The sequence below is a fragment of the Hypanus sabinus genome, chromosome 17 (genome assembly GCF_030144855.1).
Source record: "Hypanus sabinus isolate sHypSab1 chromosome 17, sHypSab1.hap1, whole genome shotgun sequence".
Lineage (NCBI taxonomy): Eukaryota > Metazoa > Chordata > Chondrichthyes > Myliobatiformes > Dasyatidae > Hypanus > Hypanus sabinus.
Window position 1 is genome coordinate 69,359,037 of NC_082722.1, and position 124,643 is coordinate 69,483,679.

Consider the following 124,643-nt stretch of genomic DNA (forward strand, 5'->3'; position numbering starts at 1 on the left):
TGTTCGCTTTACACACTATACACTGGGAAGTTCAAGTTTAAAGGAAAAAGTGCATTTTGTACTTTGCCAGACCAGGAAGGGGTTTCACAGTTTAAAGATGAGTTGCAGGTGAGGATTTGGTTGAAGGTTGTGTGAACACCTATTGTGTTTTTAATGCTGTAACAAGTCTGGAGTAACAATTGTTTTGTTCTTCTTCACACTTGTTTACTGAAGAACGACAATAAGTAATCTTGAATTTTGATCTTGAGATGAAGAGTGTTGTGCTCCACAAGATGCTCCCTGCAAGAGTTCCTCCAGCATTTTGTGTGCATCACTCTGGATGTCCAGCATCCGCAGAATCTCTTGTGTACATGTGACCAATTAACCCACTCAGCTGCAACTTCTTTGGAATGTGGCCGGGAACTGGAGCACCCAGAGAAAACCTCCCTCAGTCACGGGGAAAATGTGCAAACTTCTTACAGACAGCAACGGGAATTGAACCCAGATCACTGGCACTGTTAAAGCTTTGCACTATCCACTACACTTCCATGCCACCCCTAAAGAATCTTCCCCTGACCAGGAATCAAACCCGGGCCACAGCAATGAATGCTCCAAATCATAACCACTAGACTACCAGGGAACCTGAGGGACATTATACCAGAGAATGGCCTGGTTCAAGCTGACAGGAAGGTGACAATAACTCAAATCACTGTAGACTCCAGCAGACTCTTGTATCTAAATTCAATAGCTTCAGAATTACCATTTTTTAAAATTATTTGAATAAAAATTTCCTACCACTATTATAGACCTTAAAATCATGTCTTCAAATAGCTGACAAGGATTCAAATGTTAGCACTGGTACTGAAGAAGGACAATAAACAATCTTGAATCATCATGGAAGTTATTCTAGTATTATAAGGTTTATTTTCAGCTATTGATTATTCACTGCTGAACAATTCAGCTCACATTGTGATGAGGAGCCTTGTGGTTCATTTGCCACGCATTAGGTCTGTAGCACAGTGGCAGGGAAGGAGCTGGATGATCTAGAGTAACAGTGACAACACTGAGTGCTCTTATTACCCAGGTGAAGAGTCAGGCTGTCTTATGTGTGCGCAATGCTGACTGCCTCTGGCACGTACATCACAAGATAAATGCTTCTTGAGCAGGGACAAGCACACTGAACTCAATAGCAAGCTACAGCCAAGTCAGTGATTTGACCCTCGTCAGGGTTTTCTCCACTGACATCAATCCATTTCAGCCATCGTCAGCCGCTGAGAGGGAAACACTCCCACCTAGTGGAGGAATGTAAAATTGCCCCGTACCGTCTTATGTCTTACTGAATGGATTTATTTTTTGAGAATTATTTTGAAGATACAGCTTTTTAACAGGCCCTTCCGGCCCAACCTGTGGGACCAATTAACACACAAAATGCTGGAGCAAGTTAGCACACAGGCAGCATTGTTGAGAGGAACCAAAAGCCGACGTTTCAAGTATTGATGAAGGGTCTTGGCCCGAAATGTCAGCTCTTTATTTCTCTCCACAGATGCTGCCTGAGTTGCTGAGCTCCTCCAGTATTCTGTGTGTGTGTGTGTGTGTGTGTGTGTGGTGTGTGTGTTAGTCCGGATTTCTAGCATCTGCAGACTCTCTTCTGTGCATGTATGTGACCGGTTAACCTACTAACCTGTTCTTCTTTGGAATGTGGCGGGAAACCGGAGCACCCAGAAAAAAACCCACGGTCACGGGGAGAATGTGCAAACTCCTTGTAGACAGCAACGGGAATTGAACCCAGGTCAATGGATCTGTAATAGCATTGCACTATCTGCTATGCTACCGTAACGCCCTTAAAGACTCAAACCCGAGCCTCAGCAGTGAAAGCTCAGAATCCTAACCACTAGAAGCTGATGGATGTCATACCAGAGAACTGGTTCAAGCTGACAGGAAGGTGACAATAGCTCAAATAACCACGCATTACAATAGTGGTGTGCAGAAGAGCATCTTGAACACACAACACGTCAAACCTTGAAGTGGATGGGCTACAGCAGCAGAAGACCCCCACCGGGCTCCCCTCATTGGCCACTGAACTTAGTGTTAGAGTCAGGGGTGGGAGTTTTGGAAGGGATTCGAGGAAGAACATTTTCACACAGATAGTGACTGGAATCCGGTCACACTGCCTCAACAGGTGGTGGACCCAAGGTCTCTCAACATTTCATAAAAGAATATTTAAGAATATTCAATAGATGACAACTGGAATTGCTAAAACATTAAAGACTAAGGAGCAGAGTGCCAGGCGATGAGATTAGTGTAGCTGGAAAATTGATCAGCATAGATACGATGGGCCGAAGGGCCTGTTTTCTGCCATTTGATTTTATGATACTCTGACTATAACTTTAAACTTATAATGCTATTGGACTGGAAGCTGGTTTAAGTAGTAGACACAGGGTTAATCAGTGAACTGCACGTTGTGGACTTCTGCAAGGCCTTGAGTTTATGGAGAATAGAAATGGTTTAAGAGCATGGTCCGGACACTGACAGGAAACTACACAGTTGTAGTTCTTCTGTAACGAAGGAGATTCTCCAGATGCTGGAAATGCAGAGAAACTTATCCGGGCAAGCTGAAGAAGTGTAACACCTGCCCAATTGCCACCTCTCTCACCACCATTCAGGGTCCCAAACAGTCCTTGCAAGGTCAGGCAACACATCACTTGTGAGTCTTTCAGGGTCTTCTTACTGTATCCGTTGTTTCCAGTGTGGCCTCCGCTACATTGGTAAGAGTTAACTTTGATTTGGAGATTGGGGGACTTCATTCAAACCGCACCCCCCCCCCCCAACTCCATCTTCTACCTCACATAATTTCACCTATCTCCTGCCAGCTTGTACTCCTTCCCTTCCCCCTGCCTTTTTATTCAGGCTTTTTCTCCCTTTCTTTCCAGTCCTGATGAAGGGTCTCAGCCCAAAACATCGGCTCTTTATTCCTCACCGTAGATGCTGCTTGATCTGCTGATTTCCTTCAGCATTTTGAGTGTGTTACTGCAGCTCCCCTGTGCTGCGTCTCATGGTGTCGGTGGAAGAATAAAGTATTAATGGTGGTTAAAAGAAGGTGTTGAAATGGCATTGATGAGAAGGATGCAAGGGCTGATCTGATCAATACTGCACAAAGTAGTCACACAATGCACAGGAGGAAGTACAATATAACTCCATTGCAAGGCTACAGAGGGATTAAGCATTAAACTAGTAGGTTATAAGCAGGCTGTCAGGTGCTGTGTGGATTCAAAGCCACACTGCAAGAACAAACAGCAACATCTGTATACCACATCAGGATGAGTTCATGTTACACAGACCCCTGCCCTGCTGTTCCTTCTCAATGTCATTTACACTTAAACTGCTGAGTTTTGCAAAATGCAAGAGGTGTCCTTGAAGTCGGAGCTGCCATTGTGACTCCATCCTCTTTATAGAGGACACATAGTCAAGTACGTACATGCCCTGTGCATTCAGTAACACGTTACAGTTAAGTCACAGTGACCCTACAGGGCCACTCTGGTGACATGGATCTATTGGGAGTAATATCAAGTGTAGGCATCTGTGAAGAAGAGTCCCGAGCACTTTCTCTGCAGGAACAGAATCAGAATCAGGTTTAATATCACTGGCACATGTTGTGAAATTCGTTAATTTTTTGGCAGCAGTATCAAGTAATACATAATAATAGAGAAAAACCTGTGAACATATATATTATTCTGGTCAAGATGGCACCCACATACAATGCTTATATGGTCAACATCTTCTAGATAGATCATGAAACCAATTTTTTCTCTTCTTTTATCTCTTTTTACATTTGTTTCTCATCTCGAATGTGATTCTGGGACCGTTAGAGCCCGCGTTTTGCTGCTTGGAGATGGTTTGGGTGTTTCAGCACTCTGTTGTCTCCCAGGGGATTCTGGGAGGCAGAGGTTGCGTGAGCAAACCTCATGGCAAGGAGGTTGCAGGATGCCGCGTGAGCTGATGTTCAACCCCATTTCGCCGATTAAAGTGACGAGGATGATTGAAACATCAAGGCAGGTGCAGAAGTCCAGAGATCACTGCTCCAGTGGCCCTGCAGTCTCCAAGAGGATTCCAAGAGGCAGAGGCAACGTGCATGAACCTCAAGGCAGGCAGGCTGCAGATTGGGGTGCAAGCAAATGTTTGGTTCCTTTTCACCGATTAAAGTTCCCATTATTTGCCGATTAGAGCAATGGGGGAGACTGAAGCATCGAAGCAAGCACAGAGAGTGAGCACCGGTTGTACCGGACAGGGGAGAGTGTTGTACAGGTTTTTTCTGCATTTTGGATTTGGGCTTTGGACTATAGGCTCTTTTTTCAGTCATATAGTCTTTATATTCTGTGTTTTTCTTGCCCAATCTTCTCGATTTTTTTGTGTGGGGAAAGGGATTTGGGGGTTGATGTGCCCGATCCGTTTTGCTTGGTTATTGTGCGGAAAGAGGGATTTAGGGGTCAATGTGCCTAATCCGTTTTGTTCAAAAAAGTAGTGAGATTAGTGTTCACGGGTTCAATGCCCATTCAGAAATTGGATGGCAGAGAAGAAGAAGCTGTTCCTGAATCACTGAGTGTGTGTCTTCAGGCTTCTGTACCTCCTTCCTCCTTACTGATGGTAGTAATGAGAAGAGGACCTCTCCTGGGAGGTGGGGGTTCTTGCCTTTTTGAGGCACTGCTCCTTGAAGATGTCTTGGATAGTAGGGAGGCTAGTGCCCATGATGGAACTGGCTAATTTTACAACTATCTGCAGATTGCTTCGATCCTGTGCAGTAGCCCTCTCATAGTGATGGTGATGCAGCCAGTTAGAATACTCTCCGCACATTGTATGCATACAGCTGAGGTGGTTACTGACCTTCCAACATAGTTCTGCAGGAGTTCCTCATGGTTAACTGTATTGCCTTTAACCAAGACATTAAACAGAGGTCTCAAATAATCTTGGATGGATTTGAAAGATGCTGTGAAACCATATCAAAGGAAAGCAAGGAAGTTTTCTCGTGTTCTGACCGTAACGTTTCCTCAATCAACACAACAAAGAGTTAATCCAGCCATTAGCTTGTGCTTGAGGGGCTTGTTGTGTATAAATTTGCTGCTGCACTTCTTGCAGTACAAAAATAACTAATTCACTGTCTGGAGAGGGCTCCAGGACACTTTGACATATTGTTTTAGTAATTTCACAAGGGTTTAAGATTTCCTCTCTACCTACAGTATGTCCTCACTCCAACCGGTCCCAATCATCCTGGACCAGATAACCTTATTTTCAGCGGATTACCATGGTTACCCTGGATTTACTCTGTCAGACCATTCCTCCCTTCCCCACCCTCCCTGCAGGATAACGAGCCTCTTCTCTCTCCTTTCGGAAGTAACTAACCTTTATTTGTCCCATGTCCGTTAAAATATTATGACATAAAGTTAAACATGCCATTTGCGTCAACAGCCGACACAGTCCGAGGAGGTGCTGGGGGCAGCCCACAGTTGCCGTCATGCTTCCAGTGTCAAAGTAGCACGCCCACAACTTAATAGCTCTGATCCATATGCCTTTGAAATGTAGGAGGGCACTGGCGTACCCACAGGAATCCCATGCAGCCACGGGGAAAACGTACAACTTCCATACTGATAGCATTGAAAATTGAACGGCCTGACCACCTGGGTGTTTATAGACATTTACTGTTTTTAGCATCATAGAGTCATTGAACTCTACAGAACAGAAAAAGGCTCTTCGGCCCATCTAGACCATGCCAAACCATTAATCTGTCTAGCCCCGTCTCCCACTTCTGGACCATAGTACTCCATACAACTCCCATCCATGTACCTATCCAAATTTCTGTTAAATATTGAAATCAAACCCAAATCTACCAGTCTGCTGGCAGCTTGTTTCAGACTCTCTCCATCCGCTGAGTGAAGAAGTTCTCCATCATCTGGTCCCCAGTAGTCAGGGGAACAGACAGGAGGTTCTGTGGACATACACAAGACACCAGAATGGTTTGTTGCCTCCCTGATGCCAGGGACAGGGATGTCTCAGATTGAATCCACAGCATTTTGGAGAGAGAGGGAGAGCAGTCAGATGTATGGTATATATTGGTACCAATGACATAGGAAGAAAAAGCTGAAAGACCTATGGGTACATAAGTCACTCGGGGCAGGTAAACTTCACCTAGAGCTATGAAAGAGTTAGTGGTAGAGATTGCGGAAGCATTAGTAATGATATTTCAAAAACATTGAAATCTGGAAAATTGAAAAATGTCACTCCACTCTTTAAGAAAGGAGGAAGGCAGCAGAAAAGAAATTATAGACCAGTTAGCCTGATCTCAGTGGTTGGGAAGATGTTGCTGTCAACTGTTAAGGGTGTGATTATGAAGTACTTGGTGACACAGGTCAAGGTAGGACAAAGTCTGCATGGTTTCCTTCAGGAAAATCTTGCCTGATGAACCTGCTGGAATTCCTCGAGTAGATTACAAGTAGAATCGATAAAAGGGATGTAGTAGATGTTATATATTTGGACTTCGAGAAGGCCTTTGACAAGGTGCAACACATGAGGCTGCATACCAAGCTAAGAGCCCATGGTATTACGGAAAATTACTGGCATGGTTAGATCATTGACTGATTGATAAGAGGCAGTGCGTGGGAATAAAATAGTCCTTTTCTGGTTGGCTGCCAGTGACTAATGGTGTTCCATAGGCGTTGGTGTTGAGAACACTCCTTTTTATGCTGTATATCAATGATTTGTTGCCATGTACACAAATGATACAAAGATTGGTGGAGGGGCAAGTAGTGACAATGAAACAAATAGGCTGCAGAAGGACTTAGACAGATTATGAGAATGGCAAGAGAGTAGCAAATGAAATACAATGCTGGAAAATGCACAGCCATGCACTTTGGTAGAAGGAATAAATGTGCAGACTATTTTCTAAATGGAAAGAAAATCTAAAGATCTGAGATGCAAAGTGACTTGGGAGTCCTCGTGCAGAACACCCTAAAGGTTAACATGCAGGTAGAGTTGGTGGCGAGGAAGGCAAATGCATAGCTAGTATTAATTTCAAGAGGTCTAGAATAAAATAGCAGGGAATTGATGCTGAGGCTTTATAAGGCACTGGTGAGGCCTCACCTTGAGTGCTGTGAACAGTTTTGGGCTCCTTATCTAAGAAATTATGTGCTGGCATTGGAGAGGGTTCAGAGGAGGTTCACAAAGATGATTCTGGGATTGAAAGGGTTATCATATAAGGAACATTTGATGGCTCAGGGTCTGTAGTTGTTGGAATTTAGAAGGATGAGGGGGGATCTCATTGAAACCTTGCAAATGGTGAATGACCTAGACCCGGTAGATGTGGAAAGGATGTTTCCCATGGTGGGGGAGTCTAGAACAAGAGGACACAGACTCAGCATAAGTGGGTATCCACTTAAAACAGCAATGTGGAGAAATTTCTTTAGCTGGCGTGAAGGGCTGAGGAGGGGAAAACAAGGATCAGCCATGATTGAATGGCGGAACAGACTCAATGAGCCAAATGGCCTATTTTTGCTCCTATGTCTTATGGTCTAAGCATTTCATCTTTCACCTTTAACCGAAGGCCTCTAGTTCTAGTCTCACTCCGCCTCAGTGGAAAAAGCCTGCTTGCATTTACCCTACCTGTAATCCATAAAATATTGCATGCTTCTGTCAAATCTCCCCTCATTCTCCTATGCTGTAAGAAATAAAGTCCTAATCTATTTAAATTTTCCCTATAACTCAGTTAGATACATTTCTGATTTTCAGCACTTGAATTTTATTGTGGGGCAAAACGCACCTCTACTTTTGTAGAGGGCTGTGACTGTTGTGCCATTCATTAGAGCAAAAAGAAAATAGTTTTGTGTAATGAAGCCACACCAGAGAATCACTGGCATTGCAGTGAAGACTTGTTAATGGAATGTTTGTACATTGAGGGATATCCGTCACCTGCCAACTCCCACTGACCAAAGTCAAAGATCAAACGTCAAAACAAATTTATTGACAAAGTAAATATATGTCACTGTGTCACCTTCAGATTCATCTTCTTGCAGGTATTTAAAGGAAAATAAACTACTACAACAGAATTTATGAAGAACTATAATGCATGAAGAATGACAAGCAACCAATGTGCAAAAGAAAAATAATACCAAGAAAATGAATCGTTGTTAATGAGTCTGTAGGTTGTGGGCCACATTAAACATCTCAAGGATTGCAGCTAGAATTAGGTTTAAGAGGACTGTCCATTCCCAGGTAACACAACGACTATTATTTGTTATTTGTTTATTTGTTGAATAAAGCCATATTGTGGAGCTACTGATGGAGAAGCAGTGTGGACGGACACAGCCTTTGTGAGCCAGGCATTAACAATTACCCTTTACCACTGATCACTGCTAGAGGTCTGGGATGGAGCAGGGGTGGTTGTTGAGAAGGGTGGCGATGCTGGGTAAAAGGAAAGGACAAAGACATTCTTAATATTCATACTTAAAACATTGCTATAAAACTTAATGTAATTTAAAACAAATTTCTATTTTGAATAAATATTTTTCAAACACCCTGGCACTTGTGCCCAGAATCATATCTGAAGACATTGAACGCATGGAGGATTATTGGACATTCATTATATCTAGCTCAGTGCATTGTTCATTGGAGTAACATGTGGACGCTAGAGGATATAGATCTGAGGTAAGGAGTAAATAATTCCATCCTTCTCATTGGATTGTTGAACAATCTGCAAAATAGACTTCAGTGATTTCTACAAACGAAAACACTCTTTTCCCGAGTCCTTTTGAGTGAATGATTTTCCAGGCAATTAACTACTCTGAAAAATCTGCTTTTAATTCAGTTTCAGGCACTGAAGACACAACATCTGGGGTCAGCCTATCACAACAGCGAAGCTCTCTCAACACCGAAGCATTGCTGCCTCAGCCTGTGTTGATTTATTGATGGTCGTTGACAGGGCCTCTTGTTGAATCAAATTGGAAACACCAGGCCTCTTTGGCCTCATACCGTACTTCAGTGCTTAATTCCCTTACCCACATCCTGTTGGTTAGACCTGCCCCATCCAACAAAACATCTGTGTTTACCAATGCAACCTCAAGGAACATTAGTTTATTGGCATTGGGAAAAAATACTTACTGTGAGGGAGGATTGTCTGATGGTTTCCAGCTCTGTGGGAGAGAGAGAGAGAGCAAGCAAGGGCTGGGGTAAAAGATTGGCATGAATTAGACTCTCTATTTCACATAAAATAGTTTCTTAATGTACATCCCTCATTTCCTTGGCCCAAAATGATAACTATAATTGCTCTTCACAGATGTTTCACAGTTGACCTGTTCAGTTCCTCCAGCATTTTGTGTTTTTTTTTTGCTCTGGATTTCCAGTTTCTGCGGAACCCCTGCTATTTGCATCTCTTATATTAGTCCTAACACACCTCACATCACTCCAGAATGCTACTGAGATCAGGGATCACCGCGAAATTCGACAGCACAGTGATTGGTCCTGCTGCTATAAGGCTCTAGTGACCAACATTCAATCCTCTCATCCAGTGCTGTTCATGTGTAAGTGTACACGTTCCCTCAGCACCTATGTGGGTTTCCTACGGGATCTCTGGTTTCCTCCTGCTTACTTAATGCATGCTGATTGGTAGTTTGATTGGCCAGTAAACTATCTCTCAGAGAAGTGGATGGCAGAAAAATCAGAGTGAACAATGAGCACGTGACAGAAAATAAATGGGCAAATGGGAATTTTGGGAATGTTCTGGGAGCTGACATAAACATAGACTTCATGGGCCAAATTACCCAGCCAGGAAATAGAGAAATGAGAGAACACAACAGAGAAAAGGGGAAAGGGAGAAGGAAAAGGGGGAAGAGAAGGAAAATACAGGGAAGACAGAGGAGGGAGAAGTGGACAGGAAATGGAGAAAGGATGAGAAAGAAAGAGGGAAGGAAGGAGAAAGAAGAAGAAATGCAGGGGAAGAGGAGTAAGCAGAAAGAGAGAGAATGGGGAAAGATGAAAGATAGAATGAGTGAGAGGGAGAAAAGACACAATAAAGGAGAAAAAGAAGCAAGTGGGAATATGGATCTCCAGAAGAATATACCCAATACCAGTTGCTCACTCTTCATCTTGTCTCTATTGATCAATCACTGGCCTCTATCTCTCACAACCTTCCTCAGTCCACCAATCAACTTGGATTCTTGTCTCACCAGTCCCCCTCACCTCTTTATACTACCCCTCACTTCTCAGTCCTGATGCAGGGTTTTGGTTTGAAACATCAACAATTCCTGTCCCTCCATGGATGCTGCCCAACCTATTGAGTTCCTCCAGGAGATTGTTTGCTGGTCTCTCAGTCCTGGTGTTATTCTGGTGAATTTTCTTTGCACCCTCTCTCAACACCCGAATATCATCTTGAAAGTGCTGATTCCCAGAATAGTTGACAAAACTGCTTCTTTTACTCCCTCTTCTTTCAAATAAGTTTCTGCTACTAAGTTGTGTTTGATTGGAACTTGTGATTTACATTTTGATGGTGTGTTTCAGACTGATTGAGCAGTCTGGAGTTTTGCTGTCTTTGAGGGAGTGCAATGAAGTTTCAAACAGAGCATGCGCCTTGGAGGCCAAGAAGCACGGATCTTGCTGATTAAAGCATCGAGCAAGATTGAAACAATAAGGACAAGAGCGGAAAGCGAGTGGGTGTTTAGTGCCATCTTCCTGCACTGGACTCGTCTCTTTCTCCCTCTAATGCGCTGCTTCCAGAGGAACCTGCCTGCATTTCACCCGTCTCTCTCTCACTGCTCCTGCTGGAAGGTGACTGCATTTAACTGGTCCTCTATCTCTCTCGCTCAATGGTACTGAAGGACGGTGCCAGAGTCCTGGGTTTTAGAAAAGGTTTTATCAACACAGTTTGTGGATTGGACTCTGCCATTCATATTATATGTGTTTCTGGTTTCTAGTTATTCCTTTTTTTTATTGCTATTTTTGTGTGACTTTGATTGGGCCGACTTGCTCTGCGTCCTGCAGCCAATGAACGACACAGCGTTAAATTGAACTGATCTGAACTAAGCTGAAGATTCATGGAGTGTTTCATTTGCTCTGTGCTTTGATGTTTCACATTCTGTTTTTTTTTCCCACTTATTTTTTACCATTTGCATGATTTGTTCTTTTTTCGCATATTTGGTGTTTAATGTTTTCTCTGAATGGGTTCCATGGTGTTTCTTTGTTTCAAGACTGTCTGTGGGAAGATGGATTTCAGGGATGTATACTGCATGCATCTTTTAATAATAAATGTACTTGGAATCTTTAAATCTATGGCTTAACACATGCTTGCATTGAATTATTACTAAGTAGATGGTAGCTCTTGGTTTATCAAAGGATATCATTCATAATACACAGAATACAGGTTCCTTAATACTTTGAGAGGTGTATCACATTTCTCAAGGTGTACAGGGTAGTTTGGTCTAATTCCAACTTCTGCTTCTGCTTGCACTTTCACACTTGACATGTGTCATAGCTTCAAAACAAAATTGCTTTTGCTGTGAAATTAAGTTTGTAGTAAATGGCTGCTCGGTACAAGTTCATGGAATGTCAATAATAGTAGCCTGCTGTTACTCTGTAAATTCCCAGGAGAGACATTTCTAGGCCAACACAGCTGCAGTCTGACCCAAAGAGACAGTTAGCAAGTCAAGGTCAAAGGTCAATATCAAAACTTGTGATAATCTCAGGTCTCCCTGTGTCTTCCAAGTCCCACTGATGACAGGCTTTCAGTCATTAACTTCGCTAATGCTTTCTCCCAACGATTCTTTGCATGGCCTGTTTTAAACCCATTGATCCTTTGATATGTGGAACAGAGTTATCAAAAATCTTTTTGTATTCTTTACAATGTAGCCTCTGCAGAAAGATTAGTAATGCGACAACTCAAGTCGATACGATGTTCTCCTCACGGGTTGTAAAGGCTGGATTTCATTAATGGAGAATGTTTGGGCATGACTTTGCTTAACATGGGGAGGCTGATCAGGTCAGAGTCCAGTGGTACGGAGAGCAAGATGACAGGAGACCTTTTATTGCTGCAGCCTTCCTCCGCCTTCACTGCCATTGCAAAGGATCATTTTCTGCCAGTTCCACCATTGATGTCTTTGTTGGACAGCTCTTTGACTTGAACCTCCTTCTTGGTCTTACTATCATGGGTGACCCTACCAGGAGCTAAACCAAGGAACTGGTTGTAGACTACAGGAAAGCAAAACTAGAGGTCCATGAGCCAGTCTTTTTTGGAGGATCAGAGGTGGAGAGGTTTAGCAACTATAAATTCCTGGGTGTTACTATTTTAGAGGATCGGTCCTGGACCCAGCACGTAGATGCAATTGCAAAGAAAGCATGGCAGCACCTCTCTTTCCTTAGGAGTCTGTGGAGATTTTGCATGACAGCAAAAACTTTGACAGACTTCTGTAGATGTGTAGTGGAGAGTGTATTGACTGGCTGGATCACCACCTGATATGGAAACACCAATGTCTTTGAAAGGATAATCTCACAAAAGGTAATGGATTCAGCCTAGCCATCACAGGTAAAGCCCTCCAAATTATTGAGCAAATCTACATGAAACACTGTTGTAGGAAAGCAGTATCCATCATTAGAGATCCTCACCACCCAGGCCATGCTCTCTTCTTGCTGCTACCATCAGGTAGAAGGTACAAAAGCCCCAGGACTCACACCACCAGGTTCAAGAACAGTTTCTACCCCACAACCATCAGGCTCTTGAACAAAAGGTGATAACTGCACTCGCTTTCTCATCCATTGACATGGTCCCACAACCAATGATCTCACGTTCATGATCTCTCTTTATCTTATTATTTCAAGTTCCCATTATTTATTGCTATTTGTTTTTATTTATTATTGTTATTTATGGCCATATCGGAATGGGAATTAGATGTGGATTAAAATGGGTGGCCACTGGCTTCCAACCTGATGGCATACTAATATGTCAAACCTTGGCCTCCTCTACTGTCGTGATGAGGCCATACTCTCACACTCAAGTTGGAGGAACAATATCTTATATTTTGTCTGGGTAGCCTCAAACGTGATGGCATGAACATTAATTTCTCAAACTTCAGGTAATGCCCCTCCCCACCTCTCCTTCACCATTTCCCCATCCCTGTTTCCTTCTCTCACCTCAACTCCCTGCCCACCCATCACCTCCCTCTGGTGCTCCTCCCCACTTTTCTTTCTTCCATGGCCTTCTCTTCCAATGGACTTCCCTTCTCCAGCCCTGTATCTCTTTCACCAATCAACTTCCCAGCTCTTTATTTCATCCCTCCACCTCTTCATTTCACCTATCACCTTGTGTTACTCTCTCCCCTCCACCACCTTTTAAATCTACTCCTAATCTTTTTTTTCTCCAGTCCTACCGAAGGGTCTCAGCCCAAAACGTCTGCTGTACTTCTTTCCATAGATACTGCCCAGTCTGCTGAGTTCCTCCAGCATTTTGTGTTTGTTTCTTGGATTTCCAGCATCTGCAGATTTTTTTTCTTGTTTGTTAAGTGTCTCATGGATTACTTCCTCCATTTAGACTGTATAAAAATATTTCTAAATATCTCTCTTCTCCCTTCTCTGATGAGGCAATAGATACAAAAGCTTTTCATTGTATCTTGGTGCATGTGACAATAGTAAATCATTACCAATAATAATGCAGTACTAAGTGGACCTGGTTCCAAGATTGTCAAGCCAAGGAATGGAAGTGGGGACAAGCTCCCACTACCTAAAAGTGCTCCTCACAGCATGCGCCTCAAATAGCCATTGTCTAACTCCTGGCCTTCTCATGTGGCTTAGCCTCTAAGCCTGGCGGAACTGTTTCTACTGACAGGAGAAGGGTGAAGACGGGTCCTGGCACCTTAAAACCAATGCTTTGGGTAGAGCCTGGGAAGGCAGTCCATCTAAGAGAGGGAAAACTCTGATTTCAAACCTCTGCTGCCTTGCGGCCATACCCACTCATGGGAAAGACCTCAGGAGTAAACCTTGAGGACAAATCCGGAGCTGAAGTCCCTAAGGCAGTCCGACGTTGCCTTCAACCTCATTCTGACAACTCTTGTGACGACACTGGTGCCAAGCTGTATCGGCCCTCTCCCTTCCTTTGGACAACATCAGTGGCGTGGAGAGGGGAGACTCGCTGCATGGGCAATTGCTGGTCTTCCATACAACCTTGCCCAGGCCTGTGTCCTCTCCAGGGCGCAGGCCTGGGCAAGGTTGTATGGAAGACCAGCCGTTGGAGGGTGCAGATCCATGGTCTCACGAGACTAACGAATGCCACACATATTAAGTGGACACAACTAAATGACTGTCATGCAGATACTGTTCTAAACACAATATTCAGCAGATGCTGGAAATCCAGACACACACACACACACACACACAATGCTGGAGGAACCCAGCAGATCATGCAGCATCTATATTATAGAAACATAGAATTATATATAGTATCCCCCCGCACCTCAGTGGCACATCGTGCAGCAACCTTGCCATTTCTTTAGTGGTTGTCTATTTTACAAGTTGCCAGCTCAGATGGAAAGCTGGCAAAGAACCGGCTGGATTCAAATCAAGGACCACTCGCCTGGAAGTCCAGTGTGGATCCCACTACACAACTAGCTGGCTGTGCAACATCTATGGAAAGGAATTTACAGTTGACGTTTCAGGCCATGAGCCTTCATTGGCCCAAAGCATTGACTGTTTATTCCTCTCCATTGACACTGCCTGATCAGCTGAGTTGTTCAGCACTTTGTGTGTTAAGTTGATACTGTTCGAGATTTTGATGGAGTACCTTCTCCAGCTTTTACTTAGCCCATGGTAGTTCATAAATTGGTTCATTTGAAGGTGCCAGGCCATGACAAGGAAGATTGTGAGATCAAGAGCCCATCTTTTTGTACAAGAGGTCTGCTCAATAACCTTTTAACAGTGGGATAGAAATTATTCTTGAGTCTCCAAAAGCCGCGTGATATTTACATTTTGGCATTGCTCCATGTAATTCTATCATTACTAGAGTGTAAAAATGGAGACACAAGAGACGGCAGATGCTGGAATATGACAGGAAAGCAAGTTGCTGGAGGACTTCTTGTGTACTGTTGTGTCAAGAAATTGCACAGTGAGAGTGATTGTCTTGGGCTTTGTTATTTGGAATGCAAGACCCTGGTGGACATTGGCAGTATAGAATACAACCAAGTCCAGTTCATTGGTTCATGGGTGAGACCAATGGTGGGGAGCTGCATTGGCTCAGTTGTGGTGAGAACCAGACCTAGGCCAAGGTTATGGGGTCATCCTGTGTTAGTCATCCAAGGGAGGAAAGGATGAGGCAGTTCTGCCCTCTGGAGTTCATTCGGTAGAAGAACAATCTGGACCAGGACAAATCTGTCATGCCACACAGGGACTTGAGTGATATTCTTATCTGTGTAATTGTATGCTTTTTTTTCTGAAATTGTGACCATATGTATTATTTGTGCTATGGGCTGTGTGTTGCGTGATGTTGGTAATGTGTTTTGCACCTTGGCCCCAGAGGAATACTGATTTTTTTGTGACTATATTAATGTACAGCTGAATAATAACTACATTTGAAGTTGAACGTGATAACATTAACTGGATTTGGCCTACATGAATTTAGTTTGCATCCATTCCTCACCACAGTACACATCACTGTGCTAGTGTAGTGGATCTGCCTCTGAGGCATTCAGACTCTCAACCTGTCTCTGAGTTAGGTCCTTAACATCGTAGAGACTCGAGTACAAAATTCTTGACTGGTGCTCCCATGTTATACCTAGGGAATGTTGAATCTGTGCAGCATACCATTATGACTGTAGAACTCTACTCTCTCACGTGGAATTTGAAAATCCCATAGCACCACATCAAAGCAAGACTTGTGTGTTTTTGCTGGTGGACCCACAAATCAAGAATTATTTATTTATTCAAATTATAAAAAGTCAGATGATCTGATCATTATCATTTAACTGTAGGAGCTTGCGATACGAAAACTTGCAGACAAGTTTCCTACATTTACATAAAATCAGAATCAAGTTTATAGTTATGAAATTTGTTGCTTTGCACTAGATGCAGAACTGTGCAATAAATAAAAAACTATGAATTACAATGAGAAATATATATGCACTCAGTAGCCATTTTATGAGACACACGTGTACAACTGCTCGTTAATGGAAATATCAGCCAATCATGCGGCAGCAACTCAATGCATGAAAACATGCAGACATGGTCAAGAGGTTCAGTTCTTGTTCAGATCAAACACTAGAACTGGGGAGAAATGTGATCTAAATGACTTTGACGGTGGTGGAATGTTTGTTGGTGTCAGATGGGATGGTTTGATGATCACAGAAACTGCTGATCTCCTGACATTTTCACATACAATAGTGTTGAGAGGAGGGGTTCAATAGACAATAGACAATAGACAATAGGTGCAGAAGTAGACCATTCGGCCCCTCGAGTCTGCACCGCCATTCTGAGATCATGGCTGATCATTCACTATCAATACCCAGTCCCTGCCTTGTCCCCATATCCCTTGATTCCCCTATCCATCAGATATCTATCTAGCTCCTTCTTGAAAGCATCCAGAGAATTGGCCTCCACCGTCTTCCGAGGCAGTGCATTCCACACCTCCACAACTCTCTGGGAGAAGAAGCTCTTCCTCAACTCTGTTTTAAATAACTGACCTCTTATTCTCAATCCATGCCCTCTGGTACTGGACTCTCCCAACATCTGGAACATATTTCCTGCCTCAATCCTATCAAATCCTTTAATTATCTTAAACATTTCAATCAGATCCCCTCTCAATCTCCTCAATTCCAGCGTGTACAAGCCCAATCTCTCCAATCTCTCTGCGTAAGACAGCCCTGCCATCCCAGGAATCAACCTAGTGAATCTACGCTGCACTTCCTCAATTGCCAGAATGTCCTTCCTTAAACCTGGAGACCAAAACTGTACACAATATTCCAGGTGTGGTCTCACCAGGGCCCTGTACAAATGCAAAAGAACATCCTTGCTCTTATATTCAATTCCCCTTGTGACATGTTTTATGCTATGATTCAATACCATTAAGCAAGGGGTCTGTGGACACCAGGTTGGGAACCACTGCAGAGAGTGGTGCAAAAACAAAAAAAAAAATCCGGTTCTGTGGGCAAAAATGCCTTGTTAATGAGAGAGGCCAGAGAAGAGTGATCAGTCTGGTTCAAGCTGACAGGAAGGCAACTGTAACTCAGATAACTGTGGGTTACAACCGTGATGTGCAGAAAGGTATCTCTGCATGCACAACATGTTGAACCTTGAAGTGAAGCCAATAACAGCAGAAGACCACACCGGGATCCACCCATGAACCTGGTAAAGTGGCCGCTGAGTGGATGTCATGGAATTTGTTTTGTGGCAGCAGCACAGCTCAAGACATTAAAATTACTATGTGCTACAATGGATCGATAGGTAGGTTGATTGATGATAGGTAGATAGATCGAAAGATAAATAGATAGATAATACAAAATGAGGAATAGTGAGGTAACAGCAACTAAACTGCAAATATCTTAGTAAATCAGATTAAGACACTTTGAAAGGAATGGGAAGACCACTATAGAAATGAAGGTCTTTCTATTTACTCAGATAGTATGATTAGTAGGTAAGCAGGTGATATAAATATCAATGGTGTTGATACTGCTGATATTCATCTTCAGCCACAAAAAATATCATAGATCAGATCAAACCTGGTTAGGACAAATGGGGTTTTAAAACAGTGCCATGCTTTCATACTTTCAAGTTTTGTTAAAATATTCCATTTTCAGTACTTGAATTTAGATTCTCCAGTAGCCATGATGGAATTTGAAACCGTGATGCAATATCATTAATACAGTAATTAGTTCCTCCTAAAACAGTAATTTAACCTCTGTTAATTTGTTTTGTCTCTGTCCGCTTTCCTTCTGGTCATGATGAAAGGCCTTTGCCCAAGAAGATCGGCTATTCATTTTCCTCTATAGATGCTGCCTGCCCCACTGAGCTCCTCTGGCATTTGTAATCGTTGCTTTAGATTTCCAGAATCTGCAAAATCTCTTGTGTCTCATTTTAGCCACTCTGCTACTATTGACTAGTATTGCTAAATCAATGACCAGTTACCTGAGGAAATAGGTTCTCCTTAGTTAAGAAAATAAGTAGCAGGATAGATCATTTCACCCTCAGAGCGAATTCTGTCATTCAATGGATTGATGAGAATCCTTTGTCTCAGTATTACAGTGGACTTGGCTTTGATTTAACTATTTAATATACACATATATGAGGGGTGAATGATAACTTCGTGGCCTAAGGTAGAAGGAGCCAATTTTATAAAACCTAGCTCATTTATTTTTCAACATAGTCCCCTCCTACATTTACACATGTAGTCCAGCGGTCATGAAGCATGCAGATCTCGGACCTCCAGAAAGTGTCAACAGCAGGGGTGAGTGATACGTTCGTGGTCTAAGGTAGAAGGAGATGAGTTACTAACTTCAAACTTTCTGCATGTCACTCAAAGAGTTGACCTGCATGTGCATGTAACAAGAGCTGTATAACTCATCTCCTTCTACCTTAGGCTACAAACGTATCACTCACCCCTGCTGTGGACACTTTCTGGAGGTCCGAGATCTGTATGCTCCACGACCGCTGGACTAAGTGTGTAAATGTAGGAGGGGACTATATTGAAAAATAAATGTGCTAGGTTTTCTAAAATTGACTCCTTCTAACTTAGGCCATTGATGTGTGTGTGTGTACTTGCTGCACTGATTTACTTTTTTTATATTATCATTTATTGCATTGTATTACTGCTGCTAAGTTATAAAATTTCATGACATAAGCCAAAGATATTAAACCTGATTCTGATTCTGTTTCTCGCTCTGGCTTGTCTTTGATTGTATCTTTGTTGCCTTTTTACACTAAGCTCTTGCTCTTGTACCGTCCTTTCTCGTAGAGTGATATAATTTTATTAAACAGTAATTTTCTGTACTTACGAGCCTATAATGTTTCTGCAAACAGCCTATGTGTTACACCTGCCCAATCACCTCCTCCCTCACCTCCATTCAGGGCTCCAAACAGTCACACCACTTCACCTGCGAATCGTATATTGTGTCCTGTGCTCCCAATGCGACCTCGTCCGCATTGATGAGACCTGTCGCAAATTGAGGAACTGCTTTGTTGAGCACCTCTGCTCCATCTGCCAAAAGCAAAACCTTCTGGTGGCCAAACATTTTAATTCTGATTCCCATTCCCATTCCAACAGGGTGGAGGAATCACACCATGTATTTCACCTGGGTGGTCCCCAACCTGATGGCATAAATATCGATTCTCCTGCTGATAAAAAAAAATTCCCTTCCTTTCTCCTCTTCTTCTATTCCTCACTTTGGCCTTTTCCTCTTCTCAGCTGCCTATCACCTCACCCTGGTCCCTCCTCTTTCCCTTCTCCTATGGTCCACTCTCTTCTCCTATTTTTGCAACCCACCTAGCTTCACCTTACCACCTTCTAGCTTCCCTCCTTCCCCTCCCCCCCACTTTTTTTATTCCAGTATCTTCCACTTGCTTTTCAGTCCTGATCAAAGGTCTTAGCCTTATTCATTTCCATAGATGCTGCCTGGCCTACTGAGGTCTTCCAGCATTTTGCATGTATTAATTATGACCTCAGTATACTTACGTATATGAAAATAAACTTGATTTGACTTGTCCATCTTCCCAAACAGACCCATCATGATATAAAAATGTTTTGGTTTCAACCATGAGTCTATTCAACAACTGAGCCCCTACAGGCTTCAGCTATGACTTACAACACTCTTCAGTGAAGAAGTTTTCACTAATCAGTCCTAAGTGGCCAGCCCCTTGTTACTAGTTGATGATTAAAAAAATCTTTCTTTCCCATGGTAGGGCCATCAACAATGAGAGGGTATAGTTTTAAGGTGCGAGGTAAGAGATTTAAATATTGATCTTACGGATAATATTATAGACGGAGTCTGCTTAATATCTTGAACAGGCTGCCAGGGGAGATAGTGGAATGAAATGCAGTGATTACATTTGGAGGCACCCAGACAGATGTATGAGCAGAGAAGGCTTAGTAGGATGCGGTCCTCATCTGGGCAAATAGAGTTAATGTAGATGAGTGAAAAAGTTAGGATTGACTTGATGGGCCAAAGGGACTATTTCTGTGCTGTACAACTCTACAGCTCTCTCCGTTTGACAAAACTGGCTTTTGACCTCATTCTGTCAAATCTCCCAGAACCTTGTTCACAATGAGATCATCTTCTGTTCTGCTTCAAAGTACAGGTCACACTTAACCTCACAGTCAACCTTAATACTTCTTTGTAGGTCAACCACCTCATCCCAGGAACATCCCAGGAATTGGTGCATCACTGAATCCAAGGCAAATATATCATTCTAATTTTATAGAAGGAAACTGCAGTGCTCCAGCCCTATACAGTCTCAGCAAGACTTCCTTACTTTTAGTTCCCAGCTTCTTGGTATAAAGAGCAACAAATCATTTGCTTTTCTTTCTGTTTGTATCTATCCATTCCCTTATTAATTCACAATGTTATCCATCTTTGCACCTCGCTCGATAATCTTCCTATTCAACATTTTTCATGAGTTAATATACCTTACGTGTTTTATCTGTTAGGATAATTCCATCAGTTCTTTTTACAATGTCTGTTAGTCAATTGTAGAAGATTCCAATTCATATTTATGTGTTACGTGTACATTGAGGCATACAGTGAAATGTATCATTTGTGTTAACAACCAATGTAGCAGGATCAGAATCAGAATCAGGTTTAATATCATTAGTGTATGGCATGAAATTTGCTGTGCAGCAGCAGTACATCACAATACATAATAATAAAGACTGTAATGTGTATATATATATATGTGTGTGTGTGTTTGTGTGTGTGTGTGTGTGTGTGTGTGTGTGTGTGTGTGTGTGTGTGTGTGTGTGTGTGTGTGTGTGTGCGCGCGCACACATTAAATTACACAGGTATATTAAATAAATAGTGCAAAAGAAGTAATGAAGTAGAGTTCAAAGTCCATTCAGAAATCTGATGGCAAGGGGAAAGAAGCTATTCCTGAATCACTGAATGTGTGCCTTCAGGCTCCCGTACCTCCGCTCTGATGACAGCAATGAAAAGGGGACGTGTCCTGGGTGATTGGGCTCCTTAATGATGGATGTTGGCTTTTTGAGGCATTGCTCTTTGAACATGTCCTGGATGCTAAGGAGGCTAGTGCCATGATAGAGCTGACTGAGTTTGCAACATTCAGCAGCTTATTTTGATCCTGTGCAGTGCCCCACACCCACATACTAGACAGTGATGCAGCCAGTTAGAATGCTCTCCTCAATCTGTAGAAACTTGCAAACCAAATCTCCTCAAATTCCTAAGGAAATATAGTTGCCGTCTTGCCTTCTTTGTAACTGCATCAATATGTTAAGCCCAGGATAGAACATCAGAAATGTCGGCACCTGGAAACACCTAGAGCATGTCCACAATGTTCTGCAAAACAACACAAGCAAAAACAACACAGAATGCAGCAAAACAGAACATACACAAAATGCCACTCTTCAAAGTTTTGTGTGAGTTGCTTGGATTTCCAGCATCTGCAGATTTTCTCTTGTTTGTGAAAACAGAATATACCAAGCAGCAAAGCGACAGGCTCTGTTCCCTCCTCCCTCACTACCAGCCACCCACTCATGCGTGTAAACATTACTCAAGCCCCAAGCCAGGCCGTCTTCATGGATTCATGGATTTGCAGACTCAGGCCTCAGATCACTGGGGCTCAACTTTTGGACTTACAATTGACCTTTGATCTGTGTTATGCTTTGTAACTCCAGACACTAATCAAGAGGAAAGCATCGGAGTCGGGATACATGCCGACCTAGTTTTATTCCCTTTGCTTTTGGTGAGGGTGAGGTGCCCATATCTGACGAGGTGGCATAATGACATATGCCATTCATGGTCTTCTTATAGGTAACTGAATTATGTAAACGGACAAAAAAATGCTTAATCAAACAATATATTGCCTGATGAAGTTCTGCCCTGATGAAAGGTCTCAGCCTGAAATTTTGACTGTTTATTCCTATCCACAGATGCTGCCTGACCAGCTGAGCTCCTCCAGCACACTGTGCATATTACTCTAGATTTTCTGCATTTTGCAGTACCTCTTGAGTCTGTGTACTGCAATATATTTCTAATATTTATCAAATATTACTGAACATGTTTAATACATTACAAACTGGTCCTCCTACTGACCTTCAGCCTTCAGTCTGGAATTCCGATCAACCTTTGGGCTTTGATCTTCAGTACCAACCCTGGACTCACAAATGATGATGAATGACAGCCCAAACACCAGGCCTTGAGTAGTGGACCCGCCAGTGATTGGACCCAGAACACAAGGCTTTGAACTTTGATCTTGCTGTTGAGGTGTTTAAGAGCGTCCTCACCAGTCCGCTGGCCCATCATCGAATCATGTCTTTGCCGCTGGTCTTCGAACACAGAGGCCTAAGTTTTGGCCTGTTCTCTAATTCCCCTACATCCCTGTCCCTAAGCTTTATCCTGACCACAGTTCCCCTCCCTGTCTCCAAAATAATCCTTACAAGCCTAAAAGAAGTCCTAAAAAATAGCTAAGCTCATTGAGATACTTTGTGACCTCAATGGAGCCTGCAGCTCGGCACCATCTTGAGTTTCAAGTTGAATTGAATGAAGCCATTCAACACATTGAGCTCTCCAGTCTACACCCACCATTTCAGTTTCTGGTGCCTGGCCTATAAGTTAAGGCACTTGTTTTAATGTGTCCCACTTGCTCTGACCAACATCCGTACAGCGACGATACCTTCATTTTCACCCCTGACCAGAAGCTTAAGTTTCAGGTCCAGGAGTTCATCTATAAAAAGTTTGTAAGCCATCTTGTCTCAGAATGGCTTGAGTTTCCAGCTTCTTTCCAAATCCATACCTTGACTTAGATTTAGGGGAAAGCCTCTCATAGGTCCTGGCACAAGTTCAGGAATTGCATGCTGTTAGAAACAGATTTAGTATATGCAAAAAGGGATTTCACAGAGACCAAAAAAAATAATTATACACAGCTCATATTTCACACAGTTAATATGATCCTATGCAGTTAATAGGAACTGGGTTCAGACACTTGATCTGTAAGTATCCATCATAAACACTTTGGATTGGAGAGAATAATTGTCAAAGTCAGGTAGACTGATGCAACTCCATGAGCATTATCTTTCGTGTTCTTTGGTGTGCCCATGTTCTCAAATAGATTCCAAATGGTTAGAGAGAATTCTGGGAAACCTACACTTTTACAATACACTGCAAAGAACTTAAAATGCCCCATCTCAGAGCACAAGAATCCAGGCAACACTCCAGTGTGGTACAAGGAACGTTACGCTGTCAGGGTATCTTCTTTCAGATGGAATGTCAAACCCAGAACCCTTCTGCTTTTTTGGGCATATTAAGAGATCTTCTGGCTGTATGTCAGTCACGCTCAGTATCCTGGGTGTTACTGATCTCCCAACCTTTAGCAATAAACAGGTTATCCAGTTGTTAGCACACTGCTGTTGGTGTGAATCAGCTCTGTGTAAATCAAAAAAGACAAGTTGCCGGTGCTGGAAATCTGAAATAATGATGAGTTTGGGTCCAGGTTGTCCCTCATCTCTCCTGTAAACTTCCCTCCAATATATTGGAAAAAGGTGATGTATAAATATAATTAATGTAATAGACCTAACGGGTGGTGGAAAGGAGATGCATTCCTTCCCTCCACATGCCTGTAGACCATCCCTGGGCAAGGTATCGCAACTGTTTAGCTCCCTGATCAGGGTTACATGAAGCCATATGAGCAGTCGGTGGATGGTCACATAAGCAGCAGGTGCATATCACAAGTCCTGGTTATGTGACTACTGACGCCAGGCAGCCAATCTCTGAAGAACATTGATAATAGCTGGGGACCTCTGTCTTGTAAAGACCCTTCCCAGAAGAAGGTGATGACAAACCACTCCTATAGAAAAATTTGCCAAGAATAATCATAGTTACAGATAGAGAAGGAAAACCGTGTTTGCCAATATCACATGACATGGAACATAATGATGATGAACAGATCTAAATTGTTTCACCTTTCCACAGATTCTGACTGACCTGCTGTGTGTTTCCAGCTTCATTCATGTTAGTTGCTGTGTTTCCAGTGGTAGCTCCATATGAATGGCAGTGATAGAAGTCAGGGCAGCTAAACAGCACAAAGAGATGGAAAGCAGTTAGGACTGACTGGGAGATCTCAGTCAGTCAGTCAGTCCGGATTGGGAGCAGCATCCCCAACACCATCACACTGAGCATGAGGGCTCCCCAGGGTTACGTGCTCAGTCCACTGCTGTTCACTCTGCTGACCCATGACTGTGCTGCAACACACAGCTCAAACCACATCATCAAGTTTGCCGATGACACCACCGAAGTGTGTCTCATCAGCAAGAACGATGAGTCAGCTTCCAGAGAGGAGGTGCAGCGGCTAATGGACTGGTGCAGAGCCAACAAACTGTCTCTTAATATGAACAAAACAAAAGAGATGGTTGTTGACTTCAGGAGGTCACAGAGCGACCACTCCCTGCTGAGCATCGACGGCTCCTCGGTAGAGATCGTAAAGAGCACCGAATTTCTTTGTGTTCACCTGACGGAGAATCTCACCTGGTCCCTCAACACCAGCTCCATAGCAAAGAAAACCCAGCAGCATCTCTACTTTTTGCGAAGGCTGAGGAAAGTCCATCTCCCACCCCCCATCCTCATCACATTCTACAGGGGTTGTATTGAGAGTGTCCTGAGCAACTGCATCACTGCCTGGCTCGGAAATTGCACCATCTCGGATCGCAAGACCCTGCAGCGGATAGTGAGGTCAGCTGAGAAGATCATCAGGGTCTCTCTTCCTGCCATCAAGGACATTTACACTACACGCTGCATCCGCAAAGGAAATAGCATTATGAAGGACCCCATGCACCCCTCATACAATCTCTTCTCCCTCCTGCCGTCTGGGAAAAGGCTCCGAAGCATTCAGGCTCTCACGACCAGACTATATAACAGTTTCTTCCTCCAAGCTATCAGACTCCTCAATACCCAAAGCCTGGACTGACACTTTGCCCTACTGTCCTGTTTATTATGTATTGTAATGCTGGTACTGTTTTTTGTGCACTTTATGCAGTCCAGTGTAGGTCTGTAGTCTAGTGTAGCTTTTTCTCTGTTTTTTTTTATTACGTAGTTCAGTCTAGTTTTTTGTACTGTGTCATGTAAGACCATGGTCCTGAAAAACGTTGTCTCATTTTTACTATGCACTGTACCAGCAGTTATGGTCAAAATGACAATAAAATTAACTTGACTTGACTTGACTTGACTGATGTGTTGGAAATACCCTGGAGAATGAAGGTCAGACATGGCCTCTATTAAAGTTTCAAAAGGAGTGGCATAGCATTAAGCAGACAGCATAATCGAGTAAAAGTTTCACAATGACAGAAATCCAATTTCAATCCTGGACTTGGATCATGTCCGTGTTGATTTTGCATAATCTCCCTTGGGCAAGTGTTTTCCACAGGTGAACAAAGATTATAGAACATTAGAGCACAGTACAGGCCCTTCAGCCCACGGTGTTATACTGACCTATTAACCTGCTCTAAAATCAACCTACCCCTTCCCCATATAAATAAATTACATATATTTTTTTCTTTTCAGTCATTTCTTAAATCTCCCTAATGTTTCTGCTCTTAAATCCCACCCCTGACAAGGCACTCTTACATCTACTACTCTCAGTGTAAAAAACTTACCTCAGACTTACCCTCTATACTTTCCTCCAATTATGTCCACTGAAATTAGCATCCTAGGAAAAAAAATCTCTGGCTGACCACACAATCTATGCCTCTTATCATCCTATATACCTCTATCAAGTCAACTCTCATCTTCATTCTCTCCAAAGAGAAAAGCCCTAGCTCACTCAACCTGCCCTCATAAGACATGCTCTCTAATCCAGGCAGCATCTTGGTAAATCTCCTCTGCCGCCTCTCTAAAACTTGAAATGAACACAATACTTCAAGCATGGTCTAGCCAGGGTCTTATAGGGTTGCAAAATTACTTTGGGCTGGTTTCTTCTCACATCCAAGGAATATGTTGGTTGTCAGGTTAATTGGTCACTGTAAGTGTTCCCCAGTGTGTAGCGTTGCAGAATCTAGGAAAGCCTCAGATTCAGGATTGGGTTTAATATCATTGACATATGTTATGAAATTTGTTGTTTTTCTGCAGCAGTGCAGTGCAATGGTGGTGGTGAGGAAGAAGCTGTTCCTAAAACACTGAGTGTCTGTCTTCAGACTCCTGTATCTCATCTCTAATGCTAGTAATAAGAAGCGAACATGTCCTGGGTGATGGGGGTCTTTGATCATGGGTGCTGCCTTTTTGAAACATCACATTTTGAAACTGGGAGGTTAGTGATGATGGGAATGTGAGGAGATTTAAATGGGACTAACACAGGTTTAGTGTAAGATGGGTGCACATTGATCAGCACAGACTCAGTGGGCCAAAAGGCTGAAATTAGTCAATGTTTTATCTGACTCATAAGCGAATATAGAACATCAAACAGTACAGCACAGCGTCAAATGTTTTGGCCCATCAATTGAAAAGCTTCTAAAATGCAATTGCACTACCAAGCCTGACTCCACGTTCCAGGCATTTACCACTCTCTGTACAGAATAGATGCTGCCTTGACATCTCTTTTAAACTTTCCTCCTATATACTGGGGGAAAAATGTATAAATGCAATTAATATAATAGTTACAGTTTCCTTGGGTAACCACTTCATTAAGCACCTCAGCACCATTCGCCACAAGCGGGACATCCTGGTGGCCAAACATTTTCATTCGCATTCCCATTCCCATTCTGATGTGCCAGTCCTCTTGTACCAAGATGAGGCCACCCTCAGGGTCTGGGAGCAACACCTTATGTTCTGTCTGGGTGCCCTCCAACCTAATGGCTTTAATATCAATTTCTCCTTCTGGTAAACAATTTTCCTCTCCCCCCTTCCTCTGTTCCCTACTCTGACCTTTAACTTCTTCTCACCTGTCTATTACTTTCCCCTGAGTCATTCCCTTTCTCCTATGGTCCACTCTTTTCTCCTATCAGATTCTTTCTTCTTCAGCCCTTGACCTGTCACCTTCCAGCCATCCTCTTTCCCCTCCCCCAGTCTTTTTATTCATGCATCTTCCCTCTTGTTTCTCAGTGCTGAAGAAGGGCCTCTGCCTGAAACATTTACTGTTTATTCTTTTCCATGGGGATGCTGCCTGGTGGTATAGTAGCATCCACACCAGACTTTGAGACGAGTGGTCCTGGGTTCAAATCCGCCCAGCTCCTTGCATACTTCCCATTGATGGAGAGTTGAGCATTATTGAGCTGGCAACTCAGCTTGGTAAAAAACAGACAAACACTAAAGAAACGGTAAGGATGCCGCCGAGCGTGCCACAAGATGTGGAGAGGAACAAACAACAAAACAATCGAGTCTACCTGACCAGCTGAGTTCCTCCAACACTTTGTGCGTGTTGCTTTGCATTTCCTGCAGCTTTTCTCATGATTTTGAAGTGACTTATCTGCGTCAGGAATATGATTCCTATTTGCCTTTAGTAATGAATGTAAGAACAATGTATTGTACAAAACATAAGAGAGGAAAGCAGGAAAAGTTTTCTTCCCCATTCATTAAGATAAAGGCATATTGTATTGGTGCCACTTCCCTGCACTAATCATATATCCCTTGCTTCAGCACAAGCAAAATGCATCCATCTCTGCTGTGAATATGTTCAGCGAATCACCCTACACAACCCTCTTGAGCAGAGATTTCTGCAAATTCACTACCTCTGGTTGAATAGATTTCTTCTCAGCTTTGACCTGAAATGCTGGCCTCTTATTGTGAGACAATAGCCCCTGGTTCTCAACATTCAAGCCTGGGGAAACATCAATTCCTCATCCACCCTGCCAAACCCCATAAGGATTTAGTGTGTTTCAGTGAGATCTGTTATAATTAGATGGAAACAAATGCAGTATGGAATGTGAGTTTAGTTATACTCGAAGCATGTTGGAAAGATGATCCATTGGGATCATCAGTACCAAGGGAAGATACTGTTAAGCTTAGTTTATAATTTAGGGTTTGCATTCAAAAGGACTTAAATGTGAATTTACATTCAGTAAGCACTTCCTTGGGTACCTCCTGTACCTAATAAAGTGGCCACTGAGTGTATGTTTCTACTGCTATAGCTCATCTGTTTCAAGGTTCAACGTGTTGCAGTTCAGTGATGCTCTTCTGCACACCACTGAAAGGGCGTGTGGTTGTTTGAATTATAGTGGTCTCCCTGTCAGCTTGAAGCAGTCTGACCTTTCACATCAACAAGGCAATTTTGCCCTCAGAACTGCCACTGACTGGGTGTTTTTTTAATTTGTATTTCGCACCATTCTATGTACACGCTAAAAACTACCGTGCATGAAAATCCCAGGGGATCAGCAGTTTCTGAAATATTCATACTACCCGTCTGGCACCAGTAATCATTACACAGTCAAGATCACTTAGATCATGTTTTATCTCCATTCTGATATTTGGCCTGAACAACAACTGAACTGCTTGACCACGTCTGCATGCTTTTATGTATTGAGTTGCTGCCACATGATTGGCTGATGAGATAGTTGATTAATGAACAGGTGTACAGGTGTGGCTAATAAGTCACTATAACTATATTTGCTCGCATGTATGTGTATATTTGGAAATAATTAGTTAATTATAAAATTTCACATGTATATAATAAACTGGATAATTTATGATGTGTATATGTTTTCTTACTTCCTTTTCAAAAAGGGAATTCAGTATAATAAACATTCAGTGTGTATTTACCTATGTATGCTGTGGTATGACTTCAGATACATCTGTGAGACTGACACTGCTGGGGTTGAGTGTTGATTGTCCATTTTAAAGAATGCTTGTTTGATAAGTGGAAATTAAATTTAAAAATTGCAACTTCTTATATGATGGTCTCTCAGGTTTTAGAGACTTTCCCTCTTCTGCACCCTCCCTGGTGTTTAACAAACTTTTGTCCCCTTCCTAGTTCTGACAATGGGTTTCCACAGTGAAACTTTAACTCTGCTTCTTTTCCCACAAATGCAGCCTGACCTGCTGAGTAGTTTCCAGCATTTCTCCTGGATAACATGGCCTAATTCTGCTCAGATATCTTATAGTCTTCTCTGTATTAATATGCGTTGTACAGTTCTATCCAGATCTGAAGGTAGAGGGCAGGCTAAGAGTGGTCAACTGGACCGTCAGGTTTGAGGATTTATCTCAGGGCTAACAACCCTGACTGGTAAAATGAAATTGTTACAGAAACAGCAATGAAGAATCATCTACGTCTGAGTGTGATGGTATTCCTGAATCTCCACCCAGGACTTGCATGACTGACAGTAGTGAAAATCACGAGGAAGCTACTGACATGATGAAGGAAGCCCTGAACACTGCCAGAGATGCCAGAGTGGTGTAACGGGCAGTAACTAAGTAATAACATTATATTTCAATTCATATTTTTGAAGACGTTACACAGCAGTGCAATACATTTTCTATGGACGAGTTGAGTCTGAAGAGACCACAAGAAGCAAAATCCTACAAGATAACAAGGAGCATTAGAAATAGGGGACCCGGTGATTTTAAAGGCAGTGTGGGAAACAGGGCCCAGCCAATTCAAAAAAGGAGAGCAAGAGATGAAGCTTCCATGAGTTCAGAAAGACACCAGTGAGTTCAAGAGGAGCACTGGAAATGGGATCCCAGTGAATCTATAGACAGCATGGGAAATGTGAGCCCAATGAGCTCAAAGGGAAAATGCAGATGGGGTCCCAGTGATTCTTTAGTGGGTATGGGAAATGTGACCCAAATGAGTTCAAAAGAAAAATGTAAATGGGGTTCCAATGAATCTATAGTGGATATGGGAAACGTGACTCCAATAGGTTCAAAGGGAAAATGTAAATGGGGTCCCAATGAATCTATAGTGGGTATGGGAATCGTGAGCCCAATGAATTCAAAGGGAACATCTAAATGGGGTCCCAATGTGGATATAGAGGATATGAAAAATGTGACCCCAATGACTTCAAAGGGAGATTTGGAAATGGAGCCCGTTTACCTCTATAGGAAACAGATGATGAACCATTACAATTTCCAAACAATCAGGTAACAGATTATTGGAATTTAATAGGAGTCATACTCCAAGGGTACCTGTTGTGGCTTAGTCGCTAACCTTGTGTTCTCTAATCAATAGTTCGTGGATTCAAATTTCTCTTACAAAATGTAGCCATGTGAGTTACTATACACCAGCACACAACTGAGGAGGGGCCTCCTTCTTGAAATTAAAGCAATGCCTTATCTATCCTCTGAGATGAAAGCAAAAGATCTAACGTTAGAAGAGCAAAAGAATCATCTCTATAGTCTTAGTGTCTATTTTTTCTATGTCAGAAATACAGAATGGTAACAAGCCCTTCCAGCCTAATGCCCAATGTGTGACTAATTGACCTACTCTTCTGTACGTCTTTGGAATGTGGGAAGAAACCAGAGCATCCAGAGGAGACCTATGCAGTTATGGGGAAAATGTACAAACTCTTTACAGGCAGCAGTGGAACTGAACCCGGGTCAACATCATTAATAGTATTATGCTAATTGCTATGCTACTATATTGCCCTAAATGTCTCTCATAAACAACTAAAAAAAAAATCATTTTCCCGTTACTGCTTCAGAGATCTTGCTGTGCACAATTTGACAGTCATAATCCCATAGTTCATCAGCCACCATCATCAAAGAAAAGATTTCATTGGTTGTAAAGAAGCCTCTCACAAGTAATGAAATTTTTATGCTTTCTTGGTAGGAAGAGGAAATAATGAGAAAATACATGTAATATCCACAGGTCTGCTTTCTTTGATGTGTGACAGGATGCCAAATTTCAAGAAGCTCCCAGAGAGATTGTGTCCAGAAACTTTTCATTTCTAGTGGGTGAGTTTTTCGTTCATTGCTTCTAACTGACCTGCTCCAGCAGAAAATCAGCAATTTCCTTCCTCAAGGGAGGGCTCGGGGTTTTGGAGCTCAGCGTTCAGGTGTGGCATCCTCTGTAAGCAAGTTTGTATGTTCCTTCCCACATGTATGTGGTTTTCCTCCAGGTGTTCTGGCTTCCTCCCCCACAGTCCAAAGGCATACCGGTTAGCAGGTTAATTGATCCGTAAGACTATAAGACTATAATATATAAGAGCAGAATTAGGTCATTTGGCCCATCTCCTCATGGCTGATCTATTTTTCCTCTCAGCCCCAATCTCCTGCTTTCTCCCTGTATCCATTCATGCCCTGATCAATCAAAAATCTATCAACCCCTGCCTTAAATATACATAACAACTTGGTCTCCATAGAGGCCTGTGGCAACTAGCTCCACAGATCCCCACTTTTTGGTCAAAGAAATTCCTCCTTATCTCCATTCTAGAAGGATGCCCCTCTATTCTGAGGCTGTGTCCATTGGTCTTAGACTCTCCCACTGTGGGAAACATCCTCTCCATATCCACTCTATCAAGGTCTTTCAGCATTCAATGAGATTTCAATGTCATCCCTCATTCTTCTGAATTCTAGTTAATACAGGCCCAGAGCTATCAAACACCTCTCATATGAAAAGTCATTTAATCCAGGAATCATTTTGGTGAACCTCCTTTGAACCCTCTCCCATGTCAGCACATCCTAAGAAAAGGAGCCCAAACCTGCTAACTACACTCCGTGAGGCCTCACCAGTGCTTTATAAAGTCTCAGCATTACATCCTTGCTTTTATATTTTAGTCCCTGAAATGAATGCTAACATCGCATTTGTTTTCCTCACTACAGACTCAACCTGCAAATTATCCTTTAGAGAATCCAGTAGGACTCACAAGTCCTTTTGCATCTCAGATTTTTGTATTTTCTTGTCATTTAGAAAATGGTTAACCCTTACATTTCTTCTACCAAAGTGCATAACCATACAGTTCCTGACACTATATTCCATCTGCCATTTCTTTGCCCATTCTCCTAACCTACATCCTTCTGTAGCTTCTTTATTTCCTCAAAAGTACGTGCCCCTTCACCTATCTTTGTATTGTCTGCAAACTTTGCAACAAAACCATCAATTCCATCCTCCAAATCATTAACATATAACATTAAAAAAAATCAGTCCCAACACAGATGTCTGTAGAAAATCACAAGTCACTGCCAGCCAACCAGAAAAGTTTCCCTTTATTCTGACTCTTTGCCTTCTGTCAATCAGCCACTGCTTTATCCATGCTAGAATCTTTCCTGTAATACCAGGTGCTTGTAGTCTCTTAAACAGCCTCATGTCTGGCTCCTTGTCAAAGGCCTTCTGAAATTCCAAATACACAACATCAACTGATTCTCCATTGTATATCTTGCTTGTTATTTCTTCACAGGATTCCAATAGCTTTGTCAGGCAAGATTTTTCCTTGAGGAAACCATGCTAACTATGGCCTATTTTATCATGTGCCTTTAAGTACCCCATAACTGTATGGTTATGCACTTTGGTAGAAGAAATGTAAGGGTTAACCATTTTCTAAATGGCAAGAAAATACAAAAATCTGAGATGCAAAAGGACTTGCGAGTCCTTCTACAGGATTCCCTAAAGGATAATTTGCAGGTTGAGCCTGTTGTGAGGAAGACAAATGTGACGTTAGCAAAACCACATCCTTTGCAATCGACTCCAGCATCTTCTGAACCATTCAGGTCAGACTAACTGAGGTATAACTTCCTTTCCTCTGCCTCTCTCCCTTCTTGAAGAGTGGAATGACATTTGCAATTTTTAAGTCTTCCAGAACCAATCTGGAACCTAGTGATTCTTGAAAGATCATTTCTAATGCCTCCACAATCTCTTTAGTTACCTCTTTCAGAACTCAAGGTGTTCACCATCTGGACCAAGTGATTTATCTACCTTCAAGCCTTTCAGTTTCCCAAGAACCTTCTCCCTCATAATGGTCACTTCACAAACTTCATGTCCCTTACACCTAGAACTTCCACTATATTGCTAGAGTCTTCTACAATGAAGACTGATGCAAAGTACTTTTCCAGCTTGTTCGCTATTTCCTTATCCCATATTGCTAATACTCCCCCGTTGTTTTCCAGCAGTCCAATATCCGCTCTCACCTCTCATTTACAATTCATGTATCTGAAGAAAGTTTTGTTATTGCAAATCATAAACTGTCCTATGATTAGGCTAGTTTAAATCGATGGGTTTTAAAGCGTGAAGCTTGAATAGTTGGAAGGGCCAACCTCGCACTGTATCTCTAAATGAATAGAAATAAGTAAACATGTGGTTCACTAGTCCTGAGTAAATGAAAATGCAACAAATTGTGTGTGTGTGTGTGTGTACGCGCACGCGTGTGATTAAATGTGTATGCGTGAGATGACAAGAGTGAATGTATTTACTTATGCAAATGTGATTTGAAGTGAGGGACTTCACATCAAAAAGAAGAAGGGTCTATTTATTTATTTATTAGTTTGTTAGTTAGTTAGTTAGTTAGTTAGAGATATGACATGGAACAGACACTTCCAATCCATTAGAGTTGAATGGTTCAATGGTACAATTTAATGTCAGAGAATGTATACAGTATACAATCCAGGAAAACCCAAAGAAAGAATGACAGAAATGACAGAACCCTAATCGCCCTTAAACCCCTCCCATGCACAAACAGCAGCAAAAGCGTCGACCCTCCCCATGCACCGACCTCCTTCGCTCACTATGCAAGCAATAGCAAAGTCCTCAAAGAGATCACGATCAAAAAGCTACTGTCCATCCCGTCACTTCAACATCTGACGGTCTCTCTCTCTCACGAACGAGGGAGAGAGAGGGACCACTCCTGCAACAAGTGAGAGTAGGACGCTAGCAGTGCATTGTTTTACTGAGTCCTTCGACTTGAGGATTGACAAGCTGTCACTCACCATCAAAAGTGAGAGAGAAATCGCTCAAGTGAAGGGGCCTTCTTCCAACTGCTGCGCGCACCCTCCGCTGTCTCGATGTTTCAATCTCCCGCGATGGTTCGTCGGTGATATCAGCAAAGAACCAAAGAACCTGGTTGCCCACCCTGAAGGCGCACATCGAGTCTGAGAGTGAGAACCCACTGCCCGTGATGCCCTGTAGTCTGAGCTGCAGCTATAGGGAACGTACTCCGACAGGACCACCGACACCCTGAAAAGAAAAGAGACACAAAGAAAAGAAGTAGAAAGCTTTTCACAGATGAACTGGAAGAAGTCGCCTGGGTCTGCAAAAACTTCTGGTGCCATCTTTACTACAGAGTATAACCACAATCTTGACATGAGTTCAAGCAAGTGGGGGCAGGGATTCAGATTTCTAGATCATTGGGACCTCTTTTAGGGCAGACGTGACCTGTACAAAAAGACAGACAGACATACTTTATTGATCCCGAGGGAAATTGGGTTTTGTTACAGTCGCATCAACCAAGAATAGTGTAGAAATATAGCAATATAAAACCATAAATTATTAAATAATAATAAGTTAATCCTGCCAAGTGGAAATAAGTCCAGGACCAGCCTATTGTCTTAGGATGTCTGACACTCTGAGGGAGGAGTTGTAAAGTTTGATGGCCACAGGCGGGAATGACTTCCTATGACGCTCAGTGTTGCATCTCAGTGGAATGAGTCTCTGACTGAATGTACTCCTCTGCCTAACCAGTACATTATGGAGTGGATGGGAGACATTGTCCAAGATGGCATGCAACTTGGACAGCATCCTCTTTTCAGACATCACTGTCAGAGAGTCCAGTTCCACCCCTACAACATCACTGGCTTTGTGAATGAGATTGTTGAGTCTGTTGGTGTCTGCTACCCTCAGCCTGCTGCCCCAGCACACAACAGCAAACATGATAGCACCGGCCACCACAGACTCGTAGAAAATCCTCAGCATCGTCCGGCAGATGTTAAAGGACCTCAGTCTCCTCAGGAAATAGAGACGGCTCTGACCCTTCTTGTAGATAGACTCAGTGTTCTTTGACTAGTCCAGTTTATTATCAATTCGTATCCCCAGATATTTGTAATCCTCCAACATGTCTACACTGACCCCTTGGATGGAAACAGGGGTCACCGGTGCCTTAGCCCTCCTCAGGGCCACCACCAGCTCCTTAGTCTTTTTCACATTAAGCTGCAGATGATTCTGCTCACACCATGTGACAAAGTTTCCCACCGTCACCCTATACTCAGCCTCATCTCCCTTGCTCATGCATCCAACTATGGCAGAGTCATCAGAAAATCTCTGAAGATGGCAAGATTCTGTGCAGTAGTTGAAGTCCGAGGTGTAGACAGTGAAGAGAAAGAGAGACAGGACAGACCCCTGTGGAGCCCCAGTGCTGCTGACCACTCTGTCTGACACACAGTTGCAAGCGCACGTACTGTGGTCTGCAAGTCAGGATGGGTTGCACTTGAGTCTGAGGGGGACCTATATCCTGGCGGGAAGGTTTGCTGAGGCTATTGGGGAGAGTTTAAACCAGAGTTACTCGGGGGTAGGAACTGAACTGAAGAGACAGAGGAAGGGGCGTTTGCCTCCCAAATAGAGAAAGCTTGGAGGCAGTGCGAGAGGGAGGATAGGCAGGTGATACAGAAGGGATGTGCACAGACTGATGGTTTGAGATGTGTCTATTTTAATGCAAGGAGTATCATGAAAAAAGCGGATGAGCTTAGAGTGTGGTTCAGTACTTGATCTATGACGTTGTGGCCATTACAGAGACTTGCATGGTTCAGGCACAGGAATGGCTACTTAGAGTGCCAGGCTTTCGATGTTTCAGAAAGGACAGGGAGGAAGGCAAAAGAGGTGGGGGTGTGGCACTGCTGATCAGACATATTGTCATGGCTGCAGGAAAGGAGGAAGTCATGGAGGGATTGTCTACGGAGTCTCTGTGGATGGAAGTTAGAAATAGGAAGGGGTTAATAACTCTACAGAGATTTTTTATAGACCACCCAACAGTAACAAGGACATCCAGGAGCAGATAGAGAGACAGATCCTGGAACAATGCAATAAAAACAAGGTTGTCGTGATGGGAGATTTAACTTTCTCCCTAGAGCAAGGGGTTTGGATGGGTTGGAGTTTGTTAGGTGTGTTCAGGAAGGTTTCCTGACACAATATGTAGGTAAGCCTGCAAGAGGAGAGGCTGTACTTGATCTGGTATTGGGAAATGAACCTGGTCAGGTGTCAGGTCTCTTAGTGGGAGAGCATTTTGGAGATAGTGATCACAATTCTATCTCCTTTACCATAGCATTGGAGAGGGATAGGAACAGACAAGTTAGGAAAGCATTTAATTGGAGTAAGGGAAAATATGAAGCTATCAGACAGGTACCCTGAAGCATAGATTGGGAACAGATGTTCTGAGGGAAATGTATGGCAGAAATGTGGCAAATGTTCAGGGGATATTTGTGTGACGCTCTGCATAGGTACGTTCCAATAAGACAGGGAAAGGCTAGTAGGGTACAGGAACCATGGTGTGCAAAGGCTGTTGAAAATCTAGTCCGAGTCCATAGGACACTCAAAGCTGCTGCTCAGGTTGACTGTGTGGTTAAGACGGCATATGGTGTATTGACCTTCATCAACCGTGACATTGAGTTTAAGAGCCGAGAGGTATTATTACAGCTATATAGGACCCTAGTCGGACCCTACTTGGAGTACTGTGCTCAGTTCTGGTCGCCTCACTACAGGAAGGACGTGGAAACCATAAAAGGGTGCAGAGGAGATGTGGAGTGTGCCTTATGGGAATAGGTTGAGTGGACTCGGCCTTTTCTCTTTGGAGCGATGGAGGATGAGAAGTGACCTGATACAGGTGTACAAGATGATGAGAGGCATTGATCGTGTGGATAGTCAGAGGCTTTTTCTCAGACTGAAATGGCTAACACGAGAGGGCACAGCTATAAGGCTCTTGGAAGCAGGTACAGTGGAGATGTCAGGGGTAAGTTTTTTATCCAGAGAGTGGTGAGTGCATGGAATGGGCTGCCGGCAACTGTGGTGGAGGCAGAAACAATAGGGTATTTTAAGAGACTCTTGGATAGGTACATGGAGCTTAGAAAAATAGAGGGCTATGGGTAACCCTAGGTAAATTCTAAAGTAAGTACATGTTCGGCACAGCATTGTGAGCCGAAGGACCTGTATTGTGCTGTAGGTTTTCTATGTTTCTAAGTTATAATACAATGAGCAGTGATGTTAAACCATGCATCCAGCAGGAAGTTATATGGAAAAGGGTTCTGGGATAAACATGGGCAAGGGATTTGCAAATATGATTGAGACTTATGGAAATGTAATATCACAAAGAAAGTTTAAACTACCTAAGTCAATTGCAGTTGGAGGCAAACTCTAGCTTTGTTCATCATTTTATGGTAATTGTTTCCTAGAAGCCTTGTCTCTACCGCCTGTGAAATTAAAACTCTTGGCGGCTTCTACTGCTCATAGCTCATTACAAGTTTGGCAATAGCCATAGCAACAATCTGATTGAGCTCCACGGGCACATGGTTTTCATCCGTTATTTGTACTAAGATTAACTCCTCATAAAGGGTATTGGCTCACAGTGCATGTTCTATTCAGGAAACCCTGTCAACCTGTTACAGCAGTCTTCGCTGTGTGTGGCTGCAACTTGTTTAGTGCGTGTTCAAGTTTGAAGCTGCCTGAATTGAGTTTGATGTGAAAGAAGGGGAATTTTTAATAATATAGTGCCATTCATATGCTAGGCAATGCCAAAGTGGTGTACTTTCAATGCTGTACATCCAATACCATGCTTTTGAAATGTGGCCACTGTCAAGATACAAGGATTTGATGAAAAAGAAGGCCATTTGGCTCCTTGAACCTTCTCCATTCTCTATCAAAATCACTGATGATCTACCTCAGTGGGATTATCCTTCATCATCACTATTTTCACTATTTTATGTATGAAGAAGATGCATGCTAACTGGTTGGATACTACACCATTATATCCAAGACAACTTCAAGGAGCGGTGCCTCATGAAAGTGGTTTCCTTATTAAGGACCCCTGTCACTCAGGGCTTGCCCTCTTCTCATTGCTATCATTAGGTAGGAGATACAGAGGCCTGAAGGCACACTCTCAGTTTTACAGGAACAGCTTCTTCCCCTCTGCCATACAATTCCTAAATGTATATCGAACTCATGAACACTACCTCACTTTCATTATTTCTGTTTTTGAACTATTTTTAATTTAACTATTTAATATACATAAATATATACATACTGTCATTGATTTACTTATTTATTTTTTTCTATATTATAATGTATTGTATTGTATCGCTGCCTCAATGTTAACAAATTACACAACATATGCTGGTATATTAAATCTGTTTCTGATTCTGGTATGGAGGGTCCACTGCACAGGATTGGGAAAAAGTTGCAGAAAGTTATAAACTCGGCCAGCTCCATCAATGGCACTAGCCTCTCCAACATCGAGGAGACCTTTAAAAGACGATGTCTCAAAGGTGCCATCCATCATTAAGGACCCCCATCACCAAGGACATGCCTGCTTCTCATTGCTAATGTCAGAGAGGAAGTACAGAAGCCTGAAGACACAGACTTAATGTTTCAGAAACAGTTTCTTACCCTCTGCCAACAGATTGCTGAATGGAGAATGAGCTCATGAAAACTGCCGCACTATTTTTTGCTCTCTTTTTGCACTTCTTATCTAATATATTTTTAATGTATACTTTTTATTGCAATTCATAGATTTTTATTATCACGTCTTGCATTGTAATGCTGCCACTAAGCAACAAATTTCACGACATAAGCCTATAAATGATATTAAACCTGATTCTGATTCTGAAGAGATTTCCCCAAATCTCAATCCTAAGTGGACAGCCCTTTCTTCTGAGAAGGTGAAACGTTTTTCTAAACTCCTTAGCCAGGAGAAACATCCTCTTTAATCAGCCCATAAAGTGTCACATTTGCAGGAGATCACTATGGAACTAACCAAAGCAGCATAAAACTATTCTAAACAAATACCTGGAGAAAATTCAATGTTCACAGTAAATTTATTATCAAAGTTTTTATATGTCACCACATACTGTTCTGAGATACATTTTCTTGTGGTCATTCACAGTAAATACAAAGAAACAAAATAGGATCAATGAGAAACCACATGCAACAAAGATAGACAAAGAACAAAGTGTAGAAGACAATAAATTTTGCAAATACAAAATGAACAAAATAATAATAAACAAGTAAACAATAAATATTGGGAACGTGAGTTGAAAAGTCTTTGAAAGTGAATCCATAAGTTGTGAGATCAGTGTTGGGATGTATGAAATCATCCTCTATGGTTCAAGAGCCTGATATCTGAAGGATAATAACTTTTCCTGAACCCGGCAGTGAGAGGACTGAGGCTCCTGTAACCTTCTTTCTGATGGCAGCAGCAAGAAGAAAGCATGGCCTGGATGGTGGTGGTCCTTGATGATAGATACTGCTTTCCTGCAATGGCACTCCTTGTAAATGTGTTCAATGATGGGAACTTCGATCTATGTCTATCCTTATTTAAATCTCCATGTGGTCCAAAACTGCTTATCCCATTATAATTACCACCATTTAACATTAATAATACATGCAAGTTTCAAAAGCCAATTACACTCATACTCCCCAAAAGGGAAGATTGATGCCTTTGTTTTACAGAGGAGATACTGGAATATCATGGATCTTTTTAAAGAGGCATTGATTACTCTCAACCATTCATTTGAAGGATTAATTAATTTATGAACTTGTCATTGCAATTGATCGATTGGACCATCCTCCACGCTGGATTTCATTATGGCCTGGGAAAACAGATTCACCCATTATTGTGTTTTATCTAATTGTGCTTCATACACTACAAACATAGTTCAAAGGTTTAAGACTGTTGCCCCTTAAGGCATTGGCCATGAAAAGAAAATTTAATTAGAAAAGTGACATTATTCGCAATGGCACACTCAGATCTGTTAAAAAGGGTTGGCCCAATGGCTAATGTCATGTAGACTCGGTGCTGTCTCATGCGAGGAATTATCTCTGAGTAATATATTTTAATACTTAAAGAATTTTGCACTCTAATTTAAGCAACAATTGCACAATGAATGAAAGGTTAAATTGCCATGTTTTATTAAATCAAAGCAGACTTAACTGCTCCTGCGTCTGGAATACTTTTGGACAGGATCTAGTATAGAGCAAGCTGAAGTAAAAATCAGTATCTGATGCAGAACAATTTGATTTAGCTGCAGAATTAATTTTGGAACATAGAACATCGAAATCTGCAGCACATTACAGGCCCTTCGGGCCACACTGTTGTGCCGCCCACGTAACCTACTCTAGAAACTGCCTAGAATTACCCTATCACATGGCCCTCTATTTTTTTAAACTCCATGTACCCATCTAAGAATCACTTAAAAAACCGTATTGTATCATGTCCACTCATAATTCGCATGAAGTTAGATTTGTCAAACTGAAAATACTTCTATATACTCTATGGGTTCCCTTTTGTTCTGAATGCTGTTTGTTTATTTTTATTGTTTGTACATTGAAATCCTTGGTTTAGCTACACGTGCAAACTTGCTGGACACCATCATTATGTGCCTTGTCGTATGACATAGACTTATCCTTGACCATAATTGTTCTTGGCAAATTTTTATATAGAAGTGGTTTGCCATTGCCTTCTTCTAGGTAGTGTCTTTACAAGACATTTGACCCCAGCCATTATCAAAACTGCAGAGATTGTCTACCTGGTGTCAGTGGTCACAGAACCAGGACTTGTGATCTGCACTAGCTGCTCATCCAACCATTCACCACCTGCTCCCATATCTGACCTTGATGGGGGGACTAAGCAGATGCTACACCTTGATCGAGAAGGCTAACAGAAGGAATGAGCGCCTTACACCTTCTTTGATAGAAGTGTATCTCCACTTGCTGGTAAATCATTTTATTGATGTTGTGTGTACTGAGGAGTGGTGAAAAACTTGGTTTTGCATCCCATCCATACAGATTCTATCATCACATCAGTGCACTGAGGTAGAACAAGGGTGTACACAAGTACTTGGCCATTCTTCTACTTTCCAAACAAACCACACTTTGGAAAAGACTTAATTAGTTGACACTTGTCAGAGTACTCTCATTTTAAAATCTAGGCTTTATCTTTACTTTTCTTTCTGCCTATCTGAAGAATTTTTTCCACCACCTTTGATTTACTTCCTTTCTCAGATTCTCTTATTCCATTTTTCACTTGGCTTTGCTTGCTTCATTTCCACTCTGCATGGAACCAGCCATCTCCTGTAATCACAATGTCAAGTTCGCCGCTGACTCAACAATGGTGGGTCTAATCATCAATGAGAGCTTATAGAGAGGAGGTAGAACAGCGTAAGGCCTCGTGCCAGGCAAATGATGCCAACAATACAAAGGATCTGGTTATCGAATCAGGGGAACTCACACCAGTCACACCCCTCTTTACATCGGTGAAACAGCAATGGAAACTGCAAGAAGTTTCAAACTCCCAAGGGCACATCATACACAAACTTTCATGGCCCCAGATCATATTATACACAATCTTCTCATTATTTTTTTTCCCCAGTCATGATGCAGGTTCTCAGCCTGAAATGTCACCAGCTTACTTTTTTCCATAGGTGCTGCCTGGCCTGCTGAGTTCCTTTACCATATAGTGCGTATTACTTTGATTTGCAGCATCTGTAGATTTTCTCTTGTTTGTGATACACTATCAGGAATGCTCAACAATGCCTCTGCTTTCTGAGGAGGCTGAAGAGAGCAGAACTATGCACATCAATGCTCATGTTATTCTAAAGATGTGCAGTAGAGAACATCCTAACAAGCTGCATCACTGCCTGGTATGGAAACTGCACTGCAGCGGACAAAAAGGCTCTACAAGGGGTAATCAAAACTGCCCTGCACCGTCAGAGAGCAGCCTACCCATCATCAATAATATGTCACTGTAAATCCCATGCATATTAATTCTCTGGATCAGAAACCAGAATTGAATTGAAAATGCTAGAAACAAGCCAGAGGTGGGAGAATGTTCTCCTTGGGAGAACAGGCTAGAGTTAGAGGTCATTAACTCAAAACAGAGAATAAATCTGTAATAAGATCTTCAATCCTATGCAGGGAGCTGGACAGTATTGGGCTTTGAGATTTTTAGAGCACCTGAAATGGTTAATTGTTGTTTAATGACAGTCATTAATAGTTTAGAGTTCCTCAGGTTTTTCTTGAGTAACTCACTTTTTGTAATGGGGGTCTCTGTAAAAGCTTATTAAGTTAATTTCTATAAGCTTGGGGATTCCATGCTACTTGTATTACTTAAACGGATGTCTGATTAGCACTAATTGTGGGTCCTCATTTTGAGAATGTTATGTCTTCTGGAGTTGCTGAGCCGAGCCACCAATATTCTATTGGAATTCTTATGAATATACTTTGGTTGCTGTCCCTGCACTGGAGTCTGTCTTTCCTCCATACATGAGTTCTGACATTGCCAGCAGACGTCATGGCAAAGTCATATAAGACTGAGTTGAAGAAAGATTTCTTCATGAAGTGAGTAGTGAATCTTTGGAATTCTCTACCTTGGAGGATTGTGGTATCTCAGTTATTTATTTTAAGATAAGAAGGGAGAACGAAGTACGCTTTTTACACAGAGGGTGGAAATATTTTGCAATGAGCACCCTGAGGAAATGGTTAGACTCGGATTGAATTATAATATTTCAATGGGTTTTGGACAGGTACATAGATAGAAATACTAGAGATACTTCAATAAACTGTGCAAAAACAATATCAGACCCAAAGAATCTCTCCCGAGGAAATAAGATGATTACACATGGTGTTCCTACAGAATGGCTACAAGCTGATGGAAATCAATTGGGCCCATAAAATGGCCGACAGAAAGACTAGGAAACCCAACAATGAGGAGGAACCCATTGCTACTGTACCATATAGCCTACTGTATCATGTGGGACTATTTTATGTTGGGGTAACATGTAATTGAGTATGTGCTATTGGGCACGTATTGATCTGTATATATGTGTTCAGTTTGGTTTTAGTTAGTAAAGAACCCTGTTAATGTTTCTCCAATCTCCAGTGTTTTTATTACTGATATTGTTGTGTAAATGGCCATATACACAACATCTACCACCTATCTTCCCTATGTTTCCATGGTTTCTGGAAGGATCACCAGGATCCTGAAGAAATACCAAATTAACACCACTGGGAAACCTGTAAGGAAGTTCAAGTCACGGCATATGTGGATCAAAGATTACATGGGACTCAGGTCTACTGGTGCTTACAGGATTCCCTGTGAATGCAGAGCCATGTATATTGGGCATATGGGATGCATGGTGGAAAACTGTATCAAGGAGCACAGGCGGTATACCCGTTTGAGTTAGTTGGAGAAATCGGTGGTAGCAGAACACTGCAATCACAATGGCCGTAGGATTGACTTGGACTGCACTAAATTACTGCGCCATGCAAATGGCTTTTGGGCTTTTGGAAACCACTGAACTAAAACTTGAGGAAACAAATCTTAAACAAGACGAAGGTCTCACTTCAAGTAAGAACTGGAATTCGATTGTAATCAAGGTGGGAGAGCAGAAACTTGATTGGATGAGGACTAACCAATCAGAAGGGATGGACTACAAAGGTATATATACCACTGGACTGAACATGGCCAGACATTATCCCTGATGAAGATGGCAGAGTTTGCCATTGAAACATGGGTTAGAATCGAAAACTGTTCCCAGATAGAAGCCCAAGAAGAGTTTATTCATCATATATGCTGGGGAAGCACTAGATCGCTTTTTATGTAATACTAATGTTGTGAAATTCTGGCCTGAATCTGAAGCCAGATTCTGAAAGATTACCTCCAAGTGGACCACAACCTTATCATGATTTGGAGGCTTGCATGCCTCAATGACCCAGAGACCTATGCTGGCTGGAATCAAGGCCTTATGTTTTGACTTTTGGTAGGGTCACCCCTGCCAAATAGCTCAAAGGGTAGAGACCAGAATAAGAGTGGCCCATCGCTCCTCCAGGTTCAGGGGTCCATCTCAGGGCTGACTGATCAAACAAAATGGTTGTGGAAATAGCAATGAAGAATCTTTCTACATCCATGTGTGATGGTATACTCGAGTTCCCACCCTGGATTTGCATAGCTGACAGTAGTGAAAACTGAGAAGAAGCTACTGGCACGATAATGGAAACCCTGAACACCACCAAAACCAAGACCAAAATTGGTTTTGGCCAAGGATAGATAGAGATAGAGAGCCTTTGATGCTGCCCTAAATGCCAATAAGTAAGTAAGTCGGCAAGGTCAAAGACTAACAACTACAACAAGCCAAATCTTCTACATAGTCTTCCCTATGCTGGATCTAGTTAACCGTACACCGGACAAGATTCAATATAATAGGCAACAGGATGCAAATAGTAGATGTTTACTTAAGGGTGGATGATATTGCCTGCAGGAAGGAGAAGGATGTGTGGTTGCTTACACATTCCATTGACATCACTGCAGCCTTTCAGAAAAAGTGATAAGAGAGTTTACGTTAATGAAGGAAGCAGTATATTTATATTTATACAACTAATATTGAAGTTTGGTTCAAAACATTGTGAGTAAATAGCCACATGATGTTTAATATAACCAAACTGACGTGACTAGAAGTTCAAGGTGGCATAAGCCCCCAGCATGAAGATGAGAGTGAAGTCAACCTAAGTTTATCATTGCATGAACAAATGCAGTGAGGTACAAGATCAATGACAAACTTACCTGGAGCAGCATCAAGGGCACTCAGATATAGAAAATGCACAGAATATCAAATCAAGTCAAGATTATTGTCTTTTAACTATATAAATATCTATAAAATATGTAGAACCATATAATATATATGATAAAATGTTTTGTCTGAACCACTGAATAAGAACAGTCGTACACATATCATGATAACATACGATATCTTATGAAGGTAAGGTTAAAATCCACAGAAGAATCACACATAAATAACAAACTAAAGTGCATTAATATTAATTATTGTAAGATACGGAACAGATTAACCAGTGACACTTCGAATATGATGTGGAAGGAAATTCAGAAGCTTAATAGCCTGGGGAATGAAACCGTTTCTCATCATGACTGTTTTGGATTTTATATATCGGAGTCTCCTGCCTGATGGAAGAAAGTCAAAGAGGGTGCTGATGGGTGGGTGGGATCCTTGACACTACTAAGGACCCTGCATATGCAGCATTCCAGATAAATGTCTCTAGTGGAGGTTAGGAAGAACTCCGTGAAGTTTTCTGCTGTTCTCACAGTCCTTTGTAGGGACTTCTGGTCTGAATGTCAACTGCTCCCATGCCAGATGGAGATGCAACTTGTCAAGATGCTCTCAATAGTGTTCCTGAAAAACCCAGTTGAGATCATTATTCAGAAATTAAACAAGTCTGTTATGTACTACCTATTGGTAGAGTCTGTGATGAGAACTTGGAGTGTTAATAGAGCAGATCAGTGTTTCCCAATGTTTTTAAAGCCATGTACCTATACCCTTAAGCAACGCGTACATGGACCCCTGGTGTAGACTGAAGAGACATGAAGTCTTTGCTTGTACTTTTAATTGAATTCTATTGTGTATCTTTGTATTTACAGTGAATACCTGCAAGAAAATGATATTCCCAATATTTATTGCTTACTTATTATTATTATTATTTCTTGCTTTTCTTTCTTTTTGTATTTTCAGTTAGTTGGCTTTTGCATACTGGTTGTCCTTCCTGTTGGTGTGTTCTTTCATTAGTTCTGTTACAGTTATTGGATTTATTGAATCTCCCTGCTCGAAAGTGAATCTGAGGGTTGTATATGGTGACATACATGTACTTTTAATACATTTATTTTGAACTTTAAACTTTGGCACCACAAGGCATTGTTATTCCATGAGAGCTCCCAATCTATCTCATCCTACTATCTGGAGAGGATGAGGGAAAATTAAGCATCGATGCTGAGCAGTATGTCTCCAGGATGCTAGTGAAGGGCTTGGAGTAGTGATGGAAAGTTGAAGGGAGCCAGAGAAATGACTTATCCAGTTTGACACAAAGATACAATGAAGTAGGGAAATCCACAAGCTTTTAAAATCTTCACCAATGTAATGCAATTGCTTAATGCAAAGGGAAAGAAAGCACTATTTTCTCTCTTGGAGTCCACAATCTATTCACCGGAGGAACGTTGTTTCGTTTTTACCGTGTACTGTACCAGCAGTTTATGGTTGAAATGACAATAAAAGCGACTTGAACTAATATTGAAATCATAACATGGACCCAGTTCAACCAGTCACGCAGTTAAGAGTGGTCAAGAGACTTGTTGCTACATAGTTTGAATACTTGTATTAAATTTGCTCAAAACTTTCAAAGAAGTAGTTATCTCTTTCTTTCTTTCTTAATTAATTAATCAATTAATTATTGGAACATAGAAACATACAAAAGCTACAGCACAATACAGATCCTTCGGCCCACAAAGCTGTGTTGAACATGTCCTTAACTTAAAAATTACCTCAAGTTACCTGTAGCCCTCTATTTTTCTAAGCTCTATGTACCTATCCAGGAGTCCCTTAAAATACCCTATAGTATCCGCCTCCACCACAGTTGGTGGTAGCCCATTCCACGCACTCAGCACTCTCTGGATAAAAAACGTACCCCTGACATTTCCTCTGTACCTACTTCCAAGCACATTAAAACTGTGCCCTCTCGTGTTAGCCATTTCAGTCTGGGAAGAAGCCTCTGACTGTCCACATGACCAATGCCGCTCATCATCTTATACACTGCTATCGGGTAAGCTGAAGGATACAGTGCAAAACCCTTTGAGCCACACCACCTCGCAACCCGCCTATTTAACACCAGCCTAATCACAGGGTGATTTACAATGACCAATTAACCTACTAACTTTGAACGACTGGAGGAAGCCAGAGAATCTGAGTAAATCCACACGTGGCTCATCGGGAGAACATACAAAGTCTTCACAGATGCCATCTGAATTGAACTTCGAAGTCTGGAATGCCCTGAGCTGTACTTGTGTTGTGCTAACCACTACACACCATCCCTTTACTCAGAATCAAACGAGGAATGGTGACTACCCTGTGGAGTGAGATCCACAAAGTTTAAGTGCTTCTTAGATAGCTATAAAGATTAATTTTATTTGTCACACGTGCTTCGAAGCATACAGTGAAGTGTTTCATTTGCGTAAACGACCTACCAAGTCAGAGGATGTGCTGGCGGCAGCCCACTGACGTCGCCATGCTTCCAATGCCAACGTAGCATGTCCACAACTGCACGGCTTTGGAAAGTGGGAGGAAACCAGAGCAGCAACAGGGAGGATACACAAACTCCTTACAGACAGGGGCAGAAACTGGCACGGGTATGGACACATCCAGTCCTGAGAGACTAGATTCCGAACAATTGGTTTATTAATTATTACAGAACATCTCTCTGGAGCTTCCCACACCCTCCCCTCTCTCTTCTCCTTTTCCCAAACATGAATCCCCTCTCCCTGCCCACTTCCCACTCTCAGTTCACAACAGAGACCCATATCAGAATCAGCTTTATCATCATGAAATTTGTTTTTTTCTCTATGCATATCCTAGTGTAATTTGTAGGTTTTTTTTCAAATTAGGTATTAAAATGTACTGCTGCCACAAAACAACAAATTCCATGACATTTGCCAGCGATATTAAACCTTCTTATCACCCCTCCCCCAAGGTAGTGGGTGTATTCGGAACAATGTGCAGTTTTAAACAGATGGTATTTCTGTGAAGGTAATTGATAAACATACATAGCAATGCAGTTACAGGTGAGGCCAGGTAAGTGGGCGAGGGGTGAAGTTGAAAGCTGGGTGGTGATAGGTGAAAAAGGTAAAGAGCTGAGGAAAGAGGAATCTGAAAGAGGAAAAGAGGAATTTGACCATGGGAGAAAGGAAAAATAAGGAGGGTCACCTTATTTTTAAGGTGATAAAAAAGGTAAGGAGAAGCAAAGTGGTGAGAAGGGAGCAAACTGGAGAATGGACGAAGAGAGGTAGAAGTTAGGGAAGTTATGGAAGTCAATATTCATGCGACCAGGTCAGAGGCTACCCAGACGAAATATAAGATGTTTCTCCTCCAACCTGACAGTGGCCTCATTTTGTAGTAGTAGAGGTGTGTGTGGGTGGTGTGTGTGGTGTGTGTGTGAGGTGTGTGAGGTGTGTGAGGTGTGTGAGGTGTGTGAGGTGTGTGTGTGAGGTGTGTGGTGTGTGTGTGTGTGTGTGTGGTGTGTGTGTGTGTGTGTGTCTGTGTGTGTGGTGTGTGTGTGTGTCTGTGTGTGTGGTGTGTGTGTGTGTGTGTGGTGTGTGTGTGTGTGTGTGGTGTGTGTGGTGTGTGTGTTTCCAGAATCTCCTGTGTTAATGGATGTCCCATCTGGATATTATACTCTAGTTTCTCGACTTGTGCTTGAACACAGAATTCTTGGTACAGAACAATTCCAAATAGAACGTAGCCATCAGACAGACTCTCCTAGTGTCACGTTATGGACATACAATCAATCTGTATACATAACATAACATTAACTATGTTATGTATTTATTGTGTTTCTTTTTAATTATTGTGTTCTTTATTTTATTGTGTTCCTTTTTGAGCCGCATTGAATCCGAAGAAGCAATTATTTGCTCTCCTTTACACCTGTGTTCTGGAAATGGCATTAACCTAAACTGAATGGTGGTCTGATGCACCATCAATAACTCACACTGAGACGTAAGGCGAGATATCGGCTTTTATTGACTGGAAGGAGGAACCAGGAGTGAGTGTCCATCATACTATGTCCTGGAGACTGAGGCCGAGCGTCAGGCCTCAGATCACCTTTATACAGGGGCCTGTGGGAGGAGCCACAGGAGCAGTCAGCAGGGGGCGTGTCCAGACAGGCACATAGTTCACCACATGGTCGACTGTAGATCTTTGCAGCCTTCATGGACTCAGGGCCTCAGTCTGTAGGGTCACCTATTTATAGCCACCAGGAGAGAGTCATGTGCTCCACTGGAGGTGGCGTGCTGCGATATCCAGGCTGGAGCTGGTGCTCCCCCCAGTGTTCGCTCAGCAGAAGACAAGCTGTACTGCGGATGACTGCAGATTTCTGTGGCGTTTATAGTCTCAGTACCTGGACCGTTTTTGTTTGCGTGGCTGTATTCTACTGTTATCTTAAATGTGCTTGCTATCTTGTATGTGTGGTGTTTGCTTTGTGCTGGGTGTGAATGTTGCAACTGTGCATTGCACCTTGGCCCCAGAGTAACGCTGTCTCGTTTGGCTATATTCATGGGTATTAATGTATGGTTGAATGACAATTACACTTGAATTGAATTGAATTTAGAATCTTGAATCTTGAATTTTGAATTTGAAAGGGGAATCAATGAATTGTGCCAAATCCTCCTCAAGTAATCAATACTATGAAGAGAAGAAATAAACAGAGAAAATTGGTAAGCTTGAATGTGTACTTATTCCATTGAGGCTCTACCTTGCCAAAAATATAATCATTAGGATTGTATCAATAAACTCTCTTTATGTGCAAGATTTTAAATGCTTGAGTAGCTATTTGGACTTCCTGATATATAAAACTTCTCATAAATAAATGTTGATTCCTAAAATACTATTTCATTATATGTTGAATGCGTTTGCAAGCTTCACTGAAACAGTATTTAGGAGTTCAATAAATCCCCTGCATGTATTTTTATCTATTTTAACTAAACAAATTTACTGAAAATATAAGAATTGTACAAAACTGCTCCCAGACAATCATTTGCTTCACCTTCAGACTGAGCCTTTCTCTTACATGTGGAAGAATTGAGCAGTCAGAGGTCATTTCCAGGGATTAAATATTGGAAGCTAAAGAGCATTTGAATGAGGCAGGGAGAGGGAGGGGGTTGGAGACGGAGGAAGGATGCTAACTGATATATCTAGAACGGCAGACCCACTAAAAATTCAAAGGCGGCTGAGCATATTTATAGCTATTTATCTGGAAAAGATCAATGACTCTGTCTCTTTCAGAGATAATTTCAGCTCAGCAGTTACCAGAGAGATTTCCACGGCAGATATTCCTTCCGCGGCCAAGTGGTATGGCTTTGAATGTGCTCTTAGGTTGCTCATACTGCTTGCCTCTGAGTTGTGACACAATGGACCATTGTTGATGGGATGGTTGACTTCATATAGTTGGCTTTGGAATCTCAGCTTAGACCTGCTTTGGAGCAGATTCACGAGGATGCAAAGACTGCGTAATTGGAGTCATAGAGTTATACAAACCCTTTGGCTCACCACATCTTTGTCCACCATCGTATCTACCCATAATAATCCCCCTTTGATTCCGTATCTCTCTATGCCCTATTGACTCAAGTACCTGTCCAGATGCCTCTTAAAATTTGTTTCTGGCTCTCCCTGCCTCCACTACCTCTCTAGCTCATTACAGATACCAACCACGGTGTGAAAAGTTTACTCCACAGATCCCTGTTAAACCTCCTTCCTCTCACCTTAAACTTATATCGCTTACTTTTGGACACGTCCTGCATGAAACAGACACAGGCTATCTACCCAGTCTATGCCTTTAGTTATTTTATATACCTTTATCACATCCGTCATTCAAAAGAAAACAGGCCCAACCTATCCAATAGAGTCATAGGGAGCACTAAAACACAGAAGCAAGCCCTTCAGTCCATCTAGTCCATGCCCAAACTATTATTCTCCCTTCGTCTCATTGACCTGCAACTGGACTATAACCCGTATAGTCCCATCTGTGTACTTATAACCCGTATAATCCCATTTGTGTACTTATCCAAACTTCGCTTCAGTTCTGTTCACCTACCTGCAAGAAATGATATTAATAAGCTTGAGGCAGTGTAGAGAAAATTTACTATGATTTTGCCAGGACTTGAGAATCTGAGTTATTGGAAAGGATTGAATAGGTTAGGACTTTAATCCTTGGAGTGTAGAATAATGAGGGGAGGCCTAATAGAGATTTTTTAAAAATGAGGGATATACTGTAGAGAGGGTAAGTACATGCTGGCTTTTTCCCCTCAGGTTGGGAGAGACTAGAACTAGAGGTTATAGGCCTAAGGAGAATTGTGAAATATTTAAGAGGAACCTGAGAGGGAACTTCTTCACTCAGAGGGTGGTGTGAGTGTGATACCAGTTGCTAGCAGAGGTGGTGGATGTGGGACAGATTGCAACATTTAAGAGAAGTTTGAATTAGTACATGGGTGGCAGGGGTATGGAGAGTTACGTTTGGGTATAGGTAGATGCGACTAGGGTTTAAGGTAAAGATATAAGATTAGCTTTATTTGTCACTTAGATCATTGCATACAGTGAAATGCATCATTTGTGTCAATGACCAACACATCTGAGGAAGCGCTGGAGGCAACCCATAAATGTCACCAGGTCTCTGGTGCCAACATAGCGTACCCACAACTTGCTAACCCTAACTGCTAAACATCTTAGGAATGCGTATCACCCAGAGGAAAGCCACGCGGTCACAGGGAGAAACGGCGGTGGGAATTGGCTCGGTAAAACAGGGCACAACTATTCTGCCCAATTAGCAACCTTGCCACTCAGGTTTCAACCAGGCCACCCAGGGAGAAAAACAGGCCGGCATGGATAGAGGTGGCCAGCTGGTGGTGTAGTGGCATCTGCACCAGACTTCAGGGCAAGTGGCCGCAGGTTCAAATCCAGCCACCCCCTTGCACGCTTTTTCCGTCTGTGCTGGGCTGTGCATCAAGCTAGTAGCTCGACCTCGTAAAAACAGATGAAAATACTAATGGCCACAAGGTGCAGAAAGGAGCAACAATGGACTAGATGGGCCAAAGAACCTGTTTCTGTACTGTGGTACTCCATGATTCTATGACAAATTATCTCCTTCCCCTTATGAATACAGTACATTTCAGTACACCAGTGTGATGTACCTTCTGAAAATCAGTTCAAGGACTCTGAGAGCTCCAAGCCTGAAGGCTGATAGTCTATTTCATCGGAAGCTTTTCAATCGATCTGAATGATTTAGATGAGGGGGCCAAGTTCAAAGTAAATTTTATTATCAAAGTGCATATATGTCACCATATACAACCCTGAGATTTGTTTCCTTGTTAGCATTCTCAACAAATCTATAGAATAGTAACTATAACTGGATAACTAAAAGATCAACCAGATAGCAAAAGACAATAAACTGTGCAAATGCAAGTACATATAAATAGCAATAAATAATGAGAATATGAAATGAAGAGTCCTTGAAAGTAGGCATTTTTGCTGTGCAGATGTTTCAGGATTGAATGAAGAGCCAATGGAACAACAGGTCTACTGTGGACCTATTGCTCTGGTAGGAAAATTGGAGTGGATCCAAGTCACCTCTCAGGCAGGAGCTCATGTTTCATCACCAGCCTCTCAAAACACTTCATCACTATGGATGTACACGCAACCGGGCAATAGTCATTGAGACATGTCTCCACACTTCTTGGTACACTGGTATAATTGAAGCCTGCTTGAAGCAAGTGCGATATATCCAAGCATACTGCTGGCGCAAAGCAAGGTGGCAACATGAGTTATGAAGAGAATGCAAAGAAGCAGTGAGGGTTAGAGGCAGGGTAAGTGTATAGTGGAGGACTGGACATGTAATACGTCAAGACCATTCACTTAGGTGTAAAATTAAGAAGGACTGAGTATTTTTAAATAGGTGTTTTAAAATCCGAATCAGTATCAGGTTTAATATCACTGACATATGTTGTGAAGTTTGTTGTTTTGTGGCACAAGTGCTGTGCAATGTATAAAAACAATTAATTACTATAAAAATACATATATATGGTGTTCCAAGATTTTATTGTATTTGTTTATTTTTCCTGTGAGTGTCTGCAAGAAAACGAATCTCAATGTTGTATATGGTATACATACTTTGATAATAAGTAACTTCTAATATATGAAATTTAATTGAAATAATAAATTCAAAAACAAAACAAAAATACTGAGGTGGTGTTCTTGGGTTAGTTCACTGTCTGTTCAGAGATCTGATGTCAGAGGGAAGAAGCTATTCCTAAAATGGTCATTTTGTGTCTTCAGGCTCCTGTACTTCCTCCCCGATGGTAGCAATGAAGAAAAGGCATTCCTGGGTGCTGGGTGTCTTTAATATTGGAAGTCACCTTTTTGAGACATCCCCTTTTGAAGACGTCATCGATGGTGGCTAGTCCCCATGATGGAGTTGACTGAGTTTGCACTCCACCTTCACTGCTTTTATGATGTCTCATAAACTTTTGCCAGCTCCACCATGACATCTGGGTTGGATCGCTCTTAGTTTGGAATTTGCCCCTTGACTTTATTGCCATGGGTTACCCCCACCAGGAGCTAAATTCCAGGCAGCATTACTCTCGGGATATCAGGATACACTCCACCACAATAGGGTGACAATTTTCGGAGAAGATGTCCTATGTAGGTGCAGCTGGCAAATAGGAAGACACCTGGTATGTTGACTTGTAATGTAAAAAGATTGGAGCACAGGAGAAACAAGGTTTTTATGAAACTCTTACAGCATTGTATATGGAATATTATGTACACTTGGCCTTGTTACATAGGGAAGGATATTCTTGAAATACAGGAAGTGCAACAAGACCTCACCAGACTAATTTCTGCATTGGGGATGTTGCCCTTTGAGAAGACATCCAGCAGATTGAGCCCATATTGTGCTGAGTTCAGAAGAATGAGGAATTACTAAACTTGAAAGATGCAAAATTTTTACTTTATTTCTTGGAGAAACCAAGAGTAGATGGAGTGAGCACTTTACAGAACTTCTTAATTTAGTCCATGCAGGTGATCCTGTGCTCCCAGTATCCTATAGCTTTCATTCTCCAGCATATTTCTTCTCTGACTTCAAACTTCCTTCTGCGTTGTAGTGAATCACAACATTAGTGCAATATAACCTATAAACCAAGGGTTCCCCACAGACTCCCTGCTTAATGGTATTGGTCCATGGCATTAAAAAATAGTTGGGAACTCTGCAGTAGACTCACTTTCAGGAACTCTGCCTTTGTTATGTGTGGTTTTTCATGAATTCTATTGTATTTCTTTATTTCCTTGTGGGTCCCTGCAAGAAAATGAATCTCAGGTTGTATATGGTATACATAACAAATTTACTTTGAACAAAATGTGGGTGGTATGGTAGTGTAGTGGTTAGCACAACACTACTACCAGTGATCCGGGTCAATTCCTGCCTCTGCCTGTAAGGAGTTTGTACGTTCTTCCCCCGTGGCTGCGTGAGCTTCCTCTGGGTGCTCTGGTTTCCTCCCACAGTCCAAAGACGTACTGGTTGGTAGGTTAATTGGTCATTGCAAATTTTGCCGTCATTAGGCTAGGATTAAATCAAGGGATTGCTGTGGTTGAAGGGTGGGAAGAGCCTTTTCACGCAGTATCTCAATAAATAAATTTGAAATTTGAACATATCATCAATTCTGAACCCAACAACTTCAGACTCCAGTATTTATCAGAACTGGTGTTTTCCTTTATTTCAGATTTCCAGCAATTGCAGTGTTCTGCCACTCAAAATTCCAGCATCATTTTTCCTTCTTCTCAGACTTCACCCACTTCTTAATTGAGGTAAACGTGTTCCAAATGAGGTGCTATAGAAATGAAAATGGTAGCCATTGTTGAGCTGGATATATGCAAAGGATTTCTTGTGGAACTACAGCAAGTTATTGTATCCTGTCCAAAAGTGCAGGAAAGATGCCATTGGGTTATCTCTCACCACTTAGAAACTTTCCGGTTTGCTTCTCTCTCTTTCTCCACCTACAACATTAAAGAGCTTCTTGTCAACAGATTCTTTTCCTCTAAAGCTATATAAAAACACACAACCAACAGCAACAGTAAAGACATTTAAGCTGTATGCCTGCCAGCTATCACAAAATCACTCTGGATCTTACAGTATGACAGCAGACAAGAAGCCATGTGTTGCAAACTCTGGGCTAGGAAGAAATGCCAACTGATAGGCAAATGAAAGATGCCCATATTTGGTCAGAAGGAGAGAAATAGGCCCAAATGCCTGGGCCCAGGAGATCACTTTCCAATGTTGGTTTCCTCTAGTGGCTCTGATAAGATGTTTGCCCTTAATTTCTGTTCCCTGTCATCCAGTGAGTAAGTGATACAACATCTCTGTGGATATAATGATTAATGCTTAAGATGTGGCTGAAACTCGAGCTAAACATTAAACCCATGTACTTTTACCCTGCCCTTCAGGCATTTCAATTTGCGTGCCAGTGATGGGATGGCTTAACCCCTTCCTTTCTTCACATGCTCACCATTATAGACTTAGTGGTCACTTTATTAGGTACACCTGTACACCTGCTCGCTAATGCAAATACCTAATCAGCCAATCATGTGGCAGCAACTCAATACATAAAAGCATGCAGACGTGGTCAAGAGGTTCAGTTGTTGTTCATGCCAAACATCAGAATGGGAAAGAAATGTGATTGACTTTGACCATGGAATGGTTGTTGGTGCCAGATGGGGTGGTTTGAGTATCTCAGAAACTGTGGAGCTCCTGGGATTTTCACACACAACAGTTTCTAGAGCAGGGGATTCCCAATCTGGGGTCCGCAGACCACTTGTTTAAAGGTATTGGTCCATGGTATAAAAACAGTTCGGAACCCCAGCTCTAGAGTTTACAGAGAATGGTAGGAAAAGCAAAAAAAAAAATCCAGTGTGCCGCAATTCTGCAGATGAAACTACCTTTTTAATGAGAGATGTCAGAGAATGGCCAGACTAGTTCAAGCTGACAGGAACACATCAGTAACACAAATAACACAAGTGAATCCGCAGATGCTGGAAATAAATAAAAACTCAAAATGCTGGCAGAACTCAGCAGGCCAGATAGCATCTATGGGAGAAGGTAGTGATGACGTTTCGGGCCGAATGACGATGAAGGGGCCATGAAACGTCCTTGACCAGTAGGATCAAACAAATCCCAAGATACTTTAAGCGTGCATTAAAAACAAGAGAGTTAAAAGGGAGCGGGGAGGACCATTCAAGCACAAAGGAGGGGTTATGCCTGGAGCCAGAGGAAGTGAATAAAACACTAAACAAACTCTTTGCACCAGGCAAGAGGAATGTGGAGAATAGTGAGATTAAAGTACTGAGTAAAATTTATATTATCAAAGTATATATGTCACCATATACAACCTTGAGCATTCTTGTGGGCATACTAAACTATAACGGAATCAAAGAACCACCACCAAATAAGGGCTTTCAACAAACTGTGCAAATGCATAAAGAAGAAACATTAATATAATTAAATAAACAATAAGTATTGAGAACCTGAGATGAAGAGTCCTTGAAAGTGAGTCCATTGGTTGTGGGAACATTTCAATGATGGGCAAGTGAAATTGAGTGGAGTTTGTTCAAGAGCTTGCTGTTTGAGGGGTTGTAACTGTTCCTAAACCTGGTGGTGTGAGTCCTGAGGCTCCTGTACCTTCTTCCTGATGACAGCAATGAGAGGAAACATGGATGGTAATTTCCTGTATCAGTGTTTCATGCAGATGTGCTCAATTTTTGGGAGGGCTCTACACATGATGAATTAAGCCATATCCATTACTTTTTGTAGAATCTTCCATTCAAGGGCTTTCCATATCAGGTTGTGATTCAGTCTGTTGATATACCTTTCACCATTCATCCATAGATGTTTATCAAAAGTTTTAGATGCCAAGCCGAACCTCATCAAATTCTTCAGGAAGTGGAGGTGCTGCCGTGTTTTCTTCATATCAGGAAGGATTATGCTGATATCAAGAAGAAAGAAGTGTTGGGTCTTCTGAAAAGCATTGAGGTGGATGTACCAAGGACCTGATGGAATCTATTAGTTATTGAGAAAGGCAAGAGAGGAGATTACAGATTTCTTTATATCATCTTTAACCACAGGTGAGATTCTGGAGGACAGGAGAATAGCCAGGATTGTTTTTTTTTTGTTTAAGAAAGGGAATAGGGATAAATTGGGAAATGGTAAGGCAGTGAACCTTATATCAGTGGTAGGGGAATATGGTAAAATAGATGTACTTTGACAATAAATTTATGTTAACTTTGACTTGGGGCATTTTCCTAGGAATTGCATTTACTCGAATCTGGGAAAAGTATAGATGGAAAGACTCTGTGTGGGGAAGATGATATTTTGCAAACATGATTGAGCTCCTTGAGATTGTAAGTATGATTGATCAAGGCAGTTGGATGTTGTATAAATGGAATTTAAAGTTAAAGTTAGAGCCTTATTGGGTCATCAGGCCGGTGCTTTATGTGAAGCATAAAGTGAGAGCACAAGACTACTCCCCCCCCCCCCCCCCCAGATAGGACGCCAGTCTATCACGAGGCTAACCCCCAGCATTTTGCTGGTACCCATTTTCAGCTGGGTGGACCAGAGCAATGTGTGGTTAAGTGTGTTGCTCTACACACTGCCTTGGCTGGGGCTCGAACTCACGACCTTCAGATCACTAGTCCAGCGCCTTAATCACTTGACCATGTGGAATTTAGTAAAGCTTTTAATGAGTTGGCCGGTCCAGAAGATTAAGGGATGTGGAATTCATGGAGTCTCAGTAGAAAGAATTCAATGTTGGCTTTGCCATAGAAGCCAGAGGGTAGTGGTAGAAAGCTATTATTCTGACTAGAGTTGTGTGACTAGTGGTGTTCTGTAATGATCAGTGCTGGGACCTCTGTTATTTGTGATATAATCTGAAGACAACAGGAAAATTAGTGGATGTTTTAATGGTGAAGAACGTTTTCAAAAGATACAGCATGATATTGATACACCATCAATAACTCTCTGAGATGTGAGGCCAGATATAGGCTTTTATTCACTGGAAGAGAGCAGTCAGAAGCAAGAGATCCCCATACGACATCCTGGAGACTGAGAGAGGAGCCGTGCCTCCAATCACCTTTATACAGGGGTCTGTGGGAGGAGACACAGGAGCAGTCAGCAGTGGGGGCGTGTCCAGACAAGTATATGTAGTTCACCACAGATATGCAGTTGGAAAAATGGACAGGGAACTAGCAGATGAAGTTTAATCCAAAAGACTCTGAAGTTCTATACCTTGGGAGGTCAAAATGCAATGCAGAAGTATATAAAAGGTTGCAGGGCCTTTCGGAGTCTTGGTGTACAGAGGAAGTCCATTGCTTCCTGAAAGTAGCAACACAAATAGATGGATCACTAATGAGATGTGAGTTTAAGGAGGATTTTACAAATTAATTTTATTAGAAGCTTAAAGCCTCACATAACCAAGCTAACTTCAAGAATTCTTTGGACACTATTTCCTAATTACAACCAAAGCAGTAGTTTTGGACCGAATGTGGGTTTTGTTCCAACTGAGTAGGCTCAAAGTTCCTCACAGAGACTCAGCAATCTTCCTCAGCCATTCTTCTGTCAAAAGCATTGACATTTGCCTCTTCAGTGAGAACATTTCAAATGAAGCAATCAGAAATACGCAAAAGGTCAGTAATGAGAGTTCATCACTGCTCAGTATTAGGTAAAGGGAGACATGTGCTTGTAATAAGTCTGAGTTTTTTTGAGAAAGAATCCAATAGTTCTACCATAAAAATCTAAGTTAGACACTTTAATGATTACAGTGTAAGATAGAATGAATTGAATTTCTTGTTGTTTCTGACAAAGGACTCCTTGTTTTTATTGCCCTTGACTTCTTTATTCATGAGATTAAAAAGTAGTTAAATCTGCCCTGTCTGCCAGCTGTCTCCTTGCACAAGCAGCATGCCTTTCTTTCCTCCTTGTCTTCTCTTCCCAGGTCCACGTTTCATAGAACATAGAACACTACTGCACAGTGCAGGCTGTTTGGCCCCTGATGTTGTGCTGATCTTTTAACCTCGTCTAAAATCAATCCAACCCTTCCCTCCTATATAACCCTTCATTTTACTACCATCCATGTGCCAAATTAGGGACGTCTAAGAGTTTCTTAAGTGTCTCTAATGTATCTGCTTCTACCACCACCCTCAGCAGGGTGTTCCACATACCCACCGAGTGAAAAAACATACCTCTGACATTTTCTCCTATCACTTTAAAATTATGTCCCCCTGTACTAGTCATTTCTGCCCTGGGAAAAAAAAAGTATCTGGTTATCTATTTCATGGCTGTCTGAGGGAGGTTTTTGGATATTAATTGTACTTTGCTGTTTCCTACTTTAGAACAATGAACAATGAGCACATTTCAAATGGCAGGTCAGTGGTGATTAAGCATTTTAATACAACCTAGGGCCGCTGAAGACACTTTATAAGCAGAAATCATTCTTTCTTGGTAAAGGTTGAACCTGCTCCAATAAAATGTCTTCCTCTCAGTGACAAATCTGCAGCAAGTTGCGGGTACTTTCCATTTTTAGAACGCAGACACCGGGTCTAAGTTCTTGCCTTCCTTCTCTAAATCCGTGCAGTTTAATCTGGCTTTAAGGGGCTGGAAGTTAAAGTGAGACAAGATATAGTGTTAACATGAATTCGGAGAGGAGAAACAGTGGGAGCTCTTCCATGGGTAAGGATCCCCTATCAAGACACAAGAATCACCCAAGGGTAACACCCATCTTTCCCCTTCCTGAATCTTAAAAGCCTTCACTCAGGCAGTTCCTTCTCTCTCCCAGATCTAAAATTTCAACTATACCATAAACACAAGAGATTTTGCAGATGTTGGAAATCCAGAGCAACACACACACAAAATGTTAGAGGGACTCAGCAGATCAGGCAGCATCTATGGAGAGGGATAAACGGTCGAGCCGAGAACCTTTATCAGGACTGGAAAGGGAGAGGAAAGATGCCAGAATAAGAAGATGGGGGGGGGGGGGGTGGGAGTGGAAGGAGTACAAGCTGGAAGATGATAGGTGAAGCAGCAAGGTGGGTGGGGAGGAGGGGGATGAATTAAGAAACTGGGAGGTGATAGATGGAAAAGGTAAAGGGTTGGAGAAGAAGGAATCTGATAGGAGAGGAGAGTGCACCATGGGAGAAAGGGAAGGAGGAGAGGCACCAGGGAGGGGTTATAGGCAGAGGGTGAGAAGAAGAGGTAGGAGACCAGAGTGAAGAATTAATGAAGAGGGAAGGGGAGGGGAAAATACCAATTGTTTACCCCATTATTGTTCCCTTTTGCTTTACAACATCAAGACATTTAATTACTTGCCCACCACTCGATCAAGGACCTTTATTCATCCTTGACTTAGAACTAGTCAAACAGTTCAACATTTTGTACTTTTGATGTGCTTCTTCATTCAAAGTGCTTAGCAGGCTTTGGGGAGGGGAGGATTGATAAGCCCTGATATTATGTGAAGAGGTTTTTAAAATGTAAACTCTTCTTCTTTTCCTTCCTAAATACCTTTACGATTTTCTACAACCACATTATGCTTCAAACTGCACATTTCTAAATGTCCTTCAATTCTGAAGAATGTCATTAACAAGAAACAATTCCCTTAATAACAAGTATACTGCTTTAGATATTGTTGGGTGGAATGATCTAGTCGAGGAAAGTCACAGCAGTCAATTCTCTGACTCTGAGTCTGGTTCTGTGACTCAAGGATAGCATTAGTGACTGGGGATCCATTGGTCAGAGAAATAGACAGGAGGTTCTGTGGATGGGAATGAGATTCATGATGGTGTGCTGCCCCCTAGTACCAGGGTTAGGGACATCTCAAATCAAGTCCATAACATTCTTAAAGGAGAGGATGATCAGCCAGAGGTTGTGGTCCATGTCATTGCCAATGAAGGTGCAGGTGAGAGGACTTCATGTTTTTGTATCATTGGGCTCTCTTTCAGGAAAGCTGGATCCAATAAAGATGGGACAGTTTGTGCTTGTACTGGAGTGGGACATATATACTTGCAGAAAGGTTTGCTAATGTTGCTCTGGGAAGTTTAAATTAAAGCTGTGGGGAGATGGAAACCAGAGGGCCTGGACAGATAGGGCAGTGGTTGTGGGAAAAAATGTTGTTATGCATAAATACAAATACAGGAATCAAAAGATTGAGCATGGTAAGGATAATTTTCCATGGTGCATCTATTTCTATGCAAGAAGTATTGTAGGAAAGACAAGTGAGCTTAGAGCATGGATCAGCATGTGTAATTATGTAATATGAAAAGAAATCTTGTCTCTTTTCCTCCCTTCACACACTATCTAACATTGAGAACTACGAGTATGTTCTGCTGAGTTAAAAAGATAATGTCAATGCCAACTTTGCAAGTAAAAATACTTGGCAACAAACCACTGTCTGAGGCAGAAAGAGAAAGCATCTGGAGGTGAGACGACAGGATGGGGGAGAAATAAATTCTCCTCGATGCTTCCTATCAAGAACTCTTGACAGAACTGGAGAAATCAAACATACAAGAGATTCTGTTGATACTAGAAATCTAGAGCAACCCACATAAAATGAAGAAGTCAGCAGGTCAGGATGGAGGGGAATAAACAGTTAATGTTTAATGATGTTAATATTAATAGTGTCGGGTAACGGGCCAGTGCAGCTTGCTGCTCCACTTTGCACTGAACTAAGAATCTGTGGACTGGATTGGCTTTGTGGACTTCAGCTCAAACACCATTTGCTTGCATTTATTCAGATTCAGATTCAGATTATTGTCATTTAGAAACCACAAGTGCAATGCAGTTAAAAAATGAGACAACATTTCCCCAGAATTATATCACAAAAGCATATGACAGAACAGACTACACCAGAAAATCCATGTAACGTTTGGCAATCCCCAATCCAGAGTCCGGAGATGCTGCTATGTATTAATATCGCGCTACCGTCTAGCGCGTTCCCCGGAAAATAGCTCCAAAGGCGCCGCCCGACTCAGCCTCGCAGACGCAGCACACAATGGAAGCTCCGTCGAAACCAGCCTCACAGATGCAACACACACCGAAAGCGACCTGAGTCCGTTGAACCTCCAAGCCGGCACAGCTTCTCCGAGCACCATCCTCTGCCAAGCGTATTAAGATGGCCCCGCCAATGGCCATCTGCAATGCGACCCCGAGGACTGGGGGCCTGTTCTTCCCAGCAGAGTCCCGGACCTCACAGCAGCAACGAAGAAGGTCTTCCTGGAATTTCCCGATGTTTCTCCGTGCTTCTGCATCCGTTTTCAATCGATTATGATTGTGCACGGCACCCCACTTCACAAATAACAGATAATCAGTTCCGGAGTGGCCGCTGCAAGCTGCGTCATGCCGCCATCTTGGATGAACCATATTGTTTGCATGGTTTAGTTTTTTTGCTCCCTGCTCATTGGGTGTTTGTTGGTCTTTTTTAAATGGATTCCTTTGGGTTTCTTTGTCTTACGGCTGACTATAAGGAGACAAATCTCAAGGTAGTATAATGCATACATACTTTGATAATAAATGTACTTTGAACTTTGTTCTGGGCAGTGGCCCTTCATCAGGGCAAGTTGCAATGAGAGGTGAGAGTGGAGAGGGTAAGAGGAAATTGAGTGATGAGGTTAGATTTAGAATAGATTAAAATGAAACAAAGAGATACAGCTTTATAACACTTTACAACAGTGTAAAGGGCAACAAGCATAAAATCTGAGGGAAATTAGCAGGTCAGGCAGCATCTATGGAGAGGAATAGACAGTCAATGTTTTGAGCCAAGACCCCTCATCAGGACAACACAAGAGATTCTACAGAAAAGAAACACAAAATGTTGGAGGAACTCAGCAGGTCAGGGAATATGTATGGAGAGGCCTCAACCCGAAAAGACAACTGGTTGTTCTTGCTGAGTTCCTCTAGCATTTTGTGTTTGTTGCTTTGGAATTCCAGCATCTGCAGAATCCCTTGGGTTAGGGTAAAGAGAAAGAAATAATTAGCTGAAATTATTAAATCCAATATTAAATTCTGAGGTTGTAGAATTGGTAGATGCAGGTACATAAGGGGCATTTAAGGAACTCGAATGAAGTGATTGAAGCAAAACTGGAGGGCAGTGTGGGAGGAAAAGGCTCCGTTGATCTTGGAATAGGTTAAAAGGTCAGCATAACATTGCAGGCTGAATGGCCTATACTGTTGTCCTGTTCTATGTTCTATAATCCACATGGAGCATGGTCACACATTCTGCATGGGTATATCATAATGTGATACATCAGATTAGATTAAGTATCAATAAATTCCTGCTTCAGCTGGTCTCTGGATGTCAGTAACAGATGAAGTGCAAGAGCAGATGATGCATCTCCCGTGGTTGTTTGGAACAGAGCTTTGCAAAGGGAAGTGGATATTGGAGATAAAAGAATGGACCTAGGAGAAGTGTTTTAAGGGAAGTGGAGGGAATGCTGTGTCTGGTGGTGAACACCCACAATAAAGGATCGGACCCTGGCTCCTGATCTTGATGACCATTCACACCCCCAAAATGTTTGTTAACATCTCACCGGGCAAAGAGTTTGCTGGATCTCAGTATCTGAATGCCGTTCGTAGGCTTTTGGAGAAAATAAAATTCAAGACAATTACGTAACGATAAATGAAAAAATAAAGTTAGGACCAGATGGCACAACCTAATAGTACAAGGGCATCTATTTATAACAGAGGTGAAGAGGGATTTCTTTACCAGAGTGTGGTGAACCTGTGGAATTCATTGTCATGTCACTGCACACAGTACTCTGCATTGCACTGTACTGCTGCCACAATAAAAAAACAAATTTCATGACATACAGTATGTGCATGATGATAAACTTGATACGGGTCTTTATTGTGGACTGAGAGTGGGAAAGGGACAGGGAGAAGGAAATCATGGCTGGGAAAAGGGGAATGGAGATAGAAAGTAGGAAGCACCTGAGAGACATTCTGTAATGATCAACACACCAATTTATTGGAATCAAGTGACCTTACCTGGTGTCTCAGGGCCGGTGTGTTTGTACCCATGCCACCCTCCCCACTCTGGCACTCCTCTGCCACCTGTCCCTCATCCCTCCTGTGGCGCACCACCATGGCCATTCCTAACATCTTCTGCTCCCACCAGATTTACAAATCTGCTCTCCGCTCCACGTTGAAAAACAGATTACTCTGCAAAAATGTTAAGCGCCCCAGCTGTGGGTATTCTGTATATATGTGCTTAAGGTGTTTGCACAAAGCTGTGTTTTTTTAATGCTAACGGGTTCTTGATTAATAAGGACATCAAGATCAGGGAGAAGGCAGGAAAACAGTGTTCAGTGGGAAAATATACAACCATGATCCAATGCTGGAGCAGATTTGATGTGCTGAAGGGCCTAATTCTGCACTTATGCCTTACGGTCTTATTAGACTAGAATAAAGCTTAGTCAGCTCCATCATAGGCACTAGTCTCTGTAGTATCAAGGCATCTTCAAGGATCAATGCCTCAAAAATGTGATATCCATTATTAAGGACCCCCATCACCCAGGACACGCCCTCTTCTCATCATTACCATGAGGAAGGAGGTACAGAAGCCTGGAGGCACACACTCAGTGATTCAGGAACTGCTTCTCCTCCTCTACTGTCTGATTTCTGAGTGAACATTGAACCAATGAACACTACTTCACTATTTTTATTGCTATTTTGCACTATTTATTTAACTATTATATATATATAATATATATATATATATACACACAGTGTTACGAATCCCGTAACTGGAGAACTTACCAGCAAAGATAGAGAGGTCCGTTGAAGTCTGATGTCACTATTTTCAAACGTTTTTATTGATAAAGGGACACAAAAGTAGGGTTAATACAAACATTCAGATAGTGCACATCGTCAACACTCAATCTAAAGTGCGGGTATAGTAATAATCATCATTAAGAAGTGAGCTCTGCTGGTGTCTAGGGGTTAATAGATTGTCCGTTGGAAATATAAAAGTCACTCAAAGTCTGCAGGCCTCAGCCCTTTGAAATTCGCTGGGTTTTCCGTGGGGCGACCGAGAGAGAGAGATTGGGGGAGAAGAGAAAGAACTTGCCGAGTCTCGATGAATCTTCCGTGAAATCGGGGGAACATTGGTTTCCTCTCCCCGATGTTAGTTAAAAGCGGTTTCCTGTGATTCCAGCCACAGATTCCAATCCCGGAATCTAACGCACGTGGCTTCCTTCAGAATGGCTTCCCGCTGCTGCGGAAACACTCTCGTGTCTTCTTGGTGCGTCTGAGGGGGCTGTCCCCCTGAGACTCTCCTTTATACTTCCTCACGGGGTCGCAGGTGTCAATCAGGTTGGGATGATGCAATCTCTCTCTCAACCAGCCCACCTTGCCCGAGGGCTTTTCACGTGGTCTCCATGAGACAATAGTCGCTGTTGTCTTTATTCTGTATCCCTGGTGGGACCTGCAATTTGGCACGTTTTTTTCTCTCTCTCTCCAACTGGGTCTACTGACCTCCCCCCCTTTCGACGGGTGCTCTTGCGATTCTCACAAAGGAGGGGGCTGGGATCATAACAACAGTAATTCATGTTTCTTTTTCTGTATTGCGTTGCACTGCTGCCACAAAGACAAACAAATTTCATGACATATTCCGGTGATATTAAACCTGATTCTTATTCTGTTAAAGCTAAATGTTAAAAAACTGGGTAGTTTCCAAATCAGCCAGTCGTAATGAATGGTGCCCCTTTTTGTATTCCAGAGAGGCAAATCCCCTGCAGAATGCTGGGACATCCCAGCTGTCTGTGGAGTCTGACCAGCAATATGGTATGGAGACAAGCTCCATACCATATTCTATCCACTAGTCTCCAACGTCCAGTGGGTCCCCACAAATTCCGTAGGAGCGGTTGAAAGCTATGAGGATTTTGTGGCTTAGAGTGTGCGTGTCAAGGAGGCATCACCTCTTCAATGTACAGTGCTGGCAAAGAGCAATTTACATTGTAAAAATAACTGCTGTATTTCTAAATTAATTCAAGATCCCTACACAGTCAAATATTCAGGCGTGAGGCATGATTTATTTCTTTTATAGTGGAGAGTGAAGAGTCTATAGTGAGATTTTTTTTTCAAGTATCTCCCTTCGAAATGATATTCCATTGTGAAGTTAAATGTGGCTGCTAGGTTAGTCTTCAAATATTTATTAAAACTCTACGTATAATCACACACATAAAATCTTCCACAATCCAGTAAAATTAGAGAGTGTATTGCAATGTAATTGTTTCTATTTCCCATCATAAAATATTCCCTGACACATTTAAGAGTGCTGATTTCATGGAGCTTTTGTTTAAATAATCACAAAGAATAAACAATTTAATATGGGTGTTTGGTTCCACATCTGCGAGTCAGGTGATATAAAATCAATTTACATGATTAAAACAAAAAAAAGTTGATTCATTTAACATATTCAGTAGTGTACACAAGTCACTAAATTAATTCTTTTTGAATTAATCATTTTGAAACTTTTCAAACCTGGCAATTTGAAGATCTTTTAATCTCAGTAAATTGATGCACCCAGTTTTCAGCATCAGAATCAGGTTTAATATCACGGGCATATTCCATGAAATTTGTTAACTTCACGGTAGCAGTACAATGCAGTACATAATAATTTTAAAAATGTGAATCGCAATGATTATCAAACAGCTGCCAAACAGTTAAATAAATGGTGCAAAAATAGAAATGAAAAAGTAGTGAAGTATTGTTCATGGGTTCAATGTCCATTCAGAAATTGGCCGGTAGAGGGGAAGAAGCTGCTCCTGAATCAGTGAGTGTGTGACTTCAGGCTTCTGTACCTCCTTCCTGGTGATAGCAATGAGAAGAGGGCACGTCCTGGGAAGTGGGAGGATTCTTAATGATGGATGCTACCTTTTTGAGGCACCGCTCCTTGAAGATTTCCTGGATACTATGGAGGCTAGTGCTCATGATGGAGCAGACCAATTCTACAGGTCTCTGCAGCTTAATGCAATAGTCCACTTCATTCCAGACTTTCCTGGAAATGGGTGAGTTAAATTCCAAAGCAATGTGGGATTTAATTTCAACAAAGAAGGAAAATATGTGTAAGTGTCGCAAAGCACAACTCAAGAGCACTTTATATCTTCAATTCTCTTTTAATCAATAACTCTGCAACTTTCTACCTCAATTGCCCTCATGCTGATGGCTGATGAAATCCAGAAACTCAAGAGCATTTTTCCTATCTCCCATCTAAAACTTAACCAAAAACATCCAACAGTAGATTATTCTTGACATGTAGGGTTGAATGTTTTTATGATTGTTCTATTATCCCGTTCAATACTGCAGCCTTGACAGCACTTACAATCATCTCACAAGCCATGCTAACAGTGCCAAAAGAAATAAAATAAGTTGGGGTTTTTACATCTACATAAAACTTTGTTTTAGGACACTAGTTTTAATAAATATTTGCAACGGGAATGAGTTGCATTTAGCTTGGAATGACTGCAGTCATTTAAAGTTGTCGTGTAGGCATTGAATGATGTTACCCCGTCACTCTTGGGACCCAGGAGGCTTGAATGAAAGTCCCCTCTCTCTCACACAGCTGGTGCTTGGATGGCCTGAATCCAGCTCCCAGTGGGTGTGGATCTGTAGGGAATAATATTTAATTTGGCAGGAGTACAGTGTCTCATTTTTTTGGGGTTAGAAAATATTGAGGCAGGTTTCAGAAATAGCAAGGAAAGAAAGTTACTCATGGGTGACCCAAACATTCAACAGGCTGGCAATTAAGATCGCTCTCAATGTGTATTCACATTGTTACACTCGCTGACCTCTTTTTTTCCCAATATAAGCATCAAATTTGTTCTTCCTCTGCCTAATTTAAGATCTAGTGCAGGACTACCATATACAGGTGAGAAACCCCCGATTCTGTTGTCAATACCACTCTCTCAAACATCTTTTTCGTCCCTGTGTCTCCCTCTCCACCCAGCATGGTAGCTTAGATATGTCAGTCCATGGCTTCTTCTTCTGTCGCGATGAGGTTACACTCAGGTTTGAGGAGCAGCATCTTATATTCCATCTGGTTTGCCTCCAACCTGATGTCGTGAAAATCGATTTCTTGAACTTCCGGTAATTACCCCCACCTTTTCCTTCACCATCCTCATTCCCCTTTCCCTCTCTCACCTTATCTTCTTACCTGCCTATCACCTCCATCTGATGCTTCCCCCTTCCCTTTCTCGCACGGCTTCTGTCGTCACCTATCAAATTCCCGTTCTCCGGTCCTTTATCTCCTGGTTTCATCTATCACCTACGACGTTGTACTTGTTCTCTCCTCCCCCTCCCCCCACTTTCACACTCTGACTTTCATCTCTTTTTATCCCAGTCCTGATGAAGGGTCTTGACCCTAAACTTCGACTGTTTACTCCTTTCCGTCGATGCTGCTTGGCCTGCAGATTTCCTCCAGCATTTTGTTTGTGTTGCGGTAGCTTGGTGGTTAGCTGATCGCTACAATATCAGCGATCAAAAGTGCAATTCCCGCCACTGTCTGCAAGGAGCTGGTACATTCTCCTCATGACTGTGTGCATGCCCTGGTTTCCTCCAGCAGTCCAAAGATGTACGGGTTACAGGAAGCGATTCGTGGGCATGCTATGTTGGCGCCAGAAGCATGGCGCCACTTGCAGTCAACCCAGCACAATCCGAACTGATTTGATTTGGCACAATTGGAGCATTTCACAGTGTGTTTCAATGCAAGTGTAATAAATAAAATTAATTTATCATTCGGACTAACGCTGTTAGAAATTTAAGTTGTGTTCAGTCTGGAGAGCAAGATTGCCTAACAACCACTCAGCTTCCTTCTTTCAGCAGTGAAATCCTTGCTCTTCTCAGTTCCTTTTGGATCACCCTATGCTGTTTTTAACCAGCATTTGGCAAAATTGAGTATTTTCAGTTGTTAACAAAAAACAGAACTTACGAGATGAATTTATTTCTATAAGGTACATGTTAAAACTTGTAATAACATTTACAAAACAAGTCAGGCTGCTCTCTCTTCCTCAAAAACATCTCCATTCTTTTTAATGTAATTGTGTACGTATGTGATTTTCCATTTTATCCCCATCTGAGCATTTGTTCCTTCTGTTTTTTCTTCCACTGACCAGCGTAACATATTGACAAATTGGATAAGTTGCTCAATCATCTACACAAGCACTTCCAAAGCTATTTTTAAAGCACAGAGAATGAGAAAATTAATTCTTTATACTTGACATTTATAGCCAGCACAGAGTTTTATTGCCACTATTTTCAGTTTTTTTATATATTTCTAAAGTCCGTGCATGTGGGTATGTGTGAATGAGTGTGAGAGAGCAGAAATGAGAGTGTGTGTGTGTGTGTGTGAGAGCTAAGTGTGTGCACGAGTGTGCAAGAAAGAGAGTGTGAGAGGGAATGTGTGCAAGAGAGTGTGTGTGTGAGAGTGAGAGAGTAGGAGAGTGGGAGGGGAGAAAGAGAGGGAGACTGTGTGCTTTGTGTATGTGTATGCCAGCAGCTACTACCAACAAAATGTTTTACAGGGCTGGGTATTACAGTATTAATTAATTTCAAGATCAACAGAGATACCAAGGATTTTACTGGATGGGTCATAAAAAGTAACTGCTGAAGTGAGTTGTTAACTGTTGATACCACAAGATGCGATGGAGCTGCAGCTAGCAAACAGTTTGCAACAATGCAGCAGGCAGTAGTTTACATCTGTGGTTCCTTTCAAAATATTTACTTGGGCCAGACGGATGTTAAATGTTGACAGAAAAGCATGACGACAAGTTGTGACCACAGGAAGCGGAACAGGGTATGCTCACATACACAAATTAAGCATTATGTTCGTAACAGAGGCAGTCTTTTACCTCCTGCCTCCATAACAGCACGTTGCTTAGCTAGGCCAATGAATTTAAAGCAGCCAGAGTGGCCATTCAAATCAGGATTATGCCACAATCTCTTGGTTTTAGATACTGCAATGGCATTGTGTCCAATACACACTTTCAAAACACATCACTCTGGATCTCCAGGAGGATGATACAGAGGGAGATCAGCACATTTTGTCAGTCTTCCATTACTTCTTTAAAGTCAAAGTTCAAAGTAAATTTGAAGTCAATAGGAAGTATGGATTGTGTGGATAGTCAGAGGCTTTTTCCCAGGGCTGAAATGGCTGCCACAAGAGGACACAGGTTTAAGGTGCTCGGGAGTAGGTACAGAGGAGATGTCAGGGGTCAGTTTTTTTACGCAGAGAGTGGTGATTGTGTGAAATGGGCTGCTGGCAATGGTGGTGGAGGCGGATACGATAGGGTCTTCTAAGAGACTTTTGGGTAGGTATCTGGAGTTTAGAAAAATAGAGGGCCTAGTAAGCCTAGTAATTTCTAAGGTAGGGACATGTTCGGCAGAACTTTGTGGGCCGAAGGGCCTGTATTGTGCTGTAGGTTTTCTATGTTTCTGTGTTTCTAAATTTATTATCAAAATATGTATATCACCACATGTTACCCTGAGAATTCATTTTCTTGTAGACATTCACAGAAGAACAAAGAAATACAGTAGAATCAGTGAAGAACTGCACCAAGACTGACAAACAACCAATGTGCAAAAGTCAAACTTGCAAATAAAAAAAAACAATAATGCAGTGATAAATAAAGAACACAAGAAAATCTGCAGATGCTGGAAATCCAACACAACACATACAAAATGCTGGAGGAATTCAGCAGTTCAGGAGTATCCATGGAAATGAATAAAAAGTTCACATTTTAGGGCTGAAACTCTTCTTCAGGACTGGAAAGAAAGGTTAGCCGGAAGGTGATTGGTGAAGCCAAGTGGGTAGGAAAGGAAAAGGGCTGGAGAGGAAGGAATCTGATAGGAGAGGAGAGTGAACCATAGGAGAAAGGGAAGGAGGAGGGGACCCAGGGAGAGGTGATAGACAGATAAGAAGATGTAATTAGCCAGAGTGGGGAACAGAAGAAGAGTGGAGTGGAAGGGAATATTTTTTACTGGAAGGAGAAATTGATATTCATGCTGTCAGGTCAGAGGCTATATAAGGTGTTGCTCCTCCACCCTGAGAGTGGCCTCATCTTGTCAAAATGAGAATGGGAATTGGAATTAAAATATTTGGCCACCAGGAATTTCTGCTTTTGGCAGATGGAGCGTAGGTGCTTGACGAAACAGTCCCCTAAATTATAATGGGCCTCACCAATGTAGGGGATGTCACATCAGGGGCATAGGACACAGTAGATGACCCCAAAGGTTCCACAGGTGAAGTGTTACCTCACCTGGAAGGACATCAGACTTCAGTCCCAAAGGACTGTTTGGGGCCCTGAATGAAGGCGATGGAGCAGGTGAATGGGCAAGTGCAGTATTTTGGCCGCCTGCAGGGATAAGTGCCAGGAGGAAGATTAGTGGGGAGGGATGAATGGCCAAGCGAGATATTGAGGGTGCAATCCCTGTGGAAAGTGGGGGTGGGGGGGAGAGGTAAAGATAAGTTTGAAGATAGGATCCCTTTGGAGATGACGAAAGTTTCAGAGAATGATGTGTTGGATACAGAGGCTCATGAGGTGATAGATATAGACAAGAGGAGCTCCATCGTTGTTAAGGAGGTGGAAAGATATTGCGAGCATGAATTTTTGGGCAATGGAGAAGATGTGAGTGAGGGCAGCAGCAATGTTGAAGGAAAGGAAATCTTTTCTTTGAAGGAGGAGAACACCTCTAATGTCATAGAATGGCAAGTGTCATCCTGGAAACAGATGCAACGGAGAAAAGGAAACGAGAAAAGGGAATGACATTTTTACAGGAGACAGGGTGGAAAGAGGCATCGTCAAAATAACCATGAGAATCAGTAGGTTTATATAAGGAGCAAACATGAGGAAGTCTGCAGATGCTGGAAATTCAAGCAACACACACAAAATGCTGGTGGAACACAGCAGGCCAGGCAGCATCTATAGGAAGAAGCACTGTCGACGTTTCGGGCCGAGACACTTCGTCAGGTTTATATAAGGTGTCAGTTAGCAGTCTGTCTCCAGAGATGTAGACAGAGAGATTGAGAAAGCAGACAGAGGTGTCAGAAAAGGACCAAGTGAATTTAAAGTCAGAGTGGAAGTTGAAGGCAAAGCTGGTGAAATTGATGAGGTTAGCATGGGTGCGTGAAGCATTAACGGGGAAGGCTTGGAACATGGACAGTTCTACGTAGCCAAAGAAAAGACAGGCATAACTGGGGCCCACGTGTGTGCCCAAGGCTACCTCTCGTCTGGAGAAAGCGGGAGGTGTCAAACATTTTTGAGGGTGAGGACCAGTTCTTCCATACAAAAAGGGTAGGAGTAGAGGAGAACTGGTTGGTTCTTTTATTGAGAAAGATGCAGAGAGCTTTAAAGTCTTCTTGATGGGGGATAGGATTGTACAGGGTCTGGACATCGATGGTGAAATTGAGGTAGTCAGGACCAGGTAACCGAAAGTTAGTGAGAAGATCAAGAGCTTGAGAAAGTTGTGGATGCACGTGGGAAGGGGCTGAACCAAGAGAGGAAGAATGAAGTTGAGGCATGAGGACATGAGTTCAGTGGGGCAAAAGCAAGCAGAGACAATCGGCCTACCTGGACAGTCAAGTTGGTGGATCTTGGGTAACTGAAGTTCCAATTCCAACAGCCCTGGATGCCCCACATTGCAGTCTCTGCTGCCTCCTTCTCAGACTTTGATTTGATTTGGTGCCCCCAGACGGTGGATCTTGCCAACTCCAACCCCAGCTCTAATGGTCCTGAATGCTTCCAGACCCGTGACACAATTGTCAAGGGCTGCCAACTTCCAGGGCTGTTGGAACTGGAAATTGGCTCTGGGGAGTGCACTTCACTGTATCTTTTGATGCACATGTGATAAACTAATGGGCTGAATCTGACTCCCTGACAGCACATTCAAATCTGCTTCGGTGAGGGACAGATCAAGCTGGCCAAATACTGAGAGCCCCTAATTGCACAGACAAGTGGGCAATGGAAACTGCTTGTTTACAAATGTTCTGCTCAATGTAACTTCACAGTCCATGAAGTGTTACTTTATTAATAACACACCTCTGTGGTAGATTGTGGCAAGCTATCACTGCAAACAATGAAGAGGCAAGCAAAGGCAAGGCTGGCTGGAGGTTTGATCCACGCAAGTGCGAGGCAAAGTGGGACCATGGCATGTTCGACGAGAAGTGGTCAGAGTGAGGTTGAGACAGTGTCAGTGTCAGGGATGGAGTTGGAGCGAGCAGATCAGAGATGAGTTGGTGCGGAGGAGTTTTGGAGCCCGTCCACTTAAACCGGGAGCAGGTTTCGATCGATCAAAGCGCTGAGCAGGTGGTCAAGAATGGTGTTGGACTGGGTGCCGGGGTACAGATCCAGAGAATATTGCTGTGGCATAGTCTGGGTCCTAATGTGAGGGTGACCCAGTATTTGGGATGATTTAAATGCAGGCCATGATAGACTGAAAAGGTAGAGGGTTGGGACTAGAGAATAGGTTGGGCTGGTTCATTTCGCTCTTCCGCAATGTTTACTCCTCTCTCCATGGCACTGAGGCTGTGAGACTGCTCTGGTTGCTATGTGCTTCATGTGCCACTGTGTGATGAACTGAGACTGAGGATATGGGCCTACTTCGGCTGCTCTGGGCTCTGGCTCTATCAACTCAATCTGATTCAGAGTGCTCTTGCTTGCTTGTATTGCTTGCATGATTTGTGTTTTTTCCCTCTCTTTCTCTGCGCATTGGGTGTTGGTCTTTTATTTAAATTGGGTTCTTTTGGGTTTCTTGCTTTGTGGTTGCCTGTGAGCAGATGAATCTCAAGATTCATCTTTCTTTGATAATAAATGTATTTTGAATCCTTGGATAAGGTTGGTCTGTCTTGGGGACCATCAGTAAATAGGTTGTTTCCTCCCTCTATTGAATATTGATGATCTCTTCATTCTACTTTATCTTTTTTGATTATTAAGTGCAATCATGATCAGTAGCCAGATCAGAAATGCTGATCAAGTCAACTAGTTCCCAAAGAGAACTCTGATAGGCCAGTCAGATGGTCTGCTGCTCCTTTAGCTCCTTCTCAACCTCTGGAATTTAATGGCTGCGGAAACTCTGTTGATGTTTTGCAGAGGATATTTTTGTTTTTAAACATGAATTGTAAGCATATAAGTATTTATTTAAGAACTGAGTGTATAGCACATACATCCTTGCTAAGTCTGCAGCTCAGTGGAGATTTACTGCATTAATAAAGTTTATTTTGTTGATAGCTCTATTTCTGCTATTAACATACGTGAGCAGCAATAGAAACAAGAGATTCTGAATAAGCAGGAAATCCAGAGTTACACACACAGAATGCTGGGCTGATAAAGGCTCTTGGCCTGAAACACTGACCATTTATTCATCTCCATAGATGCTGCCTTATCTGTTGAGATCCTCCAGCATTTTGTGTGTTCCAAGCAGCAATAATTGTGCTTGTGTCCCCATTGAATACGAGCCTTGAACCACAGTATCACTGAGTGAGAAGAGTCCTCAAGCTGTGCTAAAAGCATCTGCAGGTCTTCATGGTCTGCACTGATACTATGATTTCTCAATGCCCAGAGGCACTAAAAAGAGAAGGATCACAGATGTTTGGATTTAGAGCAACACACAACCTTCTGAAGGAACTCAGCAGGTCAGGCTTCATCTATGGAGGGCAAGGAATATTACTTTATTTAGAGAGACAGCTCAGTAACAGGCTCTTTCAGTCCAACAAGCCCACACAGCCCAATTACACTCATTGACCAATTAACCTGCTAACTCATAACTCTTAACAGATTCTTTCTTTTCCAGCCCTTGACCCTTCCCACCCACCTGGATTCATCTGTCAGCTATCTTCCTTCTCCTCCCGTCAGCTTCTATTCCGGCATCATCTCCCTTCCCTCTCAGTCCTGAAGAAGATTTCAGCCTGTAACACTGACTATTTACAATTTTCCGTAGATGCTGCCTGACCTGCTGAGTTCCTTCTGCATTTGGTGTGCGTTGCTAACCCATAGACCTTTGGAGTATGGGAGGAAGCTGGAGCATCCTAAAGAAATGCACATCTTCACGAGGAGAACATACACACTCCTTATAGACAGAAGTAAGGATTGAACCTGGGTCATTGGTGACCTGGTTACGCTAGCAGTTACGCTACTGTGAATTGTCGACATTTGGAATCAAAACCCTCAGTCAGGAGTGACAGCAAAGAAGGGAGATGGGTCAGTATAAAGATGAGAAAGGGAGTGGTGTTTGCTGGTCTGAGGAAGGATGGAGGATGGAGGCAGGCTGTACCAGGTAGGGGAGGAGAGCGAGCTCATGTTGGTAGACTGTAGCAGGTGGATGATAGATGGAGGCCAACAAAGAGAGGTAAATAATAATGGGAGGAAAACGGACTGAGCTGGGAGTAGGAGTGTAAAGATGAAGACAATTGCTGGAGGGAGATAGGCAGGAACACAAAGGGCTGCCAAGCTGGGATCTGGTAGGTAAAGGAGTTTAAAATGGGAACTATTAGAATACCTCCCTCACTACTCCCCTTCTCTTCTTGCTGTGTCCCTCGTCACTCTCAGACTGATGCAGAGTATTGACATGGAGCATCAATTCCATTGCCTGCCCTCCACCAGCAGATGCCTCTCAATCCACTGAGCTCCTGCGGCAGGCTGTTAATACAAGAGGTTCAGTGTACCACTCGTAGTACTGCTCACAGGCTGTCCAGCCCTTTAATGAAGTCTGTCTAGTAGAATTGATGACAATAGTTGGCAGCTTTCTCTCCAAGTACTTGTAGTGTGCACATTTCCACAAGACCACCCCAGGGTTCATCCTGTTGAACAGCTAGTTCTATTTGAGATCAAAGAATGAGTGACCCACAAATGCATCATTAGCTATTTTTACAGGACATTCAGTGTAAGTATAGCCTTGTAATCACCAAGATGATTGAAGCACCTTCATCCATAGTGTCATATTCCCTGACACTTACATGAGGCCATGCTGGTCTTTCCCATCTTATGGAGCCATGTGTCTTGCGTTCTGAGTGAGGCAACACAATATGATGTGATACACATGAAATGCTGGAGGGGAGGAACTCAGTGGCCAGGCACATCTATCCAACCAATTTTCCTCCTTCCTTTCCAGTCCTGATGAAGGGTCTTGCCCCGAATAATCAAATGTTTATTCCTCTTCCTAAACTCTGCTTGACCTGCTGAGATCCTCCAGCATTTTGTGTGTGTACTGTGGATTTTGAGCATCTGCAGAATCTTTTGTGTTTAATATGGTGCTGCAGACAACAGAGGAGAAACTGCCATTACCATCCTGTTTTCATTGGCAGATACTTTCGCTCAAGAATCACACCATGACCAAAACAGACTCACATTATTAAACACAATTCCCCCACTAAACAACATTCTGCATCTCCCCTTTGAAGCTATCCTCCATGTTAACAAATTACCAAAATTCTTTTACCAGTCTGTCTGCAGGCTGAACATCCCCGTGGTGTCTGATCTAACAAAGGCTTGGAAGTTGCACCTTATTGTCAGTGACTTCAGCCTCACCATAAATTTGCCAGCTGTTTCCGTAAATGATTACATATGTCAAACCTGAAGTTTCCAAAAAAATTCTGATGGCACTGGGCTGAAAATTCCCTTCAAGATTTTCATTTATGCAGTGCAACCCACAGTTAACGCAGCAAACAGACTCAGCAACACCTCAGGTATCTGCTCCTGCCTACCAGCAACAGTGTGCCCTTTTGATACATGGGCACTTTGCTCCATTCTGTGTCATATCTTGGGCTTTACAGTATCATTCACTCTCTGTACTGTTTCTATTTATTCCATTGCATTGTCTCATATCGACAGGCACACCAGTGGTTTAGTGGCTGGTGCAACACTGCTATAGTTTGGGGCATTGGAGCTCGGACTTCAATTCTGGCATCTGTAAGAAGTTTGTACGTTCTCCCCATGACCGAATGGGTTTCTTCTGACTGCTCCAGTTTCCTCCCACAGTCCAAAGCTGTACCAATTTGTAGGATTAATGGTAATTTTAAATTGCCCTGTGATTAGGCTGGTGTTAAATAGGTGGGTTGCTGGGCAGTGTGGCTCATTAAACCAGAAGGCCCTGTTCCACAATGTGTCGCTAAAAAAATAAGTAAGTAAGTAAATAACTAAATAAATAAATAAATTGCCAATTAGAGACAAACTGCCCAAACTTACCTCACTAGCTGTCCAAGGTAATCAGCCCAGCCACTTTCTCTCATGATTACTGATTTACTCAGAAAATTCTGTCTCTATGTTCTTTGCACTTGTTAACACTCCTGCTGCCCTCTCAGGTGGTAACAGTCCAGACTCAATGTGGCATCTATGGGCTTGTTAGTATTTCTCCCTGCAAAGGCAAATATCAGAGATAAATTTCTCAACAGAGCATCCTTTATTGAAAGTAGTAAATATTCGGCTAAGTCGTGATGGCTGATCCAATAACATATCCAAGTCTTACCACATGGTACACTCAGTTCTTAAAGGGACACAGAGTAAAATGCTCCACTGGTATTAAATACCGGTCCTGTGAATAACTCACACACATACTCAATCTCTGGTGTCTTTAATCTGACAAACTGATCTGTGTTATGAATAACACGTAATATTATGAATTAATAAATAAGAAACTTACTTTTTGAAAAATAAATCGCAAATGTTTAAAGAAACCACACCATATTTCTTAAAGTTCGAAGTACATATATGTTTCTATATACAACCCTGAAGATTAATTTTCTTGTGGGCATACTCAATTAATTTATAGAATAATAACCAAAACAGAATCAATGGAAGATCACCTAACTTTGGCACTCAACCAGAATGCAGAATTCAGCAAACTGTGCAAATGCAAAAAGAAAGAAATAATAATAGAAATAAATAAACAAGCTATAAATATTGAGAACATGAGAAGAAGAGTCCTTGAAAGTGAGTCCATATGTTGTGGGAACATTTCAATGATGGAGCAGGTGAAGTTGAGTGAACTTATCCCCTCTGGTTCAAGAGCCCAATGGTTGAGGAGGAATAACTGTTCCTGAACTTGGTGGTGTGAGCCCTGAGGCTTCTGTACCTTTTTCCTGATGACAAAACCGAGAAGACAGCATGGCCTGGGTAGTGGGCATCCCTGATGATGGATGCCGCTTTCCTGCGACAGTGTTTCAGTGGATGTGCTCAATGGTATGGAGGGATTCACCAGTAATGGACTGGGCTGCATCCATTATTTTTTGTAGGATTTTATGTATTATTCATACCAGGTGGTCATGTAGCTGGTCAATACTCTCCACTACAACAAGTGTTACAGAGAGTGATTGCTGCAACAGATTAGTGCCCCATCCACTGGCACCAATGTAACAAATGGGCCATCTGTTGGGACATTGCATCCTGGAGGATGCTGAAAGAAAATCTATTCTCCAAACGCGCAAGTTTAAGGTGAAAGGGGATAGACCTGATGGGAAGCTGAGGGTCAACTTTTCCCACACAAGAGAGCGTATTTAGCAGCATGGTAGTGTAGTGGCAAGCACAAAGCTTTACATTATCAGCGACCTAGGTTCAATTCCCACTGCTGCCTGTAAGGAGTGTGTATTTCTCCATTTTAGGTTTCCTCCAGATGCTCCTGTTTCCTTCCACAGTCCAAAGATAACTGGTTTGTAGGTTAATTGATAATTGTGAATTGCACGGTGATTAGGCTAGAGTTAAATTGAGAGATTGCTGGATAGCACAGCTTGTGCAGCCCGTGGGCCTATTCTGTGTTGTATCTCAGTACATAATAAATAAATATATATGGGATGAGCTGTCAAAGGAAGTGGACAATGTAGGTAAAATACAACATTTTAAAGGCACGTGGACAGGTTCAAAGGTCGAAGTAAATTTATTATCAAAATGCGTATATGTCACCATATACAACCCTGAGATTAATTTTCTTGCAAACATTCTTGGAAGAACAAAGAAGCACAATAGACTCAATGAAAAACTACATACAAAGACTGACAAACATCTAACATACAAAAGTCAAACTGTGCACAAACAAATAGATAGATAAATAGATGAATAAACAACAATGAGAACATAAATTGTAAAGTCTTTGAGCCCTTGACCCTTCAGCAGCCTGAAGTGTAATAACAGTTTATGAACCTGGTGTCTACCTCCTTCCTGATGCCAGCGGTGAGAAGAGAGCATAGATTGGATGATGGGGAGCGGGGTTTCTTTGCTGATGGATGCCGCTTTTTTGTGGCAGCACTCCTTGTAGATGTGCTCAAGTGCTCAATGGTGGATACATTAGACTGGAAAGGTTTGGAAAGAAATGTATCAAGTGCTGGTAAATTAGACTATGTTTTTGTGGCCACTTTGGTTAGCACAAATAAGCTGGGCTGAAGGGACTCTTTTCAGGTTGCATGACTCTAAATGCCTGTAGTGGTGGATAATATTGGGTGGTTTGTCACTCATCAGACGATTCAACCATGAAGTCATGAAAGGTAGTACAAATTAAAATGATGGAAGGTGTATGGGGGCAGTGGGCACATGGTCATTCTGGTTTCTATAGACAAGGATACAGCATTCAGTGACAGGGCGAGTGAAGTTTTCCCCTTTGGTTCAAGAGCCTGATAATGAGGGTTAGTATCTGATCCTCAGGACCCACACCAGCAGGTTCAGGAACAGTTATTACCCCTCAACTGTTAGCTCTTGGACCAGAGGTGAGAACTTCACTTTTCCCATTACTGAACATTCCCTGAGTCTATGAACTTACATTCAAGGACTCTTCTTCTCATATTCTCAATATTTATTTATTATTATTGTTTTTTGTTTTTTTTTGTATTTGCACAGGTTGTTGTTTTTTTTCTTTCATTGATTCTATTGTGTTTCTTCTACTTACTGTGATTTCCCGCAAGAAAATGTATCTCAGAGTTGTATATGGTGACAGGTACTTTGATAATGCATTACTCTGAACTTTGAACTTGAACTTTGAGTAACACTGAAAGCAAATAGCTATGAAAAACAACTTCTCTTTTAAAACTGGGAGGGTAGAAGCTGGAATCTATAGTTAGTACTCTTGAATATGGATTGGTGTTCTCAAAACAAGTTCAAGTTCCACCTGAGCTGTCAGTTTTCCAAATAAATAATTACATTTGGAATTAAAAGAAATGACCAGTAATGTTGAATATGAACCTACCAGGTTATTGCCAACAAAACTTTTCTGGTTTAACAGTCATTTTTGTAGAAAGAAATCTGCTATTTTACTAACCTGGTCTAGCCTATCTGTGAACACAGGTCCTAAACCTCCTCTGCAGAAAGGAAAGGCGTGTGTATTTTATAGGTTTTATGTAATGTATTGCACTGTACTGCTGCCGTGATACAAAGAAGTTCATGACAGAATAACAATCCCGATGAAGGGTCTTGGTTCAAAATGTTGACACTTCATTCCTTTCCATAGATGGTGTCTGACCTTCTGAGTTCCTCCAGCACTTGTGTTACTCCAGTTTTCCAGCATCTGCAGAATCTCTTGTTTTGTTTTTAAATTTCTTGCCATATGACAGTGATAATAAACCCAATTCTGATTTTAAATCCTAATTTTAACTACGTCCACAGTCCATAAACAGTTATAACATGGCATCAAGATGGCTGTGGCCACATGTAGAAAAGATACTGGGAAAATAGATGTGAGAAGCTTTAATGAATATCCATCACATTTAAATAGTAACTCTGTTGCAGTCTCTATAGATGCTACTTAACCTGTTGGACATTTCAAGCCCAATTGGCTTTTATTTCAGATGTTCCGCATCTGCAATTGTATATTCTGTGAGTTGTGCTGGTCACCTTGGAGAGCAAGTGAGATGTGAGCATGGTGGGGCAGCTTGTCGCTCATTGGCAATCTATTTACTTATTTATTTAGAAATACAGCCCTTTGGACCTAATAAGCTGTTAAATGGGCAGTAATTTCTGTAAAGTAATTAAAGTAAGTAAAGTAATTTCTGTTTGAGTCACATCTGGGAGAGTCACATCCGATTTGCATTGTCTAGAGAAGGGGATCATAACAGAATGTACAGTATCTGTGATCTTCTTCTCTTTGGCGATGAACATGTTGGCCAAGTCAGCATAGTGCCGATTGTCTAGGTCTGGCCAAGCACCAATAAGAGCATTCATGGATGACCTGACTGTAACAACAACATCAGTGCCAGGATGCAGATGGGTCCTCCGGAGTCTGCAGAATCTCACTGCTTGGGCAAGGATGAGCTTCAATCCTAAGAAATCCAGGTTCTTAGTACTTAAGAGAGGAAAGGTGGTTGACAAATGCCTCTTTAATCTCGGAGGCGCCCAAATTCCAAGCCTATCAGTGAAGCCAGTGAAGAGCCTTGGCAAGGTGTTTGCAGTTCACTGAGGACAGAGCATCTATCAAAGCGGCTGGGGAAGAGCGCTATGGCAACAGTCGGCTGCTGTGGACAAGTCAAAGCCGCCGAGTAAATTCTCCCTCAGATCCTGTGGTGTCTGCTAGTCTATGATGCCCAACTGTCAACAGCAGGGATCTTTGAGAGAAACATCAGCCAGCACCTATGAAGGTGGCTGGGTCTGCCAAGGAGCCTAAGCAGCATCGACTTGTACAGGAAGAAAAACAGACTGAAACTTCCCGTCAGCAGTGTGAGAGCAGAGTTCATGGTCACCCGTGCAAGAGAAGTACTGCAATACCGAGCAGCCAACAACCCGAAGGACTCACACGCTGGCACTGGACGGGTAGGAGATGGAGGGCACAGGATGAAGCTGAGCAAGCTGAAGCACAGCTATGCCATGGTGTGCTGGTGGGCTCAGAGGCATTGGGATGGGTGGGTTTGTGTTGCTTCCCAACAGTCCACTACGATAAGGTGCAGGGAAGAGCGAGGCGCCAGGTGGTTCAGCTGGAGGTGTGGGCTATCTGGAGGAGCTATGCGTCAGCAAGATTGTTGGCATGCGGCAACAAGGCGCGCAGACAAGATGGGACCAGATAACGGGGCGCAACATCTGACGGGGGGAGATTTGGCGAGCTGCACCCCACAGCATCAAGTTCCTGATCCAGTCGGTCTATGATGTCTTGCCAAGCTCAGCGAACCTCTACTCCGACCTAGGACAAGCCCGAAAAACCAGCGTGCTCCCTGTGCTGAGGGAAGGGGCCACTAGAACACATCTTCAGATGCTGCCCAAAAGCCTTGGGGGGAGGAGCGTTACCGTTAGCGCCACGGCCAGGTGCTGAAGACAATGGTTGCCACCTTGTGCGTTGCCATCACCCAGGCCAAACACAACTGTCCAGCAAAGCAAGCAGTTGCCTTTATCGTGGCAGGGAAGGAGGCTGAAACCCAATCCCAGCCTGCTAAGAACAGCAAACAACTGGCAATTGAGAGATAACCTAGGGAAACAGCTCAGATTCCCTGAGCACATCTCCTCAACCAAGCTTAGGCCAGACATGGTACTGCTGTCAGTCATCTAGACAGGTGGTCATGTTGGAATGGACCATTCCCTGGGAAGATTGGATGGAGGAAGCCTATGGAAGGAAAAATACCAAGTACCAAGGCTTGGAGTGCTGCAGCAAGGGGTGGCGGGCACACTGTATGCTCATGCTGGTGGGCCGCAGAGGGCTTCGTGGTCAATCCCTCTGCTGAGGCTACAGCCGATGGGCATCTCAGGAACCCAAAAGAAGAAAGCCATCAGGAGCTCTGCAGAGTCAGCAGAGCAAGCCTTGAGATGACTGTGGATTCATGGCAAAATGCTACTCGGACACAAGTTGGGGCCTGATCAACCTGGGCAAGTATGTCTGATGTTGAAAGACCCGAAACACCCTGTGACCCTGGCTTACATCACTGATAATGTGTCTGAGTGCACTGCAAAATGTATCATTTTATCTAATATTGACAGAAACTACCACAAGGGCACTTTGTACTGGCAGCCCATTTCTCTTTTTTCTCATGATAATCAGTCATTTAGCTACCTCCTGCAACTAAGGGGTGACCACCTTCCTGTTGCTCCTATGTATCACTTCCTCAGTTTCCCAAGTGAGCCAAAGGACATCGAGCTGCAGCTCCAGCTCCTCAACGTGCCCTCTGAGGAGCTGCAGCTCAGTACACCTGGTGTCTATGTAGTTATCCGGGAGGCTGGAGGTCTCTGTGAATTCCCACATCTCACACAAAGAACAAAATACAGCCCCTGGAGCCATCCTCACTGCTGCAACTGTATCCTAATAGATGAGGAATGAATAATAAAGATGAAGAAGAAAATTACCAGATACTTACCTTGCCCAAACCTGATGAGCCAAAGCCTTCCCATTCTAACTCTGCTCCACTCACACAATGGCCGCTCCACTTTCTCCGACCTTATTTTTATTCACCCTTTCTAACGAATCCCGTTCACTGATTGAGCACAGACCAAACTCCAAAAACTGCTGCAAAGTACTGCTTTTTTAAATCTTCAATCTTGGATGCGTGTGAAGTTGCCACTTCTTACCATGCTCCTGTTCACTGATTGGGTGCAGTCCGAACTCCCACGCGGTGAATTAATGAATCTGAATCTGGGTTGTCAGCACCAACTGCTGTAACTTGTTTTTCCAAGTCAAAATGTTTTTTTTTTTAAATGGCCTTGTAATGGTATTATGGGATAACTGTATACAAGTGCTTTTCACATTTGCCTTAAAAATCCTGCGCCTGCTATTTTAACAGGCTCACTAGTCCCATTAATTTTTAAATGGGCTAATGCCTTTGCTGAAACTGCAAGAAAGAAATTCAGGCAATCACAAGAATCCTGCAATTTAATTTCAAAGCCTCGGAGAATTAAATGATGAGTTTTTTTATATACTCCATTGATGGGGAAAAGAAAAAAAAAGTGATTGATTCAAATGAATTTGTCTAGTTTTCGCTCCTCCTCTGCTAAAGGTGCTGACACAGGTGGAGAGTACAATTCCTCAGCAAGCTGACAAATTTATTCACTCACAGATTGTGGGTGCTATACTAATGGTCAGAATTTATAGCAATTTCTTAAATGCCCTTGAATTGGGTAACTCATATAAGCTTTGCAGCCAGCTCAGAACCATCCACATTCCAATACAAAGAAGGAAGACAGATTTCCTTCCACAGAGGACTTCAGTGAATCAGATTTTTTAAAACAGTAGTTTCATACAAGCTCTTTAATTCCATAAAATTTAATTAACTGATTTTAAAATTGTCTATTTGTGTCAGTCAGTTTTGAACTCATGTCTCCAATTCATGAGTCCAGAGATTATAAATAGTAAATAGTAACCTTCCCGAAATCAAGGACAAATGTACAGAAAGGTGCTGGAGGAAGGACAGCAATACATTGAAGGATTCCACCCACCCTGCTCATGCATTGTATCTCCCACTCCCATCAGGGAGGAGTCTACTTATCTTCCACACCAGGACCACCAGACTCAAAACCAGTTACTTTCCCCAACTGATTAACACCTCCACCCATTAACCCACACCCTGCACCATCACTGCTTTATCATTTCCTGTCAGTCACCTTTGGTACAGACACACTTGTTACCTAACGTCACTTTATGTACATACGATCTATCTAATTCACATATTTATAACACAAAGTATAGTGCAGATGCTGTGGTCAAATCAACACAAACAAACACGCTGGAGGGACTCAGCAGGTCGGGCAGCATCCGTGGAAACGAGCAGTCAACGTTTCGGGCTGAGACCCTTCACCAGTCCTGACGAAGGGTCTTGGCCCGAAACATTGACTGCTCGTTTCCATGGCTGCTGCTGTACCTGCTGAGTTCCTCCAGTGTGTTTGTTCACATATTTATATTTATTGTGTTTTTATTATTGTTTTCTTTATCTTATTGTGTATTTTGTGTTGCATCAGATTCAGAGCAAAAATTATTTTATTCTCCTTTACACTTATGAACTGGAAATGAGATTTCCATCACCCCCTTCGACCTTCAACGATCAAGGGAATAACTTCACTCAACTTTACTTGCCCCATTATTAACATGTCCCCACAACCAATGAGCTCAGTTTCAAGGACTCTTCACCTCATGTTCTCAATATTTATTTCTTCCTTTTGTATTTGCAGTTTGTTGTTGTCTTCTGCACTTTGGTTGAATATCCTAGTTGGATGGTCTTTCATTGATTCTGTTGTGATTATTATTTATTGAGGGTGCCAACAAGAAAATAAATCTCAGGATTGTATATGTACTTTTGATATTCAAATTTACTTTGAACTTTGAACATTAAATAGTCTTGAATGCTGAATCATGAAAGCGTCCCCAACTTGAATAGCAGGTCCACACAACTATCATAAGCAGGTCACAGTAAATATTAAGTACCATAGGTAAGTGGAATTGCAAGAAAAGCAAGAAATGTTAAGAGTATTCACGTCATACAGCAACAGTTAGCACCTACGATCAATGCCTCTTTATTAGAGCAAGAAGGAATTAGAAAATGAAGGGTTTCGCTAAAGAGAGGTTTTGACCACACCGATGCATAGAACAAGAGGTAACCACTAGTTTGTGGGGTGCCTGAAACTGTAGGTTAATGACTTTGGGTAGAGAAGGGGAGTGGAGAAGTTGGTAGATAGGAAGGAAAGAAAGAAAGATAGGAAGGTCAGTGGGAAGTAAAGAAATCAAGACTCTGCATTCACACAGAGGGAGCAAGCTGGAAATTAGGAAGATAGACATTCATTAAAATCCTAAGCAGAAGGGAATCTTCAGATGCTGGAAATACTGAGAAACACACAGAAAATGTTGGAGTGACTGCTTCTGCAGGGCAGGCACCAGCTATGGAGGTGGAATAAAGAGGGACATCAGGGCTGGTGCTAAAAGGTTGTGGTCTCATTCAAATCCTAGCTAATTTGACAAATGAAACTTCTTCCAGTGACCTAACCTCCAAGCCTGCTGAGATCAGGGATCTGAACTGTCACCGCACCCGCTGCCATGCCTGATGAAGTATTACTGAACTGATTATTTAAGGAATGGGAAATAAAGATTGCCTCCTTCTTTCCTATTGTGCATCCAGAAATAAAATGTGCTAAGCTCTGCTATTTCTGTTTGTAACCCACCCACAATGATGAAGTTGATAATGGTGCTACCATTCTCATTTATGTCAGCACTTACAGCACACAAGGACATAGGAATTAGGAGAGGACTAAGGCCATTTAGTCCTTTGATCTTGTTCTGCCGTTCATCAAGATCATGGAAAATCTTTTATTTCAAAACCATTTTCTGTCCCATTCCCCTCAATTCTCTTGATATTTAGAAATCTGTGGGTATAAGAGAGGGAGCAAGAGGGAAGAGTAAAGAGAGAAAATGAGAGAGAGAGAGAGAGAGAGAGAGAGTGACAAAGGGAGAGAGAGAAAATAAAATATGAACAAAGGCATATCAAGCCTTTGAGGGAGGGAGCAAAAATAACTTGGTAGAGCTTTCACACGCACTGCAGGGTTTAGAACACTCACTACAATCTGAAACAGTCCTTCAGGGCTGCAGCAGAGAGAACTGCAGAGACTGGAAGGGTGGAGAGAGCAGAGAGAATGGTGAAGTTGTCAATATATTACTTTTAATAAATGACAGAAAAAGACAAATAATTTGAAACACAAAAGTGTGATTACCCCAAGTGAGAGAGAGAAAAAGGGGGAGATATAAAGAGAGAAAGAAAAAGAAGGAGAGGAAGAGAGGGAGAGGGAGAGAGACAGGGAGAGAGGGGGGGAGAAAGAAGGGGCAGAGAGGGAGAAAGAGACAGGAGGATTGAGATTAAGAGAAAGGCTATTAGATGCAATAGCCACTTTTAAATTAACAAGCTCGGACAAGAAATTAGACAGACTTCAAATCTGGTTACTTTTTCATGAGACAGAAAAGCTAGAACTGCGGCAACAAAGTCCAAATCTATGTCCACATCATGAGAGGTAGAAATGGGTAGAACAGGGCTCTGGTTAAGCTGTATCGGTTAAGCTGTACACTGGATACAATAATTTACAAAAGCATTAACTCCAACCATACCATCGACCTTGGCAATGGAAATGGGAGGTCATCAGTGGTCTATGCTCCACTGGGACATAAAAGCCCAATAAGTGCAAAAAATGAATTCAGCCAATAGTCAAATTCAATATCAAGTTCTGAGGGATTTAGGAGAGTAACTGTGAACTGAATGCCTGTCCAATCTGTTATCATTTTACCAAACTAAGTAATCTGCTGTTTATTCTTTACTTGTCTTAAATAAATTACTAACAGGACTGATCTCATGTAAGAGCACTGAAGTAAATGCTTCTAACAGAGAAGCACCTAGAGCAGATTGGAGTATGTCAGTCACATGTAGCACTTCTCTGGTTTAAACGCAGTCTGGAAGAGCTAACCTCTCCAGGAAGAGACTGAAGAAAGGAAACAGGCTGCTCAGAAGCCTGTTTTCTTAGCCTGCTCAGAAGCTTGATTTTCTCATTCCATTAGCACAATGTCAAGTCAGGCTCTCTGCAGCGTTTGGTTTCAGTGCTACTAACTCTATGATCTGAACCAAGCTGTCGGAAAGACAGCAGAAACTCTTTGTGGGCATGCAATTCTTTTGATGGTCTTCAAAAAAAAACTTGGCCACGGTTTGTGAGATTAAATTTTCAGCCATATCTAACTAATGCGGATTACCTTGGAAATTCAAGGGAATACAAAACTCACTTCACAAGGAAGATAAATTAACATTTGTAGAATAAAACTCTTCAAACCTCAAGTATATCTATTTTCAAAGAACATATACAATATACAATCCAGAGATTCATCTCCTTACAGGCAGTACAAAGAAAATCAATAGAACCCATTTTTTTAGAAACACCGAATGTACAGGGGAAAAAAAAAACAAATCCTGCAAACAATAAAATAAACAAATGACATTCAGAACTGAAGATCCCAACAGTGAGTTCACATCCATAAAACCAATCCCAGCCAATCTAGTAGTCTGTTAGTCTCAGGCCACAGTCTCAGTTCAGCACAGGAATGAGTAAACCTTGCAGAGCTGTGAACTGAACATTGGTCCATCCATTACCTCCTTTTTGAGCTAGTCTGGCAGTTAATCTGGCTGAACCTTGGGTCCTTCCTCACTCTTGGCCCCAGGCCCTGCTGTTTCAATATACTTATTGAAATGGCTGTAATCTATATTAACATTAATTCATCTCTCTTTTGCATTAGATGCCATAGCCCCTTTCAAATTTACAGGCTCTCACCAGAAAGCAGACAGTCTTCAAATCTAATTACCTCTGCAAGAGGCAGAAAAGCTAGGACTGTGGCAATATAAGTACAATAGCAATTACTTAACCATAAATCAGAGAATGAGTTGAATGAAGAGCCTGATCCCCTTCTTCAATGAAGTAATTATTCATCTTATCTGTTGACCAAGACAAGAAAAGGCAGCCAATGTTTCAGAGGAATCTGATAAAATAAAATTCTGATCATTGAGGTTAGGCAGTTCCACTTCGAACTTCTTTAACAGCAAAAAACAGCAACAAAGAGAAATTTCACTCCTAATGTGGGGCCAGAACACAAAGGGTTCAAGGGAGCTATCCAGAGTTAATTATTTGCTTCTTATATCGGCAGTTTTCTCCAACCCAGTGCATTTTCAAGCAGACGCAGGGAATAAAACATCTGTACAGTTGCTGACTTACCTTTCCAGTGACCCATGTTCAGTGCTAGCCTCCTGTGTTGTCTGAGTGCCATTTGCACATCCCCCAGAGGTTTCCTCCTGGGTGCTTTGGTTTCTTACTGTATCTCAACAATATATGGGTTGGCCACTGATAATTGCTCCCTAGTGTGTAAGTGCTGCAAATGTTAGAAGCTGCAGAGAGATTATGAGGATACGGGGACTTCAAAATGGAATTAGTGTAGAATCAGAACCAGACTCAGGTTTATTATCGCAGACATATGTATGAAATTTGTTTTTTCACAGCAGCAGGACAGCATGTGAAGCCTCCATCAGTCAGGGTCAAACATAGATGCTGCGTACTAGCTGTCTGAATACGTAAGCCAGGGCAGCACAATATGGAGAGAAAGCTACTGCCCATGCAGCAAGCTCCCCCTCTCCCCGAATCTGATGAACTCAAAGGAATGGCAGAGACCGATACAATTTAGCACCCAGCAGCTTCGTGGGAGCTGCCAGTCAGCATTGACCTCAAAGTAGGGCTGCCTTAGGGACTCCAGCTTCAGATTTTTCCCTCAGGATATATTCCCAATGCCTTCCCTAATGAGTGGGTATAGCCACAAGGCAGTGAAGGTTTGAGTTCAGAGTTTTCCTTTTCCTAGGTGAGCTGCCAACCACGGTAGATGAGCCACATCTGCTCGAAGCGACTGGTTTTAAGGCACCAGTATCCCACCTTTGCCCCTTCTCCTGTCAGTAGAAGTGGTTCTACGGGTCTTAGTAGTTAAGCTGCACGTGAAGGTCAGGTGTTGGACTTGGTTGCCAGAGTCTATTAGAGGTGCATGTCATTGGAAGCATTTAAAGGGAGTGGGAGATTGTCCCCATTACCACCCTTGCCTATAACAACCTTAAAGAAGCAAAACAGTAAAATACATAAAAATCCTAAAACGTGCAATAAGAAATATAAAATAATAATTAAGTAGTGCAAAAAGTGAGCACTAGTTCAGAAATCTGATAGTGGAGGGGAAGAAACTGTTCCTAAAACATTGAGCGTGTGTCTTTAGGCTCCGGTAACCCCTCCCTGATGGCAGCAATTAGAAAAGGATTTGTCCTGGATGTAGAGGGTCTTTAATGCTGCCTTCTAGGGTTAAATGCTTGATGATCAGTGCAGACTTGGTAGTCAGCAGACCTGTTTCTGTGCTGTGTAGCTCTGCTACTCTTTGAGAATCAAAACCCCCTTCACATTTTTGGAAAGATTTTGACAGTTACTGGGAAAGATGATAGTTTGTGAATCCAGGCTCTGCACATGCCAATGAAAGAGAAAATTCCAAACCACTCTCTCTTTGATACCTCACCTTCCTCAACACAGTTACAAAACCAAAATAGAGAAGTTAGGAATCCATTCTCTAATGTTGTTGAAACATCATTGATGGTCATATAGTGGTTGTCATCACTGACTTCATCAAACACATGGACGAGTTCTTTGTATTCCAGTCAACAGAAGAGACAATCTGTTCAGACTGTTCTACTGATGTCTTGATAGTTTAATGATCACTGAATTAACAAAATCAATGGCCCTCTAGGTCAACGTTGTAATGTTTCAGTGGTCAAACATTGGATGAGTTAATAAACTGCTAATATAATTAGACCGTGACATGTCAGACAGTGATTGTTGTACTTTAGCACCCCGGCTTATTCCGTATAAAAAATATTCTGATTGAGACAACAAATGCAAATCCAGGTTTTAATTACTAGCCAATGGTCACCCCCTAGGAATTACTTATCAGACTTCTTCAAAGCCTTCTACAGCAATGCTTTGTTAATGACAGGTTTTATGCAACTTTTTCTCCTCCATAACAGTCAAAAGAAAATGAGTGTCTTCCCTTACCACCATAAGACTATAAGGCCAGAAGAGACTGGAACAGAATTAGGCCATTCAGCCCTTTGTCTACCCCGCCATTCTATCATCAATTCCTCATTAATCCCTAACTCCCAGTGACAGCCCAATCCATATCAAAAATCTCCTTCTGCCCACTAAGGAAGTGGATGAAAAGTTGAGAGGCAGCCCCAACATACCTCTGCTCAATATTCTCCTTCAGTTGCAGCTCCTTCCACAAGTACCCCACATCCATCGTGAGAGCAGCCCTCCCAGACACATCCTTCTTACATGTCTGGGCCATCACCCAGTGGGGACGAGACGGCTGCTCACCTTTTTGCGGACTGTAGGCTTGCAAAGGAAGTGTGGAGGGAGTTCATGCTGAGAGCAGTGTGACAGAGGATTCTCCGATCTATGGGCTATGCTGAGGGATACACACACACACACACACACATTGTGCTGCTAGCAGATCACTGTTTCATGTATCAGGCGACATTTTTTGCTGTTTCCTTAGCATTCATCTGTTTTTGATTAGGGTGAGCTGCTAACTCAATGCTCAACCCAGCACAAATGGAAATTTTGCAAGGAGCCGGCCCGATTTGAAGACCAGACTGTTTGCCTCAAAGTCTGGGGCTGGTACCACTGGCTGGCTAAGGCAGATCATTAACTCCGTGAAAAAGGCGCTTTGGTCTGCCTGAGACCCACAGGTCTGTAGGCAGGGGTTCCCACCCTGGGACCCTCAGATCCCTTGCACACTTGCTTAATGGTATTGGTCCATGGCATAAAAAATGTTGCGAACCCCTGCTATAGAGTGATGCTACCAACTGGCAGATTCCAGGCTGCAGGAGTTCATACAGAGGGATGCACTGACACTTGGTGCAGGCACTACAAGAACTCAATGTTCCACTGTGTCATTACACTTGTCCTTCTTAGACCATCCGACCATAAGACATAAGAGGAGAATTAGGCCATTCAGCCCATTGAGTCCACCATTCCACGTCATGCTGATTTATTATTCCTCTCTACCCCATTTTCCTGCCTTCTCCCCATAAACTTTGATGCCCTTACTGCAGTGTGTAGGCCTCCGTTAGTCTCGATATACCATGGATTTGTGCATTGAGAAGTTTCCATATGGAAGACTGGCAAGTTGCCCATGCTGCAAGTCTCCCCTCTCCACACCACCAATGTTGTCCAAGGGAAGGGCATTAGGACCCATACAGCTTGGCACTGGTGTCGCCACAGAGTAATGTGTGGTTAAGTGCCTCGCTCAAGGACTCAGCCTCAGCCAAGGCTGAAACTAATGATCTTCAGATCACTAGATGAACACCTTAACCATCTGGCCATGCGCCGACACGCCTTTACTAATTGTAACCTATCAATCTCCGGTTTAAAAATACTCAATGACTTGGCCTGCACAGTCATCTATGGCAATAAATTCTACAGGTTCACTACCCCCTGGCTAAATAAGTTCCTCCTCATCTCTGCTCTAAATGGACATTCTTCTATTCTGAGGCTGTGCCCTCTGGTATTAGTCTCCCCCACTTATAGGCGCTGTACAGCATTACACTAACCACTACCCTGCACTATTTTGCACTATTGGAAAAGCTTAAGTGAGTGTTCATTTTGAAGATAATTGATATTTGGCTTATTATTGTCACATGTTCTGAAATATAGTGAAAGCTTTCTGTTTGAACGTCATCCATAATTCCATGTATCTATATACATTGAGATAGTACCAAAGAAAACAAAACAGGATATAGGATAAATTGTTGCAGTTATTACAGTGTAGGTAGAAAATAAAGTGAAAGCGTCACAACAAGGCAGATTTAAAGATCAAAAGTTCGTCTTAATCACACAACAGGTCCATTCAAAAGCCTTATTACAGGGGGATAGAAGTTGTCCTTCAGCCTGTCGGTATGTGTTCTCAAGCTTTTGTATCTCCTGCTTGATGGAAGCAGGGAGAAAAGAGAAATACTGGGACAGGAAGGGTCTTTGATTACATTGGCTGCTTTCCGGAGGCCGTGAGGAGTATTGATAGACTCAGTGTAAGGGAGGTTGGTTTTCTTGATGGACTGAGTTGTGTTCACGACTCTCTGAAATTTCTTGTGGTCTTGGATTGAGCAGTTGCCATACCAATCTGTGATATAGCCAGATAGGATGCTTTTTATAGTGCACATATAAACATTGGTGCAGGTCACTGGGGACGAGCCAAACTTTCTTAGCCTTCTGAGGAATTGGAGACGCTGGTGTTTGTTCTTGGATGTAGCCTCACTGTGGTACTCATTGGTGCCTTTCTCAGACAATGCTGGTATGAATAACTGTTCAGGGTGGTTGACTGTTTAAGGTGCCAATCAAGCAGGCTGCCCTGCCCTAGATGGTGCCATACTCAGTGAGTTTGAGCTATACAGATTTTGTCAAGAGGAGAACCTAGTAGAAAATGTTTGAGGTGTTAAGAGGAGAGCTATTTGCCTTGGACACCTACCGTCTGTACTGCACATGCCCACAGCAAAGCAGCTGATCCCAGTCAAGCTCCGGGTCAAACTGCTCAAATTCAAAGTTCCAAGTAAATTTATTATCAAAGCACATACAGCATATGTCACCATATACAACCCTGAGATTCATTTTCTTGTGGCATTCACATAAAAGAAATAAACAAAATAATTATTATCAATAAATAAGCTATAAATATCAAAAACATGAGGTGAAAAGTCCTTGAAACTGTGTCCATTGGTTACGGAAACAGTTCAGTGATGGGGTGAGTGAACTTGATTGAAATTATCCCCTCTGGTTCAAAGTCTTGATGGTTGAAGGGTAATAACTGCTCCTGAACCTCGTGGTGTGCATCCTGAGGCTCCTGTAGCTGCCTCCCAATGGCAGCAGTGAGAAGTGATATAGCCTGGATGCTGGGTGTCCCTGACGATGTACTTGATGAAAGCAACCCATTATCTCTTTGCCAACTGAGTACCTGAGAGTCAATATAAAGCCACAAGCACAGTGCAGCCATAATCTAAAAGAAAAGTGAACAGAACCAAGAGATTCAATGATATCCACCTATCCCAAGGTTATTCTGGGACTATGCTGCCCAAGAAGTTACAGCTTCCAAGCAGCCAGGTATTCTGGACTCGAACTGGTTTGGCACACTATTGATGGACACACAAAAGAGCCCTCTGTTACCATGAAAGAAAATCTGTTACACTTCCCAGTCCAATAATCTTAACTTGTCTAATACTGAGCAGCCTGTGCTAAGAGCAGCTGCACACCATCTGTTAATGAGGAGGATCAGCCATTCAGCATTCTGTGGTGAACACGACCTTGCATTGTTCCCCGTTTGCTTGCAGTAAGAGCTACTTAGATCTGTGTTGCCTGTCGTCATAAGAGACCCTAAGGATGACATTGATTGTTCCACACTAACCGTTCAGATTGATGTTGACTACAGCACATAATAGTGCCCAGGTGCTGTTGACTGTGGTTTCAGTGTCCTCACATTGTGTGTACGTTGTACATACAGTATAACCAAGTCAAACCCAGGGATGGGGTGGCACAGTAATGTTACAGATTGCTTAATGCTTTGCAGCACTAGTTAAGGGCTGTGCAAGATGTCAGAATTAAAGGACAGCATACAGTACTGTGTAAAAGTCTTAGGCTCATTTATATAGCTAGGCTGCATGAGACTTTTGTACAGTACTGTAGTAATTTTAGGTATTACACTGGACTACTGCTGCAAATAAAAGGAATTTCATGACATATGTGAGTGATGATTAAACTGATTCTGATATGGATCTCTATTGTGGACAGAAAGTGGGAAGCGAGCAGGGAGAGGGGCATCATGGTTAGGAAAAGGGAAAGGGAGAGGGGAGGGAGTAAGAAACACCAGAAAGATATTCTGTGATGGTCAATAAATCAATTGTTTGGATTCAAATGACCTCGTCTGGTGTCTGGGTGTGTCTGCACTCGTGCCATCTCCATCCCAGCACTCCTTCTCTGCACCACTCTCATACCCCTCCTGCGGCACTCCACCCATACTATTCCCAGCATCCTTTTCTTTCACCAGATCTACAAACTCGCTCTCCACTGAGAAAAATAGTACTGTGCACCCTGGCTATATATGTCTCAAAAACTCCAGCAAATACAGTGGAAAGCCTACACAAAGTGGTGGATACTGACCAGTTAATCACAGGACAAACCCTCCCCACTACTGAGTATGCTGCCACAAGAAAACAGCATCCACCATCAAGGACCCCCATCGTCCAGGCCATGTTTCCTTTTCACTGCTGCCATCGGAGAAGAGGGGCAGGATCCTCAGGTCCCACACCACCAGATTCAGGAAGTTATTAATCCTCAACCATCAGGCTCTTGAACCAGTGCGGACAACTTCCCGACACTGAGCTGATCACTGAACACAACCTACCGACTCACTTTCAAAGACTCTGTAGCTTTTGTTCTCATTTCTTTATTTATTATTGTGTGTTTATTTCGTAAGGGCAGTTTGTCACTGATTCTATCGTACTTCTTTGTTCTACTGTGAATGCCTGCAAGAAAGTGAACGTTGCGCTGTAGTCCATGTACTTTGATAATAAATATACTTTGAGCTTTGGAGGATATTCAGACAGGTTGCACCATCTCCTGGTATGGAAGCTCCAATGTGCAGGATTCCAAGAAGCTGCAGAAGGTTGTGGACTCAGTCATCTCCATCCTTCCCCTCATCAAGGACATCTTCAAAAGGTCAGTTTTCAGTATGGTGGCACCTATCTTTAAGGACCTTCAGCATTTGGGACGCGCCCTCTTTTCATGTCTGCGCAAGCAGGAGGCATGAGGGCTGGTGGCTCTCTGGGCACGTGAGTCTGCGTGGCTAGAGTTTGAGGCCCAGGGTTTGGGGTCCCATTGTCAGCTTGTCTGAAGCTTGAGTCCGTGACAGCCTTGTCTGGGGGTTGAAGATTGAACCCCAATGGTCAAAGGTCGAATACCTGTGTCTAAGAGTCCGAGGTTTTATTGGGGCAGTCGAAGGCCCATCGTCTGCTGGTCCGCAAGTTCACTGGAGGTTGGAGGGTTGTCTCTGTGTGTGTGGGTAGGAGTGTGGGAGGGAGGAAAGTGGCTTGTTTTGCTGTTGTTGCCTTGCAGCTTGTTACGTCATACTTCATTGCGTTTGTCTTCTGCCGAGCATTGTGGGCATATATGTTGGCAACACTTGCCCATTGCCCCTCGCACACCTTTTGCTCCTGTTGCTTGCTAAACAAATGGTGCATCCCACTGTATGGTTTGATATACATGTGATAAACAAATAAATCTGAATCTGAAACTAAAGAGGCCACAGGACAGAGGCTACATGAGCAAGTAACCCGAGCAGTAGACACTGCTGAAACAGGATCGTACCTTACTGTTGGTAGAATTCAGATGCACAGGCTCAGGTCTTTGATTAAGTAGGAAGGTCAGTTGGCTGCTGAGCAGAGAAATCTCTCACTAAAAGGCTAATCATCACCATTAGAATTTTATTAGTTCGCCTAACCTGGGAGAGAGTCCAGAGCTGAATGTGCACTGAACGATGATTATACAATTTTGTCAATTTAAGAAATTTCTCTGTACACTATTTTAAAGAGCTATTATTACAAGTTATAGATCCTTTTTATAGGAACTGATATACCTTCTAAACTTGACCCCAAATGTCATTGAGAAACGAACAAGGAACAGCACAGGCTCTCTAAGGCTCAATAAAGGAAAGAAAGAAAGAAAGAAAGAGCGGGCAGGGAGGGGAGAGAGAGAGAGGACGGAGAGGAGATGGAGAATGGATGAGGAGGGGAGGGAGAGAGGACAGGGAGGGAAGGGTGAGAGGGTAGGGAGGGGAGAGAGTAGCAGGAGCGGTGAGTATTGGGAGGAGAAAGAGAGAATATGGAGAAAAAAGAGAGGGTGGGAAGGAGAGGGAGAGGGGATGGGGAGGGGGGAAATGGTGAGGAGAAAAGGTGGGCAGAAGAGAAAAAAGAGGGGGGAGAGAGAGAGGGTGGAGTGTGAGGAGAAAAAGGGTAGGGGAGAACAAGAGAGAGGTTGGTGAGGAAAGAGGGTCTTGAAGAGAGACAGAGGAATTGGTGGAAGATTGAGGATGTCAAGGGGAGAGAGAGGGGGTGAGGAGGAAAGAGAGGGTCATGAGGAGAGTCAGAGAATGGGGAGAAGAGAGATTAAGGGTGACGAGAGGAGAGGAAGAAGACGAGTAAGAGAGATGGGGATTGGGAGGAGTAAGAGATGGAGAATATGGAGGGGTGAGAGACAGTGAGGAGGAGAAGGAAATAAGTGGAGTAGTTGAGAATGGGAGGTAGAGGCAGAAAGGGAAAGTGAGAGAAAGAGATGGGGAGATGGTCATCAAAGTGCAGGAGTAAGGAGGAAAGAGACAGAGCAGAGCGAGTAGGAAGGAAAGAGAAGAAAGGAATGCGGGAAAGGGAGAGTGTAGGGGAAAGAGTGAAAAACTGAGAGTGCAAGCAAGAGTGAGGTACACATGTAGAGAAAAAGACAGAGACAGCTGTTGGGAGAAACAGAAACCGGCATAAGATAGTTAAACATGTAGACCACCCAAGTCAGAGAAAGGGGAACAGATAGAGAGAGAAAGAAAGAGAAATGGGTAGGGAGAGAGAGAAAAACTGTTAGGATCACAGATGGAATTTTCCATCCCCGAGGATGGTGGAGGGCAGGTATTTAAGGTGGAGATAGATGCTGAGATACATTCTAGGATGTGCTGGGCCACATAATCAGTGATGTAACCTGGGGTCATTGGGTGTCTCTGGTCTTTCAACATCAGACTGCCTTGGAGATCAAGAAATTGAGGGTGATGAGGAATTGGCACAGTAGGGCAGCTGGTTCTAGTGTTGATCTGACATTGCCAAACTGAATGATGGGGTGGGATGTAGCTATTGTGCCTACAACGTTTGCCTACGTATTTGTTAACATGCAGCTGAGAGCATTAATAAATCAGGTGAGAACAAAGGATGTTGGGAATGGCAGGGGTGGAGCATCACGGGAGGGGTGTGGGGCAGGTAGCAGAGGAGTGTCAGGGGTGGGGTGGCAAGGGTGCAAACACACCCAGCCCTGAGACACCAGGCAAGGACATTTGATTTCAAACAATTAGTTTATTGATGTTTATCTGGTGCTTCCTGCTCCCTTCCCCTTTTCCCAACCATGATTCCCCTCTCTCTGCCGACTTCTCACTCAGCCTACAATGGAGACCTAGATCAGAATCAGATTTATCATCACAAACATTAAATCAGTTTTTATTTTGCAGCAGCAGTACAGTGTAGCATGTAAAATTACTACAAAAGTATTAAGCACCCTAGCTACATGTATGTGCCTAATACTTTTGCACAGTACTGTAGAGTTGCACCACATGGAAACACAGCCTGCAACCAATTTTCTTCTGTTCTGACATTTAGCTATGCAAGGACAAAGATAAAAAGAGTAAAAAAAGAGACAGAGAGTTTAAGAATGAGAAAAAAATTAAAAGGCAAAAGTGTGGACAGAAAGAAACAGAAAGAAAGAGAACTGTGTAAATATAATGTTTCTTCTCTTGCTCTTTGGGTCACTGTGGGGATACCAAACTCGCTATTTCATGTCAAGTGACTTGGTGTGAATTGGGTGTGTTATTTATTGTGAACAGCCAATCCAAGGTTGAGTGACAACATCGAGGAACAAGGCTCTCATTTCAGCAGCTCGCTGCCTAGGCTGGTCATGACATGTTTAATGCTGGAGATGACACATTTTAGCAGGTACTTGGATGGGTGTCATTTTATCTGTTGAGTGTGGTTACAGTGATGCGGAGAAAATTCTTCACCAGCCTGTTGAATAGGTTATGGCTATAATAGGTTATAAAAGGAGGGGAGATTTTAAAGAAGTATACAAAATTATAAGACTATAAGACTGTAAGATATGGGAGCAGCAGTAGGCTATTCAGCCCATTGAGTCTGCTCTGCCATTCAATCATGACTGATCCAATTCTTCCAGTCATCCCCACCCTTCTGCCGTCTCCCTGTATGCTTTGATGCCCTGGCTAATCAAGAACTTACCTATCTCTGCCTTAAATGCACCCAATGACTTGTCCTCCACAGCTGCCAGTGGCAACAGATTCCACAGATTTTCCACTCGCTGACCAAAGTACTTTCTCCACATCTCTGTTCTAAATGGACATCCTTCAATCCTGAGGTTGTGACTTCTTGCCCTAGACTCCTGTACCATGGGAAATAACTTTGCCATATCTAATCTGTTCAGGCCTTTTAACATTTGGAATGTTTCTATGAGATCCCCCCTCATTCTCTTGAACTCCAGGAATACAGCCCAAGAGCTGCCAGACATTCCTCATACGGTAGCCTTTTCATTCCTGAAATCAATCTCGTGAACCTTCACTGAACCCTCTCCAATATGCGAGGAGTATGGTAGATATACGTAGGCTTTTCTCTCTGAGGTTGTGTGAATTGAGAACTAGAGGCAATAGCTTTAGGCTGAAAAGTGAAATATTTAAGGGGTACCAGAAAGGGAGGTTTTTCAGTCAGATGGCAGTGCGGGTGTGGAACGATTTGCTAGCGGAGCTGGTGAATCAGTTAATTTGTAATGTACAGACTCAATTTCAAAAACTCTTTACAATTCAAGTTCTCAGGGTTAATTATTCTCTTTAAACAGATTGTCTTCTTTTGTACGTTGATGGTTTGTCAGTCTTTGTTGATGTACAGTTTTTTTTCATCAATTCTACTGTATTTCTTTATTTTTGTGTAAATGTCTGTAAGAGGTAGTATATGGTAGTGGTTTGCATCTGTCTGTCTCGAAGGACAATGGGTGATGATGATCATCATCACAAGCCTGGGCGGAAGGTATGGAGATCCTGAGATGCCCAGTCGACAAGATTCCCCTCTCGGCCTCACCAGTGTATCCAAAGGAAAGCTTATGAAGCAATACGGTTTGACACCAGCTTGACTGCCAGAGGGACCTTCAATGACATCCAGCTGCCTTAGGTGCTCCACTCCAGATTTCCTGTCTGCATTTACTCCTATAGCCTCCATCCCTCCTGAGGCTGCCCGCAAGGCAGTGGGTCTATACATCCATTGCTGGGGATCTGGTTCTCGAGCACCAGAGCAAGTCCACACACCAGTGGGTCTGTGTGCTACGTGTGCAGGGGACAGACCTCCTCCCCGTCTTCTGTAGTTCAGCCCAGGTCTGAAAGGAGTTTGGTTTCTGTGTGTCCCCAGCGAGGAGGCACTACATGAGGCTTGCTGTTGGAGAGGCTATGTACTGGCAGGGAGAGACCTACACATTCTGCTCTCCTTTTTGCAAAACTGCTAGCCAGCTGTAGAAGCTGAAAGTGAGAGCAACATGCACTACCCACTACACTACCTCTCTAGCTACATCACAACAACCATTTTGACACTAGTATATGGTAATGTACAGAATATGTGCTTTGATAATTAATTTGACTTTGGCTTGAACAGAAGATTGGGTAGGTACAGCACTGTGCAAAAGTTTTAGGCACATAAGTATGGTAGATTGGCTTGGACTTCCGCACGCTACTGTATTTGTCAATGTGGAACAGAGAGTGAGTTTGTAAAGCTAGTGAGAACAAAGGATGCTGAGGATGGTGAAGGTGGAGCACCGTGAGAGGGGTGTGGGACAGGTGGCAGAGAAGGAGTGCCAGGGGTGGAGGGAGGTGCAGATGCGCTATTGATCATTACAGAACGTCTCTCTGGTGTTTCCTACTCCTTCCCTTCTCCTTTCCCCCTTTTCTAACCACGATTCCCCTCTCCCTGCTCCCTCCCCACTCTCAGTCCACAATAAAGACATATATCAGACTCAGGTTTATCATCACTCACATATGTCATGACATTTGTTTGTTTTTGTTTATGGCAACAATACAATGCAATACATAAAATTACTGCAGTACTGTGCTAAAGTCTTAGGCACAAAAGCAATTAGAGCAGGGATCAATTACACTAGACAAGACCCAAGGTGCAGATTGTGCAAGGAATCAGCTGAAACCATCCAGTGCGTACAGGGACAGCATACACTGAATGGCATAACCAAGTTGTAGGAATTGTGTACATGAAAATTTGCACTGAGTATGGATTGGACACTGCCAAGTCCAAATGAGAACCACCCGGAAGGGTAGTGGAGAATGACAGAGCTAAGATTCTGTGGGACTTCCAAATACAGACTGATTAGCAAGTACCGGCCAACCAACCAAACATAGGAATACTGGACGAGGAACAGAAGAAAGCAATAGTCATAGATGTGGCAGTCCCCAATGAGAGTAACATCAGGAAGAAAGAATATGAGAAGCTGGAGAAATACCAGGGCTTGTAAGAGCAGATGGAAAGGATGTGGTAAGTTAAAGCCAGAGTAATTCCTGTGGTGCTAGGAGCACCTGGGGCTGTGACACCTGGACTGGGAGGGTGGCTCCAACAAATTCTTTTGAACAACATCTGAGATCTCGGTCCAGAAGAGCATGCTACTGGGAATAGCAAGGATAATGCACTAAACCTTTAAGCTCCCAGGCCTCTGGTAGAAGACCCAAGATTGAGGGGAAAATACACATACACACCACCAATAAGGGGTGAGAGAAAAAAAAATAAGTATGCAGAGTATATGTTCTTAAGACTTTTGCACAGTATTGTATACAGTTCCATACATATCCTCAAGATCACATCCAAGTCCTACCAATCAACAAACAGACTCGAGACCGAGATAGCATATGAGCAAACATTTTAGGGGGTGGAGTTAAATGCTTAATATTGAAAGTTTATTATATATCCTCCAAACGTTAGGTCTTTGTCTGATTTGCACAACCCTAATCCTACCTCAGCAGTGGACCACCTCTTGCTCTGCATGCACTTGTTCAAAGTTCAAATTAATTTTATTATGACAGAACATATATGTCACCATATACTACCCTGAGATTCATTTTCTTGTGGGCATTCACAGTAGAACAAAGAAATACAATAGATTGAATGAAAAACTACAAAGACAGACATGTAACCAATGTGCAGAAGAAGACAAAATGTGTGCGGTCAAATAAACCTGAATCTTGACTGTTATTGAGTTGCTGCTTTATCAGAACTTTCATGGGATATTGGAAATCTGCTTGGAAAGGAACGCATTGCAGGGAGAACAGAGCTGATTGACAAGGGTCCCCATGTAGCTTCATTCAGAATGTCAGGAGGCATGGGATCCAGAAAAAAAACTTAGCTGCATCGATTCCAAATTGATTTGCCCACAGAAGCCCACAGGTACACAGAGCACATTAGGCCTGCAGGTCTATGATCAGTAGTGCTCCACAGGGATCTGTTCTTCTGGGACCTCTGCTTTTTGTGATTTTTGTGGCAGCGTTCCTTGTAGATGTGCTCAATGGTTGTCTCTGATCGTGGCTTTTTTTGTGCACTCTGTTCTTTTTCCTTCACACAGAATATTCCTTCACTCTCTTCACTGTCTTGTATAATTTATGCTCTGCTGGTTATTTGTATCTATGTGCTTCCAACGCTGTTCCATGCAAGTTTTTATTGTGCCTGTACCTCACCGCACCTTGCAATAATCTCCACTTGACTGGGAAACATTATTGGTCCTGCTGTTTTGAATGCCTTTTTTCCCCCAGAACTGCATAATTTTAATGTAGGAGATGATATCCTCCAACGACCAGCAGGCTGAAGATGACTAAACTGTCACATCTGTTACAAGGGGATTTAGATCCCTGCAGAATCTAACTCTGGAAAACCAACACTCTCCCTCGGTAATTGATGACAAGACCCCAAGGCAGGCTGCCAGTGCAACTTAATATCACACGGTGGTTGTTACAGTTTGGCCTGCTACATCTCGGGTGACAGGAACACAAGTAGCTGTCTGTGACCTACAGCAACCTGCCCCGTCTCAAGCTGCACCTGTTAAACGGCAGTCCACAAATCCTCAGGCATGCCAAGCTCTCCCCGCTTCGGGTCCGTGCAATGGAGTGGCTGGTGGGGGAAGTGGGAATTAAAAATAGCCCTGTCAGAAAGAGGGCGGTGGTCTGATTTATGAACCCCTGTCAGATTACTGATGTTTTTTCTTACGGCAGTTATGATTGGAAAGCCTTCACCTGTCAAGGGGACGGTGCGAAAATATAAAGCATGAGATGATTAAATCCGCAGACATCAAGTCTAATAACCAGGACCAAAAACATCGATGCAGTAAACAGGTTCAGATCAAGGACATGTTTATTTATTAGTTGCTAAGTTGGGTGGAAGGGAGAGGGGCAGAGGGTCATAGAATTGTACATGGAGGGTTTTGTACAGCACAGAAATAGTTTCCTCAGCCCAGGTCATCCATGTTGACTAATATGCCTCAGATTCAGATTCAATGTCGTGGCAAGGTAGCATTGTGGCACATCGCTTTTCAGTGTAGGTGACGGGGTTCAATTCCCGCCGCGGCCTGTGAGGAGTTTGTACGTTCTGCCCGTGAACGCGTGCTCTGGTTTCCTCCTGCAGTTCAAAGACATACCAGTTGGCAGGTTAATTGGTCACTGTAAATTGTCCTGTGATTGGGCGAGGAGTAAATCAGGAATTGTTGGGCAGTGTGGCTCAAAGGACTTATTCCATGCCTGGTCTCAATGAGTAATAAATCAAGGAACATACAGACAAATGGCTCACTTGTGTTAACAATTGATACAATCTAAGGATATGCTGGGGGCAGCCCGCAATTTAGATCAGGATCAGGTTTAGCATCATTGCTATGTATCGTGGTTTATTATTTTGCAGCACCAGTACAGTACAATACATATTAAAAATATATAAATTACAATAACAGACAATAAATTACAAAAAGACACCATTGTAGCTTATCAGTTAGTGAGACACGATTACAGCTTTGGAGTTTGGCGTTCAATTCCAATATTATATATATAGCAAAGAGAAAGCAACATAAAAATTGTTGGCACAGAAGTATCAACATAGCATTCCCACAATGTTCAGCAAATCGGAGGTTATGGGGAAAGGAAGGAGAATGGTGCTGAAAGGGATAATAAATCAGCTATGATGGAATGGCAGAGAAGACTTGATGGGCTGAATGCTTAATTCTGCTCCTTTGTCTTACGGCTTTCTGGTCTTAACCAACATCTTGAGAGGAAAAGGAGAGAGGAAGAGAAAAGGTGAGGGAGAAAGAGAGTGACAGAAAGAGAAAATAAAGTAGGAATGAAGGCATATCAAGCAAATGATTTAATGAGTGGAAGAAATGTGTGACGAATTTTGAGTGAACTGATTTTTTTTGAGATTTTTAACTAATATTTTGGGAACAGAGTGGCTGTGGTATATTAGGACTTTCAGAAAGCTTTGGATAAGGTAACACATGGGAAGTTATAAAGTCGAGATAGAGAGGTTGCTGGGGATTGAAGAATGGGGTGTGGATAAGTAATGGAGAGTGAGAATAAATGAGTTAAGTGCGTTTTTGAAGCTGCGAATGATGGGTGCTCTTTGGTTCAGCTCTCCAGTATCCATACCAACATGAAGTGATCCAATTTTGCAGAAAGGGAATAAAAGCAGTATTTTTAAAGGATGAGATATTGAAATGTGTTGACACTCACATACCCTGGGTGTCCCAGCAACCAAATCACTGAGAGCTAACATGATGATACAAGAAGAAAATAGAAAATCAAATGGCATGGTGTTCTATATCACAACCAGGTTTGGGTACAAGTGTAACTTGTTTATTATTGTCACATAAACCATGGGACAGTAAAAACCTTTGTTTTGCATGTTGTCCATACAGATCATTTCATCACAGCACTGTATTGGTAAACCAATAGCAGAATGCAGAATGAAGTGCAGCACTTACGGAGGAAATACAGTGCAGGCTGACACTATGATAGCATAGTGCTCAACGCTTTAAAGTACCTGCGACCAGGTTCAATTCCCTCTGCTGACTGTAAGGAGTTTGTACGGTCTCCCTTTGACTTGTGGGTTTCCCCCACTGCCCTGGTTTGCTCTCACAGTTCAAATACGTACCAGTTGGTAGGTTAATTGGTCGTAAATTGGCCCATGATGGCTAGGGTTAAATCAGGGGTTTGCTGGGTGGCATGGCTCAGGGAAACAGAGGGCCTATTCTGCACACTATGGCAATAAATAGATAGATGGATAGGTAGATGGATAGACAAATACATAGATAGATAGATGAATAGATAAATAGCTAGATAGTTAGATAAATGAATAGACAAATAGCCAGCTAGATAGATAGATAGATAGATAGATAGATAGATAGATAAAGAAAAAAAGTGCAAAGCTTTAACATGGTACATTGTGAGGTCAAGAGTTTTATCACACTCTAGGACCATTCAATCGTCTTAGGACAGCAAGATAGAAACTGTCACTGGGCCTAGTGGTGACATGCTTTCAGGCTTTTTTATATTCTGCTTGATAGAAGGGAGAATGTCCAGAGTGAGTAGGAACTTTGGTTATGCTGGTTGCTTTATCAAGGTGGTGGGAATTGTAGACAGAGTCCATGGAAGGAAGTTTGTTTTCTGTAATGTGCTGAGCCATGTCCACAACTCTGTATGGCTCCTCACAGTCTTGGGCAAAACAGTTTACAAGTCAAGCCATGGTGCATCAGGACAGGACATTTCCTCGATATCCCTAAGCAATCATATAGTGCTTGGTGAAACTGCACAAAGATAAAGACCAGATCTTCCAATCTAAAGATACACTCATGATAGGAGTGTAATAAAAGCCCACCTGGCCTCTTCCTGTGAAGGAATCATGTGTTCATCAAAGAAAGATGAGGCAATTGAGCCAATATGTTCCAACATTCAGAGGAATTATACATTAGAATATATAAATGAAACAAATTTTGCTAACCTCCTACCTGATGGTGGCAGCGAGAGGAAAGCATGGGCTGGACGGTGGGAGCCTTTGATGATGGACGTGGTGGTATCCCACAGAAGTACTCTGAGTGCAGCACACATTCAGTGGCCATTTTATCATGTACACCTGCTCGATAATGCAAATATCTAATCAGGCTATCACGTGGCAGCAAGTCAATGCATAAAAGCATGCAGAAATGGTCTAGAGGTTCACTTGTTGTTTAACCAAACATCAGAATGGGGAAAACATGTGGCCTAAGTGACTTTGACTATGGAATGTTTGCTGGTACCAGACGGGGTGGTTTGAGTATCTCAGAAACTGCTGATCTTGGATTTTCTAGAATGGTTTACTGAGAATGGTGCGAAATAAAAAAAAAATACATGCAGTGAGAGATAGTTCTGTGAGAAACAATGCTTTGTTAATGAGAGAGCTCACAGGGGAATGGGAAGACTGGTTCAAACTGACAGGGAGATGACAATTTCTTCTACAGCAGTCTCTCACTCTGGAGTGTAATCTTCATTTAGTCAGCACTGGGGCTTGACCCCTTGACCTTTCAACAATTCACTGCATCTCACTGAGCCACTCAAAATACGGTGGGGGGTTATATGGGAGGCAGGGTTTGAGGGTCGGTACAACATTGTGGGCCGAAGGGCCTGTAATGTGCTACAGCACTATTCTATTCTATACCTGATTCTGATAAAATATAACTTTAATGTGGCTTGGAAGGGTAAATGGAAGGACAATATTTCCCCAGCTAGTATGTCCAGAACCATGGCCTCAAAATAAAGGATTGATTAAGATGGAGATGAGAAGAAAATTCTTCATCCAGACAGTAGTTTACCTCTGGAATTCTCTAGTCTTCGAACACATTTAAATAGTGTGGATAGATTGCTGGAAGATGAAGGATATCAAAGGGTGGGCTTAAGGCAGGAGGATAAGTTAAGCCACAAGCTCACTGATAGATTATAAAAGTTCAAAGTAAATTTATTATCAAGGTATGTATATGTTACCATTGAGATCCATTTTCTTGCAGGCATTACAGGAAAAAAATACAATGATGTTTATGAAAAAACTATACATAAACATTTGAACATTTAAGAGAAATTTGGATAGTTCCATGGATGGAAGGGGTATGGAGGGCTGTGGTCCCAGGTGTAGATCAATGGGACCAATAAGATTAATAGCTTGGCATGGACTAGATGGGCCAAAGGGCCTGTTTCAGTACTGAGTCTATGATTCTATCACTCTGAAGACACAAAGACTGACAAAAATAACAATGTGCAAGAGGAGACAAACTGCAAATAAAAATAATACTGTGAACGTGAGTTGTAGAGTCCTTGAAAAGGAGCCTGTTGACTGTAGAATCAGTTTGGAGTTGTGGTGATTAAAGTTATCCACACCAGTTCAGGAGTCTAATGGTTGTAGGGTAATAACAGTTCCTGAACCTCGTGGTGTGGGTCCTAAGACTTCTGTGATGGTAGCAATGAGAAGAAAGGATGGCCTAGACATTGGGGGTCCTTGATGATGGATGCTGATTTTCTTTCTTGATGTAGTACGAAACACATGCAAGAAGCCACTTTTTTATTTTTTTTCTGCAGCTGTCTTTCACTCAGGAAAATAATCCATGGTTAGTCAGCACTGGGACTTGACACCTTGATTTTCCAATTTACAGTGCAACCCACCCAGCCACTCAAAAACAATCACCTTCTTAAAGTAATTTGAATCTTGATCCAGTACTCCAACAAAGAACAGGACAGTAGGGTCCCAATGCAGGGTTTTCCCTTTCCAAACTACCCATGTCTTAAAGTTCCCCCGGCATATTGCTTGTTGCTCAAGGTTCCAGCATCTGCTGTTGCTTCTGCTTCCAAAGGACAGGATAAGCTGGGATTCTTTTCTTTGGGACAGCAAACGGAGGAAAGATATAACTGGGATATTTATGACCTGGATCAAGGGAAACAGAATGATCTGATTCCCTTTGCAGATAGATCATAAACCAGGGAGCATACATTTAAAGTAAGATTGGAGGAATTAAGAGGGGAGATTATTTCAATTCAACTTTCCATTCCCATTCTTATATTCTACCATGATGAGACCACACTTGGATTGCATGAGCAAAACTCATATTCTGTTTGGATAGCATCCAATCTGACAGCATGAGCATCAATTTCTCTAATTTATGCTAATTTTCCCCCCTCCCTCCTGATCTCTTTTTCCATTCTTCCTCTTGGCTCTCCTCTTACTTCTTCTCCTGCCCATCACATCCCTCTGGTGCCCCTCCTCCTTTCTTTCCTCCCATAGTCCACTGTACTTTCCTATCAGATTGCTTCTTCTTCGGCCCTTTACCTCTTCCATCTATCACCTTCCAGCTTCTTACTTCATTCCCTCCTCACCTCCACCCACCCATCTCCCCCCCCCCCACCTATGACCTGCCAGCTTGTACTCCTTCCTGTCACTGCATTATCTTGGTTCTGTCTTCTGCCCCTAACTTTCCAATCCCGATGAAGAATCATAGCCTAAAATGTCAATTTTTTATTCCTTTCCATATATGCTGCCTGACCTGCTGAGTTCCTCCAACATTTTGTGTGTGTTCACGCAGAAGGTATAGGATGTCTCGAATTTGCTGCCTTGAGGGTGGAATAGGTAGAAAGCCTCACCACGTTTAAAGAGGACTTAGATGTACAGTATCCTTTCACAGTTGTGACCTGCAAGGCTACAGTGCCGGTTCTGGGAAGTAAGATCTTTACTGGACTGTGTAAGTTTTTATTGACCTGTACCAACTGCATGGACCAAATCGCCCTTTGTATTGTGAATATTCTACAATTCTGATCTCAACCAGTGAAACCAATTTCTGTCAGATTCTGTACAAACATATTAACAAACTCAGACTATATCAGTATAATAAATGGACAGGAAATGTTTTATTTAATTTTAAAACTTTTCCTATTTAAAATCCAGCGTAAGCTGCACTTTCTGGAGACCTTAAGACTAAATGCCACGCTCTGTGCTTTGTGAGCCTGCACTGCCCCCGAGTGGTCACCCTACCAAAATGTCAACAGAAAACTTCACAAAGCTGTGACATTCCTGCTGCGTCCCTGATTCCTACCGTATGTTCTTCAGGAGTTTTCATTGCATGGTCGTCTGTCGCATTCTTCCTATCAACTGTTGTCCCAGCCTCCATTCATCATCATTGTTATTCTGTATATTGTATATCGTGAGTAATCACGGTCTTTCCATGACCATGATTGCTCTTGGCAAATTTTTCTACAGAAGTACTTTGCCATTCTCTTCTTCTGGGCAGTGTGCTTACAAGATGGGTGACCGCAGCCATTTTCACTACTCTTCATTGAGTTTTTGCTTGGTGTCAGTGGTCATATAGCTAGGATTTGTGATACGCACCAGCTGCTCATATGACCACCCACCACAATCTCGCATAGTTGTATGTTACCTTGATCGGAGCAGGGGCTAAGCAGGTGCTACACTGCCCAAGGGTGACTTGCAGGCTACCGGACGAAAGGAGTGCTTTACGCCTCCATTCCCTTGCCCAAAACAGTAATTATCCAAGATAGTTACAAGATAGTAGCTATGATTCCAAAGAAGTCAATCCCTGGAATTTTCAAGATTGTTTAATGTCATTTACAATAGAAAAGTATAAAGGAAAATAGGAAAATGAAATTACTTGTACTCCGGATCTAGCCTAAAAACTAGATAATTGCTGGTATTGAAACATAGAATAATACAGCATAAGTACAGACCGTTTGCTTCATGATGTCTGTGCTGAACACAGCACCAAATTAAACTAATCCTCTTCTGCCTGTGCAATATCGATATCCCTCCAATCCCTGCATATTCCTGTGTCTACCCTAGAGCCTCTTAAATGTTACTACTGTATCAACTTGCACCAGCACCATTGCTTGAAGCAGCATCCATCATCAGGGATGTCCCACCACCACCTAGGTCATGGTCTCCTCTGACTGCTGCCAGCAGCAAGAAGGTACAGGAGCCTCAGGGCTCATACCACCAGATTCAGGAACAGTTATCACCCCCTCAACCATCAGGCTTTTGAACCAGAGAGGATAACTTCACTCACCAGATCATTAAACTGTTCCCACAACCTATGGACTCACTTTGAATGATTCATCTCACGTTCTCAATATTTATTGCTTATTTATTTATTTATTTATTATTATTTTTATTTCTTTTTTTCTTTCTTTTTGTATTTCCTCAGCTTGTTGCCTTTTACACCTTAGTTGTTTATCTCTCCTGTTGGGTGCGGTCTTTCATTGATTTCATTCTATTTCTTGTAATTAGTGTGAATGCTGTCAAGAAAATGAATCACTTTGATAATAATTTTACTTTCACTTTGAAATCACCAACCCTGGCAGCACTTTCCAGATATCTATCATTATCTGTGCAAAATAACTACCCTGCACGTCACTTTAAACCCCTCCTTCTCATGTGAAATGCATATCCTCTAGTATCTGACATTTTTCTTCTGGGAAAAAGATTCATACTGACTATCTTATCTATGCCTAAACTTCTATCTGGTCTCCACAGAGATGGTCCAGAGAAAACAATCCAAGTTTGTCCAACCTCTTCTTTAGTTCGTACTCCCTAATCCAGGGAACATCCCAATGAACCTCTTTGTACTCCTTCCCAAGCCTTCATATTCCTCCTATAAAGGGGTAACCAGAATTGTACACAATGACCTCGCCAACACTTTGTATAGCTGCTACATGACTTCCTTACTCTTATATTTAAAAAAAAATTAAAAACATCTTTGAAAAATGTGAGAATTGAAGATTATGGGGAACAGGGCACCATAGAAGTTAGCATAACGTTATTATAGCGCCAGCTCGGGATTCAGTGCCTATGAGGAGCCACTTTCCTGTGACTTTCCTCTCAGTGCTTCACTTGTCTCACACTTTCCAAAGATTTCAGTCTGGGTTAGTGAGTTGCAGGTGCCAGAAAAGTAGAGGCAATTACAGCACAATCCGCGCTGATTTGAATTGACGCCAACGAAGCGTTTCACTCTGTGTTTCGATGTTTCACTGTATATGTGGTGAATAAATCTAATCTTACCCTATGTAAACTAGTGCAGAAGATGTGTTACACTTAGACAGAACAAACATAAAGAGAAAATTCAAAGTCAATGGAAGACCCGTTACAGGGCTGATGTGCTGAAGGATCTTGGGGTCCAGGTCAATAACTCTCTGGAAGTGGCCGCACAAGTTGATGGGATGGTAAAGAAGGCATGTGACATGCTTACCTTCATTAGTTGAGGCACTGAGTTTAAGGGTCATGAAGTCATGTTGTAGCTTTGTACAATGCTAGATAGGCCACATATTTCCCTGCACTTGGCCTATATCCCTTTATTCAATGATGTGCCTAAATTCTTTTAAACACAGCTTTCAATTATTCTTAAACAGGCTAATGGTGAGATCTTCTCTACAGTGATATTAATACTTTTAAGCTGGAACAAAACTTTAAAAAAAAAATTAATCAATTAAAGAATAACTCCTCCCTTGTGTTCTGTGGACGGGAATCCCTTTCTGATAAGTGAAAAGCTGGATTTTCTTCGTCTTAAGCCCATTACCCCTGCTGGGACAGGGGTCGGCATCAGCAGCTCACCAGAGTCCTCTGTCCTGGGACAAAGATTGATTAGCCCTGTGGCTTTGGCTTTCACCCACAACTTCATATATCTTCTAGGTGAACATCCTTCCTTTCCAAGGAATGAAGTCTTCAGTTTCTGTTGGACTCTCTGAAGCACTGGGTTTTAACAGGATGGGTTTGCAAGCCCCAATGCCCAACTCTTCTCCTTTCTCAGCTGAGTTTTGCCCATTCATAGTGGATTCTCTGCCAGGGCTATTTTACTATAGGATCATGGAGCCAATTCTCCAGCAGAGGGTCTGTGCAAATTCAGAATTAGTTTCAATAAAAAATAGAAAGCAAACTGCAGATGCTAGAAAGCAGAAGCTTAAATTCTGGGAATTCTCATCAAGTCAAACAGCATCAGGTGGAAGAGAAACAGAGTCAATGCTTCTGGCCAGGGACCCTTCATCAGATCTGGACTAGGACCAACTTTTCTGGAAAGATACACTTTCTCAAGAAGGTGTGCCACTTTAAGTAGCAAGTTACAACATGGCCCATTCTATACTCCACCCTGTTTACCACTGGCTGAGCTGTAAGAATATTGAAATTCTTTAATTATTAACTATTTACAATTACATGGCAAATACCCAAGTCTGTAAATGAGTCCAGCAGGGAAGGAAAATTGTAAATAAGTAATTTTACTGTTTTATTTACGGTCAATAGATTATCTGGTATAAAAGAAGAACATAAATGATTCATCAGTGAAATTAACATGGTAGCTGTATCCTCTCTGCTGAGCTCAGTTAGAATGGGAAAAGTAAAATATAAGACCATTAGACAAAGGAGTACAATTAGGCCCTTCAAGTCTGCTCCACCATTCCATCATGGATGATTTATCATCCCTCTCAACCCCATTCTTCTGCCTTCTCCCCGTAAACTTTGACTCTCTTACCGATCAAAAACATCAACTTCCGCTCAGTGACAGGGGCTCAGTTATGTTTTGTACCTTAAATACATTTAACTAGTCCAAAGGAAGGCACAGGAGTCGGAAAATGTGGGTGTGACTTTGTCTTTAAGTGAGGAGCACATGTATCAAGTGGTAGTGTGATGACATATGCAATTAACATATTTATTTATATATTCTGTAATGAATCATTTAAGTGAGCAAGAATGCTTAAGCACCCAACAGATAAATACAAGACTACTCAAGATTTACAGAAATATTAAATACACAACAGGCACCTATTTATTTTATTTAGAGATACAGCATGGTATCCCTTTCGACCCTCTGAGAGGCACTGCCCAGCGATCCTGGACTTAACCCTAGTCTAATGACAGCACATTTTACAGTGACCGATTAACCTCCTAACCAGTACAGCTTTGGACTGTGGGAGGAGACCAGAGCACCCTGGGAAAACACAAGCATTTCACGGCCATGTCATACAGACTCCTTACACGTGGTATAGGAATTGAACTCTGAACTCTGATGCCCTAAAATGCAATGGTGTTGGGTTAACCACGACACTACCCTGGCAATGCATTCCGCAGGTTCACCACACTCTGGCTAAAGAAATTCCTTCTCATCTCAATTCTAAAGGGCCATCCTTGCGTTGTGAGGTTGTGCCCTCAGGTTCTAGACTCCCCACTATAGGAAACCTCCTATCCACATCCACTCCATCTAGGCCTTTCGATATTTGTTAGATTTTAATGAGATCCCACCTCATTCTTCTAAATTCCAGCAAGTACAGGTCTAGAGCCATCAAACGCTCTTACATTCCCCGAATCATTCCCGTGAACCTCCTCGGGCCAATGCCAGCACATCCTTTTATACAGGAGGTCTAAAACTGCTCACAATATTCCAATTGTAGTCTGATCAACACCTGATAAAGCCTTAGCCTTACATACTTACACTTATATTCCAGAGTTCTCAAAATGAATGATAAAATTCCATTTGCCAACAAGTCAACTTGCAAATTAACCTTTAGGGAATCCTGCACTTGGAACTACATGTCCCCTTGCAACTATGATTTCTGAATTTGATCCATATTTAGAAAATAGTCTATGCCTTTATATTTCTGGCTCAGTTCATGACCATACACTTCCATACATTGTATTCTACCTGTCTCTTCTTTGACCATTCTCCAAGTTGGTCTATATTCTTCTGAAGACTAAGTTTCCTCAACAGTATCTGTTCCTCCACCTATCTTCATAGCATCCACAAAACTGGCCACAAAACCATAAGCCCTTGGCATCGAACGAGCAGTGTAAATGTGATAATTTAACCCAATTGAATCTGGTGTGAACATATATAACCATATAACAATCACAGCACGGAAACAGGCCATCTCGGTCCTCCTAGTCCGTGCCGAACTCTTAATCTCACCTAGTCCCACCTACCCGCACTCAGCCCATAACCCTCCACTCCTTTCCTGTCCATATACCTATCCAATTTTACCTTAAATGACACAACTGAACTGGCCTCTACTACTTCTACAGGAAGCTCATTCCACATAGCTATCACTCTCTGAGTAAAGAAATACCCCCTCGTGTTTCCCTTAAACTTTTGCCCCCTAACTCTCAAATCATGTCCTCTCATTTGAATCTCCCCTGCTCTCAATGGAAACAGCCTATTCATATCAACTCTATCTATCCCTCTCAAAATTTTAAACACCTCGATCAAATCCCCCCTCAACCTTCTACGCCCCAATGAATAGAGACCTAACTTGTTCAACCTTTCTCTGTAACTTAAGTGCTGAAACCCAGGTAACATCCTAGTAAATCGTCTCTGCACTCTCTCTAACTTATTGATATCTTTCCTATATTTCGGTGACCAGAACTGTACACAATATTCCAAATTTGGCCTTACCAATGCCTGGTACAATTTTAACATTACATCCCAACTTCTGTACTCAATGTTCTGATTTATAAAGGCCAGCGTTCCAAAAGCCTTCTTCACCACCCTATCTACATGAGACTCCACCTTCAGGGAACTATGCACTGTTATTCCTAGATCTCTCTGTTCCTCTGCATTCCTCAATGCCCTACCATTTACCCTGTATGTTCTATTTGGATTATTGCTGCCAAAATGTAGAACCTCACACTTCTCAGCATTAAACTCCATCTGCCAACATTCAACCCATTCTTCTAACTGGCATAAATCTCCCTGCAAGCTTTGAAAACCCACTTCATTATCCACAACACCTCCTACCTTAGTATCATCGGCATACTTACTAATCCAATTTACCACCCCATCATCCAGATCATTAATGTATATTACAAACAACATTGGGCCCAAAACAGATCCCTGAGGCACCCCGCTAGTCACCAGCCTCCATCCCGATAAACAATTATCCACCACTACTCTCTGGCATCTCCCATCTAGCCACTGTTGAATCCATTTTATTACTCCAGCATTAATACCTAACGAGTGAACCTTCTTAACTAACCTTCCATGTGGAACTTTGTCAAAGGCCTTGCTGAAGTCCATATAGACTACATCCACTACCTTACCCTCGTCAACATTCCTCGTAACTTCTTCAAAAAATTCAATAAGGTTTGTCAAACATGACCTTCCACGCACAAATCCATGCTGGCTACTCCTAATCAGATCCTGTCTATCCAGATAATTATAAATACTATCTCTAAGAATACTTTCCATTAATTTACCCACCACTGATGTCAAACTGACAGGTCTATAATTGCTAGGCTTACTTCTAGAACCCTTTTTAAACAATGGAACCACATGAGCAATACGCCAATCCTCCAGCACAATCCCCGTTTCTAATGACATCTGAAAGATCTCCGTCAGAGCTCCTGCTATCTCTACACAAACTTCCCTCAAGGTCCTGGGGAAAATCCTGTCAGGACCCGGAGATTTATCCACTTTTAAATTTCTTAAAAGCGCCAGTACTTCAACTTCTTTAATTGTCATAGGTTCCATAACTTCCTTACTTATTTCCCACACCTTACACAATTTAATATCCTTCTCCTTAGTGAATACCAAAGAGAAGAAATCATTCAAAATCTCTCCCATCTCCCTCAGCTCCACACATAGCTGACCACCCTGATTCTCTAAGGGACCAATTTTATCCCTCACTATCCTCTTGCTTCTAATATAACTGTAGAAACCTTTCGGATTTACTTTCACCTTATTTGCCAAACCAACCTCGTATCTTCTTTTAGCTTTTCTAATCTCTTTCTTAAGATTCCTTTTACATTCTTTATACTCCTCGAGCAATTCCTTTACTCCATGCTGCCTATATCTATTGTAGACATCCCTCTTTTTCCAAACCAAGTTTCTAATATCCCTTGAAAACCATGGTGCTTTCAAACCTTTAACCTTTCCTTTCAACCTAACAGGAACATAAAGATTCTGTACCCTCATAATTACACCCTTAAAATACCTCCATTTCTCTATTACAACCTTCCCATAAAACAACTTGACCCAATCCACTCTCTCTAAATCCCTTCGCATCTCCTCAAAGCTAGCCTTTCTCCAGTCAAAAATCTCAACTCTAGGTCCAGTCCTGTCCTTCTCCATAATTATATTGAAGCTAATGCTATTGTGATCACTGGACCCGAAGTGCTCCCCAACACATACATCTGTCAGCTGACCTATCACATTCCCCAACAGGAGATCCAACACTGCCCCATCTCTAGTCGGTACTTCTATGTATTGTTGCAAAAAACTATCCTGCACACATTTCACAAACTCTAAAACCATCCAGCTCTTTTACAGAATGAGCTTCCCAATCTACGTGTGGAAAATTAAAATCTCCCACAATCACCACCTTGTGTTTACTACAAATATCTGCTATCTCCTTACACATTTGCTCTTCCAACTCACGCTCCCCATTAGGTGGTCTATAATACACTCCTATCAGTGTTACTACACCTTTCCCATTCCTCAATTCCACCCAAATAGCCTCCCTGGAGGAGCTCTCTAATATATCCTTCCAAAGCACCGCCATAAGATTTTCTCGGATAAGCAATGCAACGCCTCCTCCTCTGGCCCCTTCTACTCTATCACCCGAAGCAACTAAATCCAGGAATATTTAGTTGCCAATCACACGCTTCCTGCAACCATATTTCACTAATAGCTACAACATCATAATTCCAGGTAGCAATCCACGCTTTAAGCTCATCCACCTTTCTGACAATGCTCCTAGCATTAAAATAGATACATTTAAGATACTCTCCACCTCCTCCTCTCTTTTCATCCCTAACAATGCATTCAAATTTATTATCCTTTTCTTTCTTCTCCCCTACATCTTCGGGCTGAGTGCATCCCTTCTCCATCACCTGCCTTTCCTCCCTCACACACAGTCTACTTACTTGCTCTACTGTTGAACTAACCTCCTCTCCCATAGTTTCCTCAAATTGATTCCCGCCACCCCATCTTACTAGTTTAAAGTCTGCCCTATAGCCTTAGCAAACCTCCCCGCTAGGATATTGGTCCCTCCAAGGATTCAAGTGTAACCCGTCCTTTTTGAACAGGTCACGCTATTGGCCCAGCTCAGCTTGAACATTGGCCCAGCTCAGTAGCCAGGGTTTGTCTGGCTTGATGAAGGCCCGATTAAAGTAATTGCATTGTTTTACACTGCACCTCTTGAGCAGTCAGCCACGTGCTGTGAGTCAGCATTCTGTACTCTATAGACTGTGTTGCTTGCAAGGTTGTCCGTTTAACTTCATACTGATTATAGCTTACAATTTATTTTAAGAACTGAGAACTAGTTCTTGTTTACAGGAGGAAGCTGAACAAGGAAAAAGCTGCAGAAAATTGTAAACTCAGCTAGCTCGATCACGGGCACTAGGCCCCCCAGCATCGAGGACATCCTTCAAAAGATGATGCCTCAAAAATAAGACACCCTTCATTAAGAACCCATCACCTAGAGCATGCCCTTTTCTCATTGCTGCCATCAAAGAGGAGGTGCAGGAGCCTAGAAACACACACTCAAAATTTCAGGAACAGCTTCTTTCCCTCCACCACTAGATTTCTGAATGCACAATGAACCCATGTACACTGCCTCACCTTATTTTTTGATGTCTTTTTGCACTACTGTCATTAATGGTTGGACCAGCATTCCTGGTAGATTCCTGTGTCTTAAAAGGAATGCACTTTGTTGTAAATCAAATTATATATTTAAATGCTAGCTATTGTGTATCCTTAATCATAACCTATCATGTTATTTTCCAATGTACCTTAGTCAAAGTCCAAAGCTCAAAGTAAGTTTATTATCGAAGTATGCATACTTGTGTATCACCCTATAGTACTCAGAGGTTCATTTTCTTACAGGCATTACACACAAACAAAGCCGGCCATTCAATGAATGTAGCAAAAGAAGACAAACTGTGCAAGTACAATAATAATATTAAATAAATTATATTGAGAACATGAATTGTAGAGTCATTGAAAGTGAGCCCACATCAGGTTTATATTGAGATGAGTGATGTTATCAACGCCAGTTCAGGAACCTGATGGTTGAAGGGCAGGAAGTGTTTCTGAACCTGGTGGTGTGAGATCTAAGCTCCCTGCACCTTCTTGCCGATAGCAGCACTGAGAAAAGAGCACGGTCTGGATGGTGAGGGCCCTTGATCACCGATGCTGCTTCCTTGTGACAACGCTCCTTGTGGGTGTTCAACGGTGGGGAGGACTTTCCTATCTACAGTTTCCTTTCTCCAGACTGGAGATCTTGGTTCCAGATGAAGCAACATTGAAACTTAACATGAAATTCGCAAAGTTCAAAGTAAAGTTATCATCAAAGTACATATTTATTTTATTTTCGTTTAATTTTATTGAGGTACTGAGTAGAATAGGCCCTTCCAACCCTTTGAACCCAACAATCCCCCGATTTAATCCCATCCTAATCACAGGACAATTTAAAATGAGCAACTAACCTACCAAACAGTATGCATTTGGACTGTGGGAGGAAACCAGAGCACCCAAAGCAAACCCATCCTGTCGCAGGGAGAATGTACAAACTCCTCACAGACAGCAGTGGAAATTGAACCCAGTTAAGGCATTGTGCTGACCGTTACACTACCATGTTGCCACCTTCCTTTTCTCCCATGGTCCATTCTTCTCTCCTATCAGATTCCTTTTCCACCTATCACCTCCTAGCTTCTTGCTTCATCCCACCTCCCCCACTCACCTGGCTTCACCTATCACCTTCTAGCTTGTCCTCCTTCCTCATAGGAACACAGAAAACCTATAGCACAATACAGGACCTTCGGCCCACAAGTTGTGCCGAACATGTCCCTACCCTAGAAATTACCAGGCTTACCTATAGCCCTCTATTTTTCCAGGCTCCATGTACATATCCAAAACTCTCTTAAAAGACCCTAGCTTATCCGCCTCCACTATCGTTGCTGGCAGCCCATTCCAAGCACTCACCACTCTTTGAGTAAAAAACTTACTCCTGACGTCTCCTCTGTACCTACTCCCCGGCACCTTAAACCTGTGTCCTCTTGTGGCAACCATTTCAGCCCTGGGAAAAAGCCTCTGCCTATCCACACGATCAATGCCTCTCATCATCTTATACCTCTTCCCTCAGTCTTTTCATTCTGGCACCTTTCCTTTTGCTTTCCAGTCCAGAAAAAGGGTCTTGGCCAAAAACGGCAACTAGTTATTCCTCTCCATAGATGCTGACTGACCTGCTGAGTTCCTGGAGCCTTTTGAGCATGTTGTTCTAGATGGGCTAGAACTACTTTTTCCCTGGAGTGAATGAGGTTGAGGGTTGGCCTTACAGTGATTTACAAAATGATGGACATCAGAGGTAGGCAAGATAGTGACAGTTTTTTATTCCCAGCAGAAGATGGTCTGAAACTAGAGGGCTTAGATTTAAGATAAGGGTTCCAACGAGCAGTCACTTTTCATGCAGAACAAGCTGTCAGTGGAAGTGACAGAGGCAAGTACAATTACAATGTTCAAAAGGAATTTGGAAAGGCATGTGGATAGGAAAAGTTTAAGAGAAATATTGGGTGAGGCAGGCACCCAATAATAATGTTAATAGTGACAATGGGCGCTTAGTTGATATGGACAAGTTGGGTCAAAAGGTTTATTTCTGTGCTGCATAAATCATAAATCTACATGAATCTTGTTGCAGCAAATATACTTAGAGGCCGCTTTATCAGGCACCTCCTATACCTAATAAAATGGCCACTGAGTACTGTATGTTCAGAGTCTTTTCCTGCAGTAGACCATGTACTTCAAGGTTTGACACGTTGTGCATTCAAAGATGATCTTCTGCACGCCACCGTTGTAATGTGTGTTTGAGTTACGGTTACCTTCCTGTCAGCTTGAACCAGTCTGGCTATTCTCCTCTGAATTCTCTCGCTAACAAGGCGTTTTCACCCACACGACTGCCACTCACTGGATATTTCAGAGAAATTGAAAGAATGGGCAAAAATGTGGCAGATGGAATACAGTGTTGGGAAATGTACGATAATGCATTAAGGTAAAAGGAACAATAGTGCAGACTATTATCTAAATGGGGAAAAGGTTCAAACATTAGAGGTGCAGAGGGGCTTGGGAATCCTCGTGCAAGTCTCCCAGAAGGTTAATTCACAGGTTGAGTCTGTGGTAAAGGCAGCAAATGCAATGTTGGCATTTATTTCAAGGGGAATAGAATATAAAAACAAGGAGATAATGCTGAGCCTTTATAGGACACTACTCAGGCCGCACTTAGAGTATTGTCTACAGTTTTGGGCCTCTTATCTCAGAAAGAATGTGTTGGCATTGGAGAGTCCAGAGGAGGTTCATGAGGATGATCCTGGGAATGAAGGGGTTAACATAAGAGGAGTGTTTTACAGCTTTTGCCCTGTACTCGCTGGAATTTAGAAGAATGCGTGGGGATGTCATTGAAACCAACCAAATGTTGAAAGGACGAGATAAGGTGGATGTGGAGAGGTTTCCTATGGCGGGGGGATTAACCAGAACTAGAGGGCACAGCCTCAAAAATTGAGGGGCAACCCTTTAGAACAGAGGTAGGGAGGAATTTTTATAGCCAGAGAGTAGTGAATCTGTGGAATGCTCTGCCACAGACTGTGGTGGAGGCCAAGTATGTGCATATCTTTAAGGCAGAACTTGATCGCCGTCTCCTGATCAGTCAGGGTATCAAGGATACAGCGAGAAGGCAGGTGTATGGGGCTGAGTGGGATCCAGGATCAACCATGATGGGCTGAATGGCCTGTTTTTGCTCCTATGTCTTATGGTCTTAAGGTCTGATTTCCCTACAGAGCTTCACTGTGGTGTAGGGGTTAGCATGGTACAGTTCAGGGAGTCAGAGTCCTCTGTCAGCATGTTTGTACGTTCCTTTCTGTCTTCCCAAAGGTTTCTTCAATGTGCTCAGGTGTCTTCCCACAGTGCAAAGTAGGTCAGTAGGTTAATCGGTCATTGTAAATTGTCCTGTGATTAGGCTAGGGTTAAATAGGTAAATAGGTAGTTTGCTGGATGGTATGACTCGATGGGCCGAAGGGCTAGAGGGCCTGTTCCACACTGTGCAGCCTAATTAATTAATTAATTAATTGAAATGAAATAAAATAAAATAAAATGAAAATCATGACTGTCCTCCAAGAACACGGGCAACTTAACAAAAGAGTTAGACAGAGTACAGCAACAATATATTAGGATGAGAGCAACACATAAAATACTGGAGGAATTCAGCAAGTCAGGCAGCATTTGTGTTGGGGAATAAACAGTTGGTGTATCAGGCCAAGATACTTCATCATTTGAACAGGACTTGAGCTGCAGAGATAAAATCAGGAGGCTGAATATGGTTGCCTGGAACAAAGACAGCCGAGAGGCCATTGGACACAGATGGACCAGTTCGTCAGACACGTGCCATGGAACATTCAAGAGGGTTGACCTTCTGGTCAACATCTTCAAAACAAAGACCTTGCACCAAGCTGCCCTGCTGCAAGACCACAATGCCCATCAACAATAAAGGTTCATAACAAGATGAATCTGATAAGTACAGGAGGTGATCATGGGAACCATTAGAGGAGAGGTGAAGGGCAGAAGGAACCAGAGTCAGATGGAGGATGCTGGGGGTTATCAGCGGGCAAAAGATGTGGGTAGCGGTTGGATCAAACCGGGTTGGGAAAGGGAACAAGAATGTGGGCACTGGAAGAGGACTGAAAAGAGAAGTGAACCTGCGAAGTTGGAAAATTCAATGTGCAAACATTCAGTCTCTTGTGGTTCCAACTCAGGAATGAAAAACAAAATTGCTGCACTCTCTTTAAGTACAACACTCCTTGGGCAGTGAGGATTGTGCAACTGGAGAAGCTCTCCCTCTTCCTCGAGCCAACTCCACTTGTAAATAAGGCTAACTTAACGTGAGCCTTCCTTGTTGAATGCTGAATTTACACACTAATTTAACAATTGTGACTCTTCAATTTTTTTTTATTTCGAGATAAATCATGGACCACTGCCTTCCTACCTAATGAGCCACACTGCCCACCATCCCAACTATTTATCCATAACTTAATTACAGGTCTTTAAAATGACCAATTAACCAACAAATTGCTACGTCTTTGTACTGTGGAAGGAAGCCAGAGTACTAGAGGAAACATATATGCTCACAGGAAGAACATGCAAACTTTCACACGAAGGGCGCCAGCACTCCAAACTCCAATATCCTGAACACAAAGTACACTGCAGATGCTGCGGTCAAATCAAGACGTACAAAAATGCTGGATGAACTCAGCAGGTTGGGCAGCATCTGTTGAAAGAAGCAGTCAACGTTTCGGGTCGAGAAAGTCCTGACAAAGGGTGGCGACCCAAAACGTTGACTGCTTCTTTCAACGGATGCTGCCCGACCTGCTCAGTTCATCCAGCCTTTTTGTACATCCAGTATCCTGAGCAGTAACAGCATAGTGTTAACTACAATGCTATTATGGCTGCCTGGGTTGAGGATCTCCTCTAGTCTTTCGGTAAACCCCTAGCCAGGTGCTTGTTACACGACCCTGAAATCAAGTCATTGCTTTCCTTTCCAACTCCTTTCTCTTTTATTTCTCCTTTTGTTTTCCTCTTCTGTATTTTCTCTCTGGAACGAGCTGCCAGAGGAAGTGGTGGAGATTTGTGATTTGTGTTCCTTTGAACACACATTTAAAGAAATATTCCACCCTTCTTTTCAGACCCAATTAGCTAATTTCCTCAGGTTACAATAGGAGTTTGAGGAAGTTTGGTGTGTCACGAAGGACCCAAGCAAATTTTTACTGATGTACCATGGAGAGCATTCTAACTGGTTGCATCACCGTCTGGTACGGAGGGGTCGCTGCACAGAACCAGAAAAAGCTACAGAGGGCTGAAAACTCAGCCGGCTTTATCATAGGCACTAGTCTCCCCAATGTCAAAGACATCTTCAAAAGGTGATGCCTCAAGAAATTAGCATCCATCATCAAGGGTCCTCACCATCCAAGGCATGCTCTCTTTTCGTTAGGGGAGGGGGTATAGCAGCCTGAAGACCAACACTCAGCGTTTTAGGAACAGCTTCTTCCCATTTGCCATCAGATTTCTGAATGCCCATGAACCCATGAACACTACCTCACTATTTCTTTCTCTCTTTGCAAGACGTTTTTCAAAATATTTCTTATTACAACTGATAGTAATTTTTAATTTTTTTGCATTGAACTGCTGCCACAAGACAAGAAATATCACATTTAACAGGGATAATAAACCTGAATCTGACTTCCACATTATGTTTCATCTTCCACCTCCTTTCCTCTGACCGAGATCCTTAATATCTCTCTGATGCCTCTGTATCTTCCTCACTCTTCAGCCTAGCTTGCATTATCAGTAAACTTGAATCCAACTCATCGATATAAACGAAGTGGCCGCTTTATTAGGTACACCTTTACAACTGTTCGTTAATGCAAATATCTAATTAGCCAATCATGTGGTAGCAAATCAATGCACAAAAGCTTGCAGACATGGACAAGAGGATCAGTTGTTGTTCAGGTCAAAAATCAGAATGGGGGAAAAATGTGATCTAATTGACTGTGACCATGGAATGTTTGTTCGTGTCAGACAGTATCTCAGAAACTGCTGATGTCCTGGGATTTTCATGCACAATGGTCTCTAGAATTTCCAGAGAATGGTGAGAAAACAAAATAAATCCATTGAGCAGCAGTTGTGTGAGTGAAAACGCCTTGTTAGTGAGAGAGATCAGAGGAGAATGGCCAGACTGGCTCAAGCTGACAGGAAGGTAAGAGTAACTCAAATAACCGCATGTTACAACAGTGGTGTGCAGAAGAGCATCTCTGAATGCACAGCATGTTGAACTTTGAAATGGATGGATTACAGCAGAGAAAATCCTTCCAGGTTCCACTCAAGTGCCTAGTAAGCTGGCCAGGTGAGTGCAAATTACAAAATGTTTCCTTAAGAGCTGCCAGCATCTTAGAGCAAATCAGCTGTTCATTTCCACCACCTTCTCACCACCAACAAGGAAGGTTCAAATCAAGACCCTGGAACGCAGGGACTTCTTCCCATATCTCATAAGTTACTTCCATGGAGAAGGCAGGCTTCAGCGATGAAATCATCTTCAACGCAACGCCACAGCCTTTGCTGAAGTGAGGAAAAAAACTTATACAGTTCTGTGCAAGTGATTCCACTCTACTACAATGTTCTTAATAACTCAAACTTCTAGAGGAATTCAGCAGGTAAAGCAGCATCCATATGTATGAATAAGGAGTCAAAGTTTCATTCTGAGACAATTCATAATGTGACTAGTGTTGTCCCACAAGGATCTGTTCTGGGACCTCTACTTCTTGTGATTTTTATTAATAACCTGGATGTGGGGGTAGAAGGGTGGGTTGGCAAGTTTGCAGACAACACAAAGGTTGGTGGTGTTGTGGATAGTGTAGAGGATTGTTGAAGATTGCAGAGAGACATTGATAGGATGCAGAAGTGGGCTGAGAAGTGGCAGATGGAGTTCAACCCGGAGAAGTGTGAGGTGGTACACTTTGGAAGGACAAACTCCAAGGCAGAGTACAAAGTAAATGGCAGGATACTTGGTAGTGTGGAGGAACAGAGGGATCTGGGGATACATGCTCACAGGTCGATAGGGTAGTTAAGAAAGCTTATGGGGCATTAGCTTTCATAAGTTGAGGGATAGAGTTTAGGAGTTGCAAGGTAATGATGAAGCTCTATAAAACTCCGGTTAGGCCACACTTGGAGTCCTGTGTCCACTTCTGGTTGCCTCACTATAGGAAGGATGTGGGGGCTTTGAAAAGGGTACAGAGGAGATTTACCAGGATGCTGCCTGGTTTAGAGAGTATGCAATATGATCAGAGATTAAGGGAGCTAGGGCTTTACTCTTTGGAGAGAAGGAGGAGGAGAGGTGACATGATAGAAGTATACAAGATATTAAGAGGAATAGATAGAATGGACAGCCAGCACCTCTTCCCCAGGGCTCCACTGCTCAATACAAGAGAACGTGGCTTTAAGGTAAGGGGAGGGAAGTTCAAGGGGGACATTAGAGGAAGGTTTTTCACTCAGAGAGTGGTTGGTGTGTGGAATGCACTGCCTGAGTCAGTGGTGAAGGCAGATACACTTGTGAAATTTAAGAGACTACTAGACAGGTATATGGAGGAATTTAAAGTGGGGGGGTTATATGGAGGCAGGGTTTAAGTGTTGTCACAACATTGTGGGCTGAAGGGCCTGTACTGTGCTGTACTATTCTATGTTCTATGTTCTATAAGAACTTCAGGATCCCTGTATGAAACAGTGACTGTCTATTCCTCTCAGTCATTGCTGCCTGAATTTGTTACGTTTCTTCAGCATTTTGTGTCTGTTACTCTGGATTTCCAACATCTACAGAATTTCTTGTGTCTATGAGTTGTGTTCTTAAGAAATCTCATATTATTGAAAACTGCATTATAAAATCAAAAGTGT

At 42.5% G+C, this 124,643-nt stretch overlaps 2 long non-coding RNA genes across 5 annotated transcripts; both read right to left on the bottom strand.

Moving 5' to 3' along the window:
• Positions 1-33,722: 33,722 nt before the first annotated feature.
• On the bottom strand, positions 33,723-88,332 carry LOC132407035 (uncharacterized). Of its 3 annotated transcripts, none has more exons than XR_009516357.1 (3): positions 88,136-88,332; positions 77,052-77,220; positions 33,723-34,230 (listed from the first exon to the last, which is right to left on the bottom strand). It is a non-coding gene; the product is annotated as an uncharacterized LOC132407035 (long non-coding RNA). The 3 variants fall into 3 exon arrangements; XR_009516356.1 differs by lacking the exon at positions 33,723-34,230 and adding an exon at positions 61,466-62,338; XR_009516358.1 differs by lacking the exon at positions 33,723-34,230 and adding an exon at positions 64,614-67,485.
• Positions 88,333-102,545: 14,213 nt separating this feature from the next.
• LOC132407220 (uncharacterized) lies at positions 102,546-116,850 on the bottom strand. Of its 2 annotated transcripts, none has more exons than XR_009516409.1 (3): positions 116,781-116,850; positions 105,162-105,286; positions 102,546-102,790 (listed from the first exon to the last, which is right to left on the bottom strand). It is a non-coding gene; the product is annotated as an uncharacterized LOC132407220 (long non-coding RNA). The 2 variants fall into 2 exon arrangements; XR_009516410.1 differs by having other exon boundaries at positions 105,155-105,286.
• Between the last annotated feature and the right edge of the window lie 7,793 nt (positions 116,851-124,643).